This window comes from Rhipicephalus sanguineus, chromosome 2 (assembly GCF_013339695.2).
Source record: "Rhipicephalus sanguineus isolate Rsan-2018 chromosome 2, BIME_Rsan_1.4, whole genome shotgun sequence".
In the NCBI taxonomy this organism is placed as follows: domain Eukaryota; kingdom Metazoa; phylum Arthropoda; class Arachnida; order Ixodida; family Ixodidae; genus Rhipicephalus; species Rhipicephalus sanguineus.
Genome location: NC_051177.1, coordinates 211,754,264 through 211,895,276, shown reverse-complemented (window position 1 = coordinate 211,895,276; position 141,013 = coordinate 211,754,264). Strand labels below are relative to the sequence as shown.

The window sequence follows — 141,013 nt, the reverse complement described above, 5'->3', positions numbered from 1 at the left end:
TGCGTCTTCAACTCGCGATGTCTCAAAAGCGGCATAATCCAAGGATGAATGGGGCCGCTGGTGTGGCGCACAGAAACCACAATGTGGCACAACGCCGACAGGCGCTGTGGTGGTGTGCTTCTTCCTCGTCTATGTCGTGACTGTGCACTGGATTTTCACGATGTTGGCCTAACAATCCCAAGCATTCAATGCTAGAATGGTCGAGCAGCGCGCAAGCGCAATGCACTTTCAGGGGGAAGAGGGGGGTAGAAAATCGTCCCTTACATACCGGCGGCACATGTTTATGTTGGCGATGCCTCACGCAAAAGCAGAAGCCTGTACGGCGGCTCTGCGCGCCGAACTTCATGCACGCGCTGCGCTTTGTATCACGAAGATAACCAGCAGTACCAAAGCCATGCTCATTGCGTGAAGTGGTATTTTGCAAATGTGGTGCAGTGCGAAGCAAGGCAAGCGACACGTGTCTTGTCTAGCGCTACACCACTTTAACGTAAATGAAAAACCAAGTTGGCGGAAGCACTATTCCTGCCGTTAAATGCAGCATATACAAAACTGACCGTCAACCATAGAAACATGATCTACCTCGTGTTATTCTGACAAGTGCTGACCAACGTGTATCGGATAAGCCAGGTGTCTCAAACAAGCGGCCCGAGGCCCGCACATGACTGCCTTCGTCACTTTTTTTTCTTAATAAGTATGTTCATGAGCTACACAGGCATGACTTGTCTAAAGATTTTTTTTTTTTTTTCGTGAGGGAACTCCTGCGGACAAGTATTGATGCATAACCGTGAAACAAACTTTAAGAATGGTCGCCCGTATTTTAGTCATTTTGGAGGTAGATATGTCGTTTAAGTCCTGGCGCCAAATCCCCTTCAGAAATGACACATTTATGAAATATGGGAAAGGTCTTTCATATGGCAAAGCTAGCTGACATGTCGTACAAACTATTCCTATCCGCCCCCCCCCCCCCCCGCTCTTACCTTCGTCACTGTGTCCTGGCCCATGCGGGAGCAAATTTTCGTGGCTGCGGCCCTTAGCTGAGGTGAGTTTGAGACCCTTGGCATAAGCAGTGAAGGTGGAGGTAGCAAATAAGCGCGCCATACATTTGCTATTTGGTCAGACGACGAAAATGAAAGGTTATACGGTAAAAGTTAGTTTATTCGCCCCCCGTTAATTCGGAAAATCGGATGATTCCGACGTGTTCTCTGGTCTCGGAAAGCATATGCATTGTTTAATGGTATCAAACTCTCGTTATTTCGATCATATTTGGCCGCAACCCAGTTAATTCTGGCGATCCTCGGAGCACGCCAAGCACGACGCGCCACAAATGTTTCACTCAAAAAAGGACAAACGGCTTTCGCGAACTCAAACGGCCTCGGGCCTTCATGGTCGCCATCCACGATCTAGCCATGATCGCGTTGTTCGCGACCAAGACTTCGACGGCTGCGGCCCACTTGCTTCGTTTTTGATATCACTCGGCGCACGCGAACTGAGTGGGCGATATCATAGAGTTTCCTACAATACTTACTAGAGGGAACTCTGGCGCTAGTGTCTATGGGAGCTGCAATGCATCGCGCTTCAGCCAGCATGGGAATCATGGGAACACGGATTTGTCTAAACTTCGTTCTTTCGGCTCCGTTTGGCTACGCGTCGCCTGGATCCGCTTTGTCGCAAAACGAAGTTCAGCAAAAATCAGCAGTTTCACTTCACCACTTTTACTTCTTTAGGCTCACCGATTCAAATCTGGTCACGAACTTCACAACGATCCATTCTTTTATCCGAAAGAAAACCAAAACATAGCAATAAACAAAGCCACAAGTGCGTTCGAAGCCCACAAGCACGAAGACTAGGCAAATCCGTGTACTACCCATCATTCCCATGGTGGCTGAACGATCGCAGCGCCAGAGTTCCCTCTAGGTCATTTTAGGAAACTCTATGGGCGATATATCTCTGATCGCGTCGAATAGCGACTGCGGCCACTGTGGGTCAAAGCTGCGACGAGCAGTAGTTTCGTTTTCGCCTCGTCCCTTCAGAACTGCGCAGTCGTCATCCATTACTGTGCATTAACGAGCCAGGTTTATTCAGCAGATGCTGTGCTGAGCGGTTTCGTTTCGACTGCGGGCGCAGTCCCAGCGCGCCTTCGAAACTGCGTAGACGCTATGATCGTTTCTTAACTTTGGATGCGGCTTTTAATTCGGACATTTGTTCTGGTTCCGTCAAGCCCGAATTCAGGAGCTTTTACTGTATAGTCGATGTAACGCTCCACAGGATTCCGCTAGCCGAGGATGGTGTCTGTTCCGGGATATATCCTACGGCGAAAATCCGTCAGACATACCATATAAAACACATACATAGGGCATTTCTCTTGAACGAGTGTTAACATCCGCGGTTTGTCCCTATCCATTACAAATCTGCAAGTTCGGATATAACGAGAATGAGAGATCATCTTAGACGCGAATGTCATTCCATTCGAATCATACAAAATGTCCAGTGTGACAGACAGATGCGAATGAGACCCGGCGAAGTTGAGTGGGTGTGAGTGGTAATGATCGAAGATGGGATACGTATAAACGCGAGTATCTGTGAACGGAAGTGTACTTCAGTATGAACGTCAGGGGCCGCCTGTGAGTGTGAGTACAGGTGAGTAAGCTTGGCATGTGCATTCATGAGTACACTCATTTCAAAGGCGTGAGTGTGAGTATGAGTGAGTGACGAGGGGTGTGAGCAGACATGATTATGAACGTAACTTACGAGTGTAGTAGGTGTGAGTATGAACGTGAGCATCGATGGGTGTGAGTTGGCATGAGTGAGTACTTATCAGCGTGAGTGGGCGCGAGTATGAACTGAAGGCGAGTGAATACCGATGGGTGTGAGCAAGTATGAGTATGAATGTGAGCGATCGAGTGCCCATTGGTGTGAGCACACTTGAGTATGAACGTGAGTACTTATGAGCGTGAGTTGGCGTGAGTATGAACGCTAGTGAGTACCGATTGGCGTGAGTATGTATGAAACCACTGGCTACGCCCCTGTTATGAACGTGAGGTACCTATGAGTGTGAGATGGAGTGAGTGTGAACGTCATGATGAACGTCAGTGAGTAGACGATAGTAAGAGCGTAAGTGCTATGAGTGTGTGTAGGTGTGTGCGTGACCATAGAGTTTCCTAAAATTAACTAGAGGGGACCCTGGCGCTGCGATTGTTCAGCCACCATAGGAATGATGGGTAGTACACGGATTTGCCTAGTCTACGTGCTTGCGGGCTTCGAACGCACTTGTGGCTTTGTTTATTGCTGTGTTTTGATTTTCTTTCGGATAAAAGAATGGATCTTTGTGAACTTCGTGACCAGATTTGAATTGGTGAGCCTAAAAAAGTTAAAGTGGTGAAGTGGAACTGCTAACTTTTGCTGAACTTCGTTGTGCGACAAAACGGATGCAGGAGACGCGGAGCCAAACGGAGCCGAAAGAACAAAGTTTAGACAAATCCGTATACTACCCATCATTCCCATGCGGGCTGAAACGCTAGGGTGGCTAGAATGGGGAGGTGTGCTGAGCGCAGCGCGTTTCCCTTGCCAGACGGGGTCCCTCTGCGCGCCGATGCCGCCAGGGGCGCTGGTGCAAGGGGCGCTGCATGGGACAGCCGCCGCTGTCGCAGATTTTACCCGAATCTAGCCTAGCGCTCGGCAGCGCGGCGTCGTTTTTTTTTTTCTTCTTTTCAGCTTTCACGTGGGTTTTATTGTACATGGATCATAGCTTTTTAAGCTTGAGGATAATGCCCTATAAAGCGAAAAAGAAAGCTGAACTTTCTTGCTTCATTCCTGACTGCAACTTTGGGTACAAACAGCGGTCTGTGAAAGTTCGAAAAGCTCGAATAACAAATCGAATGGTGTTCTATTCAATCCGGTACTCGAATTGAATAAGACGTATTCGATATGCCGAATATTTTTCAAATAATTATCACTGGCGGAAAGACCCCAAAGGAGCAACACATTAGAACATTGAGGCAGCACTTTTCTAGTTTTAACTGTTGGATTACCAAGATACATGCACGCAGCCGAATTTTTCACTGGACTATCGATACCGTACTAATTACAGATGAAGGTGCTTCTATTTAAAACTTTAGTGTCGCCAAGCGATAGTGTCCTCAATCTGCTATGCTCATCATGAGATTCCTGAGGTTGATTCATCAAACAATGTTTGATTTTTATGCCTCAGTTTTTTTTTAAAAAGTTGGCGAAAAAGTACCGCCTTGAATGCTGAAGAAACCACTGCATATCAACGTACAGTTAAAAATATCTTGTAGGCTGTCGCTGCTTATACCAGCTTACCTCAGTTTACATAACTGGGGCATTTTTTGCCGGTTAAAGTTAATAGTAATGTTCCTTTGTTAATGTTTGTGACTGTTTGAAAACTGTTGCCTTTTTCGAACACTATTCGAATAGTATTCAATTATTATTCGATTTGGTTCAAAATTGACTATTCACACAGCCCCGTACAGGTCGTCCACAGAAAAAGCATCTTTGTTCCAAGCACCGGCGTGCAAAAGAAAAAAAAAAAAAAAGAAAAAAAAAGGAGCTGTTTGAGAAGTGGGCTCGTGCGATACCGAGAGCTAAATCTGAAGAACTGGTGTCCGCCTTGTCTACTACATCGCGGGCTATGTGACAAGGAAGCAGATTCTTTGCATCAACGAACCTTGCAAAGCAGCTTGCCTCATCACCAAAAAAAAAAAAAACGGACCCGAAATCTCCATCAGGCGCGCCGTACGACTTGATCCAGCCGGTTGAGGACAAGCTGACCACTTTTTAGCACAATTCGCCTCCACGCACAGTCCGTTGCAGACATGTGGCAAAAGATCGGGCAAACGTCACAAGTCGGCTGCAGTGAGCATAGCATTACGTTAACGCGATCTGTTGCACGCTTTTATTGCGTAAGTCGGGTGCACTTCTTTTTAAAAGGAGTCAACGAAAAGGAAGAAAAGAACGCTGGCTAAGCCCTGTGCTCTGTAGAAAACATTTTATTGCACAGTTAAAATAAGCTTGCTTCGTGTATGAATGTGTTTTTTTTTTTTCAACTAATTTTCCCCCCTCTGCCAGCAAAACGTACACATGACCATCATGTTCATGTGCATGTTTCCAAAACGTCACGACGACGTTTTGACCAGAAGCCAGTGAATAGTAATGGGTTCAAGTACGAGAGCAGGCAAGTTTTTAACAATATGAATAAGCATTGAAAATGACTTCAATATGTTGCAGGGATGCGTAATTGCAATTTGTAAAACGGCTCAACACAAGCGCAATAAAATAATAATAATGATAACACGGTGCTTAAAAGTGGCGCGCCCGAAGTGCCTCGAGCGAAATTACTGGCGCGCGCAGTGTTACTCGGTATGCAGCCTGCTACATGATAACGCATACGAACGCTATTTTGAAAGGAGGAGATAAAGTCAACCCTTTATTAGTGCACTCGCTGAGCAAGAGCGATTAGCGTTGGAAAGTATAGCACGCAAAAAATAGCGCGAGCCATGTTCGTCGGACGCTAGCAAGGCTGCGCTGTACGTCGTCTGCTCAACGCCACGCGCCCCTGCGTACAGCGCCCCTTGCGGCATCGGCGCACTTTGGGGACCGGTTTCCGAGGCCGCTTTTCACACCTCCCCCTTCTAGCCACCCTAGAAACGCCACGCGTTGCAGCTGTTGCAGCTCCCATAGACACTAGCGCCAGTGTTCCCTCTAGATACCTCTAGTGTATGAAACTATGAGGGTGACCGTGAGTGAGCAGGTATGAGAGTGAGTGCACGTGAGTATGAACGTGAGTGAGTATCAATGAGTGTGACAGAAGGAGATGACCCCGCCCCCCCTTCCCGAAAAAAATTTCTGCCTACGCCACTAGTGAGTGGGCTTGAGTAAGATCTGGAATGAGTAGAGGGGTGTGAGTAGGCATGAGTGAACCTGAGTGAGTGCTTATGAGCGTGAGTGTGCGTGAGTATGAACGCGAGTGAGTACCAATGGTCGTGAGGTGTGAGCATGGATGTGAATGAGTGCCTACGAGTGTGAGTAGGCGTGAGTATGAACTTGAGTGAGCATCAGTGGGTGTGAGTGGGCGTGAGTATGAACGCGAGTGAGTGCCTTGAGTAGGTGTGGGTATGAAAATGAGCGACTACCAATGGCTTTACCTTGGCGTGAGTATGAACGTGAGTGAGTGTGAGTAGGTGTGAGTATGGACGTGAATAAGTGCCTATGAGTGCGAGTACACGTGAGTATGAACGTGAGCGAGTGCCTATGGGGGTGAGTACTCGTGAGTATGAACGTGAGTGAGTGCCCATGAGTGTGAGTAGGCGTGAGTATGAAGCTTAGCCAGGGCTTAAAGTCAGGGGGGCGCCCCCCTCAGCAGTCCGACGGTGGCACTGCGGCGCCCATTTTGACAAGTGCTGGAGTTGAATTTTTTGGCAGTAGTGCTTTGTGCGAAGAAATTATATACTGTGCAATTTTCGGAATAATGATTTAATCGCGAATGTTTGGTTGACGGGGTGTCAGCAAAACAGAAGAAAACAGGTACCGTCGTACTGCAGAATGCAATTCACTGAGACACTGAACACAACGGGCAACGCCTCCGGAAACCACGGGTCATCAACCTGTTCGGCAGAGCGTCTTGGCACAGCATACTGTTTCACGAAGCACCTGAGTGTGAAGCTACCTGCTCGTGAATCGGTAATGGTTCACTTTGGTCTGTTTATTAGGGGCGTAGCTCCTCTTAGTCTAACCTTGTCCCATGTCAGGCGTAACCGCGGCAGTATCTCCCGAACAGTATAATAGATGGCGCTGTCCCATAGAGATGCATGCAAACTGCAGTTGGGTGACGATATACTAGATGGCGCTGTCCCATAGAGATAGAAAAAATAAAAATAGTAAAAAAATAAAAATAAAAAATAAAAATAAAGAAAAAATATTTAAAAATAAAAATAGAAAAATAAAAAAAAAGAAGGAACACGAAAAAGGGAAAAATAATCAAAGCGGCGTATCGCTTTGATTACTGCTGGGCGAAACCACTGAACATTTCACGGTGTACACATGATTGCTTCAGGAGCTTCGCCCAAGCTCTTCATCATTCACCCGTGGATTTGCTGTAATTTTTTTGCCACTCAATCTTCATTCTTTTAGCTGTGCATCACAAGTCTGCTGTAATTGCAAAGACGCATGTATTTTGCCTACTTATCATTAGGCAAGCGCGGTAGTGAAAATAAAATATAGCATTGTCGTGCCTGAGGTTTTGAATCCAGTAAGTCAACCAATGTTACTTACTTTGAGCTCACATATATTTTGTGGGAGTCACGCTCATCGAGCGTCTGGTGCGACACGTGCTGCGCACCAGCGATGCGCGTGGCCCAGACATGGGCCTCAAAAGGAGCAGCCAACGCGCCGGCCGGGGAGTCAGCGACGGACCGGCGTGCACGCGCATGGTAAGCCCCATGAGTTCAGGCGTTTTCTTTAAAGTTTCTAATAATGTTTCTGCTAGAATAAATATATGAGATTTTTTTTTTTTTTTGCATCGACTGCGATTCTCTGGGGCAGACAGGCCGAACCTCCTCACATTAAGACTTTACATCCCGAGTTATTTTTGAAAAATCGTTCCCAAAATAATTTCATTCAATGCTTGATTGGATTGACACGTTGAATAAATGCCCGAAATAGTCGGAATAACATATCTATTTGTATAGCATTCATAAGCATTTGTTCAGTTCTAGAGATAGTTGGCTTCACTGCACTGTGATCATCGCAAACATCCCTCTTAATGCTTAATCTATAGACTATATTTATACAGTGCAATCTCGTTGATACGATTCTGCATAATACGTTTTTCAGCCTAATACGTTTTTGTTTTATTCCCGACTAACATCCCTTGGAAATAATGCATTTTCATGTGTAAATTACGATCACATTTTTGCCCAAAATTGGATGATACGACCGCGAAAGTGGATCTTGACCGATATATCTAGAAATCCTGCGTTTATTCGTCGGCATGCGAGCTCGCACCGCGTTCCGACAACCCACCATCTGCGCGTTTCTGCGCGGCTAATTTTCATAAGGGTGAGGCCACTGCAGTATCGGTTTTCGGTGAAAAGATCTCTGCTAGGCGATCTTTTCTTCGAGATTATATATATATATATATATATATATATATATATGTATGCAGTGTAAGAACATTTTGCTTGCTGGTGATTTCAACGCCCTGTCAGTTGACTGGTCAACTGATTTCCCTAGTGCTCTTTGCGCAGCAGCAGAACCTTTAACCGATATCGTTCTTTTTCATGGGCTGACGCAACTAGTAAAACAGCCGACTCGCGCACTTAACACATTAGATCTTTTCCTGATTAACGACCACGTCCTCAAGCGCAATCCTAGAGTCGACATATTTGAGGGAATTTCAGATCACAGAATGGAATCTCTTACGTTAGAGTTAAACTTCCGATTAAAACCCTCCAAAAGCCAACACTTAATTCCTGTGTTCTCACATGCTAGCGACGTCGACATACTTGATTTTTTAGATAATGAGTTTTCCAAATTTGTATGTCTTTCGGAATCACATGACGGCTCTGTTAATAGCTTATGGTCCTTCATTAAAAAATTTGTTCACAACTGTATCGACAATTTCGTGCCCAAAAAGCGAAAAGTTGTGTGTGAAACGAATCCGTGGATGACAAGAAACCTTGTGCGTCTTGGGCGAAAATTAAAAAAAGTAAGAAAGCAACATATAGCACGACCATCAAAGGCAAACTCTGATAAGCTAACCAACCTGCGCCGACAGCTTAAAAACGGCATATTGAAAGCTAAAGATTACTATCAAAATGTTTCACTGAAAAACTTTCTTGAGTCATTCCCGGATAAGTTCTGGCGATATCTATCGCCAAAGAAGACCCCCGTGTCTGATATTTGTATTGATGGTACCATGTTGACCGACAAACTCAGAATTGCAAATGCACTAAACGAGTATTTCTGCTCAGTGTTCACGAGTGATGATGGCAAGATACCACGCATAGCTACTCTAGACGTTACTCCGCCCATAAGCTCCCTCGACATAAACGAAGCGGGAGTGCTGTCCTTGCTTCTTGCCACTGACGTGAAAAAATCGCCAGGCGTCTATGAAATACCTAATACCTTCCTCTGGAGATACGCTGAATGGTGCGCCAAATATCTAGGCATTATTTTCGACAAATCACTTTCACGTGCAGAAATACCACACGACTGGAAGCATGCAAAGATTATTTCCATCCCTAAATCAGAAGACCGCTCACTGCTGTCCTCTTACCGCCCTATTTCTCTTCTTTGTACCTCATCAAAACTGATTGAGCACATTATATTTAAGCACATTTCAGTCTTTATTAAAAATAATGGTCTCTGCGACACTCGACAACACGGCTTCCGTCGCGGAATGTCGACCGTAACGCAACTACTGGAAACCGTACATGAAACTGCGGCAGCACTGGACAGCCAAGGCCAAATTGACAAAATATTTTTGGATTTTGAAAAGGCCTTCGACCGTGTATCTCACCAAAAGTTGCTATTAAAACTAAAACCCATTCTCAAAAACGACCAACTACTTCAATGGATAGAGGCGTATCTGACAGACAGGCGACAAACAGTCGTTGTCGACGATGCAAGGTCGGACTCATCCGATATGTGCCGTCTGGAATACCACAAGGATCAGTCTTGGGTCCTCTGTTTTTTCTACTGTTCATCAACGACATAGTGCAACACATACCAATTAAAATTCGGTTGTTTGCAGACGACTGCATACTCTACAATGAAATCCGCAACGAGGCAGATCAGGCTATCCTAAATTCATCTTTATCTGTTATAGCTACTTGGTGCTTAGAATGGCAAATGAGCATTAACCTCAGAAAAACAGTATCGATGACCATAACACGCAAAAAGAAGTCGTTACCTTTTGTGTACAGCATTAATAGTCATAATTTATCCTCTGTTACGCAATATAAATACCTCGGTTTAGTGATCACGTCGGACCTTAGGTGGAATAACCATGTAGCTCACATAAGGCCATGAAGAAACTTGGATACCTGAGAACCTTGGCTAAATCTACGAGCAATATAAAATTGTTGGCTTACAAGACATTCATAAGACCATTACTAGAATACGCTACTCCTGTCTGGGGCCCTTACACCCAATCAAACGTAAGCGAAATCGAAAACACACAGCGGAAAGCAGTCAGATTTATCTTTAATTCTTGCCGTCGTCACACATCGGTAAGTGCTCTTTTACAGGACGCGAACCTCGAAACTCTAGAGATACGACGCTATCGAGAGAGGCTCAAGATGTTATACCTAATTTATCGTGAACATGTCAAAATAGATAAGAAATTGTATATTAAACCGCGTAGTCGGCACCCAACCCGTTCATCTCATTCGTTAAAGTTCACCGAATACTCGTGCCGAACCGACATGTTAAAACAATCGTTCTTCCCCCGTACAATCCATGAATGCCCGAAAATGTACTGCAGAGCCCAACTATGTCGTCGTTCATGCACGCTCTCGCTCATCTACGACCGGAGGTGTTTCCCATGGCGTCTGTTGAAGAAGAAGAAGAAGAAGAAGAAGAAGAAGAAGAAATGATTTTATTGATTCGAGAAAGATAATACATAGGAAAAATAATATACAGAAGGAGGTCCCAAAGCTCTAGGCTGCAAGGGGACCTCCTGTGCTAGTTAAACAAAAGAAAACAAATCATGTAAAGCAACTTGGCAAACGGAAAATAATAAGTTTCAAAGAATCAATAACACTTGAGAGCAAATGAAGTCAAACAATCAATCAGCAAAGAATCAATAACACTTGACAGCAAAAGAAATGAAACATGAAATGTATATACACTGAAGTACATGTTAGATGTTAAGAGAACGATACAGATATCACATGTGCTGAATAATAATGGGCAAAGAAAAAAGATAAGAGTGGTATGTCACAAAGCGGCAACAATGTCAGACACATGATAATCAGCGAATTTGGTACAATACAGAACAGACATAATGGGCAAAACAGTTCCGATTGAACAGCATAAACTACAAGGTTATTTAAACGTTAAGTAAATACGAAAATAAGTGCTTTTTAAAACTACCTATGCTTCATGAAATTTAGTTTCGTAATACCTTTTTTTTTTGGCGTTTCTCAATAATTTGTTTAGGATATTTTTGTAACAAGAATATCGCTGCCGCAATTTGAAGTTAAATGGGCAACGTTTCGTCTTTTTGTACATATTGTCTTTCTTACGCATACACTTCAGTAAACCATCAGTGAGCCATGGGTTACGGGGTGCAGGATAGAGCACTGCACGGGCCGGATTTTACGGCCCGAGCCCGGCCCGGGCCCGCTTTATGAAGCCCGAGTCCAGCCCGGACCCGTGGTTCCAAGCCCGGGCCCGAGCCCAGCGCGGGCCCGCCGAAAAACGCTTCGGACGGCCCGGCCCGGGCCCGTGCAGTGCTCTAGTGCAGGATACCTTTTGTGACATCTAACAAAAAAGGTTGCTTCGCGAACACATTGCCTTATTACTGATGAGAACGCCTCAAAAGCTAGCTCTGCATTTGATTCGGATTTAATTGTCGACCAGTCAAATGATGATATGGAATCTACGAATTGAACTTTGTTAAATAGGGCTTTTCGAAAAGAACGCTCCGTTCGTGACAAGGCCGACGACAAGCGACAAAAGATGGCATAGTGATCGGTGATATCGAGGGGTATTACGCCACATTCATTGCTTGATAAGTGGTTAGATATGATGTGGTCAATGAGCGTGTTTGAACCACCCGCAATACATCTTGTCGGCAACGTAAGAAGCTGCTCATAACCAAAGCCTGTAAAACAATTTGAATATTCAACCGAATTTTGATTGGCGTCTTCTAAAAGATTGATGTTTATATCTCCCATAATAACAACGTTTTTTTCTTTCTCGTGAAATCCGATCCAGGGTTTCATGCAGTGCCGAACGAAACTCGGACACGGATGATGACGGTGAGCGATAGACGCATGCTAAAATGGTTTTTTCGGAATGGGACTGTCCAAGATTGTCGTAGATTTCAATCCAGACAGATTCTGTGTTATCAGCTAGAATGGCGAGGTCGTTTCGACGCTTATATCTTACAGATGATGATATGAATATAGCAGATCCACCATGGCTGTTCGATTGGCGGTGACAATACTCTGGAGTGTAGTGTGGTAAGCCACACTACACTCCAGATGGCGTACGATACTGAAAGAAAAGCCATTACGCCCCGCTTTTCGTTGTCGAGCAGACTACTGTGTGAACATGCGCTCTTTTGCACATTCTTGTCATTTTTTTCCATTATAGTTATTTTTATTTGTCCTAAACTGTCAAAATTTCACTCTGTGATCCCTGTATTTTCTTACGAGTATTTTCACCTGTATTACGCTATGTGCTTTACTGGATTCTATTGTTTCCTATGTTTCACATACTGTAAAGATTGTTCAACACTGTTTTTAGTCTTATTTCACAGATTTGTTTCGTATTGTTTTCACAGATTGCTCAACATTTTCTTTTGTACAATCCACTCCTGCCTATGGCTTGTAAAACAAGTTGGCAGTAATAAATAAATAATAATAAATAATATATAAGTATGAGAGGTGGCACTTCAAGAAAACTTCATTTATTACGTCGACGTTTCGGTCAGAGCCTGACCTTTCTATATACTGCCACTTTATGAGCCCCCCCCCCCCCCCTCCAATGAAGGGAGACTAAGCCACGAGCTTAGCAACGCTTCAATTTGGGCTAGTTGGTACGGCATTGTAATGTGGATGCGCTGAGCAAATGCACAAAAGAGTAACGGAACAAGAGGACTGGGCTAGTGGTGAGCAAACTTTCAACTGTTTATTTTCGCAAAAGGACGTCAAAGATATACACAAAAGCATTGAAGATAACAAGGACTGTGTTACAACGTGTTGTTCATGGGAAGGAGGTCATTTTGGAGCTACCATGCTCCGCGTGTGTATTCTTAACTAATCTGGCGGTTATCGATAAAATTAAAGGCTGCCTCACTGAGGGCAATAGATGCAGAGCTCACGTGAGCTTCGCATCTGCCAATATCTAACAACATTAAAATTGTTCACCACCCTTCACCGTTCATTTTTTTTTCGTTTACTTATGTCTCTCTGTCCATGCACCCATACATCATGTTCTGCAACGACTGATTCATCGGTATTTGGTTACTTTATTCCTTGCTTGAATATAATTAATCTCGCTGTGCACGTGATTGTCATTTTTTTTTCATGTGCTGCAATCTGCGTGCCATCGTGAGAACCCACGTGCCTCGGCTCTTGGTCGCACAACTTTTTGGTACGCGTTGTTTAACGCACACCAGGCCCGTAGCCAGAGGGGGGGGGGGGGGGGCTAGCCCCCCCCCCCCCCCGAAATTTTGGTGAATTATGTGTTTTCATCAAAAATAAATAATAAATATGTGTTTTTCTTAAAAAGCCAAGGTTTCCAAAAACTGCCCCCCCACCGCCCCCCCCCCCCCCCCCGAAATCAATTCCTGGCTACGGGCCTGACGCACATGGTACGATAAACCCAATCAGTCGATGATCAGGATACCAAACGTACACAGTCTGCGGCTGCATTCCTGTGGGCGTACCAGTTTCTTAATTTCACATCATATTTTGCTGTTTGTTCGTTAATCAGATTTAACGTCTCACAGTGAGTCAGGCTATGATAGACGCAGACTGCGTCACCTAAATGGAGTCATCATTTCGTATCATGGCCCATGTACGGGACTGGCCAAGAACCAGGTAGTGAAATTAGTTACCAAAGCTCACCTGCTAGGTTCTAGCTCAGAGTGAAAAAGGAAAACAAGAAAGGCAATAAATACAACGGATCAAATTATCTTCAAGGGGCTGCGTTGTTACGACGCATCCGTCCATTGCAGACGCTCACAAACGTCCGCGTGAGTGCTCTGAGCTAGGGGAGTAGACATCGGGGGAGGGAGATTGAACACCCCCCCCCCCCCGAAAATTTTCGATTTTGCATGTGTATATATACACGCACACATACCAACGCATGCACGAACATACATACAGTACACTTCAACCCTCAATAGCTTTATGGTTGAACGTTCCCCGAAAAAAATTTCTGGCTATAATACTGCTTTGAGCCTGTCGGCACAGAGAATATTTATCTTTTATACGCATACCTCAGCTATCTTGAGGACACAACGAAGTGACGCACGTCTTGTAGCTGAGAAGACTCGCGGTCTGAACGAGATAAGCACGCAAACAAGACGCCGCACACAAGCGAGACAACGTTCGAATTTCGCGCCATAAACTCGACGCGTAGTAAGCGAGGAAACGCCAGCATGTGCGCTGCGGAACCATCTCAAGCGATGGTTTTTATGTCCAGTCGACTTTTCAGTGTTCCACTTTGTTCTTGTCACTTTGCAGGAGTCCGAAAGGGCGACGAAAGAAGCTACATTTCACGACGAAGGCGTAAAGCGCCTGTACACTGTACCTGTACCTTCGTAAACGACCAGGTACACATGTATGGATGACGTCACAGCACGTTCTTCTGCGTGACGCAAGATAGATCCACAGAGCTCGGAGGTTTGCCCGCCTGATTGGCGAGTCCAAAGTAAGATTTTTGTTTGTAGTGAAAAAATATTTTGACTGCAAGAAAAATAATAGACCTTTTTTTGAAGTCACCGATTATTAAAACTAACATTTTTCAATTTATTAAAAAACCGCAGTCCCGGAGCAAAAGAGGACGTCGAATAAAAGTGGCAAGCCCTCCTCCACCGGATCCTCTGCTCCGGCGCCACCGAAGAAGGCAGGCGGGTAGGACATAGCAGCAATCATGTCTTTCGATCCAGTTTCATTCGCGAAGGATTTCGTCGCCGGTGGCGTCGCCGCGGCTATTTCCAAGACGGCTGTCGCGCCCATCGAGCGAGTCAAGCTTCTGCTGCAGGTGCAACATGCCTCCCAGCAAATCACCGAAGCCCAGCGCTACAAAGGTGAGTCGGAACCGGTGCCCTTCCGAACGCCCGTAGCACTGACCTACAAAACGAACGGGGGGAGACCCGGCGCGGCCGCCATCTTGAAACGCACGCGCAAGCCACATTGGCCTCGCTCAGGCCTTTTTTCTGTAGGCCAACTATGCGGCTTTCTTATACGAACAGCGGCATTTACACAATGTTGACAATTTCTAAATTGAGGCGCCCACTGTAGGCTGTGCTGCTTGACCTGTTTCGTGGGCGTCGACATTGAAAGTGACAGCGGTGTCGGCGGTTGAACGAATGAATGACCTTTGCCGGTGACCGGTGCCTGGCGACGAAGCTCTTTCATTAAGCGATAGTGGTAACATTCGTAAGCCTACGTTGTTTGTGAACACACTTGTTGCCTCGATATACTTCTTGTGTGCTAGGCGGAGAATCACTCTCTCCCCATGTCGTTGCGCATAACTTATCCTCGTGACTACGTAGGCGTGATTGGCGCGCGTTGTTACGTTCAGTTATGTGCAACGTATCTCAATCTAATAAAAAAAACTTGCAGTCCTCTTACGTCTAGCCGTTGACCTTGGGCTGTTCAGACCGTGTCATGGGCTTAGCCGCAGAAAAAAAAAAAAAAAAAACCGTTAATCACTTTGTATTTCGAGGGTTGGCCTTCGCGTTCACTTAACGCTCATCTTAAGAAACCCAGGTGGTCTAATTTCAAGGGTTGACCTTCGCGTTCACTTAACGTTCAGCTTAAGAAACTCAGGTGGTCTAATTATTCCAATCCTCCATTGTGGTGCTCCTCCATTCATTTAAACCTCTCGTTAGCCGCGTCTACGTCGCAATTTCGCGAACGTGCTTGGTACACGACATCGCAATCGTTTTTTTTTTTTTTTGCATTAATACTGAAAATTTTGTAGTTTAGTGTAAGCAGCTCGATGCCCTCTCGTTCAGCCATGTATCACAATAGATGTAGCGCCTTATTAGCGTGCACGCATCTGTTCTGTCCACCAATAAGGTGCAGCATAGTGTACAGGTTTCAGGACGTCTTGGTCTGTGGCGTTTTGCGCTACTGCGAGAATGCCAGCTAACCTATCGGAGTGACCTTATGAACTTCACTATTCTCATTACATTTCTGTACAGGCTGGCTTTAGAGTTCAGTGCATAGCTTTGCACGCCTAAACCTACTGCTGCCACTGGGAGCATTTCTGGTAGCAGGGTGTGGTGAGCTTCTGTGTCGCAGTGTTTGAAACAAGCGCACACAGGTAATTGAACGGGTTACTAACTGGTTTTATCACTTCTCTTGTGTAACCCATTGCTTGCACTTTTATAAACCATACAGGGCCTTACTCAACAGACTGCTGAACTAAATTCTCTCAGCACTTGTCTGAATTCTAGAGTTGGTCCTTGTCTAATGCATTGCACTTGACCTAAAGTGCTTGCTTGCAATGAGGTAGTGCGCCACTTCTGCATTTCTGGCTTGTGCCCGAACAGGGTAATGGCACGCTGCAATTTCTTTTGCAGGCATGGTCGACTGCTTTGTCCGGATCCCCAGGGAACAGGGCTTCCTCAGTTTCTGGCGTGGCAACCTCGCCAACGTCATCAGATACTTCCCCACCCAGGCGTTGAACTTCGCCTTCAAGGACAAGTACAAGCAGATCTTCCTTGGTGGCGTTGACAAGAAGACCCAGTTCTGGCGCTACTTCGCCGGCAACCTGGCCTCTGGAGGCGCAGCCGGAGCCACATCCCTGTGTTTCGTCTACCCGCTGGACTTTGCCCGAACCAGGCTGGCTGCCGACATCGGCAAGGGTGCGGGACAGCGGGAGTTCACTGGGCTGGGCAACTGTCTTGCAAAGATCTTCAAGTCCGATGGCCTCATGGGGCTGTACCGTGGCTTCAACGTGTCTGTCCAGGGCATCATCATCTACCGGGCGGCCTACTTTGGCTTCTTCGACACGGCCAAGGGCATGCTTCCGGACCCCAAGAACACTCCCATTGTCATCTCTTGGCTCATTGCACAGACTGTGACCACTGTGGCGGGCATCATGTCTTACCCGTTCGACACTGTCCGGAGGCGGATGATGATGCAAAGTGGCCGGGCGAAGCAAGACCTCATGTACAAGAACACCATCCACTGCTGGGGCAAGATCTACAAGACTGAAGGCGGCGCCGCTTTCTTCAAGGGAGCCTTTTCCAACGTCCTCCGAGGCACCGGAGGTGCACTGGTGTTGGTCCTGTACGACGAAATCAAGGCCTTCATCTTCTAGGTACCATACACTGTGTGCATAAGACTCTCGAGAGCAAACAAAGTGGAAACACAAGCTTTGCCTAGGCTTCAATGCCTGCCTCCCCCACAGACTTCTTGTTGTTGGCGCAGTTTTTCCTTTATGAGTCGTTGAATTTTGATAGCCTTTGTTCTGCCCTGTCTGGGGAAGTAGACTCTGCTGGACTGGAGGATGTCATCCCCTCCCCAATTGGCACATAACTTAATCTGAGCACATATTCCACTAGCCGTTTGCTAATTTAATGGGGATGAATGCAGGGAACTCATTCCTGGGGGTTTCTGGGGGGTGCTGAGCAGTTTTTGAAGCTAGAGCAAGTAATAAAAGAGTAGAAAAAATTTGATCTGACTCCTCGTTTTCTTGACTGCTGTGCCTTGTGGTTGCTATGGCAGCGCTTCCAGCAGGCTGATGCATATAGTCGACATCCAACAGTGGCACTCAGTTTTCTTAAATAAGCTGTATGCAGATATTTGTTCTGACTGAATATAGACTTGATTGTAGTGCAGATTTGGTTGATGAGGTTCAGTTCAGTGAAATTGGCATCTGCATTTAGAAATGCACTACTGTAACATGGAGCCAAGCACACTGCTTGTGCCCCCTTGTGAACGAGTGCAGGTGCTGACCACACTACACTCGGGTTATTTGGGCCATTGCATGTTTAAAACTCTTGCATAAAAATTTTTCAATAGCGTAGGATTGGTGTTTGAATTGGCGTCCATGTAACCAGTCCAGTGAGATGGCTTTGTGGAATGGGCGGTACTGCATATGCTGTAGGGGTGGAGCAGTCAACTTTGTGGTTATCAGTTTGCACACCTGCTTCTCTTGTTTGGATGATACGGATCAAATCCATCAAGTTATACGAATCTCTGCAGAGTCGCTTGCTTTCATGCACTTGAATGGACTCTACGTTTGCAACGTCTGGTACCTGGGTCTTGTAGCAGTGGCCACAACTGCCAACTTGGGGACCTTAGAACATACCACAGGTTCGTAAAGCAAGGGGTGTGTTTGAACCATTGTTTCTCGGGCCACAGCAACGCCATAGAGCTCTTGAATACTTGCAAGTTTTTTGCATGACCCCGACATACTGTGGCAGAAGTAACTGAAGAAGCGTTCTGCACGAAATAAACATTGGCCAGGCTGTTTTTGGGAGAGTTGGCAGATGTGTAAAACAACTTGTAGCACAGCTGGAGAGTTCAGTACGGGTGTCGCACAGTGCAACTTTGATTGTGATCGAAAGTGCCTGTGCGAGCCAGATTCAGGGGTTCCATGTCGACACTGTTCCAGTAATACCTTAACTACCACAGAATTTTAATGAGTCGTGTGCGAGTATGCTGCCAACTGACAGTTCAACGTTCACAAGCACGTTGAATAGCTTGCATTAAATCGGTCAACGCAGCAAGATTCATGGACACTGCCCGTAATCTGCAAAGTTTGCTCTGCCTTCCCTGCTGTACTGTTATGGCCGTGGTAAAATTTTGGATAGCCGAACCCTGCCATGCAAGTCCAGCACCTATGCCAGTAAGCCTTGTCCTGCCACAAATTCATCAGTTTTTAAAGAAGGAATAAACAGTGCAGATACGGGACGAAGCGAAGAAAACACAAGGTCCTGATAAGTCACCATAGTTGAAATGACCATCTGTCAACAGCACAAAATCTACGAAGCAGCTGAATTTTATTCTGGTGTGCTTATCAAGCGAAAACTGAAGGCATGTTGGTCATTGTATTTGCCCACTGGCCATAGCAATTAAATACAAGGTAAACTGAATGAACCATGTATATGAGTGCAGGCATGATCATTATAAGGGCCATACCTTGGGCAATGAGGTATATAGCAAGAATTTTTTTCCAATGAACTGCACGAGCATGCAACAACTAGAAGCCAACCATGCCTTCACTGCCCAAGATAAGGCGTTGACAATGATGATGTCAACACTGATACGATTTGTCCAATTTGCCCTAGCTGCTTCAGCGCCTTTACTTCTGATGCAGAACTGACATTGCAGTACCACCAGCACAAACATTACCTCACTGATGGGTGCAGGAATACTGCAAGCCTGTCTTGAGCAAAGCCTGCAGTGTCGAAAGAATGGCAACATGCACATGTTGCCATGCAGAACTGGTGCTGGAGGCAAGTTACCTTTTCGTCCACTTTACTTTCTTCACATTTATATCCCAATTATTACAAATAACATCTCAAATACTTTCCTTGGCGTTATTGTCTGTTAGTCCTCATTAATGTGTGTAACAAAGAAAAACAAGCCCTTAAAAGCCATCTTCTTTCAATCATAGCAAGGGTCTCGTTCTGGCAGACTTGATGCCTTCTGGTAGTATGCGAGGGATTATTGGTCAGCTGCCAGCTTATAAAAATATCTCATGCTGCATGATGCCAAAAAAGGCAGAAAAAGGGCATTCCACACTTGCCGCCATGGCTGCGATCGGTGCTGAATAACACTCTTAGGTTTAAATGCACATATATACCCTATAAAGTGGACGGGGGGATGACTGCCGCTGTAGCTCAGTGGTAGAGCATCGACGTGTTATTCAAAGGTTGCAGATTCGGTCCCTGCCGACGGCAAGTTATCTTTTCGTCCACTTTACTTTCTTCACATTTATATCCCAATTATTACAAATATAACATCTCTAATACTTTCCTTGGCATTATTGCATGTTAGTTCTCATTAATATTGTGTCTAACAAAGAAAAGCGAGCCCTTAAAAGCTATCTCCTTTCCTACATCTTCCAATAAGGAGGTCCCACATAAGACTGGTATACTTACACTTGCTGCTTACACTGCTGAGAAAATGAAGAGTAGAAAAAAAAGACAATAGAATGTAGAAGTGTCACGAATTTATTTGGGCTTCTTGAATGCAAGTTACCAGACCATGGTGTGTGAAAAATCACAGCCCAGCATGCTCCTTCCAGAATAAATTCAATTCTAAAAGCTTAGTTCCTGTATCTCCTGCAACAACACTTACCTCCACAGAGGCTTCCTACTTACCAACCCTTCTTGTACGATGAATGTGATTAGAAATCTCTCGCTCTATTTAACAGCTAGACAAGCAGCTTGCTTTCTCTTCAAGCAACTAATTTTCTGGAAATGTGTAATCAGTTCATGCAGATTACTGTGAAGTGGTTGGCTAGCTTGTGCAGTGAGAAAATGTGAATGTGCAAACGGCTAGTCTGTAACAATCGGGCAGTGGGAAGCCATACGGCCAAAGAGAAAAATTATACAAAAACATGACTGCAATGACGGATGATAGCTGTTAATGATTTCTGTCATTACGAGAACCAGAGTTTATGGTGTAAAGAAATGCTAAGAAGGAGCATGTGGGCAGGCAACATGCACGCTCCCTCCCAGAAGCCAGTCTCCCATGGAGACTCCGAATGCATCCTAAGACAAAACTTGTCCATGCCACTGGTGTGCCGCAGCCTAGTTGTACTCCTCGGTCCTCTCCATCTTGAATGACGATTGGCTTTCACTGTTGTAGCCACTTCCCCCATCAACACCGCTGCCATAGCCCTCAGCGTTGGTTGACTCGTAGTTACCTCCCAGCCCACCAGCCGATCTGCTGTCTTCCACAAAGCCGTCTTGTGGCTGCTGTTGCTGCAACTGATCGCCACTAACCGGCTCCTGCTTGATGCCGTCGACACCCCGCTCGGAGCCGTTGCGCTCCCGGCGGCGTCTGTGCTCGCGGCTACGGCTGCGGCTCCGCTTGCGTTTTCGCTCCCGACTTCTGCTCCGACGGCGCTTCTCGCGCTCTGGAGGCACTTCGCCGCCATCATCGGCACGGTCGGGTCGGTCGCCACGATCTCGGCGGTCGCGGTCCCCACGGTCACGGTCCCCTCGGTCCCGTTCTGGCCGCTCTCTGTCAGGCCGTTCCCGATCGGGCCGTTCTCGATCGGGACGCTCTCGATCAGGCCGCTCCCTGTCCGGCCTATCACGGCGCCGCTCACGACGCTCACGGTCATCTTTGCTGCACAAAAAAGAGCAATGCAAGATGTCACTAACGATGCAAAAAGAGAATCGGTTGAGTTGACTGTGCATGGCGTAGCACGCCCCAAAACGTCTCCCGTCGCAGCTAATGGAATCTATGCTGCATCTGCTACCATACTTGACCTTTAATATTGCAGACCACACAGAACTTAGTCGAACAATTCAGTGGCACTCTGTAATATTTTAAGTACACCAGATAGATATTATGGCACTAGAAACTGTGCATCACAGTGACGGAAGCGACACTTTGCTTTTAGAAGCAGATTCTGGAGCAGAAAAAATGCTAGTTTGGAGCAGCTATTGGTCTTTTCGGAGCATAGGCAAAATATTCCAAATGACTCCTGGGGTGCAATCGCGGAACGATGCTATTTCCGATTCCAATGCCATATTCTATGCTATTCTTATCATCCACCACTAGCGACTGGCTGATTGCGTTGATAACGCGGATGGACCGTCGTTCTGACCACTGGCCAAGCGCGAAAAGCATTGGAATAAAAAATAGAATCATTCCGCGATAGCACCCCTGGATTTTAAAACATCATTTAAACATCTCGTAAATATTAATATTATTAAACATGTTGCACATACAATAATCACTGCATGTTGCTATATAGAAACAAATAATTAACCAGTTTATGGTCACTGAACACCAAGTAAGATGAGCTACATATATTTAATATACCAGTACTTGTGCCAGAAATAATATAAAAGTGATAAAGCTGTGCACAAAATTATAAAAGTAGCCAAAGAAGCAGTTTATAATCAGTACAAGATCAAAAAAATTATGTTAGCCAGCACTAAAATTTAAAAAGAAACAGCTGAATGAGCTATACAGTTAAAATGCCAGTTCTTGCGGCACAAACGATGTCAAAGCTGTTAAAGTGGTAAATGTAATCAGTCACACATCAAAGTCGTCACAGCAGAAGTTAGTAATCAGTATAATGTTGAACTAAATCTCACATACATTTCACCAAAGTAGTCTGCTTGTCAGATATATATAGTGCCAGTACTTGTGGCATTGTCAATATGCTATACTAGCATCGCAGCTAGTATGCAAGCTGCATACTAGCATATTAGGATGATGGTATACAGCTTGTTTTTGGTTTTGTTTAGTTTCGCCGGATGGTCACACGGCTAAAGTTCATTGTTTTCAGTTTCCCAAAGCCATTTCGGAGCAGGTTCGGACAAATATTACACTCTGGAGCAGCATTTCTCTTTTGGAGCAGTTTGGAGCAATTGCAGCCGCACTTCCATCACTGGCATCATGTCATCAGAGCACTTCATCCACCATTGAGGCAGTAAGCGCACTATAACCTCATTATAACACAAAGGATAAAAACCAGCGAAAAACACAGGACACAGTGAAAAGAAGTCGACGGGACAGGCTGGCCTGTGCATGGCTTTGTGACTATGTACCAACTAGACCAGTCCAACGCCTTGCATCTCATTATAACAGTCACATCTGACACAAGAATAACTTCATTATATCCGAACATTCGTTATAAACCTGCAATAACACTATGACAAGACTATTTTTCATTTACTTCGTTATAACTGATAATTTGTTATATCCGTGTTTGTTGTAGTATCAAGGTTTGGAGTGTTATATACATATGTTGTTTTTAAACCTTGCTTCCCCAAAATATGTGAATGCTAATTTGCTGTATGCCAACAATCAGTTTACTTAACGATAGAATGTCAAATGATAAGAGCACGACTCATACGAATTTCGGGGTGATGAGAATTTTTCTGTAGTCCTGGCCAAGGTCCATCAGCCTACAATGTGCTACAGCAATGGCTGTGGCAAACCGATTTTCACCCGTAACGTTTGAAACGAAAGTACGCTACCCCAATGATATGAGCAGGCGTTGCCGCGCTGCCATGGAAGTTATGGCAAACATGCGACGGATGCGAGGAACTCAAACGCGGTCATGCGTACCGCGCCACCAGTTTGGCTGGTTGTCAGCATCGTCCAACTGTGCATCGTAGTCTCCGAGATGGTGGGCGCGAACCTGGGAGGCCCATTAAGCTGGCTTGTAGCACAGCGTGGAAACAAATGAGGACAAGGATGAAGTAAGCGCTTGCTAGTGCTTGTGTCCGTCTTCGTTTTTGTCCTAGTTTATTTCCGTGATATGCTACAAGCCATTTTAAAATGAACCCACAGGCCCATATTGGTATCCTCGCCCCAATAAGCCCTCATTTGATTTTATTCTAAGATTACAGGTGGCACTGGCTTCCCGCTTTTATTTTTTCTTTTCTTTTTTCGCGAGGCGCTAACATGTGTTACTGCGCCATGTTGTAGTTTTTGGTTTATGCCTGCTTGAAGCACATTACGTCTCGCAACTGGCCATTCTAAGAAAGGTGGACGAGCACCTAAAGAGGAAGCGGACTACAGGGTAAGTGAGCTAGGCTGCCAACTCAAATGATTTACCTAGGGCCAATTTTGCAAGCACAGCCATAACCCCACCGTGAAAAGAAAATAATAACAAAGGAAAGTGGTTCTAAGATTTCCTGGCCTAGGTGTATCGTGTGCGAAACGCTTAGGTCACCGCAGTACACTGGTGTCATGCACAAAAGTACCAAAATTGGGAAGGGGCTGTCGCGGGACACTGCACTTTTTGTCCCTGAATTGGATACGCGTGCACACACCACATGTTCATGAGGACCAGGATGATCACTGAGAAACTAGTGGCAATCATTCAGAGCAGTCTGTTATGTTGCTGCGGCCTTGAGAAACGATAAATACGAACACATGCCAGTCTTTTGGTGACACGAATTTCGGCTGATACGAATATTTTTCTTGACCCCCACGAGATTCATACCACCAAGATTCTACTGTAGCAGAGCTCACTATTTCCACCACAGCATGGGTTTCAGAACATTAATAAGCAGTCATATAATACATACAGTGATGGCTACTAAGAAAATGCACAGAAACTATTGACAATGGTCAACAATGTAAGGAAATTGTTTTGACGAAGTAAGAATTTGTAGGAATATCAAACTAATAAGCAATAATTTCTGGGGTTCTGTGTGCCAAAATCAAGATATAATTATGAGGCACACCACAGTAAAGAACTCCAGAAATTTCAACTATCTGGGGTTCTCAACATGCACCTGAATCGAAGTACACAGGTCTGCAACATTTAGCCTCCATCAAAACGCAACTGTTGCGGCTGCAGATTAATACCTAATTGATCCTTGTCTTCGTTCACAATGAACGTAGTTGCTGACTAATATTTTGTACATTTTCTAGACCAGTGGTGTCTGCCATGGCACCATTGCACTGTATAATGATGATAAACAATAATTTGGATGTTTGAAAATGTTCTCATTAGATTTTCTGAGACATCTCTCACTTTGAAGTCAAAAGCTACAGAGGATGTAAATAACATTACGCCAACATGTTTTCCTGCAGCATCAAACTAATGTCGCATGCATCTCGACCATTTCCGGTATAGCCTCAATAGCAGGCACCACTTGCTGCACCCTCCCATGAACTGTTGATTCTGTCAGCCACACATGGTCACTTGTGCTGTTTGTGTCGCCTTTCATGCAACTGTGGTTTGCTTCAGCTGCATACCATGGCACTAGGCCTAGCTACTTTAATAGCTGATAGTGGTTTCATTGCCAGCTGGTACCAATTACGCCAACACTGCCTTTGTTATTCACCTCCAACTCAACGAAAGCATTGAAGCGAGGACATTATAGCAGATTGAAAATTGAAAAGAAGGCTGCCATTATCAAGCTTGTGCGATGCAGATGGTCGCAAAGAAACTTGAAATCTCAAAGCTCCCAAAATTCATCAGTTTTCAAGGACAGAAAAGAATTTCAAAACTTTCAGGGGCCTTCAAAACGTGCTGTTCAAATTCAAGGTTTCAAGGAGCTGTATGAACCCTGAAGCAGGTACCAGTGTCCGGTACCTTTTAAAAGGGACATTTAAGAGGAAAAAGCAGATACCCTAGCACTTAAGTACTGACACAATTTTAAGACACCGCAAAAGGGACATTTTTCGTTTCCTTGGTATGCAGTGTCAATGCTGTCCACACACCGGAGTCGGAGGACATGTATAAAATATTTTAATTTGACTTTGAAGTTTTCGTCGCTGAGCATCTGCAAGCCAGCCCCACTGCAATGGACATTATCCCGACGAGTCAAGGCAGTTCCCCCGAGTTTGCGAGTTCTGCGTCCTGCATGCAGCCTAAATCGTAGAAATCCCTGTCAGGGTCACTGGACGACAATTCACTCATCGTTGTCTATTGCACCACGAGCAGACGACGGATTTGCCGCTAGTACGTCATGAGTTTCTGTATCCCCGTGACGTCACACTGCTATGAAACGTCACTGAGAAGCCGCCCCCTTGATATCGAAACCGAAAGTGTCTTTTTAAGGTAGTGGTAATTAAAATATATACGATGCATTCCCAGGCACCACAATACTCGTTTTAGGTTTCTCGACACCAGTATTTTTATTTAGAGCAACAATCTGAAAATTTAAAAAATTCGTGTCAGTACTCCTTTAAGTGAAACCATCTACTCAGCAATAGAGGCACGGCATCGAAAACCGTCGCGCGCTACAAAAGTAGAAGTGCTTTGAGAAAGCAAGTTGACAACCTGAATTACATATTTATGGTGGCCACATCTGTTCTGCAACAGCGTGCACCGTATCGTACAAGCATGACTCCTGCCGGCGTGACAAATTTAAGTTGGCACCATGCATTGGTTCAGCAGTCTTGGAAGTCTGCTTCATTACAAAACATCCATATAATCTGATAGAGCTGGTAGCGGGGCAGCTGATAGCCTACTGGTCGGCTGCTTAAACTTGTTGCAGTGGCGAGTAGTAGTACCCTTACTTAAAAAAAAAAAGCCCTTGTTTGGGGTAAGTACACCCGTTCCGACTGCCTTCGCTAGGAATTTACAGTCAAACCTCGTTAATACGTACCCGCTTTAAGCGTACTAACGGTTAAAACGTAGTTGATTGATTGATTGATTGATTGCTTTATTTCGTCACAGTACAGTGTAACAGGAGGCGGAGGGAAAAGCCGTAATGACGGAGTTGCGATGAATCCCCGACTGAGTCTCATAGAGCCTGATGCATTTGCTGACCGCTTAAGCCGTAGTGCTTCGTCCTACGCCTACCGGTTAGTGCGTACCCTACGTACCGCGATAACTTTTTGTGCCATAAAATTTTACTGTGCCGCTGAACTTCCGGACCCCCAAAGTGCCGCCAAAGGTTTTCCATCTTCGAGAAGTGCGTAGATCGGTCGATCGCTGATTCCGACTTCCGCGCGATTGCGATGACGCTTTTGCGAGTAAGCACCGGGAAAGAACGAAGGTGAGGCGGCGGCCACCGAAGAACGTGCTAGCACGACTTATCGCCGACAACCTCATCACAATAAGTATCTTCAGATATCTGGTCGGGCTCGCGTGCGGCGCAGCACTACTTTAAGCCTACTGCACGCTTTTAATAGGCGACAACCTGAACGCGCTGGGCCGCCGATCGCTGCCGCCTCGTTGTGCGGGGCCGTGTTCAAGCGCGCGCCGCTTTGTAGAAACGAAAGCAGCTTGCTGTTGCGGATTTGAGCGTTGCTGGTCGCGGGCGACAAGAAAACTCTTTGTATTGACGCTATCACGATAAACGCACGCGTACCTACAGCAAGCGTAGTGCTGTTGTAACCATACTGCACGCTTTTATTGGGCAACCACCCAAACGCGCTTCCGTCCGCTGCCAGCACCGCTAGAGCGTCGCAGAGTGCGCATCGCTTGCAGGAAGTTCGTCATCGCCGCCGGCGCGTTAACTGAACCAGCTACTTGCCGCATCTGTGCACGGTCGGAGCTAAGTGGGTACGAAGCACACTCCCACGACAAATGCGCGCGTGCAGTGCAGCAAGCAGCCCGGCAGTGACGGCGTGAGCCGAGAAGGCCACGCGCTGCACGCAACTAGCCAGGAGACGATCGGCTCCACGCAGCCGTACCGCGTTTCACTGAAACTGTCAGTTTTCGTTTAGTAGCAGATCGCGGTACAGACGCACACACACATAGCCGACACTGTCCGTTCCGTCGCTATGTCGGTCACTGCGTATACCGGACCCTGTAATAGTTCCGAAATGCTCCTTCGCGTCGCCATCGCGCGCTATCGGCACTACCGGTCGGTCGTGCGAAAGTGCCAGAATCTTTTCTCCACTTTGGCAAAAACAAAGAAAAGGCTTTGCAATGGGTAGTTTAGGCAATATTTGCTGTGGCACTGTATATATTTCTTTGCTGGCGGCGATGGCATACGCGAGGAGAGGCAAAATTTTACTTGGTGGTTAACGCGTACTGCCGTTTATTGCGTAGTTATGCGGCGTTCCCGGCAGGTACGCATTAACGAGGTTCCACTGTATTCTATTCTTTAGAGTCCAGAATATAGCTTCGTTTGAGTTCGGGATCATGGACAGTGAGCTCTGCAATATTCCCGAACAAATGGTAGCCTCTTTTTTTCTCACCAATCAAGAATCGAGATGGCTTGCAAGACTTGCAGCCTTGCCAGCGACGAGGCTGGTGTCTTGTCGCTGACAAGGCGAGTCAAAGCAGCATCGCTCTGACTCGGTGAGCACTGGATGGGCATGTACTTTTTTCGTCGTTGTCACACTTGATTGAGGTGCCAGCGACCGCAGGTTCGTTCACAGCGGCTGTGCCAAACGATAAGCACAGTTTGGCTCTGTGTGCTGGCCACACATACTTCCAGAGCTTTAGGAGCATGCTGGTGTCGTCCGTGGCTCGACTGTTTTGGTACCCAAGTTCGTATCACCTGTCGTGATGTGGAAAAGTGTTCAACATACGAATTTTGGCCCATTTGACAGAATGAAACTTGGCTGTAGAATTTTGTGAATTCGTGTCAGGCCAAAATTCTAGGCTTGTGCGAATATTCGAGCAGTTCGAATATTTGAACGAATATTACAGCATTCTAATTCGCTTCGAAACGAATAGACATATAGGAGGGTAGCGAATTGGGGGAGTTGGAAAATGCTCATGATGGTTAGCGCAAACGGAACATGGACGAAAAGTCATTGTTTTTTCTTCTTTTCGTCTGTGTTCCATTTGCGCTAACCATCACAAGAACAGACATATATAAACCACATGTAACCCCCTGTAAAGGTGCTTTCACTGCAATGGAGGGGTGCTGTACCATTAACACACCTTACCAGGGAAAATCCGCACTGCCGCGAAGCCCACTCAAGGTTAAATGAACATATTACCCTCACATTGATTCATCATTTCTTAAATTTAAAAGCTTGTTATACCGGCTTATATGCTCTAAGTATAGTAAATTTTAAAACATAACGTATTTTACAGGTTATCACTTGCATTCTACTGAAAGTGAAATCCTGCTACTATTCAAAGTTGCTTGCCCTTCCCTTGTTTCAATTAAAAAAAAATATTGTGCAGGTTAGTTGGGTCATGACAAATATGCTCATTTTTATTTATAATATATGATATATACTATTCAAATTCGACTCGAAATGATTCGACCAAATCACTATACACTTTGAGCTCAAAATTTACTATTTGCACAAGCCTACAAAATTCATTTCAGCCTGATTCGGATCACCGAGATTCTACTGTACAGAGTGAAACCACGGTCCCTATCGTCGTGATCATCAATAGCGACCACACAGATCTGAATGTAAGCAGCTGATCCAGCGGAAGATGAAAGGCAACGAAGCTGCGAGAACGCACAAAGTGTTACGCCCTAGTTTCAGCTTTGCGATCATTCGCTTATGATTACACTCAAACCTCAATATAACAAACTCGCAACTGCCACGAAAATAACTTCGTTATATCCAAAAATCCGTTATAAACGTTTATTTTGAACACTGCAGCTATGACAAGACTATTCATCATTTACTTCGTTATAACCGATAATTCGTTACATCCGTGTTCGTTAAAACGATGTTTGAGTGTATAATGGTGCAGATTTCGGCTCCCACAGTATTTGGTCAGCCTCTAGCCACGCTTTGATACGCACGTTTGCGCCGCTTTGTTCTCGGCATGCTCCAATGGTCATCTGAATATAGTATTTTCTCGCTTATTATAATCCACCCTTGCATACAACCTGCACACTGTAGAGAAGAAAAACTAACAGATCCCCGCGTGTTGATGTGAAGCCACCTTCCTTGCACTGTGAAGCCTTGCCTTGAAGACAACTTGCACACCAAAATTTGCGCAAACCCGCAAGCCAGCTTTAGCTCCAAATTTTCTTTGTATTTCGTGTGGCTTATACGTAAGAAAATACGGTAACTCTGTTAGCAAGAGTTCAATGCAAAAAATAATGCCCATGTTTGCCGAGACCAGAGGATGAGTCATAATTATCAGATCTTCTTAACTTTTGTGGTCTCTACAGGAAATTTCACTGGAACGAAATTCCGTGACACCCAACTTTTTAGCACGTCCCGTCAATTTTATTGTAGCGGCATTGGACGCATGCCCTCGCAAATGCAGCCCTGCTCCCTGTAGTGCTGTAGCAATGCCTGTCACACTGCTGTGAGACGGTTTACCACAGGTGGGCGTGTCAGCTGGCCAACGGTCAACAACATGGCACCTAATCCGTTCCTGTTCTACATGGAGATTATACTCTTAGTTGGAGTGACCAAAGCCAGTGCATCTCTGGAAGCAAACAACTTCACCAATCAAACCACTGCTACATGCTGCGATAGCATATGGTTTCCGCTAAACTGCACTGACCATAGGATCAAGTCATGCGTGGTGTGGTCTAAGTCATCGGACCCGGTGTTAAATGCAGGGGTGCAACAGCCAAAATAGGATTTGGAGCAATTTTTGGAGCAATTTTTAGAGCAGCAAATTGTTGCTTCTGGAGCACAAAAATCTAAATTTGGAGCAGTATAACGAAGAAGGCTTGCCTTTACAAAAGAAAACAAAAATACGTACAAACCACTAAAAATCAGCTAACTCGTGCACAGTGCACATGAACACTGCTATTTCAATAAAAGCAGTGTGTTGAGTCACCCCACAGTGCGCACAATCACATTAGCATGTGATTCTGCGGGTCTCAGCGGAGCGGCGCAAGAGCAAGCGTCGGCAGATCGTCTCCGAAGAAAAACCGGTAAAGCGGTACTTGCGCGTCATCTGGTAAGTAGTAATTGATGTATAGCACTATGGTTTATAGCGCTGTCGCTTTATTACCGCCCTGGCGAGGGATGATACGACTTGCCACCAACACAGTCGGTAAGCCCCAATCTAACCACTGGCTCGCCCGATCCATGTGATACCGTCCCCCTTTCTCCTCTGTAGGAAACTAAAGAGGCTTGCACTTTAATAATGCCTTTGCCTCCCGTACACGTCACCTTTCGAAGAGCGGCGATTCACGTGCTTACGGCCGCGGAGTGATCAAGTAATGAGCACTCCGCTAGTAAACACAGCGGCCGCTGCCGTGGCAACAACCAATAGAAAAGCGCTGCGTACATTGCAAGGTTCGTGAGAACGCCCTCCAATATTTTTGTTGTTTGCGCTTTTTCTACGCGGTGATCATAAGCTAAAAGGGTGGGAACGGAAAAATGAAACTTTGACCTTTGAAACGATGCGAAGATGGCAGCGCACGGTGGCAGGAAAGACGTGATACGACGCCGTGAATTGCACCATTTTAGCGCGATTTTGGGCTATTTTTTCACCGACCTCATTTACAAAATTATTATTTTCGGGCACTTAGAGTGCGTTTTCAGCGTAAACCTTTAGATACTGCGTAAATAAGAAACCACAGATGTCAAAACAGGTGTTTTCCAAAAATCGATTTTTTTTTTGCTATTTTCGTGACTTGATCCCTGCGTCGCCCCTTAAGGCTCATTTGTTGACTGTACAAAATACGGACTTCTTCTTTTTTGATGATACATAAATACAGTATCTGTTGTCTTCTATGTGACAAAATGCATACATTCTTTTACGCCATGTGCAGTATGTATTATTAGTATATAGCAGATAATAGTTATAGTGCACTTATATGCTACTGCAATTGAAGTTGTGTTTCTATTATTGCAGTAGTGAAGTACTCAGTCAATCGTTATCACGTACATGTCGATCGTTATCACGTCTTTTTTGTTGCTGCGTAGTATGTACGTATTGCTTCACTTTTGAACCCCCGCTCCTGATTACAGCCTTCTTAGGCTAGCAGTACTTTGCAAATAAGATAAATAAAAGGTGCTACTCCTGTAACCTGCAAAGAAATAGGTGCGAGTGTCGAATTGTATGAACTCACCCGCTTCGATGCCTGCGCTCCCGGTCTCGGCTGCGGCTGCGTCTCCTTTCACGTTCTCGGTCCCGTTCACCGCCACCACCACCACCACGTGGCTCACCACCACGTATCATTCGGTCCTCGCGATCACGACCATCCCTGTCCCTGCAAGTTATCCATACATATAAATGTATGTCAAGATGCTGGCAGTAATAATAAACCACCATTTGTCTTAAGTCGTCACAAACTTCACAGAAAGATGAAGAGACGTTTAACAATTCTACACAAACAGAAGTGTGAAATGCAGTTGAGCCCACATACAACAATAACAGTTCTGACAATATATATCGGTGATAACAATGAAAAAATGCTGTGCCATCAACTTTTGCACGTTTTCTATGTTGAAATAACTTGCTTACTACAATGCCCCCATGCTGCATTATCGGTTATAACAATGAGGCCTGGCTGCTGGGTGTCTGTGTCAAAAGTTAATGTGCCACAACTTATTAATGGGATGCAATGGCTTGGGTACTGCAGAAGAATTGAAAACTGGGCCAGTTGCGTGTTCATTGCTGTGGTGTGTTCCTTCTAAACTTATCGTGTCCGTGTCGGTATTTTAATATGTTCCAAATCAGTATACGACTACAGAATCACTGACCAATGTTGACAAATCTGTACATGTTCCCAGTACCAATATCTCAGCATTTCTGAAAGCTCTAAGTGACTGACATTATTATAGCGTTTCATTTTTCAAACATGCCAAGTTTTTATGACAGACAGATTAACCTAATGTCTCTTCAAATTAACTGTATTATTGGCAGATGGACATGCACAATAAATCACAAAGTAGTTAATTAAAATGGATTAATTTTACTTGTAATATGTCAACACGTTTCAAATGCAATGTATAAGGCAAGCTGCAATGAAGTTAGAACCATGCGGCGAAACTTTTCTCAGAACCAATCTTTAGAACACACGGCAAAAACAGCAAATGCATTGCTGTCCTGCATAAGCATCACGCCTTTCACCTTGTGTTAAGACGGGAGTTTGCCCTTACCAAGTTTTACTATTCAATCTTCCTACAGCTCAGTTTACTATCGGTAGTAATGAAAGCTTACACCTTTTACTTTGCCAGATTCAAATTGCGGAACGAATGAGTAATCACCATCGTATCCCAAAAAAGCAGGAACACAGCCTGCACAGAAAGAGGTGACCATCAGCAGTGGAGCAGGCGAGTCCTCGCCATATATCACATCGCCGTGACTGCAGTGACGCCAGTGTTTGTTCTCGGCGCTAATAGTGCAGCGTAGCCTTGGGAAAGAGCGAGGCCCTTCTTGCACGTTCGTCTGGCGTCGGCCGTAGCCAGGTATATTTCTCCAGATCTTGCATGGAAGCTAGCTGTCTTGGTGGGCATCCTCTCCAGTGGGGAAGAGGGTGTGCACTCGGGAAAGGTGGCATCTTGTATTGTGTCCTCATTGAAGGTAACTGTAGGCGCCGTAATTTCATGCTGGCTTTTGAAGGTGGTTTAAGTGCTCGATTGTGACATAAAATCCTTGGAAAAAGATATATCTAGAAGCTGCACCTTCGCCCTACTTATTAGTGACCGCCAGAGGATCATAGAGCAGAACCTATTTCCCAGTAACATAGAAAGGTGGGTGAGTTGAATACCAGCACGAGAACGATGGAGGCACATAAAAAAAAGACAGGGTGAGCAGCACTTTCCAGCCTTGCACGCCTCTCTCCCATTGCTTTTCCCCCTGCTTGGACCTAAGGGTCTGCAGTATGTACTAAATAAAAAAAAACAGCGCTACTCCCTTGTTCTCCTCTGGAGACCGTCGCATCATGTTGGCTTAGCGGAAAAACTCCTCCCATTACTCTGGTCTGTACAAGATAGTGGTAAGCTGGGCTAGTTATGTATTCATAGTAATAAACAGCGCGAAAAACTATGGACAAAAGGAAAGAACAAGTTCATGTCTGAGCGCATGAGCGAGGGATGCATCCAGTTTCTCGAACTGTGTCTCACATTCTCTCCCACACGTGTGTGTTGGAAATATGCCCCAAGGTCTGCCAAACCACTGTTAAATTATACCTCGGGCCATACTAGGCTGGTAAAAAATACTATTGGCGCGAGATCGAGCAGAGTCGCCGCCTGGCGGCTACTGGCTGAAGCGCGCCTAGTATGGATTGCTCCCTGCGTCGTCTGTTAGCCACGTCGTGTTTGCATGTGCGCGTACGTCCTGCACATTCTCAAAGGGCGGTTTGTTCTGTTATGTTAGCGCGAGTTTAACTGCTCATACGCATACCTAACAGGGTGTACAGAAGCAAATGGGCTTGCTTGGCTGCTTGCGCATTGTAATAAGATCAGTGAGTGCGACTTTCGAGAGGGCTGTGTATTGGTGTCGTACCCTTCATTCGCGAGAATCATTTCAGTGTTGGTGCCGCTTTCTGGTTCAAACACGTCGTAAAGTGCGCATGGCATAGTCCCAAACATAAGGATAATGCTGCGTTTTAGCGACTCGGTGGTAAACAAAAGTGAGGCTCATGCACTTTCACGTTGTCGTTAGGTGTATAACTGCGCCACTGTAGTTCATGATGAGCTTTAGTTGTGCTTAAGACGTCCTTTTATTGTACGGTCGTGGTCCCACTATAGCGAAATATTTCTATCACGTGAAGTCCGACACTTCGGCACTCAAACTGTCCTCTAAAAAAAGACAATGGAATGACACGTACAGCAGTGATAAAACGGAGTTCCCGCGCGCAATTTTAACTTCGGGCGAAATTTATGCAGAAACACCCGTGTGCTTAGATTTAGGTACGCTTTGATGAACCAGATGTTTAAAATTAATCCCGATGGCATGCCTTACATTTTTGTCGTATAATGTCCCGCGAAACCTCATCCTTTTTTTTACGTTATCTTGAGCGTTTGTGTGGAGTTGTTATAAATTGATCGAAGGCAGCGGACATTAGTTCGAGAGAAAAAAGAAAAAACCCTCATTCCATAAAATAACCGAACCTTTGTTGCATCACAGTCGTGCACGTAATCAATGGATGAAAACTCTGAGCTAAACACTCTTACATGCATATGCGTATTCGCGCGAACAGTACAATTGAACTCATATTGCACAGGAATATGGGCTGGTATACAAATGAAGAACTAAACACTCAAGTAGTTCAGGCGTGCTACAGCAGTGCGTAGTACACAGAACACAAGGTAAACACGTACAGAGAAAACAACAAAAAACGTCGTATAGTGCGTAAGCGCAGACTGTCACCCAGGGCGAGCATACCTTTCATCGGCAGATTACGCTCTCTCTCTAGTAATAGTAACGTTGGATGATCTTCGTGCGTCGATTCAACAATGAAGAGCGTATATATTACCATTAAGCTGCAATGAACGCGTTTTATTCGCCGACAATCGGCTCGAACAGCTCACAACGGAGCGCCGCTGTGTGCATTTGTATACGCGCCGCCGACCGCCTCTCCACACTAACGCGGCAACGGTGCTGCCTCCTGTAGGTCAATCTCGCGGCGAATAGTGACGTCATGTTTTCGCTCGGCGCTCAGTAAATCCTGTCCTCGCATGATGTGCAACAGCCTCAACTCGCGGGCTCTGAAATTGAGGATGACTGGCTTTCCTTCGTTGCAGAACAGCTGGCACGGGACATCAAGAAGGGCGGAACAAAGGTGCGAACGAGAGCAGCGTAGGAACATGGCTGTCCTCCCCTACGTGCATGGCTTGACCCATTGCATAAAAAAGGTCACCTCTTGCTACAATGTTCAAGTTTTAATTTCTGCCTCCAATAAGCTGGGTAAGCTTTGTGCGAAGGTCCGCAGTATTGTGAGCAGGTCACCGACACAGGAACGTGGCTGTCAAATATGACACGCCAATAAGTACATCCCTTGCTGTATATCTGTGGTGTACTCGATCTCACCTTCATGTGGCTGTGTGTATGTTGGGCAGATGGGGCGCTGCATTAATGTGCGCCTGCGTGAGCACAGCAATTCTCTCAAAGGCCAAGCCAGCTCGCACTTGTCGCTACACTGTCGCGAATGTGAAGGTGTTCCTTTGTTTGGAAACACCACCATTTTGTACCGTCACGGGGGGCAGACGCAGCGGGAAATTGTCGAAGCTGTCCACATCAGTGCCCTGTCAGACACATGCGTCACTCATGCCTCGATTGTCTTACTTTACAAAGAGCTGGATTATCTGAGCATACAAAGGCAGTTATCGTCTTGCTGCTTTTTTTTTTATATAACTGGTTTTATCTTGTTTTTCTAACTGGACTCTCTGGTGCACGTGCTTTGCAGCTCTGTTACTTAAGCATGGTTATGTGTAATAAATGTTTTAGCTGGCAGCAAACAGCACCTGTCCCGTGTTGTTCTTCCCTTTTGCGCATAGTTTTTTGCGCTGTTTATTACTATGACTGTACAAGATCTTGCTGCAACTCTCTGATGCGACGTTCGAGATCGCACCAGCTGACATGTCGAAACTACCTCACAATGTCACCAGCGATGTTGTTCATGTTTGTTGTGTAGGGCAGGAGCGCGGCGTAACCCGCGGCGGGCTGACGGAGAGGCCGAACGACGGGAGGGCGCGCGGAGTGACGACGCAAAGACCAAGCTTCGGCGAGACTGACGGGAGACTGCTCTCCCGCGTTTATTGCAGGCGGTTTTAAGGAGGAAGAAGAAAGGCTATTGGTCAGCGGGGCACGGGTCACATGACCGGCATGACCACGCCGGATTGGTGGTAGCAACGAGGCATGGCAGAGACCCAGCTCCCCCCCAGTAGCATGAATAGAGAGCACAACAGCACTGATGTCTCAGCATGTCACCAGGGGTCGCACGACACAACATCGTCCCGCCCTGGGAAGAATTGCATACTTATACAATTCTAACTGAGGTACCTGCAATACGCAGAAGTTCAGTCTAGGAGAACACACACACAACCTAGGTTACAGAAAATTCATCTCACCGACACCTAACACAAGTGCCAGCTTGCACTGTTCATGAACATTCACACACGCGCGCTAGAGCAGTAGGCTGGGGCTTACGCGTCCGCTGTGGGCGACGTGACCCAGGCCCTCCAGGAAGACTTTGCGTGTGGCGGCTGTTGGAAGCCGACTTCGAAGACCTGTCCCAATCTCTCGAAGAACTTGGTGGATTGCGGCTGCCGTGAGCCGATTCTGAAGACCCAGTCGCATTAATTCCCTCCCCCGTGTTGGAATTTGGTGCATTTACTGCAGGTGAGGAGGAATATCCAGGACTTTCCTCCTGAAGTCCCAACGGGTGATACTGGGTCGCAGGCAATTGAAGCTGCGCTTCCGCAGATGTAGAGTCGCACTGGACAGCAGGGCCACCGCGAATGGCCTGCGCAGGGAACACCTGGTTGCTGATGCGCAATCTTGAATGCGGCCGCCGACCGCGGCCGTCGTCGTCCTGGAGCCGTCGCAGCTCGATGGCGTCCTGCTGCCTTAGCGCCAGAGGCAGCCGACACAGCTTGGCAGACAGTGGCACGATGTGCTGCCGCCTCTTGGCCCGGTGGACGTAGTCCCTGACACGTCCCAGGGCTCCGCTATGCAGGTGCTCGAACCCCGGAGGTACACCTGCAGGAAGCTGCGATGAAACTGGTGTAGCCGGACGACACGTCAACGTTGCGCCGTCGATCAGGAGTCCCAACTGCTGGACGGCGTCGAGCCCCAGCAGTGAAGTGCCGTGTGCTGTCACATAGAAGGTGACAAAGACCCGCTTGCCATGATGCTGCAAGTCTGTGCGGAAATAGCCCAGGACCGGTATGCGATGCTTCGAAAAATTTTTCAGGCGAACTGACGCTGGCAGCAGGCGATGCTTCGAAGCGAAAAGCGCGTTGAGGTCCCTCTTCGTCATCAATGATGCCGTCGCTCCGGTGTCCACTAGCAATGACATGTGGCTATGTCCTCCGACGACAACAGGGATGCGCAAGTCCCTTGGGCTCGACGGCGAAGCTTGCACGGAGAGGACTGTGGCAGTGCCGGAGTCAGCGTCTCGGACGGGGGCAACTTCCTGCACCGACGCTTGCCGTTTACGGCAGACTGCCGCGAAATGCCCTTTGATACGGCAAAATTGGCAATTTTTCTTTTTGGCTGGACAATTTCTTGAAGTCGCCAAATGCCCTAACTTGCCGCAGCGAAAACAGGGGCCGACTTGAGGCTTGGGCGCAAGCTGTTGTACTTGCTGGCAGCGAACGCAGCATTGTGCCAGCGCCGTCGAGCCCGCGGAGCCATCTTGGACCCGGCCACCCGCGCTGGGGGGGGAGCCGCCGCCATGTTGAGTGACATGCGGGACCAGCGAAGCAGCCGACCCGCCATTTTGAGCCGCTGTGACGCACTGAATGCTGCCGCCGTAACCGGAGTGCGAACCGAGTAGCCGTTCATTCTCTCCGAATGCCGCGTTGGCTTTGTTGAGCGCCTCCAAGTCGCGTCCAACTTCTTCGGCTTTCTGCAGCGTAAGGGCTTCCCCGTACGACAGTAGTTTGGCCCGTACATGTGCGTTGGCGACCCCGTGAATTACTTGGTCCCGTACTCTGTCGTCGTAAGTGGCGCCGAACTTGCATGACAGGGCCTTTTCTTTAAGCGCGGTGACGAAGTCGAGAAACGTTTCGCCGGGCAGTTGTTTGCGGCTCGTGAACAGGTGCCGCTCGGCTAGCACGTTCGTTGTCTCGGCGAAAAGCCCGTCTAAAAACTGGAGCACCGTGTCGTACGTCGTTGCCGTCGCCGCTTCTGTCTTCGGCACCGTGCCCGAACCAGACGCCGTAACTGCGGCTTCCGCTTCAAGCTGCTCTTGCGCGGCGAAGTATTTGCGTTGGCCCTCGATGCCGAGCGCACAGAGGAGCGCTGACGCACGTCTTTCGTCCTCCCAGCCGCTTCCGCCGGCCGCCTTCAGGTGAACCTGGAAAATCTTGTGCCATATATGCCAAGGAATGGGAGGCTTGCCGGGAACGTTGAGGAACGGAGGAAGGTTTGCAAAAGGAGCCGCCATGTGTGCAGGAGGTAGGCTCAAGCAGGAAGGTGGCGTCGTAGAGGGAGCCGGAGCGGGAACAAAGAAAAGTCAGGTCGACGCGCTTGTAGCGTGCAGGAAGCAGCACCGACGCGCAGCAGAAAAATGTGACCCATAGCGTAGTGTCACGTACGTCGTGCTCTTCCTGGCGTCGCCTGTCGTAGTAGCGTAGCGGTTCAACTACCTCGTCGCCATGTGTTGTGTAGGGCAGGAGCGCGGCGTAACCCGCGGCGGGCCGACGGAGAGGCCGAACGACGGGAGGGCGCGCGGAGTGACGACGCAAAGACCAAGCTTCGGCGAGACTGACGGGAGACTGCTCTCCCGCGTTTATTGCAGGCGGTTTTAAGGAGGAAGAAGAAAGGCTATTGGTCAGCGGGGCACGGGTCACATGACCGGCATGACCACGCCGGATTGGTGGTAGCAACGAGGCATGGCAGAGACCCAGCTCCCCCCAGTAGCATGAATAGAGAGCACAACAGCACTGATGTCTCAGCATGTCACCAGGGGTCGCACGACACAACAATGTTGTCAGACTCGAGCCTCATGTCCCCACATTAAGTGATGCTCCAAAACCTGCACCAGGGCGAAGCTGACCCCGCCGGGAGGGTGATGTTGCGGCGAATAAACTATGAAGCTGGCTCAGACTAGAGGATGACGACGTCTCTTACCACTGCCTGAGCGCCCGCCATATTTATTGTAAATACACCAACTCTGTACTCGAGTGCCTGCTTTCTTCATGCAACAATGTGATCACTAAGAAGTAACACACAGGTAGCATTAACAGAGAATTTTAATTTGTCTACGGACTCCCTTGTGTTGGCATAATACCGGAGTACTGCAGCCGTAAACATGAGAGGCCGGATAGGTGGGGCCATCTGGTGGCGCAAAGAGGAACCTGGCACGCACAGAATTGCTACTGCAAAAACCTAACGTATTCTGCTTCTCTGGTAGTGTGTATTTGCTATTCCGAGATTTCATAAACCCATTTTTGCACGCTAAAATTCTCTAAGATAGGTAATTGAGACATACCAGTGAGCATGGCCAAAGTGCGCATATCCGTCGCTGCTTGGAACATCGTCCTGAATCGCTATTTTGCAGTCAAAGCGAAAATAATTTGCGACAATGCGAATCGTGGCGATTCCCGATTCCAGAATGTTTTCATCACTTGTCGACACTGTTTACGGCAACAACGGCGATGATGGTAACAACAACATGACTGCGTGTGAGCACCTAGCAGATGAAATGCCAGCTATATCTCACGTCACTTCTTTCTGTGGTCAAGTGATCAGCTGGGATGCGGTGTGGAGCAGACCGTGAGGAAGCACTGCCAGTGCTACAACTTGGCGGGCTTGCCAACCGTTTTGAATCGTGCTAGATGCTGGTCATATTAATCAATAAAATAGATACAGTGGAATCTTGTTGCTACGAATCTGTATATACAGTGGAACCTCGTTAATGTGTACCTGCAGGGAACGCCGCATAACTATGCACTAAACGGTAGTATGCATTAACCACCAAGTAAAAATTTGCATCTCCTCGCATACGCCATCGCCGCCAGCAAAGAAATAAATACAGTAAAAGCTTGTTCATTCGAATTCCACGGGAACGCTGAGCAATTTCGAATTAAACAAAATTCGAAATAATGAAAGTGAGCAAAAATGGGTGGATTTCGGGGGTGGGGGCACGAAAAATATTTATTGGCCAAAGAAGTCGGTGATGACCATCTGCTTCTTTTCTCTGAATGCCACAGCTGCGGCTCTCTGTTCCAGCGCGCGGACGCGGCGCAGGGAATCCTCTTCACCCTCTTCAAAGCTGAAGAAGAGACGCGCCACATTAAGTGCCTCCATCACCGCAGAAGCTGACGGGTGCACAGGCGCTTCGTCATCTTCGTCTTCCTCACCTTCTGGCTCTTCAGCAACAGGCTGCGCACCGGCTACTTGAGCGATAATGTCCTCATCAGTCAGGGCACCACACACCGATGCACCGGCGTCAACTTCGACATAATCGGCAAAACGTACGCCCCGAAGAGTGTCGCGCAATGCCACTGGCATGAGCTCCTCAGCCCCGTCCACGTCGACGTCACAACTATCCTGCGCACTTCCAGCTGCAAATCCACTGTGGCGGAAACAGTTTGCGATTGTGGTCGTGGTCACCTGTTCCCATGCGCGCACCAACATGTGCATGGCAGTGAGCAGCGTAATGCCGAAGTCCTTCCTGTCGCCCGCGCACAAAATCATTCTCTCCAGCATGTGACGCCTATAAAAGCACTTGATGTTCCTTATCACACCCTGGTCCATTGGCTGTAGGGCCGCAGTCGTATTTGCTGGAAGGAACACTAACTTTGTTGCTCTCAGCTCAACGTCAACTTTGTGCGCCGAACAGTTGTCGACGACAAGAAGAACGCGTCTGCCGCCCAGTTCCATTCGCCTGTCGAATTTCAGTAGCCACTTCCTGAATAGGTCACCTGTCATCCAGGCTTTCTTGTTTGCGGCGTACTCCGTCGGCAGTGACCGAATGTTTTTGAAGCACCGTGGCTTGAGTGCTTTGCCAATCACAAGAAGGGGGACCTTTTCCGTACCGGTCATATTTGCGGCGACCAGAACAGTGACACGCTCTTTGCTGCGCTTGCCGTCGGCACAGCTGTCTCCCTTGTAGGTGATCGTCTTGTCTGGCTGCAACTTGAAAAATAACGCTGTCTCGTCAGCGTTAAACACATCCTGTGGTGAGTAGCTCTCCAAGTACTGCTGCAGGGTGTCGCTTCTCCAAGTAGCGCATGTTTCGGCGTCCACTTCCTTTGCCTCGCCGGATAACGTGCGGAATACGAGATTGTGCCGCTCCCTGAAACGATGAAACCATCCCTCGGAGGCGACAAAGTCTTCAATGTCCAAGCGCAGGGCGAAATCGGCTGCCTTGGCCATGATGATAGGGCCGCTCAATGCGATACTCTGGGCTCTCATTTCTTTAACCCAGATAATCAAAGCCGACTCCAGTTCCGGAACTTCGCTGTCCTTAGCCTTTTTCGACTGGCGCCAAAATCCTCAGCTTCATAGGCGTTTTCAATGGCCGTCCTGTTGCGTATGTAGGTTGACAACGTGCTCGGAGGTATGCCGTGCTTCCTCGCAATTTCGTATTTGCTCGAGTTCCCTTGGTCAACCTCTCGCAAAATCTCCACCTTCTCCTTGACAGTCTTCGCGCAGTAGTTTCCCCGCGGCATCTTGCAACTTCGATGCGGAATAAGACGGCTTGACGGCGTGAATGAACAACGTGCTCGAGGAACAAAGTGACGCTGCCGGGTGCGGCCTAGGACTGCTAGGACTACTCCGCCGGCTCCTCAGCGTCCCGCGTATACAAGTGGCGCCAGGCGCTGAGATAGCGGGAGGGCTACGGAAAAAAAAAAAAAAAATAAAAAATTGCTCCCTGGATTTCGGAGGCCATACTTTGCTCGCCCTTTGCTCGGAGGCCACTTGAAGCTCGAAAAAACCGGTCGTGCCACCTATCGTTCGGCCGTAAAAGCTTCCACTAGTGTTTGACGATGATGACGCTCGGCGGCGCGCGCTTCGAATTATCCGTAGAGGCGGCAATTTCTGTTCGAATCAACGAATCGTTTTACACATGGTCTCCTATGCACTGCGGACCGGACTGCGGCGACCATTTCGAATTATCCAAAATTTCGAATTAATGAGGTGTGAATTAACGAGCTTTCACTGTACAGTGCACAGAAAATATTGCCTAAAGTACCCACTGCAAAGCCTTTTCTTTCTCTTTGCCAAAGTGGAGAAAAGATTCTGGTACTCTCGCACGACCGCCCGATAGCGCGCGGTGGCGACGCCAAGGAGCATTTCGGAACTATTACAGGGTCCGGTATACGCAGTGACCAACGTAGCGACAGAACGGACAATGTCGGCTTTCCGCGATATATGTGTGTGCGTGTGTACCGCACTCTGCTACTACATGAAATCTGACACAGTTCCAGTGAAACGCGGTACGGCTGCGTGGAGCCGATCATCTCCTGGCTAGTTGCGTGCAGCGCGTCGCCTTCTCGGCTCATGCCGTCACTGCCGGGCCGCAGGGCCGCTTGCTGTACCGCACGCGCGTTTGTCGTGGGAGTGTTCTTCGTACCCACTTCGCTCCAGACCATGCACAGATGCGGCGATGAGCACAGATGAGCTCGTTCGGTTAACGCGGCGATGACGAACTTCCTGCAAGCGATGCGCACTCCGTGATGCTCTAGTGGTCCTGGCAGCGGACGGAAGCGCGTTTGGGTGGTCGCCCAATAAAAGCGTGCAGTATGGTTACAACAGCGCTACGCTTGCTGTACCGTATGCGTGCGCTTAGTGTGATAGCGTCTATGCAAAGTGGTTTCTCGTCGCCCACGACCAGCAACGCTCAACTCCGCAACAGCGAGCTGCTTTCGTTTCTACAAAGCGGCGCGCGCTTCGCACAACGAGGCGGCAGCTATCGGCGGCCCAGCACGTTCAGGTTGTCGCCTATTAAAAGCGTGCAGTAGGCTTAAAGTAGTGCTGCGCCGCACGCGTGCCCGAGCAGATATCTGAAGATACTTATTGTGATAAGGTTGTCGGCGATAAGTCATGCTGGCGTGTTCGTCGGTGGCCGCCGCCTCACCTTCGTTCTTCCCCGATGCTTACCCGCAAAGGCATCGCCGCAATCGCGCGGAAGTCGGAATCGGTGATCGACCGATCTATGCACTTCTCGAAAAGACTGAAAACCTTTGGCGGCACATTGTGGCGTTGGGAAGTTCAGCGGCGCAGTAAAATTTCATGGCACAAAACGTTATCGCGGTACGCAGGGTACGCACTAACCGGTAGGCGTAGGGTGAAGCACTACGGCTTAAGCGGTCAGCGAATGCATTAGGCTCTATGAGACTTGGTCGGGGATTCGTCGCAACTACGTTTTAACCGTTAGTACGCTTAAAGCGGGTACGTATTAACGAGGTTTGACTGTAATACGTTTTTCGGCCTAACACATTTTCATGCATTTAATACGATCACATTTTAGCCCATAATTGAATAACACGACTGCGAAAGTGGATCTTGACCGATATATACAGTAGACTCTCAGTAAACGGAAATCTGTTAAACGGAACTGCTGCTTAAATGGAACAACTGAATCTGATATGATTGGTTTCGTACATGAATTCTGCACCCTGTTCATCTCTCAGTAAACGGAACTCCTGTTAAATGGAACACATTTTCCCGGTCCCTTTAGGTTCCGTTTAACGAGAGTCTACTGTATCTAGAAATCCTACGTTTATTCTTCGGTATACTAGGTCCAACCGCGTTCCAACAAGCCACAATCTGCATGTTGCAGAGCCGCTGAGGCCGCAGCAGCGTCTGTTTTGCGGTGAAAAGATCACTGCCAACAGCAAGCGATGCATTCACTTAGGCGAGCTTTGTAGTGAATGCAGAGCTGAGTGGGCAAACTGCAGCTTCTTTTTCTACTTTTCAGAAGAATACACTCCTACAGACGTTGAAAAGAAGAAAGCACTGCACAAATTGACCACCTACTTCAATGTTGCTCAATAAAAGTGAGTGTTTATGGTGTATGCATGTTTTCCTCTTTTTTAAAAACTTCTTTGGTACTAATGCGATTTTTGCATAACACGTTTTATTTTCAGGTTCCCGTGAAAAACGTATCGAGATTCCACTGTAGTTATTCGTCCCTCAGTTGCTTTCTGAGTCGTGAATCGCTACCAGGTGGTTCATAACTACTTGTGGATGCAAAAATTTTGACATGCACAAATTTGACGTCAGTGCTCCTTTAAATGCACTTTACAGGGAGTAACGCTCTGGGACCTCGAGTGACACTTTAGAGCAAGCAGCGCTAAATGGAAAAACAGAGTGCACTTGCAACAAAGAAGAAACGGTGACAAAGTGCGAGTGAGTTTTTCAAAGATGTAGATGAACAAGAAATTCAGGAATGTGACTGTTTTATGTTGCATTACAAATAAAAAAGTTATTCTCTTCTCACCAAAAAAAGCAGCTGTCTTTTATACAAGTGCTGGAAGTCAACACCAGCCGAGATGCAGCAATGCGCATTCGTGGAACACACTCCGACCAGAGCATACTCTTCTGCAAGTGACACTCCGCCTGTGTCGTTTATATTTGGTAAAGTGCACTTTAACCGAAGAGTACTCCTCGTGAGTACAGTTATGCCTGCTTGATAGAGATGTAAATTTATTCAAAATCAGAATGGTGACCAGGGCATCATGTTTGTTCTTATCTGGACACACCCTGCTATGTCTGCACGGCTAGCATCACGTGCAAAGCGAGGCATCTCGCAAACGTAGACAAGCAAGAGAAGCCTTCCATATGGACATCCAAACCCTACAAGCCGGAGGCAAAATAGCAGCCAGTGTCTCTGTCATGTTTTGTAGTTGTGCTGATCTTTTTCGTCTATTTGGTGTCGAATGAAAACAGCACAGAAAAGAAAAACAAAGCCCAATAGTAATCTCATCTTTGATACCACACCAAAATCACTTCTAACGTTACATTTGCAGTGATGTTACCGAGAACTTCTTATTTGGAGCAATTTTTGGAGCCGGAAAATTTTCATTTTGGAGCACCTTGGACCAGCAAAAATTTCCAGATTGGAGCATGTTGGAGCAGCTAATTTCACATCTTTAAGTAAACACTGGAGAAGCAAGTTGGGTTTACATTCAAGCACCTGAATAATGATTATGGGGCTCTTATGAAGAGCTAGAAATAGTTAGATTCATTGGAAATTTCACGAAGAAAATCATCTGAGGAGCACTCCATATTTCACTCTATAAGGCAAAAAAAAAAAGGGGCATCATTCAGTTGAGTGTTTTGGAATAATATTTTCAGTGATTATTTTCGACACTAGCAAATAAGCAGAACACTGGATAAAAAGATATTGTACTTTATGAAATAACACTCTAAATACATCTATGTGGTTATCAGCAGACGTGGTAGACAAATGCAGCGATGTACAAAAACGCCTCAATGCTAAAGAGTCAAACTGTCCCTAATGCATTCCCAAGACGACTCCAAGGCGAAACCCCGGTTCTTCTCGATCGCTTGTACTGTTGGGCGCAACATGATGTCACTTAGCTACCCGCAAGTAAAAGATCATGAGCTCTGGCGACCAACGCGGCTGAAGTGGAGATTAAATGAGCGGGCCGTCCCCACTGCACGCAGGGCACACGCGATAACATCAGTCCATGTGCGAGGCCTGCCGTCGATTGCTCATCAAACAGAGAGGAAATGCCCCGCCCGTCTTTCGCAAGGAGCATGAAGGGACGCCAGGGGAGGAAAGGGGGAGGCTGCCTCGCTTGAAAATCGCTGGCACGCGCGCACTCTCGAGGCATCAGGAGAAGGCTGGTAAACTTGCTCTGCTCTCAATATTTACTTAGCGATTATAGAACTGACAGCACAAAAACCACTTCAGTCCCTGGAGCAGCCATATTCTCTTAAACCAGCTTAAACCAACACAAGATCGGATGTAAAAGAGTTAGCTGCTAGCATTACTTCCTATAGAAATACAATTTGTTGATATCGCATTCATTTCTTCGCCCTTAAGCGAAACTGAATTTTTTTAACCATCAGCTTTTGACCCTGGAAACCGAGGATCAGACTTGTAACATGGCGTAGCCGCTTCACAGTAGGCCTTCCAATGCCAGGGTCGTCAGCGACGGGCCCGCTACTGACAGCTGCACATATTAAAACCGAATTGCGGCTACTCCGAACAGGAGGCATGCTTTTATTAATCAGATGACATTTTAAAGAAAAGCTAGAAAAAAAAAATTTGAATTTAGATAAAGTATATTTGAGGAAAAGTGTCAACGCATTCCCACCGTTCACGTGCTCTTCCATGGATGCAAAGCGCAGAAAATTCGGTATTGTTCCATACATCTATTGCTATCTTTTCCAGATTTCAATCCGCGCAGTCCAGAAAGAGAAGTGACAGACATTTTAGCGGCACGCGTGTAGTTATTAGTGAACATTGCTTTAATTATATACTGTGCAACGCTTGAAATGAGCTATCAGCAGCATTTCTGAACACACAACGTCTGCCGATGAATCGACGCCACACTTTCACGCTACCGATTGGCCTCAGCCTCGGCAGTGGTCACTGTTGCCTGCACACTGGGAAACCACCAACTGAGGCGAAGTTTCCTTCAACACAGAAATCGCGTAATTATATAATGCAACTTGTCCTACAGTTCCACCAAATATTATCCTCCATGTCTCATGACCATGTGCTGTAGGGTCTCAGTGGTGCAAGCGCTTATGCGACGCTTTCGTGCCTCGTGCTCCAGCATTGAAGAGCAGGCCAACCAACCATCCGCTTCCTTCACCAGAGCAAGGTGAGATCAAGTGATCCAACCCTGCACGTCACAGCGATTTCAGCGCCCACGTCTCCAGTGGTGGGCCTCGCGCCCAATAGACTAAGGAGAGACCATCCTGTTTTTTTCTTCTTCTTCTTTCTTCCTCATTCAACACGTCACAGTTGATGTGGGCGGTTTGCATGGTTTGGCTGCTTTGTAGGCAGGCAATCGGCACTATTTGCTATTGTGATATGAGAACACAAAATGTTCAGCTAGAAGCAACAAAGGCAGCAGATGTTTTCCAGCACAGACATGCAAAAAGTATGAATACATCAATTTATGCAAGGAAGCAGTTTGAATTAAGAGGTGTTAAAATACATTGGAAACGTCGCGGGCTAATGAAAAGTGTGAAGTTTGTTTGAATTAAATAAAAGTTTCAATTGTGACGCGTCTACTGCATAAATGAATGTACAGTACTCACGGATTGAAACAGGACAATTTAGGGCTAAGTAAAGCGCATACTTTCGTTTCCAGCGTCTTCAGTGCAGGTCATATCGGCATAATTTCAACTCGAACTCATACATCAGAGTTGACACTATCTGTAGAGGCCAGAGTCGTCACGACATGACGTGGCTATCTCGAGCAATTGCGCATACCAGTCGTTATACTAAAAAAATTGATGTCGCGTTTGAATCCGTGAGTACTGTACTATCGCGCTCTGCAAGGTTGTACAGTGGCGCCGATCATGGCATATTTTCGAGTTATAGGGAGAGAGTTTAGCTGCTCATGCGAGCGCGCATCACCCCCACTTGCTTGCTTTCACCCTCAAAGTTATCATTTTCGAAGCTGATATCACCGCAGGGCAAAAACGAGGGCGAGGGTGAAAGCAAGTGGAGGCATGCACGCTCGCAGGGAAGGCCAAACTCTCTCCCGGTAACTCGAAAATATGCCATGATCGGCGCAACTGTACAACCTTGCAGAGCGCTCGGCCACGCACTCGCGTGATGTAGCTCATACTGAGCGCAATAGTACATGTATTGTAAAGCGCTATACTTTTTCATGGGAGTTGCTAAGGAATGTTACAATGGTTTGACATATCTGGGATCGACTGAATTTGGAGGAAAAGAGTTAAATTATGCATTTTGCAAAGTCCAGTATTATGTATCATAGCAGCGACAATTCACTTCCTTAAATAGTCTGTGGATATCACCTTGCTGCCACAAGCATTAGGCGAAGCAGTCGCAAAAAAAAAAAAAAAAAGAGGCACTTACATGTACCGTTCATCCATGCGAGAGTCCTCACGGCCAGAGTGTTTGGTGTTTACGTCAGGGCCGCCACGACGGGTGCCACCCAAGCCACCACCTGCAAGGCACGGTATTTTGCTAAATTGTAAAGATACAAGCAGCATTGTCAAACAACGTAAAAAATTTCACTCCCAAGTACATGAAGGTGTCAAGATTTTCAGCAAGGCTGAAAGCTTTCCTTGCAAGCGTAGCACATGGGAAAAACTGCAGGAATTCTTGAAAAATGACTCTGATAGCCAAAAGACATTTTTTGTGGTGATACATAAGACTATTTCGTACACTCATCGCGTAGCGTGCCTATGCCTTCACAGGCTTTCGTGATTACATAACAGTGCCAGTGCAGTGCGACAGGCACCTTTGCTTCACACTGCAAACAAAGCATATAGTGTTACCCATCCTTCCCATGGTAGCTGAATGAATGCAGAACCAGAGTTCCTTGTTGTAAGTGTAGCAGGAAACTGGGCTCTCAACGCGATTGACAACTTTGGGTGGTGTGTCTCCAAGAGTGTGGTGGTGATGCAAGGCAACCCCAGCAGTTTATATTAAGTGCTGCACACACCTCAAATGCAACTGCATTTGATGAGACGAAATGCTGAAGGCCATGATGCATAGAGATGTAACCTTTGAACCGGGCCTTGTTTAGAGCTGAGCCTTCGGCCAACGTTTTTGATCTTGCACTATGCTCCTGACATGTTGCCACAAGTCACCATCAAGCTAATCTTGTTGGGAGGCATTGGCTTGAGTATCATGGAAGCAGGTCCTAAAGTAAGCAGCCGCTACTTGTTCACATTGCTGCCTCAAGAACAGCACAAGGAGACCTGAAGTGTTAAAGGTACTGTTTACTGTCCATCACCAGTATGTGTTGTGTGGCAACAGAAAGCGTACAGTATGAACTGTCCAACCTTGCAGCGGTTTCTCTGGAGAGTAGAAGGCTTTAAACTGAATTTTTCTTTCTATCTAAGTTTAGTTTTCTTCAAACTGTGTAGGGACATCCACAACATTGTTTACAGCACGCGACTCAAATTGTGCTGACGAAAATCACAAACTAGAACCAGAAGTAGTTTTTGCAGGATTAATTTGTTCTTTTCTAAAATAACACGATTACTGTAATAGTCATTTAAAGCATGCTATTTGACAAAGCATTATTACCACAACCTTTCCAGTTTTGTATAGCCTACTTTTCTGATGTGTTTCAGTGCCGCCATACTGGGCTGCTAACCTTTTGTGTTTTGAATCTTTAGCAACTAAATGAACAGTGTTACAGTAGATGCATACGGATGAAAACGGTTGGGTTGGTGCATACGATGTTTCATGGCCTTAATTCACGCCGCAATGTACAAAAACAAGAAAACATCGGGTTAACAGCCCAAGATGGCAGCACCCATATGTCTTACATAACATAGTCTATACTCAATGTGAAAAACCACCGCAGTGAAGTGCAAAACTTGGTGTCCCAGAAACACTGGTACACCGGCGTCATGAAACAGTGCCTCTGCTCACATCAAATGTGCCACTGAAACGAATATGCCGAGCAAGACATGCTAAAAAATGAGAGAAGTTTTTTTTAGGTGTTCTGTGTTGCAAATCTGACACCTAGGTGATGCGAACGAAAGCTGGAGGCCGAATCTTCGCTGCACAGGGTTGACCATGTTACGAAGCGACTTCAGCGAATACCCCAGCACACTTCCACGAACAGGCATGGTTCGATGATTCCTATTAGTCGGGCGCAATGCCGTTCGGCCAAGACGTAATTTTTTTAAACCTCGTTCCTCCATGTGGGCCAGCAGAGAGCTGCAAAGTGTCGTACGCACCTGAGGGGCCCTTGGCTGTCACCAAAGGCCCCTCAGCAAGGAGGCTTTTCAAAGTGACATAAGGCAGCCTCAGCGCAATGAATGCCTCCTTACTGCGATAAGGAATCGCATTGTTGGACAGCGTCATGACACAAGTACAAGGCCCCAAGCAAATTGAAGCAGACAAACTCGAAGGCAGCACCACCTTTCAACACGTAAAGCAAAAAGTACTCTCTAATGCAAAGAAATGCTGCTAGAAGTGCATAAAATACAATTTGATGTAATACATTTTGTTTTCAAGCAATACAAGTCTATGAATAAGGGTTGTTGCCTCCACCAATCGGTTGACCCACATTGCTGTTGGGTAACACTGGGGGTCATTTTTTCACCGCTTTCATAGCCAAATTAAAGATATAATTCCTTGTTTAAGGGACAAAAAGCATGCTCATAGCCCCCTACATGACAAACAATCTTCTCAATTTCACCACAATTAAAAAACTTTTCCCGAGGGGTAGCTCGTCCCTTTGATCTGCTAGCTGCACAAGTGCCAGCGGTCAACCTGCATGATACAATCTAGAAGCTATGATCACATTAAGCAGCTATGCTATGACAATGGGTAAGGAGAAAAGCAGTCAGTGCTTTGCTAAACCAGCAATAGCAGAACGCTTCTGCCTTGATGTGCGACATCACTACTAACACAATTCACCATTCTTTGGATGATTTTGCCTTGTACCTGTAGTGCTACAAAAGCATTTTAGCCACCACAACAGCACTGCCACCCATTTTTGTAAGAATCAGTGCAAACAGGATGGAGACGAGAAGGACACAGTACAAGTGCTGTCTAACAACTTAAGTTTATTGAAACAAAAAAAAGAACGCAACGAAGACCAACACCATGTGTGCAGAGAAAATTTTAAGTAACGTCAAAGAAAGGGTTAAGCGTGTGTACCTCGCAATCTAGCAAACAAACAGATGGTTCAGATCATCACCCTTCATTTTGATGAAGAACGCTTCTGCAAGTTCGAGAGTCCTTTTGTCTTTGTGCTTCAGCATAATGGCTGTGTTACTGAAAAAAGGTTTACACCCGCATGATCTGCAATGGCCTGAAAGATGTGATGTCCCTTTAAGGTGCTGGTGAAGTCTTTCGTTAATGTTCGGAGGAGCCGCTATGCATTCCTGTAACTTCCTCACTTGAATGCTGCATTTGCTGCACAGCTTAGCCAGGTAACCCACCAGAAATCCTACACTGATGTTGAAAAGGGCAGCCCACCTTATCCACACATGAACAGGCAACACACGCTGTGCATCTTGCCTTTGCAAGAAGAGTGACTGAATGGCAGGGTTCATAGCAACTTTGAAGAAAAAAGATTCAATGGTTTTTAAGGACTTTAAAGCACCTAACAAAGATTTTTCAAGGACTTGAAACAACGCTTGTTGAGATCGTAGAAAAAAGAAACACCAGCTTTCGCAGCATGAAGCACATTCTTCATTGCACACAAGCCAAAGCAGGCACTTTTTCACAAATAATAGCTAACTAAAGGAATTCTCACAGTTCCTTTTCCGCTCATATTTTGTTTACACTGTTTTCGGCGGGTTTCAGTATTATTCTGCTAGTTTGCTTAAACTGATTCACCTCACAATGTGGACGCGTGTGCACGCGACACACACACAAAATGTGAATTGCCAGCCTTAGAATTTTTTAACCTTAAATGCATATATAGATGACATAATTGCCGCTAATATAACACAAGAACGCAGGAAAAAGCACAAAAATGACCACACGGGCAGCACTTCCAACTTATACCACTGTCACACGGCAAATCTAGTGTCATTTACAATAAATGACATTAGGTGAACTTAATTTCATTTTACCTGCCTGCTGTCACACGACGAAAACAAATACCATTTTAAAACGATGACCGTGACGTTAGCCCTCCTGAGCTGTGACTTCGGGAGAAATAAAAATCTCTTAAAACTTACATCTAACGTGTGTGTCCTTTAAAATAATTTTGGGAGTACGACTGACACTCCTGCTGCAGGAATGAGAAGGCGGCAGCTAATTTGTGTAGTCGCCACCTTGACCACCAAAACGTGCAATCGGACGATCAACACCCTCGATACAGGCAACAACAAGAGAGCACAAATGAAACGTGGCCGGCGTCCAGCTACTGTAGTTGAGAGTAGCTTTAGTTTAGAAACTTTCACGCGTGCTGTTATGTCATCAAACCAGTAATAAGTTAATCTAGTAAAGAATAAGATACTTACAAATTACAAAAGTTACGTATCCATAAGTCAACAGCCATCTCCCTAAAAGGTCCCTGGTGTCGAGACTTTGCATTTGGTCCAAAATCGAATGCGAATGTGTTTCAGGAACTCATTCGACATGAAATGTCATTTTTATTGAATGGCATTAGTTTTCCAACGTGACAGTAAACAAATGGCATTACGAACGAATGACATTAGTTGTAAATGACATCAGATTTGCCGTGTGACAGGGGTATTACTTGGTGTAATTTTAGGGGCAATTATCTCACACAGCAAATACCAACTAGGCGATGAACACGTTCACCTGATGAGCATATATGCACACACACTCACACAATTGCAAAGGGGTCGGGCACCCTTCCCTCTCCACTGCCACAAAATAAAATCGTCGTTAGCCCTCTGATCAAAAGTAGGCTCGCGTGAACATAACTTTCTAGGCTCAAAGTGAATGGCAATTATATGTGGAAAAATAATTTAACTTTTAAAACTTCTCATACTTGGGCAATATAAGACGCTAATAAAAAGAACGAAGTGCAGAAGTGTGGCTTCGTGCTGGGACGGATTTCTCCTGACAAGGTGATTTCTCGGCACCGCAGTCCCGTGTTGCAGTGCAACTGTCTTTATGGAGGGTTACACGTGGTAGAATATGCCTATTCGTTCTTTTTAAATACTTTCACATATTAAATTAATGTCACAGTGAATTGGAACCGTGTAATATGAGCTTGATTATTCACACAGAACTATCCAAAATGCAACTGCTAAAAATTGGCTCAACAAAAGTCTATTGACAAAATTCAAGGACATTTAAGGACTTACAAAAATTTTAAGGTTTTCAAGGCCGTGAAAATGCTATTTGAAAATTCCAGGGTTTTCGAGGTTTTCAAGGACCGCTACGAACCGTGGGCTATGCTCAAGGACATGCAACGTGGCAGCATGGAATGATGTATAAAACAGCCACTGCACGGGCCTTGTTTGTAATCAGTGGCTCCCTGGCATCAGTGCAGTCATCATACTTCGCTTATTTTACAGTATAGCTGGACTAGCCTAATGCAAGCGTGCCAACTATATATACAGTTGCAGCAATCGTGACAAATACTTTGGGGTTGAATGCAGGAAACCATTCCTATGTCCTAGTGGAAAAAGATCAAACAAAATATCTGCTGGCAGGATTAAGAAAACTTGAAGGTAAGCATTATTCTAAGCATGTACTAGTGGCACTGCAATGCAGTTGTAATGGCCAATGTACAAATGTATCAAAGTATTTTAATTATGTGCAAATTCAGGACGATCTTAATGTAACATTCTGCTGCAGCGTCTACCTTATAACAGATTCATTACCAAAGAGCCCAAAGTGAAGCCACACTCACCGAGACGTCGTGGCAGCCAGCCCTTGACAGTTCGGCCCCTCTCGACGTCGACCAACACCCGGCGCCCATCAATCTTCTTCCCGTCAGCATGCTTGTAGGCCGCTGATAAAACGTCATCATCACAACCACTCAACACATGCAAAACCACAGCGTCCGGAAAGAGACACCCACGCCCGAGCAAGAAGCAACTGAGGCAACCACTGCACATACGCCAAAAGCGGCATCGAGTCACTGGCACTGATCAGCTTGCCAGGGTGCTAGAAGCATCGAGTTCAGTATGCCCAATTCTGCCAAGAGACAAGGACTGCCAAGGCATCGATGCAACAGTTACAATTTCTGCATGCACATGACAAGTCGTCAAATTAACAGCTATCGCTTCTGTACGAGACTGGTGGCCACCGTTGCCTTGCTCGAGCGTGTTCCCAGTGAAGCTCACTTACCGGAGTACTTACCGGAAGCTCACTTGGAACTTACCGCCACTCCGGTTAGTGACAATTGTATGTACTACACGACAGACCATTCAATTGCCTCACCTTCCTTTTGGCTCAGACAAGCAAGCTGTTCAACTGATCATCATCAGTACCTTGCAACACTCGGCGTGTCCTTCTACACACACTACCTGTTTCATACCGCATATACTAAGACCTTCACGTTCCATCTTTACAATGCTGTGGAAACACTTTGCTTGGGAATTCCGATTGACAAGAGCTCTAAAGCTTATATGAACGTCCGAGATGCCTCAAGTCTCGCATAGGTCATTTCTGCCAAGAGCAACCTTGGTGGCGGGCTGTCCCCGACAAAGAAAAGCACAAAAATGGCTATCCCACGATACTGAAATTCCTAACACTGCTGCCTACCACTACCACACAACTTTTGTTAAAAAGCAGAACTAGTCAATTCCTTTTGACAGCACTTTTGGAACAAGTGTGCCATGGAAAAAATGAAAATGACACATAAACAAGCACAACAGAAGCCATGCACGAGAACAAAACAGTAATAGATACGCTTCACACAGGTTTCCAAAGCAAAAATTCAAGGACTTTTCAGCACCTGTTGCAGGTTTTTCAAGGACTCAAAGCGGCATGCAAAAGTGGAATTTTTTTACTCTAAAATTTTCATAAATGACTAATTTTATTGCACTTACAATAAATAAACAGATATCACAATTATAACAAAAACATCTAGTCTTGATAACTTTCCAAGATCACAACACACAACGAACACTTACAAAAGCGGTCAAGATTTCTCCAGCATAGGCTTGAAGTTCACCAGATATATTGAAAACGTTCATTGTAGAGTTATTTTACTTATATAAAGATAAATAAATGTATATCACAATGATGTTAATAAGGACTAGCCTGGATCACTTTGCAAGTCCTAAACAGTACAAAAAAATAAAAAAGAAGAAGAAGAAAGCTTACAACACACAATGACCTCTTACAAGAGTGCTTGAGATTTCTCCTGTATAAGCTTGGTGAAGTTTACCAAACATATTATAAACATTCAGGGTAATGTTATTTCACTTATACAAAGATAAATAAATATATAGGAGATATGCACTTGACGTCATCTGCGAGGAGCGCTAGCAGCGGGGGTCGCCAGTGTTTGTTTATTCACAAGAAATGTATGCTCCTCGCCAGATGGTGTTCTGTTGAACCCTTGACTATAATGCCATAGCTGTAGGCGCTGTCGGTGTGTTTGAAAAATGCCCCACTTTTTCAACTCTGTTTTGCCCAGCAAGTGCTGCCACCCTGCATAGATACAGAGAACTTTTTTTCTCACGCAGTTAACCTTTGGTTTCCATTCGAAGGTTTGTGTGGGCAGGCGTGTTGTCCATCGCTTGCATGTCTCCGTGTTTGAAGCAGACAGTTTGGCTTTCTCCCATGCGCAGTTTCAGTCCGTTGTGCTCACGAAAACTGCTGTGCATCCAGTTTCTAGTCTCACAAAATGTAACCTCTTGATACTAGCTTGTTTACTGCCAACAATGTTGCCATTTCAGCTGTTGTGCAGACAGGCACTAGTATATACAAACAATACCACTGTACACAAAGGATGCTATGGTGCCTGCGCATTTGCTTTCTTAGCATGTGCACTTTTCTAACAGACATTTACTGCAATGAACACGTTTATTAATTAATAACATATGTTTCTTTCTCATTTTTATTATTCATGAATAAGCAATGCATTTGTACCTATGGAAAATATTTTGTCACTCTAAAGAGTTCAAGTATGCAATAAAAAATGAACTCTCACACACAATCTACAACAAAAATTCGACCCTCAAGGGGTTAATTAGTGCTGTGCACTTGCTGCTTCCCAATCAGGAGTGCTCTCAGATGAAAATGTACACTGCTCTCCTGATAAAAAAAAAAGTATCACACCATAAAGCAAATTCTTGCAATAAAGATGGCTGCTGGAAGACAAAATTGCACCCAAGGATTTACTCATTTTCACGAGTGAATAGGAAATCAGTGAACACCCATCACCAGGTTCGGGCATTGCCAACAAAAGTGTGATACCAAAATCACCTGGTAGCTACTGTGTCTGCAAGTTATGAAATGCAGTGATGCAACCGAGGACTTCCAATTTGGAGCAAGTTTTGGAGCAGCAAAATTTTCCATTATGGAGCACTTTGGAGCAGAAAATTTTGCATCTGGGAGCACCCTGGAGCAGGTAATTTCACATTCTGGAATACATTGGAGAAGCAAGTTGCATTTACATTCAGACATCGGAATGATAACTGTAGGGCTGTTATGAAGGGCTAGACACATATCTCGATTGGTTGCAAATTTCACGGAGGAAAAAATGGAGCAGATACGCCCTAATGGTGCAAAGACTGAGGAAACAATGGATCTGGTGGTGTTCCCCTCCTCCTCACCCCCACTTGCATTTCCAATCCCTTGCTTATACTATACCATACAAGGCTATGCTATGCTTCACACTCTTCCCTCACCCTCAGTTCCCTTTCCCACGCCCTTGTTTACACTATAGTATACAAGGCTATGCTAGGCTTCTCCCTTTCCTCCGACCCTCACAGGTTTATCTCTCTTCCTGTTTGTTTCTATCTCTTTCTCTGTTTTTCTTTTTTTTTCTCTTTCCATCTTTTTCTCGCCCATAGCAACACAATCATATGGTTCCCACGAATGCTTGTTCTGTTATGTGCCTGGATAGCCGAGTGGTCACGACGCTGGCCTTCGGATCGTGTGTACCCGGGTTCAAATCCCACCTTGCCAAGAAATTTTATTTCGTTTTATTTACTTGTTCTCCACTTTTCATATTTTCCTTCCTCCAACGCATTGCTAGGCGACGCATGGTGGCGTCATTGCTAGGCGATGAAAGGCGCAGTTTCTGTGAACGCCGCCGGACCTAGCTCAAGCTGGGCCTTCTGATGCCAGGGCCATCAGCAATGGGCCTGTTATTGACCAGGAGACAAGTCTTTATTAATGAGATCACATTTTAAAAAAGCAAGCAAAAGATTCATATATGGACCCTCCCACTCACGGTGTCAAATGAAACAGGACATTTCTTTTTTTTTTGTTACGACAAGCACGATAGATACATACTTGGAAGTGCTGGTGAAAGTACCTTTGAAAAACCTCTTCTGGATGGAGATTCATGGAGAAAGTATTTGAGAAGGGTCGGCATGTTCTCACCTTTTGCGTTGCTCTTCTATGGATGCGAAATTCCACTTTGTTCTATATAGTATGTATTGCTAGGTTATTCCGATTTCGTTCCGAAATGACCAGAAACAGAAGTGACAGACATTTTAGCGGCACGCGTGTACTTACTACTAAACATTACCTTAATTACATGCCGTGCGTCACTTGAAACGAGCTACGAGCAGCGTTTCTGGAACAGACGACGTTGGCCGATTAATCGCCGCCACACTTGATCGTCACCGATTGGCCAAGAAATCACGAGGCTCTGCAGACTGCGCATTTTGCTGTCCAGCTGACTTGCTTAAGAAAAGCTGCATCGGCAACGTGCATGGCTTAATTAATCAGGACACACATGCAAGCACTGTTTCGTTTGCGGAATAACCTTCGGTCTGTGGTTGTAACTTTGGTGGCCTCAAGTTCATTCTTCAAATATTTTGACGTGGCGGCAGAGCGATTGTGGGTGATAGACACAGTCAAACCCGAGGTTCTGGCACAGTAAATCCAATTTGGCGCCCTTTGGCGCAGGAGTGTAATCACTGTGAAATGCCTGCATGGCATGAAAATGGCTGAAACTTTATAAACATATGACTGTGTGCTTTTCTTTTTACAGGAGCTGTATTCTGAGAGCTCACGAGCATGCATCGACATTAGGGACACGTGTTGGAACATTCATCTGTCGAGCAGCGCAGACACCAGACTGGTCGTGAAATGTCACTGACCATGGCACATGAGTGTCTCTTCACTCAATGTGGAGGGCCACTGCAGGTGAACCAAGCAAAATAAAGAATGAAAATGAGGGGGCGGGCCCTATCACATCAACGTAACAGCACTCCCTCGCCACCGGTAATGGGAAGTATGCAGCACCTGCAAACCCTGCGCAAGCCAAAAGGAGAGAGTGCTTGCTTTTGGTGGTGAAGATCACCTCCTGGAGGCACGGTGATAAGACTTCCATATCTTCTAACATGTCCAATATTGAACGAAAAAAAACTTTACTAAGACAATTTCAAAAATTCTTTTGGTAAAATGCTCCCCAGATGGCACCTTACAACTTGGTGAGAGGCCCTTTAAAAGCAAAAACAGCAAAAGCCACACGAGGCACCCATGGGCACTATTCCGTACTTTTCTTTGCCTTTTGGCACTAGGTCTTAATGAAACAGTGGTTTGCTAAAGCTGTGATCAGCCACTGGCTGGGCACTGATGACATGAACCAAATTGCTGGGGTCCTTACAAAATACAGACCCACAATGCGTCTACAAAACAGACATGTGGTAGAACTAAAAGGGAGTACACAAAATTTTACCAACAGCATAAAGCAGTGTGGGGAGATTCAGAAGTGGGATGATTCACACCTTAAAACCACTCTACTCTCTCCGCTGTATCTTCAGTGTCTGCTGATCCAGTTTTCGACTGGGCAGGTGAACCAATGGACCTGGCAAAATCACCATGCTCTTCCTTGTGCCTTACATCAACATTGGCCAGTCAACTAGACTACACAGTCATGTCTGCACCATACACCATGCAATCACTTGTTGCAGCAATACTACACACATTACACTTGCAGCTCACTGGATGGAGCAGGGTTACAGATGCTATAAACTACAAGAGCAGCAGTCACCAGTTTCACTGAAATACCAAATAACAGACACAACTACTGTACTCAAAGCAATCAATGATGGTTCGGCACATACATAGTAGAACTCTCAGGATATGCATTACACAATTTAGTTCATGATGCAAGTTCGTGTAACAAGTGCCGTTCCCAACCACCTTGTGTAAGGAATTCATAACAATAAAGGTACACAACTTCTGGCATTAAAAGATACTGCCTAGCAAACATGTGCCCCCAAACTTAAAGCTGTCACAAGATGCCTGTATTGAGGTAACATGAAAGCATGCATGCTTTTCATCACTATGACATCGAATGGCAATGACGCCTCTGAACTTTAAACTTTTCCCATCGCTGTTCTCACAAGTGCTGGCAGTGACTTCAAAGGAACAGCACATTATCTCATTAGGTGAGCAGCAGTGAAATAAAAAGGAGAGGCTTGAGACAGTACGAAAGTGGCTTTCCAGAGTCTTACAAACACATTTTTTTTTTGCGTTGCAGCATCTTGCACCTTCGTGGGAGATCCTTGCGGAGTTGTGCTCCATCATAGAATAAGCATCCATTTACTTACAATATCTGCTGCACTTGCGCCCATCCATAGAAATTTCCATAGATGCATGTTACACAACGATGCAACTCTACACAGAGTTCCCCATAGTCGATGGAAGGCAGGCACGTAGGTAAGGGGGGGGCCCGGGGGGCCCGGGCCCCCCCCGAAATTTGTCCGGCCTCTTATATTCCCGGGCAACTTTTTTTTGTTTTTACCATGAAAAGACTTTCTTTCGAATAATTAGGCCTTGGGCCCCCCTCGAAAAAAATTCCTGGCTACGTGCCTGATGGAAGGTGCTCAATCAAGCTCAGAAGTTTGTTCAACACAGGCACATGTGGTAGTGAATGCAACTTTGTAGAAACCTACACTAGCCAGTGTGCAATGCAATGTCACTGATGTTGGCTGCATTTGACAAAGATCGAAGTTATACATGGTAAAATTTCATTTACATACCTTTACAGCTACAGCACTAGTATTATCCGATACGAATCCATATTCCATTTCTATGTGTCCCGGTCATGTGATTTCCGGCAAAGGCAAAGGCAAGGTAGTTCATGGTATATGTTGCAAGAGGCGCATAAACTTGGAATTAAGGGCTAATGAAAGCCTTGTGCTTTTAACGAATGAGACTTACGAGTATGCTCACACAATTATGGAAGTGTGCACAGAATCCACCACGATTCTGACAGTGCAAGAGAAAAAAACCGGCAGGAAAGAGTGGAGCTGACCTACCAACAGCCCAGCAACAGAAACCTGATCTAAGCCAAAACGGTTCGACTTGTCAAGATCCACGGAGGCAAGTGCTTCAAGTGGCCAAGACACTTGGGGAACGGTGGCATAAGCAAGTTCACTAGAAGTTATCTTATGGGTCCATAGCCAAGATGGTCAAGAACATGGCTACGTGTCAGTCCATTGAAACAAAGCATGGATCACTGCTGTGTACCTGAACTTGATAATGGAAAATGCCGAATCACCTAATCACTGCGCTCTATGGCCTAGAATGAAACAGGTCCAGAAACCTCTGCACGCTCAAGAGAGCACAACAGTGCCCAGATATTTACACGCGGCAAAGTGAAATGCAATATAAAATGCAATGCCTTTTATATTACAGGAATTTCTAGGTAGACACTCGTTAAAAGATTACCACCTAGCACCTAAGAGGGATATCTAGTTCACACCACATTTAATAGTGGTAGTGTTAAGTGGGTGCAAGAGATATGGGCGATACGTCCAGAATGTAGCAAAGACAGGGACAGATCAAGGCTAAGTGTAGTGGTACAATTACACTAAGGGCCGCGTCGTTCTCTCCAAGGGTGAGGGAGACAGCAAAGGGCCTTACCCATACACGCCTTACCACAGATACAAACCAAAGCGAGCTCCACTTAGCGAGACACTATAGCAGACCCCGACCACGACATAGTAGTGAGAGTAGGCGCCCATCAGGCATCGCCAAGTCTGTGGTGAGACAAGACACAAGACGCCAAGTCACCACACTGGCACAGCCTCAACCTCAAACCCACAAACAGCAGCAAGGCATGGCACAACTTGCCACAACGCCTACGCAATAGCTGTGCCCGAGCGCCTAAACACACACAGTTTCCTACAGAAGTCGTGAACCAACTAGCCCAACAAAACGTTTTGCTAAGACACGCTACTAGCACGCTAATTTTGTACAACTGTCATTGCCACTCACGTTTCTCTGCAATGGCATATTTCTTTATGATATGTAAAAAGGAAAATATATGTAGAGTACCTTCCAAGCCCTTCCACACCATGACATGCTCTTCCGGTACAAGTTAAGAGTAAACCATAAATGCTCCTGCAATGTGCCGATAGTAGCTAAGCTGGCCGACAGGGACACTAGGCTTCGAGCATACAATCTCCTGGTGCGTTCTTCCTTGGAATATGCATCATTTTGTATCCCATCAATATCACCCCTTACCAGTCATCTAGAGTAAAGCCGTGCAATTTATCTTGTCATCCTACTTGTGATTTCAAAGCATTTTGTCTCTGCAGAAACACTTAAAAGTGCCCTGCAACTATTCTCCAAGTAATTACCAAATGATCTATCGAAGCTTACTGCTTCGTGAATCAATTGCCGCAAAAGTTCTTAGAATCCGTCAAGTACGAGCGGAGTGATTTGACGCAGGCTCCAAGTGCTTTCTCCCTCCTTTTGTCCCAGCTGAAAGCTACACACAGGGGCAAGAGATATGTGTATGTCAGCGTGTGTCATGACCTTGAGAACTTTTTCTTGTTTTCTTTGAATGTGTGCATCGTCTACGTATAAACATTGTGCACAGCTCACTTGCTTGCGCTGCGACGCACCACGTTCCGGCACACCGCAGAAGCCGCGGCGACTATGCAGCTCCCAACATTAAAATCGGCCAATGGTCGTGAGAAGAGCGAACAATTTGTAGCCGACTTTGAAAACTTGTAAATTCACTGCCGTGTGCTGCGTGCGCTATGATGTTTGGCTTACATGTTCGCAGGAGCCTCAACTACTGATTGGCAACCATGTTCAAAAATTGTTTCAGGGCCCCTTTAACATGCCGCTGCTCACAATGCGCAGGAAATTTTCTAGGTTATTTTTTTTCCACATGCTGTATCACAGCAATAAGTCACTTGCTACAATCATGTCGATCATGCCTACAATGTCAACCCTATATTTGCCCAGAAGTAAAAATACAAGAATTTGCCTTAATCTTTGTCAACGAATGACTTACCCTCCAGAATTGGCACAATAACGCAGTCTTCTTTGCTTCATTCACCATTACTAACCTATCTGGAATCCTGCCACTTTCGGTAGAAAATTTGCTCTCCCAGAGCACTTATTTGCATCTGTTAATTTGTGTCGTTGGTTGTACACTATTGTAATAATGTTTGCCTTGCTATGTTCCGTGACTTGCTGAATGATAGTGCTTTATTAACCATATCTGCAAAAACTATGTTCTGCTTTATCAGGGGTGAGACGGCTGAAACCGAATGGGGAGCAGTTTTTGGAGCAGAAGAACCTTGATTCGGAGCAGTTAGCGGCATTTAATATGTCATTCTAGGAGCTTGAAAAAACAAATTTTTAGCAACTTGGGGGGATATTTTAATTGGCTTAGAATATACCTGACACTGAAACAGCCTTCGGAGAAAGTTTTTCTTTAAACAAATTATCACCAAGTATGAACTACACTACCTTTTTTCATACGCCTCAACCTATCTAGCCCGTGTAACAAACATATGAAATAACCGAAAAACAGTTCTGAAACTAGGTTCACCTCACCTCAAACAGCTGGAAAAAAAAAACGAAAAAAAAAAGAAAGCATTACACTTATCAAAAATTTTAAAAATTTTGACTACACAAAAATTGTAGTTACATAGCAGTAGGCTCGTGCTTAAGATCAGTGATATGATTTAGCATGATTACTGCTTTGGCTTTTTGTCTATTTATCTCGTCTATTTAGCTTTTCGAGCTTTTTAAGAGCTTCCTGTAGGTCAGTGTTACTCTTTGCCAGGAGAACATCACAATAAGTGCCTTTACCTATCTGCTTGGCTGCGTGGTTGGCATAGCATCTGGTGTACTGCATGCTTTTAACAGACAACTAAAGCGTGCTGCACCACCGTTCGCTGCCACCTCGTGCGGGACCACCTTCACGAATGCTGTGGCACAGGAGCCAAGAAACCTCGCTGCACTGACTATCTTGTCAAAAGCGTGCGTATGGTACTGCAAGAGCAGCGCCGTTGTAAGCGTAATGTACGCTTTTATCGGGGGACGACACAAACGTGCTTCACATTAGTCTGCTGCTGCCTTCTCGTGCAATACCGCCAGAGCAGGGGTTCTCAAACGTTCTGGCCTTGGGTAACCCCAACGACTTTTCCAGAGTGCTGCGGAACCCCCAACTTTTTTTTGAGCATGAAGACAATCAAAAACAAGAAAAGGGGTGAGAAGTGGAGGTGTGTGATAATGCCTCTCAACGCATGCAACCGTATAGTACTAGAACTGCCCGCGTTGGCCTGTTCTCATTTCTTGAACGTCGAAGGCCATTCCTGCACCACTCCGCGAATCGTGTAAAGCGCATGCCGACCATACACTGCATGCTTCCGGCACCACGCAGCGTAAGCAACGTGTTCACGTAAACGAAGTGCCAGACATACAGAGGCCTGTTTTACTTTTACAAAAAAAAAAAAAAAAAAAGAGGCATGCCAGTCACAGCGGAACGGCTGGTGGCCAATACACCGGTCAAAAAGCTAAGCCTAAATGCTCTTGTAGCCCACAGCCGGCACGAAGCAATGCCTCTTACGTGTATCAAAGCGCTTATTGCGCGTTTTGATAAAAAAACCGAGCAGTGGCAAATCACCGTGTATGAAAACTGTGCCACGTGATTGCCGACGCGCCACGAGCCACGAATAAATTGCCGAGGTGCCCCTTAAATCGTGCAAGTTTCATGGCGCGCACTAGACGAAGAGTCTTTAGTGCTGCTACCACGTGGGTCTCCCATTACCCGCACCCGATGTGCGGATGTGGCGTCAATGGCTTCGTTAAATGCAAAATGCAATGCAAATTTGCGTGTCTAAATAAATAAATTAGTTGCTAATGGGTGTAAAACGGGAGCGGGTTGTATTCGTTTCGGCCAATCGTGGAACCCTAAGATGTCCTTCAGAGAACCCCTGGGTTCCACGAAACCCAGTTTGAGAACCCACATGCTAGAGCATCGCAGAGACGCATCACATGCAAGAAGATAGTTGACGCCGCGTTGACGCAACAAGGTAGTCGCCCACGGCAAACACGCATGTAAGTGACCACACACAGCAGCGTCGACACGGAAACCGCAGCGAATGTAGGAACACACTACATGCAACAAAGAACCAGAGAGTCAACCCCGCTACGCATGCCACTCGGTAGTTTTCGCGAAGCAACAGTAGCGCCAGAACATACAGTCTACAGAGTAGAAGCAGCACGCTCGGGGCACAGCAGCACATTTTTGCAGGGTCACGCATATTCACAACAGTCCAGAGGAGATTATGGCAGCACCATGGGAGCCTTCATTAGAAAGGTGCATATAAGAACCGCGTCAGCGCATCTAAGTGTTCTGCAAGCGTCTTATTTTCTAGGTATTTTTTTTTTTTTGGCCCACTGAAGCTCACGTGGGCATAAAAATTCTGGCTTTTGAGGCTGTTTTGAAGCAGTCTGGCGCAATTATTGTGATTTTTAGATTTCTATGCTTTTGGAGCAGCTTGGCGCAGGAAAATGAAATCGTATCAAAAATGCACAATATGCGCAGCTGTCTCATTATGTCCCTTTCCCCCCCATGTAATTAAAAGTGATGGCTGTTAAAAGCTGGCTTCTATTACTAGCAATAAACTAGTTGCAGTGCCCTACTTCCTCAATGACACTTCACCATAAGCAGACGTAAAGAGCCTTGCTTGCTTGTCATTTATAACAAGACTGCCGGTGCTGAGTGCATGAGAAATGCTGGCCTAGACTAGCTAAACCGTCCAACCAATGTGGTGCTTTTCTGTTTCTTCCATACCAATACAAAGAAGCAAGAAAAGTTATATTCCAACCGTCGGCAGCAGAGGCAATTATCTTTGCTTTAACTTGCCTTTATATGTCAAGTGTGAGTGACAGCATGGATAAAAAAAACGACAACTACTGACGATAACTATACTTTCGAATGTGAAATCTGAGTGCAGTTCTAAAAGTGTTACCATTTCGTGATATACTGAAGCGAAGAATTTGAGAGAGACGTGTATGTACATACACTAACAGACAAGGTTGTGGTGCTCACTGTTCAGAAAGAACTGGCAAAATCTATAGGTCAAGTGTGTTCGCTTTTTACATGACTAGTCAAAAGGTTCCAGAGTGATTGTGCGTCTTGCAGAAAGTGCTACATAGTTCGCACCACACGTGTGATCCAATTGCAAGTACTGATGTACCATCTCACAGCAAAGATGAGCAGGCACCCCACCGTCTATATGCTCATAGTCTTGTGCTTTCCTTCTTCACCTTCCTCTCAGTGCTCTGTGTCCGCTTTATCTTTTGCTACATTTGTTCTCTCCGTTACGCTCAAGGCAGGAACGGGCACCTAGAAGCTCCACTCACACGAGCTCGACGAGACTCAAGGCACAAATACTTGGCACAGCTATTGCTGGCACTGTGGCAAGGTGAACCAAACAACAGCAGACCTACTGGCAACAATGGAGCACGCAATGAGGAGACAAGGTGTAACTGGGGAAGCAAAGGTCAGCTCAGTGAGGCTCAGGGTTTTCGTGCTTTGAAAAACACAACCACCATATGCACCCTTGAAATAATGCTATGCAAAAGCATTATAATGGCAATTGACAACACTATTAGCTGAATACTACAAACACTACTGTGAATGTCTACGAGCGTTTCTATGTTCAGTGCCTAAAATAAGACCTTTGTAGCAACAGTACTGACAATTGGGCGAGTTGATATTGATACTGCCTGTGCAGTGGTTTATGAATTTCCTTTTTCTTGTGGGCAGGTGTACGTGGGACAAACAGGGAGGTGTATAAATATTCGGCTGAAAGAGCATCTTAGGAATGGTTCTACAGATGGCTACTCGAACGTGTCCAAACACTGTAGGGAGTGTAAAGTAGGCAGCAACGAGTTGTGCCAACCGCTTGTGAATAAACCCAAGATTTTGTTTCATCACAAGGACCGGTGCACACGCGAGTTGTTTGAGGCATTCAGGATTACCAATACACGGGGGTGTATACGGGGGTGAACCTTCGGTATCTCTTGCTCATTGTGAGCTAAAATATTTAGGTGCCACTTTGTGACGTAGACATATCTGCGTGCAATGATCCTATTTTATCAAATGTTCACTGTGTATATATGTCATCCTTCAAACATTCAGTTGCAAGTCTGCGCGAGTCCTGTTTTTTCCTCGTCTTTGTCTGTGTTTTTAGCGCAATTTTAGTCCTCATTATGAGTATGTAACAACAAAAATTTTTTTGCCACTTCACAGCCACGTAAAAAAAAGTTTAGACAACTTTTTCTGAAATAGAATCGCCTGAAGAATTTATTTCAGCAATAAAAAAATGACACATTTTTGGACTGCATTTCGCGAAAAAATTCGGCCCTCAAAGGCAAGTCTGAAAGCAATCGATTCAGTGGTTTTGATTAAAAAAATTAGAACATGGCGAAGAAAAAAGTGGGACATATGAGTCACACTGCCCCACAAAGGGTTAAGTCAAAGAGAACACAGCAAAATTAATCAGGGTAGCTAAACTACAGCGGCCCCAAATGCTTGTTTTAGGGTGGACGAGCCCAGCTAGTTTTCGAGCTGCTCATGCTTGTCACTTGACGTGGGGTGTTAAAAAACATCAGCTTGGGCACTGATGCAGGGCATGCGCGGTGCAGTATAAGGAATTACGCTGTATCGATGGAGTAGGGAGGGAGAGCAGTGTGTGACACAATGCGCCAGTGCACCTGCATGCCAAATGTCAGCTGTATGGCCTCCCTCTCCGCTGCTCCAAAGGCATTAAGACACTGTCTGTCGTGTGACGGGCGAATGGAAAAGTGCATCCGCAAAAAACTGCATGACCTCAATCGTGCGACCACTGGCACCAGCAGAAGTTTCAATGTATTGCCTCAGCCTTCCTCTGTGGTAGCAGTGGAACTTGATTATTTTGAAACGGCGCATAAAGACGCTTCATTGTATCAAGGGGAAAAGAACACGGTGTTCTACGGACACCAAGTTTTAAAACTGAAATAGAGAATTTTGCTATACTGAAGTTTAATTGTATTTCATTTCTTTTTTTTTTGTTACAATGTCTTGCTGCTAAATTCCTAGTGTCTGGTCACAGCGAGTGAGCACTGACTTTCCTGTGCTACACTGGCCATTGGTAGCATTGAGCAAGCAAATACAAACAATTATTTTCAAAGACATGCAGCGTCATTCCTCCGACGTGTGTTCTTAGCAAACAGCAATACTTGTGTTGCATCCCCTTGGCCTCTCCTGCTGGCTGTCTTCCTAAAAATACTACACAGATAAATTGCACCGCACCAAAATTAGCATGCTTTATCAAAACTTTAGACAACACTGAAGCAATCTAGTATTGCAACTTAAGGTGCGTGCAAAAACTAAAAGTCACTGCACGTAAAGTATTTGGCTTAAGGGGAGATGCTACTCGAAAAATGGCCTTTTTTATGAAAATTGTCACTTTTGACATTTCACTTGTAAAATTATGTTTGGTCATTAAACTTTTATTTCCCCGAGTATCAAGGCTGAATTCAGATTAGAAATCAGTGAAAAATCTATTTTAATCGGGCAATGTCACTCTGGCCTCAGCCACAGCCGGTGCTGAGGCAACAGTGTATGGTAAGTTGATGTGGTAAAGGGGAAAGCATGAACCACGTGGCCAAGCACCAAGTCACGGCACTCCGTAAACTGCCATTACCACCTCATGTGGAGATAAGTTGAAAGATGATGCAACACAAGAGCTGCAAAATTGCTACGAAATTGCAATAAGCACCCACATTAAATGTCCAGGAAATGTATCTTGCCATGCAAGCATCCTACTCTAATTCCAGCAACATGGCAGGAAGTCACCGATTCTGTTCAGAAGGAGTGACTTCCTGGTGTAAGCACAGGCGAGCCAGAGCTCTTTGGGAGTCCCTACCAGATTACACTCTAATCCTGACCAACGAACAGGTGTTGCTGTACATCCATTATATAAGCACCTCACAGATGAAAAGCTCTTGGTTCACTGTCTACAAGGAACGATGCAAGGTGCTGTGGACTTGCTCAACATCAAGGTCTGGCTTCTGTGAACAAAGACAGCGCTCCCATCCTTTTCAGCTGTGGAAGCTGCAACAATGGCTACCTCGTTCTTCAATAAGGGATATTCAAACTTTGAGCACATCCTTCAAGAGCTTGATATACTGCCACCTGAAGAACTTGTCACCCTGGGCCACTCACATGACCAGAGGCGAATCAAAATAGTGTCTCTCTGCATGCAAAACAGCTGAGGCATGGGCTCATCACTGCCACATGGTGAAGAGAGTGCACCTTTATGGCTAATTTAGGGGCTGGGAAGGATTAATATATGGAGCCGGATGTTTTTAGGTGCGCCCGCTGTTTAGAGTATGGACTGTTCTATGCTCTCACAAAGTTTCATGCTAATCACGCTGTATATTGAAAAATACCCACGTTTATAACTTTCAAATGCATTTTTCTCAATTTCGATTCTGAGGCAATTCTGACATGTTGTGCACAAACTTTCATGCACTTAAAATAGTTCTATCGTAACGAAATTTTGCACAGAGCTTCTTCAGCCCATCTAAAATACAGATATCTATATAAAGTTGCACTATACATTACATAATTTTGGTTTCATAACTTGATATGCTGATAGGGGAGATGTAAAATATACATTTGGTACCCTCGATTTTTTTTAAAAAAGGTAGCAAGTTAAGCAGACATTTAAGGTACTTTTCAGTACTGTACTGCTCATGTGCAGCAAAATGAGCCATCTTGGGATTCTGTGTGAAAATTTTTAATAAGCTAAAAAGTGTGCACAAAAAACCCAATATTTTGTTGTCAAAGTTGTAGTAACTTTGGAACTATTGCAGTTACTAGAAAACTAATTACAGTTTTGAAATCAGCATCACAAACTCTACTATTACCTAAAATTTCAAAGTTCTAAGTCGAGAAATAAAAAAAAATCTTTTTCGAGTAGCATCTCCCCTTAATGTGTACTGCAGCAGGTTACACGATCAATAAGAAAGGGTGCAAGACAATGCACAGCTGCTTGAAAAGAATGTTTAGCATGTCGCACCACAGCTCTGAAATTTGCTCAACCGCAAGCAAGGTGGTTCGAGGCACTGTTGAAATGCAGAGCAGGTAAGAATAAAGTGATCAAATACTTGTGCTGCAATCGTAGGCTCATTTCTTCCCTGATGCCCAAATTGCACTCTGCCGTGACCTTTGCTTCCCCTCACAATGAAGGCTTTGTTGTAAAGTAAAAATCAAAGCGGAGAAACAAAGAAAAGAGCACACTGGTCGTGTTTGGACCGTGCACGAGACCTCAGAGTGATGGCTCCAGCCTGACCGACCGCCGTAGCAGGAGGCGTCCTCCGATGACCGCCGGCGACACATCCTCCGAGCTGGGTCTTGACAGCTCTCCCTCTCGCCCCCTTCTTACCACAAAGACGGAGGGGGGAGTTGTACCACAAGCAAGCACACACACAATGGACACAGATTCAGAGGCCACTTGTCCAGAGTAACCCCCGTAGAAGCACCAAACAATATTCCCAGAGCCCGATCACATAAACAGTAGAGCCAATTGTGCTTTTATGCACGTTTTCATGCAACGGCTCACCCACTTTGTGTAGCGCATTGAAAACTAAAAATCATGCCAACCAATCAGAATCAAAGAACAAAAAGGCTCCTATATTGCTGGCAGCTGATCTTCTGAACCGAATGATCGGCGGTGCACAATGGAAGAGCCCTCTTTCCTGCTCGGAAAGCCTAGCTGGTCCTTGCCTATTGGCCGGCACAATCCCTAGCCTTCCCTGCTCAACACTGTCGAGGAAACAGAATGCAGACCAGCAACTCGTCTTAATAACCGAGAAAAAATAGACCACAAACATTAAAAGTATCGTATCGTGTCGGTAAGCCTCACCATTCTACATTCACTTTAATTAACAGCAGTGCACATCAAACGAGTGAGAACGGTGTAATGGCCCAGAGGTACTCACAGTGCATGTCCCGCTCATGTTCGTACTCGACGAAGGCGTACCCCCGGGGCTTGCCGGTGATCTTGTTGTGCACGATGACAATCTGCAAGGACATCACCGTGTGCAATTGCGTGTAATACTGGAGTGCAAGCCTGCTTGCATGTGTCTCAGTTGTAAACATGGGGCACATCCAGCATTAATTCTCACCAGAGATCGCAAAGCGACAACACTGGACAGTAATATGCTACAGTGGGTCTTTCTCGGTTACTGCGAGTTACAGATGCTTATTGTATTTTTTCACCAACCCTAATTGACGAAACACAGGAGAGGCCATTGCCCTGCAGTGGGTGCAGTCAGGCTGATGATGATGATGCTTTACATCAATCAGTGGAAAGGGACAAGTCTTTACGGATAAGTACCGCAAATGTGCCCAGGCATGAGCTGGATGTGATCGCAGGCAGCGCACTTGGGGCGGTCCATTCAAGTTTTGAAGCGTGGCGCAGAGCAGCCCTATTTATTCGGAGGGGCGGATGGGCGACGGAAAAAGCACGCAAGGCTGTCAATTCTGAGGAGGCTGCAGGACGGCTCCTACTGTACGAGTGCGTGGCGGCCGTTGGCAGGGGTGTAACGGCTCGAATTTTTTGCTTTCTTTCATTTCAAGGATTTCGTGTCCCATTACCTTTCGGCATGGGCACCTAGCAGCCAGACTTCATTGTAATAACCAATAATGTGGCATAGGGGCACTTTAGTAAGTGGATTATATTACCACAGAAAACCTACATATCTATTGTTAAAACCGGTATCGTTATAAGTGGGTTCGACTGTACCACAGAGCCGTGCCAGTGCTTGAAACTGTTGAGGAAAAAAAAAAACCCTATACAGGGGTCATTTAGTGCCACGCGTCCCATCCATTTACACGAGGAATATTTCATGGGAGAAGCATAGCATCGCACCAGGTGTCGCACTGTGTGTATTATGCAACGAGTGGGTTTTTTTACCAAGTGCTCAGGCATACTTTATCACCGTCATCACCCACAGTATCAACAAAGTGTGCAGCTGCATAGGTGCGCATATTGCCTTACAGATGTAGAGTGGGTACTTTGCAACTGTCCTTGCAAAGGGCATTATAATATCTAAGAGGGCCAATGTTGTTCCTTTCCTGGCAGCACAGTTGAGGTGTCAACCGAAAAGCAAAGAATGCCAAGCGAAATTAGAATACGTGAACAGTAGCATCTTGACAATACGATCATGGCTCATACGAAATGCGGGGCAACACAAATTTTTCCGCGGTACCGACTAAGGCCCATTACCCTACCACGTGCTAGAGTACGGTTCTTACGAACCAATTTTCACCCGCAGCCTTTGACAGAAATGTACAATGCCATGCAGATACTGTCATGATGTGTGCGGTAGTTTCATCTGGTGCGCGGTGTTTGTGGTTTTGTGCAGTGCGGTGCGGTGCGTTGACAAGACAGGCAAAAAGGCAGAATCGTGACGTTGAAGCTAAGCCGTCAGCACAGAAGTAGAAGAGAAAGAAGTTGAGGCATGTGTTCGAGAACGGAACTGTAGAAGGCATTCGCAGGCCGAAGCGCTCGTCGGCTCCTGGTCCCGCAGTCCACCACTGCCTGTTGACTGCACGGGCCTCACACCCTTCCACCGGGTGCTCCAGTAGCCGGCGCCGGTCCGATGTGCTTGGACCCGGGCCCGTTCGAGAACCGGGCCTATATTGGTAGTCCAGGACATGTTTGTTCCACATCTACCCTGCCGCCTGATCCACTTCGTTCATGCCTGACTCGTCTCCGCTGTCGGCGTGAGGCGCAACCCAGAGACTTATCGACCAGCCAACAGCGTTCGACCATCACACGGTGATGCTTTACAAACCTTGCAGAGTGCAGTGCTTCGCTGGGGACTACATAATGTGTTTGAACTTAAGTGATTCGAGAGCGTGTGTTGTTATTATAGTCATGGCAGTTCTTCGCTGTTCCCACTTAACACGCTAACTTCCCCATCATTCTTTGTGGCATAAAAGCATTACCACTCCAGTGGTAAATGTCTTCGTTAGTCTCGACAACGAATATTTAAGTTGTCGTGATCTCCCAAACCTTTCCCTCACAGATACAAACACGTGCCACCTGCACAGCTGCGGAAGTCACGGAGAACACGCGGGGGCACCAGGAACTCAAATATGGACATGCGGCTACGCTGCCTATTTCGCTGGTTATCAGCATCGTCCATCAACTGTGCACCGTAACCTCTGAGATGGTGCGCACAACTCTTAAAGGCCCTAATTCACCCTCGTGTGCAATTGCTTTGAGATTACACATGGTGCTGGGTTCGTTTTTTTTTTTCTTTTGCAAGATGTTGACTCGAGGCTGCCTTGTTCTTTGTTTACGCCTGCACTGCCATGTTAGCATCTTGCGAAAGGTAAATGAGGTCTCAAGGATGAAGCGGACGGACTTGGTGAAGGAGCTAGGCCTCGCAACATCCACGTGCATGGTAAGTAAGTCAGCAGCTTAAGTCATTTGCTACTGAAAGTGTGTCAGAGGGACAGCATTTTTCTGGTTAAGAAAGATTTTTGCGCTTACAGCAGCTCTGTTCGTGCTCAAATACTGCATAAAGTTCCCTTATTATAGTCATGCCCTTTCGATGAAGCACTTGGCGCTTTTAGTTACCTAGTTTCTAAAGAAAAAAAACTTGAAATCGCTCTTTGCCTGCGCTTCACACACACACTCAGCCATTTTCCAGACACTAATCTCAAAGGCTATGCCTTGCATCCATGCAATTCACAAACACGCAAAAGAATGTCAAACTTTGCATTAAATTTGCATATTATGATTCAAATAAAGCACTTACTATAGTTCCTTGATTCATTCTAATAAGAAAGGTTGCTCAGCCACCTTTGCCTGCGATGCTCACACCGAGTTATCAAGGAACAAGGGCTATGCCTATTAACGCGACAGCGTTAAAGAGTTCGTTCCACGGAAATTCCGGCGTCGGATTCACTGGTTGTGAGCGAAAAATCACCATCTTGTCCGTGACCGAAAAAATAAATAATAAAAAATCTTAGGCTCAAATGAGAATCGAACCCAGGCCGTCTGCATGGCAAGCAGGTGTTCTACCACAGAGCCACTCCATTGCTTGGCACTGCACTGAAATTAACTTTAATGCTCCACAAACAAACGCTTCCTGTGTACAGGTGTCGCAGTACGAGATGTAATATCGCAGTAAAACGGGGCACAAGCGTATATTGCCATCGGGCGTCTCACCATGTGAACTGCATAAAGAGTTGGTGGTTTAAAGCCGGCCACCCATTACAAAAGGTACACACGTTAGTGTGCGTATTCCCTTACAAACATGTAGTGGGTGCATCACAACTTCTAAAAAGTATCACGCGCGTAATTGCTGCTGGTTTAAAGCATACCACCCATTACAAAGGGCATACACATTAGTGCGCACATTCTCTTACACACACGTAGTGGGTACACTGTTGTCATATGAAGAGGGCAGAAGCCTTTACCTTTGCTATGGGTATGTCGAGTGTGTGTGTGCATGTGCGAGACCGGGCGACTGAACATGAGAAGCGAAATAGAGCACGATGAGGACAGGGCCGAATACTGCTATTGCGTTCAACTCTTAAAGGCGAAGCTTAAGTGTCCCCCAATTTTTCTGGCGTTTGCATGGCAGTAATGTATCATACCCTTCGAGACAGCATGTTTGATGGCAACCTTTCTTTTTTTCCTGCTGCTTGCTGAAGGCTGTCAAAACCTCGTGAAATGCTTGCCAAAGGATCTACACAAGAGTACTACCGGTCCCAACCGATCACCACAGAAGATGGGCGAAAAGTTTGGAAAAAATGCAACTCCACACGCCACCTTCACATTCCTATGGATGTTTGCTGGCCAGCACGTCCCCTCGCCAAACTTTGCCACCAGAGAAATGTGCAGAAATGCATGTTTGGAAAATGTAGAGTTACTGTATGTGTTCCCCTTGAGAAACATTGACCGAATGTGCTGCCCCCGTTAACAAAGCATGCTCACATGCGCGAGGGAAAGCCAACGTCATGGCTGAGTGTGCCCTGGCGTGCCACCACTGCTAATCCACCACCGTGCCAACACTGTCCCAAGCAGTCCGGCAGTGCTCTGATGGAGTGTTATCCACTTATGCTGGACATCCTTTTTGTTGGCGACGACGACGCGTCCGATGCGGTTGCCGAACTGACTGACGTGGAAATCGCTGCGGAGGTGACACGCCAGCAACCGGGAATTGAAGCCGCAGAAGTTGAAGCTGACGTCTCCGCAAACATTCCGCCGCCAACTTCTAGCGAGGCTGTGGCTGGTTTGGCTCTGGCGCGGCGTTATTGCAGCACGATGGAGGGCACCGGGCTCAAGTTTGTGGAATGCCTCGACATGGTAGAACAAGGCATTATACGGCACGCCATCAACCAAAAGAAACAAGCTATGCTGCACAGGTTCTTTTCGCCCCAATAAATGTATTTTTGTTCAAGTAAGTGTCTTGTCAATTCCTGTCTTGCTGCCGACCCATTCACGCCAGGGTTGGGCGATTTTTCGGTGCTGTTTTGTATAGCGAATTCCGGCTATAGCGAACTGTTTTGCAAATTTTGCGGAGTTCGTTATAACGAGGTTCGACTGTAGCGGCGAACAGAGCGTCGGCCACTGAAAAACTGACAAGCGGTAAAGCGTGTCGGCTTTTATATGTGTGCTATCGAAGATCGTTATCGCTGGTGGCCACGTAATCTCCTGAAGAAACTAGACTATTCGCGTCCTGCGCACAATCTTAAAGCAATGATCTAAAACAATCGTGAAGCTTCTGAAACATCGTGGCACGGTCTGCGCAGAGCATTGCAAACAGTCTTAGCAGGTGAAATGGAAAGGGCATTGTTCTGCGATTGCACCCCAGGCAGCAGCATGGCGCGTAGACCACTGAGCTTCAACTTTGGATTGTCTGCAACTAAGCTACGTAATCTAAGATAGCGTCAGGGTGTGGTGATGGTCGTTAACCTTTCAAAAGGTCCAAGTTCGCGAGGAGAATTGGGTTTGCAGACATGATTTAGAAGCGCTGTGATTTGATTTCAAGTGAAAGAAACCGTTATATTTATTTTCCGGAAGTTCAAATACTTAGAATAGTATAATTCTAGTGCAAATCGAATCAAATAGCAAACACTTCTCGAAAAATATTCAAAAGTTCGAATATTCGCACACCCCTAGTAAAATCTACAGCTTACCTTTTTGATTGGGCCAAACACCTCAAACTCTCGACGCAGCTTTGACTCAGAGGTGTCATAATTCTGAAAATACAGACACGAAAATCACGCAGATGCTCAAACTACTGAGCAGCAACACACATGGATGCCTGACTGAGCACACTTCAAATGTGCCATCAATTAGCACCAATTTTCAGTGCAGAAGACTCCATAACAATCCCGTTTACAGCAACCTTCTAGCTGCTGCCAACAATTCCTACAACATGCAAAACGTTCTTTTTCTTCAGTCAGTGAAAAATGAGCTTTATTTAATCAATTCAATAATTGGCTACAGAATAGTTGGACTAAGAACTTATGTGACTAGCACCTGGTCCAATAAAGAACATGCACGTAAGGCCAATCACAAGATCAACAATGTCTACTTTGATACTTCAGTTACATAATTTACATTTCCAAAACAAAATTGTTCAGTCTGGTAGATTTTTACTCGCCCACTCTTTAACACTTGTGGCACTTGAACTGGTATAGCACATTACGGGGAAGAAGAAATGGCCGAGCACTTGTGGCACAGTGCCAGACCACTGCAGCTTGTGGATACATCAGGCGCATGACTCGTGAAAACATTTTGAAAGTGAACTGTCGAAAATACAGTCGCAGCTGACTAGCACTGACACACAATGGCACTACTGTGACAACAAACTCAGAGTGATTGTGATCAACTTGGCTACAGGTCACAAATGTTGCCAGCCGCGTATTTAACTTTGGCATGGTTAAAGTGCGTCCAAGTGAGCAGACATCAGCATGGTCAAGTTGGTTGTGAGCCCCCATTGGGAGGACAAAAGTATGTTTTAGACGCCTAAGCTGGTCACTTGCCTCGTGCTGAGCCCACTAAGACGTTAGTACATACATCAGGCATCAAGTACCCCATAGTCACCCACAACTGCCCATGCTGTGCTTTAGCTTTGCTTGTATTTTTGCAAACAGGACGTTTTAGTCACTCACCAATTTTTTAATGAGAACTAACAGACAATAATGCCAAGGAAAATATAGGGGATGGTATTTGTAGTAATTAGAATATAAATGTGAAGTGGACGAAAAGAAAGAAACTTGCCGCCGGCAAGGACCGGACCTGCGACCTTTGAATAATGGGTCCGATGCTCTACCACTGAGCTACGGCGGCAGGCATCCTCCCGTCCACTTTATGGGGTATGTATGCATTTACACCTAGGAGTCTTAGTCAGCGCCAATCACAGCCATGGCGGCGAGTGTGGAACACTTTTTCTGCCTGTTGGCGCCACGTAGCATGTGATTTTTTTACGAGCTCGCAGCTGACCAATAATCCCTCGCATACTACCTGGAAGCATCAAGTCTGCCAGAAGGAGACCCTCGCTATGAATGAAGGAAAGAAGACGAGAAGCATGCGAACTTGAGCTTGTTGGTACACATTCATAATGAATAACAATCTTGAAAACTACTAGGACGAGACAGATGAAACAGTCTTGTTTCAGCTGCCTCGTCCTTGTAGTTTTCAGGCTGTTTTTTACATGAAATAAGATGACATTTAAGGGCTCGTATTTTTAAGGATCATATTTTTAGGGGTCCAAGTTTTTTTTGTTTTGTTTTACTTGACAAAGGTGGCAACCCTACTCATGCTGCAGCGCGATGCACAATGTTATTTGCTTTAGAAAATGTAATAGCATTTGAAAAACAGTCAGAGATGCCGACGAATATGAATTTTCATTCAACTTGGTTCAACACTGTCGAATACCCCTGTCACATGCTACGTCATATCATTCGCAATAAATGAAATTCATCTTGAATGTCATAACTACCTTACGTTCCTTGTCAACACACGTATACAAAATTGATGTTGACGTTTGTCGTCAGTGCAGTGCGCTTTTTGCTTCTGCTGAAGAAACTGCAGGGTTTGCTTCCTTGCCTGACCTTGCTACTGCGGCACTACTTCAGCAAAACAACATGGAGGAATTGCAAAAATGTGCAGCTTACACTAGCGGTGCAAGGCTGGAACCATCAGTGGAACTAGTGTTCAACCTAGCGAAGTTTTGCTAGTAGTACTAAGTACTATGCCAAGACTTGGCTAGACATGTCACGTGACTAGCTGTTACATGGTTTTAGGTGGGGACATGCCATGTAGATAGTGGTTATGTGGTTTATGGCAGAGACATGTCACATGACTAGCTATTACGTGAAGTTACCTGATTTTAGTCGCGTGACAAAATGTTACGTGATTTTTAGTCATGTGAATAGATGTTGCGTGCTGTTATGTGATCTTTAGTCACGTGAGTACAGTAAAAGCTCGTTAATTCGACTCTCGTTAATTTGGAAAATCGGTTAATTCAGACACGTCATCTGGTCCCTGTAAATATACGCATCACTCTATGAGACTGGGCACTCGTTAGTTCGGACAGATTTGACCGCAAATCGGATAATTCGGCGACTTACGGGCCGCTAGCGAGGCTCGAAAACGAAAAAAGAACAATTCGGAACAGAAGTGAAGCTCAAACGCAGCATCGCCATGGACATCAATTGTGGACTTGGCTTGACTTGAGACTGGTTGAACACCTTTTCTTCGCGTGTGTTGTTGGCGGTGCCATTTTATTGCTTTGTTCCCGTTGGTGTGCTGCATCGTTGAACGTCGTTTTATCGAGGAACGATTCAGTATGGCTCCTTTAGCTTGATTGTTGCTGGTGCTTTTGTGCTGACTTTTCGTGTGAACGCACGCTCCGCCGATGGCAACGCCGGTGAAGCGGCCCAAGTACGAGGCGAAGGACTTCACCACCTAAGTAGAAATTTTGTGTGCCCTGAAAAATGGGCTCTGCCGACAAGAAGTTGCTCCTGTGCCATGACGTCGGCAAACAATACGACGTGCGTCTCCCGAGCGCAGTTAGCATTCTTGCGTATGTGTGGTAGAACACGCCTGCGCACGCCATTGCCAACTGTTTCAGGCACAGTGGCTTTGTTGTACCCGACTCCAGTGATGCCGAAGTGTCGCCGGACGATGGTGCCGACAATGGGCAGGATTTCGGAAGTGTTATGCCTGATGCAGTGACACTAGAGGATTATACAGTAGAATCTCGATGATACGAATCCCGCGGGGTCACGAAAAATATTCGTATTAGCCGAAATTCGTATCACCGAAACACATGTAAAACTAGCTATATTAACAGTCAGAGGCAAACTCATTTTTAGGAACACATAAAAAAAACATTTATTTCTTGCAGAAAAAATCTCTAATGTCTTTCTGCTTCTTTTTTTTCGCGAAGTCACTCAGCAGACTTCTTTGAAATCCGTAAAAACGCGTGCACGTGTCGTCGCTGATTTCATCAGCGGCCATAGCACGCCTCAGGACGTCGAGCGCGTGCAGCGTTTCAGCCGCCGGTGGTGGTCCTTCACCATCGCCCTCGTCTATGTTGTCGCCATCATCGCTGGAATCGGCAACCTCGCATGTGGCCTCCTCAACAATATCCTCCACCGTGCGCGCACCACAAGTGGCGAGGTTGTCATCCGCCGTGCAGAAGTCTTCAGCTGTACACCCAGCATCAAGCAGTTCCCAACCCTCAATTGGCTCTTCCTGCTCTGAGGGCACCTCTTCGGAACTCCTGAAGAAGCCGCATTTCGCAAAGCAGTTTGCTATGGTAGTCGGCGTTACTCGATCCCAAGCCATAGCGATAAAATGGATGGCGTCCAGGAGGCTTATTCGCAGGTCGCCTTCGTGTTTTCTGTCAATATTGGCAAGTAGGCGGCGCACAAGAAGGCCCTTGAAATGATGCTTGAGGTTTTTTATTATTCCAGCGTCAAGCGGTTGCAGGTGCGTCGTCGTGTTCGCGGGCAAAAAGATCAGTTTGACGTTTTGGAGCGTTACTTGCCTCGGGTGGGCGGCGCACTGGTCAAGAATCAAAACAATCTTCCGATTCTTGCAGGCCATCCTTCTGTCAAGGAGCGACAGAAATTCTTCGAACAGGGCCGCCGTCATCCACGCCTTTTTGTTTGCGCGATAGACGCACGGCAAATGGCTCTCGCGCTTGAAACACCGAGGCTTTTGGGATTTGCCAATTACCGTCAGCTTAAGTTTCTCCGACCCGTCGGCGTTACAGCACAAAAGCACCGTTATTCGCTCTTTGCTTTTCTTGCCTCCTTGGCACGCTTCGCCTTTTAAGCAAAGGCTCTTCTCAGGCTGAAGGTTAAAAAACAGGCCAGCCTCGTCTGCGTTAAAAACATCACGAGGCTCATACCCAGAGATGAGTGACTGCAGCTTCGCGAGCCAGTCGCTAACAACGGTCTCGTCAGCCTTCTTCGCTTCCCCACAGACGCTTTTGTAAACGAGACCGTGTCTCGTCTTGAAACGGTGCAGCCACCCACCTGAGGCCTGAAATCCGTCGATGCGCAGAGCAAGTGCGATCTCGTCGGCTTTCTCACGCAACACTTTGCCATCGATGTTCACACCAGCTGCAGTAACCTCCTTAAACCAGGTCAGAAGAGCTTCTTCAAGCTTCACGTGTTGGGCTGTCTTCGCTTGCCTCGCGTTGACGTTGAATGAAAGCACATTCTTCATTATTGAGTCCCGCTGTCCAACAATTGTGCTTAATGTCGACGTTGCGAGGCCTAGCTCCTTAGCCAACTCCGTGCGTTTTCTTTTGGGATCCTCATCGACCTTTCGAAGAATGTCCAGTTTCTCCTTAAAGGAGAGGGCTTTCCGCTTGCGAGACATAGCTTGCTGCCACTCGGCAAAAAAGGCACTATCACAACAAAGCAAGAACGCGGGCTTGAGCACAGCAACCACAACCACTCTGTCCGACGGCACGCATAGAAGAAAGAAGCTCCCGCGGGCCGTGCCTCTCCCTCTCCGGCGTCTCCGCCTGCTGGCCTGCCTCCGCACCAAGAAAAAAAAAAAACGTGGCCAGCGCCATCTGTAATCTTCAAGAGAAAGCAAAAGGCACACTCCGGCCTCCGATACACGCAGATCTTGGAGGCTGTCGCGCGCTGCTCGCCGGCGGCGCTGGCAACGTGCCAAACCGGCGGCGCCGCACGCATTCCAGCGCCGTAAGTGCACGCTGCTATCTTCCGCGGCCGTCGGTGGGGCCAACGTTGCGTTGGGTGGGGCGGCGTTTATTCGTATCAAACGACGCGGGTCAAAAATCAGTTCGTAACAACCGTACTCAAGCACGTTGTAAATTAATGGGCCTTGGCCGGGACCACAGAAAAATTCGTATCATCCCGAAATTCGTATTAGCCGTGATCGTATCATCGAGATTCTACTGTATAGGCATTGATGATGGTGTTGCCACTGCTGGCTGTCTGACTGATGAGCAAATCGTCAAGGAAGTGATGCATGGCAACGAATCCGAGAACGAAGAGCCTGAAGAGAAGCAGCCACACCATGAGCCACACGGGCCCCCTCGCACTGTGAAGGAAGTCGCGGACGCCCTTGTCGTCCTTGAAGAATTTTGTTTTGGCACTTCAGACAGCATGCGAGCTGCTGAGCACCTTGAAGGGCTCAGAAAAATTGTGTCCGCGCGAATTTCTGCTCGAAAACAGACACGCATCCACGATTACTTTGTAAAGTACAGGTACGTTGAAAAAACTCTTGCATTTATTGTGTTTATTTCGACCATTCGATAATTCGGATATTCGGTTAATTCAGACATTTTTTCAGGTCCCTAGAAATCCGAATTAACGAGCTTTTACTGTAGTTACGTGATGTTACATGATTCTAGTCACATGGCTAGTTACATCAGCGTTACATGGTTTCATGTCACGTGACTGATGTTACGTGATATTAGTTGCATGACTAGATGTTGCGCGATTTTAGTTGCGTAACTAGATATTAGGTTATTTTTGTCCCATGACTAATTACGTGATGCTTCGCACTAGTGGTGCCAAGTCTGAAAGGAGTGCAGAGCTGGGCGGCCTTCTTCGCTTTTTTTTATTTTTCTATTTTTTCTTCCCCTCTTTTTTTTTCTTCTTTCATCTCTCTGCTTATTCTTTTTCTTGTGTGTCTGTTTATTTCTATTTTTTTTCTTTCTCTCTATTTCTTTGTCTTTCTTGCTCTTTCTATCTTTCTCCTCCTTTCTCTCTCTTTATATCGGTCTCTTCCTTTTTCGGTCTTTTTCCCTTTCTCTCTCTCTCTATGCCATGCTTTACTCTCTCGCCCTCAATTCCCTTTCCTTCCACCTTGCTATACTACACTAGACAAGTCTATGCTATGCTCTGCTAGCAGCCCTGGATAGCCGAGTGGTTAGGACGTTCGCCTTCGGATCGTGGGTACGCGGGTTCGAATCCCGACGCCTCATCAGAAATTTTCTTTCGCCCCGATTTTCTGTATCTTTCTCTCTCTCTCTCTCCTCTCACCCATCAGGGTTATTACAGGCCACGCCGGAGAAATCAATGCACGTGTTGTGGGAGCGAAGCAGAAGTTGAAAAAGACAAAGCAAGCGCGAACTGGTTCATAGTGATGACAATTACTGTTCACACTACACGGTGCAACGAAAAGCTTAAAGAGCTCCGCTCTTAAAAGAAGAAAGAACAGACAAAGATTTCCACAAATTGCTTCAACTACTGCACTGTAGATCAAAAGTTAACAACAGTCATTAATAAGAATCTTAACTTCGGTTACATTTATATCTGTAACTTACCAATTTTGTAATTCTTTGTGGAGTTCCTGTCATCGAGATTACACATCGCGCTTGCATGAGCTCGGAAAACAAATTCAATGGGCGAATGCCATTAGCTGTGAATGTCACTTGCTGTGCCCGTGTAGAAGCAACAAACATTGCATTGACACCAAATCACATTCGCTGCGAATGACATGTGCCGTGTGACAGGGGTATAAGAGAGCACTTGAATGGGTACACTAGAGAATGTCATTTGGATCATGGGTTTGATGTTTTTTACATTCTCACTTTTGTTTGAAGCGGAGAACCATCATGTATGCTACTGAAATCCTACTTTTATGCCTGCCTTATGATACACCTGAAATAGGGTCAATATGGTAACAGCAAAGGTGACTACCAACCATGTATGCAGTTTTATTCCTGTTCAGATTTCCTGACCACTCGGACCTAGTTTTGTGTTGCATAGAAATAATTAACTTATAGAAATAAACAACTCAGCTCGCACAAGGTATGGTAGAATGGCAGTCACTGGGAAAGGCCTTCGTCTTTCAGGGGGCATAAAACAGGCCGATTATGACGGCTGCCATAAACACATGCCAAAACAACAATACTCACAATCCGTGCAACAAAGAGGGTCTTGAAGGGGTCTAGGGTGCCTGAACTGTTGTTGTACGGGTCCCCTGTAAAACATTAACACAGGAGCTACAACCAAGAATGGCTAAACACTGCTCTTCAATTACAAATGACACTTGATTGAATGGATTGAATGTTATGAGGCCAAACAGACAGACGCATTTCATAGGTGCCGAAACCTGCCTACAGGACGACTGTGAAGTAATTGTACCTGCTTGTCATTCCTTAACACCTATGAAGAAGTGTCTAAATGCGTCAAATCGATACAATGTTACTTCAAGACACTCGATATTATTGCAACAAAAATAATGTTCTAATACGCTGATTTATGTGCTGTAAATCATTCTTAATTACTTTTTAATTAAATATCTATTTATTCTGAAGCCATTCATGCTCTGTTTTTGCATAAATAGAATGAAGTGTCAGGCTGGAAATGTAGTGCAAATTCGTTTTCGGTTATGTCCATGTTGAACAAAGAAAAATTATACATTTGACGTGAGTCGTGGGAAGCGCCACGTATGAACAACTTGTCAAAATATGGTAGTGCCTTCAGCAAAGTGATCATATGCAACAGTATACTGCAAAATGAAGTTAAATGAAGACATATTTATTATGCAGGAGGTTCAATTCATCCAAAGCTCAATGTACCGTGCTCTTTCTTAGCCCCTAGTCGATTCAAATAGCAAAAACAAGTGGTGTACACAATTGTGTACATAGGATCTCAAAGGGTTAAAGGGCCCCAAACAACCCATAGGTCGAAATTTAGTCGTGGTGTTGCAGTTGCGCACGAGTCTACAATGAACACGTAGCCGTAAGAATTTCTCGAAACAGTGCTGTAGTAGTGGAGTTACATGCATTTGATGACACGAAAGAGGCCCTCGCTCATTTTGCTTTTTCCTGGCTAAGTGCTCCTCCTCACCATGCGAGGGGGAAGAGCAGCGAGCATACGTACCTGCGAGCAATAAAAAATTATTGGAGGTGGTTTAGGGGCCCTTTTAGGGGGGACATGGCACTTGAAAAAAAGTTTTTTTATTTCTTGATCGATTTTGATGAAGCTTCCTGAGTTTATGTATATTTGTGCACTAATTTCAAATGTGAAATTATTTTTCCAGTGTCCTGTGTAGTTTTTAAAATACAAAATATTTCATGTGGCTTTTGGGGAGCAAGATTTTTTCTAAAGTGAGTTAGTTAATAAGTAAATCAGCATATCACAATAATCTGCAATCAGAACTGTGTGCAGTGCAACAAAAATGGCTGTTCTAAACCCATTAGAACAGAAGTTATGGTATGTTGAACATTCACGAGTGAAATTCTAGCTTGAAATTGACTCACTCGCGAATGTTCAACATACTATAACTTTGGTACAAATGGGTTTAGAACATCCTTTTTTGTTGCACTGCACACAGTTCCGATTACAGATTATTGTGATATGCTCATTTACTTTGTAACGCAGTCAGTTTAGAAATAGTCTTGCTCCCCAAAAGGCACATGAAATATTTTGTATCTTAAAAACTACACAATATACTAGAAAAGTAATTGCATATTTGAAATCAGTACACAAATATACATAAAGTCGCCAAGTTTCAACAAAATCGATCAAGAAATAAAGAAAACTTTTTAAGAGCAGTGTTCCCCCAACCCAGATATGTTGAACCAACTAGCCCAACAATTAATTATTTTGGACCCTAAACCACCTCTGATAATTTTTTAACATTTCAAGTAAACGCATGCACGATCAACAATGCCAAGCGCTGCAATGCTATGAGCCTCAGGCGGCCCACAAATTCTAAGAAACCATCCCGTAACCTCTCCGGGCCTTTCAGTATCCCTAGCGTTGGCTGCGATGTCACCATTCCCGTCTAGTTGTGTTATCCACAAAAGGGCCCATTTGTCTGCTTGCAGGTACACGCACTGGCTGCTCTTCCTCCTCGCACAGTGAGGAGGAGCACTGGGCCAAGAGGAGAGACAAGCCGACGAACAGAGCGTGGCGAAGGAAAGAGCGAACAGAGTGGGGGCCGCCTTTGGACCATCACTCCGCTATTATGGCACTGCTTTGAAAAATTCTTGTGGCTAATGTTGAAGACTCATGCACAATTGCAACACCACCACCAAATTTCGACCTAGGGGCCCTTTAAAAGGGCACTAAGTGCGAACCTTAAGTCAATGTGCATTTATTAAAGCCCATTCTGGATACTTAGTAGTGCTTCTTTAGTGCTAATGAAGTATTTGTTTAAGAAAACAATTGCATTTCCAGTGTTCACATTTTTTTAGTGCAATCTAAATCACCCTGAATGATGTCGCATACTACACAGTCACCGCCCTCAACTGCCCAACAAGCAGCGCCATGATTTCCTAACTACGATGTAAATGTGGTGCCCGAAGGTGAGCTAAAATAATCACGTGGATACGAAAGCTTTTTAAAACAACAAATGCTTTTCGCTCCAGTTGTCGCTGGCCTTGAGCGAAAAGCCAGTGCCGCTATCCAAGCACTCAAACAAGAACAAAACAACCAGCTTTGGTGCACAGGTTCTGCCACCTCTTCGAGAGATGCTGCCATGTTGTGTGCAGCGCTAGAGTTACTGTAGATGGCTCCTCTATGTGGTGCACCAGCGTCTGACCTGTAGACACTCAGGCGTGTCTTGTGCATACACTGGCCACATACACTAGGCAAGGTTGATCTCGCACAGTGTAGTGTTGTGTGGTGTGCCCTTGCACAGGACTCGTACAGGTTTCATAGGAGAAAATTCAAGGATATTCAAGGAATTTCAAAGGCCTGTCGCACGTTTTTCAAAGACTAAAAACCGTCATCCAAATGAGCTTTTTTCTTTACTATAACAATGTTTCAAATTCTGAATAAATTTATCGCACTTATACATATACTGTTGAAACTCGATTCAATGAAGTCATCACCATGCTCACGTTACTTTGTTAAATCGAGAAGTTTGTAAAATCTTGTACATAACAGCGCAATTGTTGAGCCCACTGTTCCGTGCATGTGGGCGGTGTGTAGCCTTGTCAAAATAAAACCAGGCTTGCGACTATGGGTGACAGATGTTTTAACGCAATAGCATTAGTGCCTCCGCTTGAAGAAAAAAAGCCATTTGTGTAAAAAATAGAAAAAAATTAGCGCTTCTTTTTAATAATTTCTTTCAGAAAAAGCTTCGTTAAATCAGTTTTGGTTCCAGGTTGGTTTCGTTTGTTCGGATTGACAACAACATTGAACCTTATGAGTACCTGCCGAGAATGAAAATTTGTTTCTCACATTGGGAACTACATAAAAACGACTTTTGTTAGGTCAAGTTTTTTGTATTATTATACTACAGAAAAGTCTAGCCTTGATGACATCTAAAGCAGTTCCCAACACACAACAAATGTTGAGGACAAGTGCCAAGACTTCTCTAGCATTAGCAAGGCTTGACATCGTTACAATGTACTAACCACATGCACCACTCGCTTGACATGTAAAAAAGCAGCATAAAGGCAGGAGTGCAGTCATAAGGAGAGAGAGACAAGATGGGTGAAAAGTGAAACAAATGACAGGACAAGGCGTGCACGAACAGAATACACGCAATCTCGTGTGGTGTATTGTTTCTAAAATGGACGCATGGACGCTAATCTACAACAGAAAGCAGGTCACACTGTGGACTTTAGCAAGCAGTAAATGCGGTGATGTGCATTAGGGTGCAGACACTTTTTGTTCAAGCTGCGTAAGCAATCATCATCATCCTCAGCCCCTCCCAACGACCTCCACTCGGTGCAAGCCGATTCCATTTATCCCGGCGAACTTGTTTATTTCGTCACTCCATCTAATTCTGCCTTCCTCGACTGCGTTTCCTATCCCTTGGTAACCATTCTGTTACTCTGTTCTACGTATTACGTGGCCATTTCTTTCTCTTGACGTCAACTAGGATATCTGCAACCCCTGTTTGTTCCTTGACCCATTCTGCAGTCATCCAAACTCTTTAATGTTATTCCTAACATTTTACGTTCCATCGCACGCTGCATGGTCCTCAGCTTTTTCTTTCGTTGCTTTGTTATCCTCCATGTTTCAGCCCCATATGTTAGAACTGGCAGTGTGCACTGATTGTATAGTCGTCGCTTTAATGACAGTGGCAGATTTCCTGACATTATTTGGGAGCGCCTGCCGAATGCGCTCCGACCCATTCTTATTGTTCAGTGAATGTTTTTTTCGTGATTAGGCTCTCCTGTTAGTAGTTGTCCTAGGTATACATACAGTAGAACCCCGCTGTTACGTTCCTCACTGCTGCATTTTCCCGGCTGTTACGTCGTTTTCCGCCGGTCCCGGCATAGCTCCCATAGGATACAATGTATTGGGAACCCCGCTGTTACGTCGTAACTGTCGGACCGTTCCCGTATGATACGTCGCGAAGTGCGCCCGGAGCCGACCGAGTGACTACCAAAGAGAGCGGCCATGGCGCATTTTCACGCAGCTTGGCCTCGTTTGACCGTAATATTAGCCGCATGAGAGGCGCAAGCAACAGAATCTTTCAATTGATGCAAACAAAAGCATGGCCTTCGAGATTCAAATTGCAAAGATGGCGTCTATGACGTAACTGCTCGCGAAAGCAAGGCCTTCGAGATTGGCATTTACTATTGACAAAAGCATAGCCTCTGAGATTTGCATTGCACAAACATGGCGTGTATGACGTAATTGCTTGCGAAAGCAAGGCCTTCGAGATTGGCATTCACTTCTGCCATCGCGTTGGCGTAGACTCATCATTATCGTTATTTGTCGGAGAACGGGAGGAGTTCGAGCTGGTTGGAGCTCGCATGGTCGTGCGTGCGGTTCGCGGTCGGACTCGCCGCGCCGGTCGTGATTGCGTGTGCTTAGTTTTTTCATGCCTACAGCTGTTGGTGTTAAAAAAATCACATACGTTGATTACATTTCTGTGGATAAGGCCGTCCTAAGCTCCGCGTTTCTATCCATCGACTAGATCGCGGCTGAGCGCGCCAATTTTCGTGCTGCTCGTAAGAATTGAAATAAAATTCTATACCACTAAATATTTTGCCGTTTTTCCTGTTTTTCGGCTCTTACGTTTATTTCCTACGGTCCCTTCAAAAACGTATCAGCGGGGTTCTACTGTATTATTGTATACATTCCAATGTATGGTTTTCAGTCATGAACTCTTTCGCCAGCATCGTTTTTGTCTTCATCGTATTCCTTTTTAAGCCTACTTCAACTCGGTTTAATTGCTCACGGAGGACACACTGCGCCAGCAGAACTATAGTTTTACTTTTATGTAGTTTGCTTTCTTCCTTCACGGCATTGATTTCTGAAAGTGTTCCAAAGTGGCGTGATCGTCTAAGTGGAAAGTGAAAATGTTGAGAGATCGGAGATATAGGTGTTCCGCCGTGTTTGTGGCTGATTTTATCGATTTAACGAGCGGCAGCGAGTCTGATGGTGCTGCTTTATGATCGGACTTTCACATCCTTTCACATCCGAGCCATTCCAAGTTAGTTAAGCGAACCATCGCTCATTCCTGCCTCAAGGCAGCTTTAAACTGCTCATGCCATTACCAGGTGGAAAGCAGTTTGACGCACCAAGCACACTGTCTTCAACATGCAGGCTTCTCCAAGCAATTGCCAACTTCCATGGCTGAGACTCTCTTAACGTCATTAAGGGTTTGCAATAAAAGACAAAATAACAGCCGACTTATCACGCCTCACTCTAGCACGGCTGTTGTCTCCTACGTACATGAGGTGTCGCACAGGCTAAAGAGGTGGCTGGAAAAATAGGTGTTAAAGTTGTGTTCTGCGCACACAGCAAGCCTGGTGCACTGTGTCTCAGGGTCAACAACGAAGGACCTAAAAAACAGGCATGTGTTAAGAAACACACTAAGCGCTACGTTGAATGTGTATGTGTGATAATGTACAAGATACCATGTACCTGTGGGTGCTTTTACATTGGCCAAACAGGCTGATGCATAAATGATTGGCTGAGGGAGCATGCTTACTCTCTAAAAGGCTCTGTTCCCAACCATTTGGCTTACCATAGCAAAAATTGCGGATGTCAGCCAATCCTTGATAAGTGTGTGGTCGCTGGGCGCTATAACAAGCAGTGCGCACGCAGTGAAGAACATTCAACAGCATGGTGTCTGTTGTGCCTTCCATTTCCCTTCACTGCAGTGAAACTAGATATCTAGGGAGCTTCCTGATAATGTGCTCGAGCTGATTATCATTGCTGTATGGCTTACCTGATCACATGCATGTGCATTTTTGTTTGTGTATTCTTGTTCAGCGCACATATCTGCTTCCTATATATTGCAGTTTTGCAATAAACCTTGGTTGTTAGTCAGCGCCGTGTCTGCGTCTTCATCTCGTCCAATCTTAATCGCTGTTTTATTCTTCATTTGCTGTTGAAGCGAGCGAATGAGCAGAGTGACTGGTAGAACAGGACGCACTGAACATGCTCAGGAAGTTAGCTGTGAAACGGTCAGAAGCCACAGCGATGCAGTTTGGCACGCACTCCCATGGTCTCGAGAATTTTGCCATGGTTGCTAAATAAAAAATTACACCACCTCCCGCTAAAGGGGACCATGAGGCAATGCGAAGCCGGAGCACTTGCACGATCGCGTTCCGTTGGCGTTCGTTGGGCATGCTACTGACCTCGCATCGTGGAACGCGAAAAGGAACACTACGCGCGTCCTATCTTCCATCTAGCCTGGCCGTTAATTCTCACAGGGCGAGCGGGGAACGCGGTCGACAGGCGGGCGAGAGGGGGGCAGCGTAGGAGAGGAGAGAGACGGGGAGGGGACGCGCATGCGCTCGAGCTTATCGCGGCGTTGCGCAGGAGAGAATTTTGGCATGTCTAGCCCGCGTTTCAGAGGAAGAGTGGAGAGGGGGAGGGGTATGGGAGAGGGGGGAGGGGAAAGGGATAGTGGAGAGGGGAAGGTGGAGAGGGGAAGGGGATAGGGTGAGTGGAGAGGAGGTGTGTGGAGAGGGTATGCGCATGCGCAGTAAGGGTGGTCACGCCGCACACCACCGGATTGAGCTCGGCCTTAAGATACTTCGCATCTAAAAGAGGTGCGGCCTGCCGAATGGGTGCGTTTTCAATGGGGGAACGCGTGACATGCAGAGTTTTGAGACGCTACCGCAGGGGCACTGCACATCGGTAAACAGCGGCCACTAGTAAGCGAATGCTCGGGCCGTTGGCTCGGGCGAGCGCAAGCAAACGCTCTTGCTGGAAATGAGCAGCCGTACGTTTGCTTACGAAGTAGAAAAGGTGCGGGTTGTTTTTTGCATTGGCTCTATCAGTGAGTGCTTAATGTGACTGGACATTTCACCATAACTGCGATGCCCAAGACCTGTCGCCGTGGTGGAGATCGGTAACTGCGAAGATGTCGCACATTCACTTAGTTCACTTCAAGCAGTACGACTTCAAGGTAGAGCGCAAGGTGCTGCGACCTACAGCCATGCCGACCATATTTTCATCTTTTCCAGCTTACAAGCTAGCCGCGTCCTCATTGAAAGGTAAACCACTTGTTGGTGTTTTGCCTACTCCTTCCATATCGAACAGCAAACAATATTAACTAGACGAGTGGCAAAGCTCAAGAAAAGAAGTTGTCAATCCCTTGTGTGCAGAAGTTGCTGAAACAGAAAGCGTCGTGAGTGGAATGACGCTGAACGCGAAAGGATTCTCTGGACTGGATGGCCGCCTACACAGCCCTGCCATGGAAGACCGCGTTAAAACGCGAGAGTTAAAACCCAATGAACTTCCAGTTCGGTGTGCAGCGCTGTGTGTCTTTCCGCCATTTCTTGTTTTTGTTTTTCATCTGCGCTGTTTCTTCAGGACTAAAGTATGCGCCAACTCCCACAACTTGCCATTTTGGTACAATATGTAGGCAAGACCTTTACATTTACTGTGTTTCAGTAATGTAGTTCAATGGTAACAACTCATGTTTGAATCGGGTGTCATTTAAATAAAAATGGCACTTATTAGTGCAATGCTAAGCAAATATACACCAGATTTAGCAAGTATATACGTGGGAGATATTCCATGTCACGCTGTTTTTTTATTTTGAAGAGCAGAAAGTAATCACGCATATCTAAAAAAGTCCCTGCAATGAGGAAGTCGTCCACGCAGATAACAAAAGCTAGAACATTCAAACGACTGAGGACATCAATGAACAGCAGTGGACCACTTTTGTCCCCAGTAGGAGAAAAAAAAGAACGACTGTCCAATAAAGTTTTACATTCATCCATTTATCTCTTGGCCGCGGCACTGTACAGCACGCTTATATGTGTGTCTTCATGGGAGCATGCCCTTCTCGCGTATAGTAGCAATAACCGCAAAGGAAACCATACTGATACGTCATATGGCGCGTCTTGCACATAAATAGCCGAAATGCAATCACAGGTCAACGTGAGGCGACTGTAATGACCACTAAAACGAATGCACGCAGCCGGCTGGCCGCCTGTGTGAGCGGGTTTTCTTTACCACTGTGCAGCACTGCGGCGGCGGGAGCAAGAACTAGCGCTGTCACCGGCGCAAAAGAGCATTCGGCAGGCCGCACCTCTTTTTTATTTAGCGGCCGTGATTTTGCTCACAACTGTACATGTTTACTACTCCACTATTCTTCCTACCGTACACCGCAGAAGCCACCTGCAGTTCGGGATCTCTAAAATTAATGTGTACAGCAAACACTGGTGCTGCATTGCTACTGCACCTCGGCATTTCTTTTTGACTGTCATGTATCGCCTGCACCGCTGAATTCAAGCTGCGCAATATTATATATGAACTTCTTGAGCACCACCATGAGCTAGCTCCCAGTGGTGCAAGTGAATAGAACGTATTTAATAGGTGTGTTTTTATTTGTGCTTTTGTTTTCAATGTAGAAATAACGATCACACACGCACTTATGCTCTGAACACGCGAGTGGCCGCTGACACATGATCGTTTCACTACTGTTCGCTATTAGACATCGCTCGTGTAAACGGCACACATCTGCAGCAAGTGAAATACTCACATAGCGCGATGTCCTGCTCTAGTTTGTAGGCGACCTGCTCGGCCTTCTCTCTCCTCTGAAAGGCAACAACACTCGTCACACTTTCGCACCGGCAAACATGTCAGCAAACATCTCAGATGCTCGTCGGAAAGACCGGTCACGTACTGCGTGCAAGACAGTGCTTACCTTACGCTCGATGCGTTCTTCCCTGGTCTCCACGCGCGTCGGAGGTGGCGTGTCCTTCGGGTCCTGTAACACAAATAAAGTATCGGCACGATTAATGGAGCCTCGACCACGCCAATCAGATGCGGAACTTGGACCACCGAGATGCGCTCAGCGAAGCCCTAGCACCTTTACCGAGCCTAATATTGCCACTGCTCCGCGACCGGCAGAGAAGCCGGTGAGATGTTTATGTTTCGAGGCACGCAACCCAAATCGGAATGCAAATTGTAACGGTAGGCTTAGCAGCCGCGCATCTACGGCGCAATATGCGGTAGGCAGATCGCACACCGGACATTTCGAGAGCGAGACGGTGAACACATCGAAACACAAAAGGACAGCGGTCTCTGCCCGGGAACAAGACCGGCTCTCACCTCGAATAAATTCAAGTACTGCGACACGCCGGTGTATGTCCCTTGGGTTTTTTCATGGGGCAGTTTGTCTGTCGGCGGCAAGTACGGGATGGGGTCTCGGGGAGCGAAGAGCGCCAAGAGATTCGGCGGCAGGTACTGGGTCATACTGGCAGCAGCAGCGTTGTTAGACGCGGTGTCAATTCACGATGCTTTTTCGTTTCGTCACGGCCGATGAACACAACGCATCGCGCAAACGGAGCAAACCAAGAATCGTGCGCTGAAAGTAGTCCGGCAAGCACACACGCCGCGTGTCACTGCGTGGGGCGCACTAAGGTCAAGGTCTCCCCATCAGTAAATAGTACAGAACATCAACCTACCGTGCGGCGTGCACCACGATAAAACAGGTGTTTATTTAATTGAAAACAGACATAACCCGACGTCTGATAATTTCCACAAGAATATTTGCAAAGAGAAATAAAGTTTGTCGTTAAGCAAACCACTATGAAGATGGTGATGAATGGAGTTCCTCAATCATACCAGAGTCTTTCAATGACCAAACAGGTGATTTATGCCCGCCCCATCATTATTGTGGAACGGTATGCAGTTCCTTGGCCGCATAGAGTTTCAAATAACTTCATATCACTACTTTGTTCACACTCGGCAAACAAGCGTCGCGAATCTCAAGAACCTAATCCATCCGAAGCAGATCCGAACCCTGTACTTCCAATCATTCCCATGGTTAGAGTGTACCAGAACTGTCGAGTGGCGTGAACGCGCCTCGCCGCCTGATTCCTTCCGCGTCGACCGTAGCGGCGGCGCTGCAGTCGCTCGGTACTGAAGGCACGCGGCGCCGCGCGCAAGAACTGCTGGGCGCGTCGGCGGCACCCGGCTAATCGGCAGTCGGCACTATTACTGATGCGGCTTTGGTTGCGTGCCTATCATTATTAAGCGTAGGACTTGTCGTCGTAAGCCTTGATGGACGAAACTTCAAAGCTTCTAATGGATGCTTGCTTCATATATGCCTTTGAGAGATACTGCAAGTTAGTTGCTTCACTGCTTCACTGGAATTTAACTGCGCTCAGAAAGCTGTGTGCTGATATTCTGCCGAAAGCACGCCGAACATTTACCGCGCGTTGGCGAAGCTGTGTGTACGGTGCGTATCTTTACAAATGTGCTGTGTAAATGTGACTTTTTCGACATTACGAGGGCTCAAAGGTATTGGAAGTCAAAGGTAACTCGACCGGTACAAATTAAAGTCCCTAGTTTTTTCCCTGTTCTAATCTAGGGACTTTAGTACAAATAACGGTCGTCCTCAGGGGCGTTACATGGATATATTGTTATTGGCGCCGGGTGGGGAGGTGAGACTTTACTGTCTGTATTTGTGCGTGTAAATATATATGCACATATATATAAAAACATAATATCGCGAAGCGTAGAGCACCACCGCCCCTCCTGGCTTCACTTTTGACGCTTTACAGATGAAGCAATGAAATTGTAATACAAAACATTGTCGAAAAGAAATTTTTGTAATGGCATCGATAGGTCAGGAAAAGTGCAATATATATAAGCTGTCCATTGAAAGGAGAACTGGTTGTAGTGAACTTAGGCAGAATAACCGACGGGCTATATATACATCTCCGAATTTTAAGGTGCTTGAGATAAGCCCTGATGCATGAAGCTTGTGCCTCGTATGTGAACGCGCGCTTTTGGTTCGGCTTCCTGGTATTTTAAGCCCTCAGAGATCGCGTAACCGATGCATAGTAACCGCGGAAGCACGCTGTTGGAACAGTTAGCCTTTCCGCATAGAAACAGAGCAAAACTGGCAGAACTCATCCGTCACCAATATAAATGTTGTGATAGAGTTATTTGTACTTAGCTTACTCATGAAACAGTCGAGCGCATTGAAGCTCATATATAGGATCAATGCTCTGGATATCGTAAGACTGCCTGCAGAAGAATTGCAGGCTTTCGTCGCTGGTTTGATATTTCTTCGTAGTCAGTGTTCGTAGTCACTTATATTGTAACGCGGCTCGAAGTGTTGCTTGCAAACCGCGCAGCAATCAGTGAGCAGCTAGGTGCATGTGCGCAAAATCCGATTGTCGCCTTCTTTGGGGGCCGGTAGGCTCCAAAAACAGAGAATATCTCGGCGCAATTTCGGCACGCCTGCATATTCACTCGTGCACCATGGCGCGTAGCAGGCGTTGAGACACCGATTAAAGCTCAGTAACGCATTAAACGCGCTCAAAACGAGCAATTACACGCTTTCATACGCTGCGACGCGCGCGCGCCAAATGCAGACGCTCTCCATAGCTTCAGTACAAAGTGACTACAGCGCCGCCGCTACGATCGCCCGTCGGAGATGCGGCGCGGCCGCTTCGTTCGTTCCACTGCCCCCTTCTAGTACACTGTACCATGGTGATTGAAGCGTCGCTCGCTCAAGGACATGCTCAAGGAGCCCGCATAGACACTAGCGCCAGATTCCCCTTTAGGTATTATAGTATGAAACTCTATGCTTGGCCGCAACGTTTCATATACTTGATGCTGTGTCACCTTTTGCTGCAGCCTTTTGCTACAGCATCATTTCTGGTATGCGAAGATGCAGGGCCTCCGGGATGAACGCTTGCAGTTTTGTGTGTCCACGCGAACTCGCCGATTGGCTCCTGCGGATTTCATGCTGCGTACGCGAATTTTTGGATGTGCATGACACACGTACTGTCGACCGCAAAAGTTTGCGGGATGTGCAGCGCGTGGCCACTGACTCTCCTCCTAGTGCGCGAGCGTGGCGGAGCGACGGATGCAGGGACGGATTATCCAGGGTTCAAAGGGTTCAAATGAACCGGGCCCTCCGGTTTTAGGGGGCCCCCCCAAGGGCCAGAAAAAATGGCCGACTTCGTTGTTTTGTTCGAAAAAGTTTAACCCTCCTGCTGGATTCCCCTGATAGAAACAGATTGTCTATTTCAATAATCAATATACATGCTTCTAAGAGGTTATTCGTTGCATAACGTGCATAATCTTGAAGTCAGCTCACAGTTCTGCAGTCTGTGGTAAAAACCTTTTACTCGCCCAAGACCATGCATCGTGTATAGGGAAGGAGCTGATCCAGCGGATGGACACATAGAGCAGCCTGACGAGGATTTTAGCAGCTACGGTCCAACACGCAATGCGAAGGCGCATAGAGAGTGGTTCCTGTTTGAAATATCGTTTAATGCGCTGAATGAAAATAACCGGTATGAAGCCGACGCATAGGTATGCTATAGTATGCCTTCATTATAGTATAAACAACATACCATGAAATATTTGTATGGTACGGAACTTCCTGATTATGCCAGGACTCCGAAGGAGTAATGGTTCGATTCTTCGCTTCTGGCATTTCCGTTCTGTCTTAATTCCTGCTTGGTGGTTATAGAGGGAAACTTAAGAGACCATCACTTGGTAAAGGTTGTGCGCAGGAAATATCTACAACATATATCCACTATCTGGCCGCCAGCAGACCCTCACCGCAATTGCTTGAGCGTTGTGGTGGGGGTCTTCAACTGACCATCACTTTTGAACTTCTTTTAACACCTTTGAACTCCTAATTCGTGAAAAGCTTAAAGGTTCTTTCCCTGATGTCCATGTGGCTCTTAGATTTTTTTTTTTGCTTAATGGTCACAAATTGTACTGGTGAACGAGCATTCAGCAAACTGAAATTGATCAAAAACAGGCTTCGATCAACGATGACCGACAGCCGCCTCAGTGATTTGTCACTGCTGAGCGTAGAGACGGAGGTTCTTAGGAGGGTAAATGTTGAAGAGCTGATCAACAAACTGTCTCAGCAAAAGACACGAAAACGCTTGTAGAAACGTACATACCTTCTTTCTCTACTTAAAAGAATAATGAAAACAGAGAACATGTGAATAGGTATACACGCCCCATTTCAAGGTTGCATTTCTGCGAAAGAGTTCACCAATTTTGTACACTGTGTTTAAGAAGAAATATTTCGTAAAAATATCAAGATATTCCGCAGTTTAAACGCAGAAAAGATGTGTGCAATGAATGTGTTTCCTTCTCCTATAGCCCTATGAAAGTGAATATTGCCAGCAAAAATGTAACCCTATTACATGTTTAAAAGCGACCGATTTGTGCATAAATGAAAATATGTGTGGTCGTTTTCCGAGTCTTATTAAAAACGTTTTTGTGAAAGTTCTACACGGATCTCATTTTTTATAAGCGCCACCTTTTCCGAAAGATTTGGCCCACCCCCTTCCCATATTGAAGATATTTTAATTTTAAACTATCTGTATTACTTGTTGTGACCAGTAGGCATATACAATATGCATAAAAGCACTATATCGAAATGCTGCCTTAGAAGAGCTTAAATGTGTGTTGTTGTATGAAATCAAAAGTAGCTAGACGATTGGTAGCGTATTTACTGTAAGTACGTGCGAACAGTTTCTGAAAAAGGCCCACCTGTGAACTTCGGCAGTGCTCGCACGCAGGCAACCAAAGCGTGCGCTACCGAATCAGTGAAGCTGAAGCAGGTAGAGGAAGCTATTTTTCACAAAGGCGCTCCCTGATTTTTGAGGGAAGATGTACTCTCTTTAAATAAGGGTAAACAGCGCTATAGGTTAAGACGAATGGAAGAAACACACACGGCGCTTGGACTGCACTTCAAAGTGTCGTATGCATTCCTTCTTTTCGTCTTAACTTCTCGCAGAGTTTAGTCTTCTTTCAGTATGATCCAAGGAACCAGACAAATCTTAATGCTGTCGATGTGTCTTCGTCTCCTGATATAGTTAATTATTGCGATGACAATCTCTCCACGTGCTCCGCAAGAAAGAAAACGCCCAGGTGATATTACACACTCCGGAGAGGCTTAGAATAAATATGGCTTGTGTTCTTTGCAGCTAAATCTAAAAAGCGTCAAGTCTCAAGCATGACCAGATGACAAAGTGGGAAAGAAAGGGGGCGGGGCGAGGGGGGAGGGGCCCCCCTTATTTTTTTGAACCGGGCCCTCCGCACATTTAATCCGGCCCTGGACGGATGGATGGATGTATACGGCTGTGCCCTTTAGATGGTGATGATGATGATGATATGTGGCTTTGCCCTTTGTAGCGGGCGGACACATATGGTGTGTTCTAGCCTGGGTATGAAGAAAAAAACGAAAGAAAAAGCCGGCAGATCCCACGCATTGTGGGAATCGATGTAATGCGAAGCAGCCAGCAAAGAGCTGCATACATCATCTTGTATGTCATTGAGGAAAATGCGTGTCATGGTTTTCATGTTAACTCCTATTATTTATATGTTCGTCACACAGTAACGTCGCGCAATACCAACTTCGGGGTCGATCAAGCTAGAGAAACGGCCGCCAGCGCCCCATGAGCGTGGCACGCAATTCATGCTGTACATGACATACGTGTCATGACTTTCATGTTAAAGGGCCCCTGACAGCCGATTTTTCGTTTGTGAAATTTATGTTGTAATAAGTAGGTCTATGTCTTGTAATCACGGAATGACACCGTAAATCCTCCAACATGATGTCTAAATAATCCTAGCAGCGTTAATTGTGGTCATTTTTAGTGTAGGTTCAAAACGCGCGCCGAAAGAGGATAAGAAACTAGCGCCGCGCCGCGGCGGTCGCGCTTCGGGGCACGCGTGATGACGTGCCCTCAGTATTGGGTGACGTCAGCCACGCGCTTGTTGAACTGCCAGTTGGAGAACACACACACGGAGAGCTCACGCTGCCTGCCGACACGTACCGAAGAAGGAGAAGGTGGGAAAGCAAACATGCTTCGCAATATACCACAGTGCATGCACCGCGCATATTTCTGTCTGTGACGTCGACAACACTTGCTTTACCTCTGCAACGTCACAAGGGGCCTACGTCTACGTCATACTAGTGGTTATGTTGATAGGAGTTCAAAATTCAGATGAGCACTCAGGCTTACTTTAAAACCAAATTAAAATATCTTAAAGGCAACGCTCGTCACTCATAATCGGTCAGAAGTGCCCCCACATGCAGGACTATCAAACAACACAAGCATCTCGAGTTTCCAAATTTGGTGTCAGGGGTCCTTTAACTCGTGTTATTTATGTTCCTCACACGGTCACGTCGCAAGATACCAATTTTGGTGTATATCAAGCTAGCGAAACGGCCGCCAGCACCCCATGAGCGTGGCACGTAAGTCATGCTGTACATGACATGCGTGTCATGATTTTCATGTTAACTCGTGTTTTTATGTTCGTCACACAGTCACGTCGCGCAAAACCAATTCCCGGGTAGATCAAGCTAGCGAACGGCCCCCAGCGCGCCATGATCGTGGCACGTAAGTCATGCTGTACATGACATGCGTGTCATTATTTTCATGTTAACTCGTGTTAATATGTTCGTCACATAGTCATGTCGCGCAATACCAATTTCGGGGTAGATCAAGCTAGCGAAACGGCCGCCAGCGCCCCATGAGCGTGGCACGTAAGTCATGCTGTACGTGACATGCGTGTCATGATTTTCATGTTAACTCGTGTTTTTATGTTCGCCACACAGTCACGTCGCGCAATACCAATTTCGGGGTAGATCAAGCTAGCGAAACGGCCGCCAGCGCTCCATGAGCGTGGCACGGAAGTCATGCTGCACATGACATGCGTGTCATGATTTTCATGTTAACTCGAGTTTTTATGTTCGTCACACAGTCACGTAGCGCAATACCAATTTCAGGGTTGATCAAGCTAGCGAAACTGCCGCCAGCGCTCCATGAGCGTGGCACGTAAGTCATGCTGTACATGACATGCGCGTGTCATGATTTTCATGTTAACTCGTGTTATTTATGTTCACTACACAGTCACGTCACAAGATACCAATTTTGGTGTATATCAAGCCAGCGAAACGGCCGCCAGCGCACCATGAGCGTGGCACGTAAGTCATGCTGTGCATGACATTCGTGTCATGATTTTCATGTTAACTCGTTATAGACGTCAGACTCTGGAGTTTCCAAGACGTGTGGCGCCACCTGTCGGAGAAGTATTGTTCATAACAAAAGACCAGACCACACAAGAGGGAAAGGATGCCTGCCAAGAACACATGTGGATTACTGCGAAACTCGATAAATGTCACCTCAACATATGTGTTGCCTATATGGCTACCGGCTCAGAACAACAAACTTGGAATGAAGAAATCTATAACTGCATAAAAAAAGACATAGAACAAACATATAAGAACAAGCCAATCCTCCTTATAGGTGACTTCAACTGCCACATAACTGAATTGGAAGGCTATGAGAAACATGCAGCCGACTTTCGCAAGCTGGTCAAGCAATGTAACCTACACATAGCCAACCTGGACCCTACATGCAAGGGAACATACACATGGTCACGCAGATTGAGCAAGTCTGCTATTGACTACGTCCTATACAACGACAAGGTCTCGCAGAACCTACATATAACATCCATACACATAGACGAAGACAAATCCAACAACTGTGGAAGTGACCACAACCGAATTACAGTAACCCTAAAACAAAAACAAGACCAAACGAACTCTGCAACTGTGCATACCAAACCACACTGGAGAGTAAGAGATGAAGACCGCCTCAAAACCTTCGCAGAAGAATTGGACCAATCGATGGAGGACTCTCTCACATATAAAGAATTCATTGAGAAATGTCTATCCGTGGCAAATAAAACCATTGGGAAAACAACTGGAAAAAACAGAACACGGACGACACCATGGTTCGACAAAGAACTAAAAGAGGAGATACAAGAACGAAAGAAACTCTCCAGACAACACCGACACACACCAGCTGAAAACACTAGCCTAAAAGATGCCATCTGGGAAAAATACCTAGCTCAAAAGGGAAAAGTGAAGGTGATGGTTGCACAAAAGATAGACAAAGCATTCAAGCAACAAGAAGAACAAATAAGAAAGGAACGTCAACATTACAGCCAGAAGTTCTGGAGATATATTCAGACCATGGAACCACGAAATGCCCGGCCCAAGATGGTTTCTCTCCAGACAGGAGATGGCGGCAGTATTCACGAAAAAGGAGAAATAGAACAATACATGACACACCATTTTAGATCTGTACAAGCAAACTACGACATACCAATACACCAACTCACAAATGTCACAACAGAAGGCCGATCTAAAGAACAGAAAGAAGCTGAAACTCTGACCTGGGAGATCTCGAAAGGAGAATTAAAACGACGCATCGGTGCCATAAAAAACCAGAAAGCATCTGGCCTTGACGATATTCCAAATGAATTTCTGAAAGCTCTACGTACAAATGCCCGAAGAACGCCACTCAACTGCTTCAATGACATCCTAAAAACAGTTGACATTCCAGAAACATGGAAAGAAACTCGTATACAACTTATCCACAAAGGCAAAGGGAAAGCAGAAAATGACATCAATGCCTACCGTCCAATAGCAGTGCTTAGCAACGCCCTGAAACTCTTCAGTACAATTTTAAATCACAGGCTACAAACCTATTGCGAAAAAAACGATATACTCTGTGAATCACAAAATGGCTTCCGACCCTGGAGACGCACAAGTGACCATATATTCACTCTCACTCAAGCGATAGAGATGAAGCACAAAGAAAAAGCACAACTCTATCTCGCCTTCCTAGACCTGGAAAAAGCCTACGACTCGGTCTCTCATGCCAAACTATGGCAAAAGCTTGAGGATGTACCCCTAGATAAAGAATTTATTGAACTACTGAAGGCACTCTATGCAGATTGCACAGCAGTATATGATCTCCATGGACATAAATCCCAAAAAGTGAACCTAAAAGTGGGCCTGAAACAGGGGTGCCCATTATCACCAACCCTATTTAATCTATTCATAAATAATCTTTTAAGAACACTTAACGACAAGGGACCTGGGCTGAGACTCTCGACGATAACAACAGACAACCGAGAAGTATACACAAAAATATCATGTTTGGCATTTGCTGATGACATCGTACTTCTAGCTGAATCGGCAACAGACCTCCAAGGCCTTTTGGATATCTGCTCCTAAGGTGCGACCGAAGACCACCTCAAATTCAACACCGAAAAGACTCAATGGATGAGCCTAAACACAGACTCTGACGAAGCTACTTTCACACTGCAAGGAAAACATATAAAAAAGACGGCAACCTATAGATACCTCGGAATCGAAATAACCGACAAAAAAGACTACCTGGAAAAACAAGCAGAGTTAGTTACAAAGAAATCAAACCGCCTAAAAGGCAGAGTGTGGCATCTCTCCCGCCACTCGTACAACCCATACTCGGTGGGTCGTATTTTGTGGAAAACGCTCGCTGTCCCAGCGGCAACGTATGCGCTTGATGCACTTACGTACCCAACTGGAACAATGAAGTGTCTAAACAGACACCAAAATGAACTGGGACGGTGGTTGTTGGGCGGAAACTTCTGTACATCGAATGCTGCCATAACAGGTGAAATGGGGTGGTCACCTTTCGAAATTAGGGAGGCAAGATCTAAATTCCAATACATGGGCAGACTGAAATTCCTGCCAGAAACTAACTTCAGCAGGCGAATATATATCTGCATCTACGGTACAAAGGTATTAAAACCCTCTGGATGCAACGACTTGCAACATTAGAGTCAAAATTCGGCCCGAACCCGAAACTCCAACAAACCAAAAAAGAAAGTGAATGGCGTCAGGAAGTGAACGAATGGATCACCCAGATCAGCACGGACATCTGGCGTAAAGCGGTCACCAAGAAACACAGCCTATCGTGTTATGCAACACATAAATTGGCGCCGGGCTGTGAACCATATTACAGAGGAGACAAATCAAGCGCACTACTATTCCAGGCTCGCACGGGGTCTCTGGCGACTCAACAACGACGTCATGAACTCTTTGACTCCGAACCGTCGTGCCGCCTATGTGGAGCAGCCGAAGAAACTGTCACCCACGTTCTACAGGACTGCCCGCGCCTGCACGATAAACCCCGCACCTCACCAAGCCTGCCGGAACTCCTGGGCCTGTCGGGCCAAACACAAGAAAACCATTTCGATAGGGTCAATTACACCAAGGATCTCCTGCTACGCTGGGATCGTCTTAACAGAGAGGTCGCGACCACATCGGCCAGGGAAACGCCCCACACACCCTCTTCTGCGGCCCCGCGCACCGACACTCCGCCGCCTTGTGGCAATGGGTCAAAGCAGACTGACGAGAAGCTGGCAGGGCCAGTCATGCTTCAAGACCCAAGTCGAGAACAGTGGTTGAGACAAAGTACTAGCACCACGGAACTCCCAAACACGGCCGCTGGATAGGTGACCCCCTACAACGGTAAACATCCGCCATGTTTAAACGGCCACGGAGGTGCAGAACACGGCATGGCTTGGCTCAACTCTTGACTCGACTTCCACCAAGCCAATCGTGTGTGTGCGCAGCGCCTCCTCTGTGTGTGTGCGTGTGTGCATTAAGCGACACCGTGACCCGTGACACTAGTGACACTCTGCTTATGCACGAACAAAAGAACGATAACACTTGACATTTGTTTACATTTTTTTTCTTCCTGTGGCACTTAAAGTGCCTGCCCTGTGTTAAAAGGGAATAGGAACACCTTACTTACTTACTTACTTAGTAGTGCATAGACCGACTCCCTCGCACAGTTTGCTATGGGTGCAACTAGCGAGTGCGAAACAACGATTGAGCTTAATATCGCGTGTGTTTGCGCATTTAACACACAGAACGAAAGCTGTGAATTGCTCTCCGCTAGTCGGACGCGCCACCGTACCGTCGTGAAGTGCTTGCTGGATCACTCGCCAGAACGACGGCGAAAACAGCAGCAGACGAGACCCCTCCGCACGCTACGAAGAAACGCCGCAAAAGACGCACTGTTGCGTTGTGAATTGCCATGGACGTAAAAGACTTATTAACAACGTTCAGTTTTACCATTTCCATAGTTGTCGTACGAAGAAGAAAGGCGAGAGCGCTGGATATGGGATGTTGCGAGCGTGTTCGGTAAGCGAAGTACCCGCGTTCTCCACAGCCGGTCGCATATGAGAAAGTGTGATAATGTTGCTCTGCTGCTGTTTTGCGTAGCCCTGATGGAGAACCGTGGTAACCTTGACTATGAAGCTCAGCAGAGGACCGCGGTGCTTGTCGTGTAACACGAAGTGAGCAGCTAGAGGCAGTCTGAAGAAGCGTGATACGCACACCGCGACGAGTAGGTCGACCGTCACAACACATCATCGCGGACGTACGTTTTGAAGGCTCAGAGTTCTGGTTCTAACTAGCTAACACGTGCGCCATACAAGTAAATCTCAGAATGTTGGTCGTGACCACCTTCAGGTTTGTTTCGCCCGTGTCCTCCGCGGTTGCCGTAGCTATCTCGGAGGCCACGGTTTTGCCTTTGGTTGTACCCCGCGAAAGTGGACGCACGTATCCCCATTTGCAGTACACACAAACGGAAGACGACCATCAAGAGACCATATGAGGATGCGTAATAAAACAGTCCAATGCACAGGAAGCGAGAGATGAATTAACGGAGAATGCAACTGCAAAGGTGAAAATCGCCGGGCCCATTCGTCCCTGATGAACGGAGTTTTGTACCACTGATCGTAAGATGCATAGCTAAGTAAATTGATCGTGTATGTACTTTATCGCTGTGGCATTACGTATATATACCCGATTTTAACGCATTTAGGCGCTAGAGAACGAATGTCGGAGGGCTTGCCTCGAATTCGATGTCATGTGATGCTCGCGTGTACTTGCGAATTGCAGCGCGCGGATTTTGCACTGTACTCGCAGTTCGCTTTGATCAGTTTCCTTTGTTTCTGAAGCGTGGATTGGCGGAAGAAGCTTTCCAGGTCCTTGATTTTCAGGAAGCGGCGCCTCGACACCAACGAAGGAGGAGGGCTGTATTGTGGCCTATGCACATTCGCTTGCGGATGGCTCTCTTTGCACTACCCAGTTAGTGCCAGGGCTGCGATGAGGGCGCTGGTGGCGGTGTTTTTCGCAGCGCCGCCTGGGCAGAGTCTGACGTCTATGTTCGTCACACAGTCACGTCGCAGGATACCAATTTTGGTGTATATCAAACTAGCGAAACGGCCGCCAGCGCACCATGAGCGTAGCATGTAAATCATGCTGTACATGACATGCGTGTCATGTTTTTCATGTTATGACTTGTCATTTGTGTTCGTCATACAGTCATGTTATGCCATACCAATTTTGGTGCACATTCGATGAACCAAGCGACCAGGAGAGCACAAAGTCTTAGGCGGCTAGATAGATAGATAGATAGATAGATAGATAGATAGATAGATAGATAGATAGATAGATAGATAGATAGATAGATAGATAGATAGATAGATAGATAGATAGATAGATAGATAGATAGATAGATACGCTCAAAGTCGCAGAAGTTCGCTAAGAAATGCTTCGCATTTAAAAGAACGACAAAAAGAAAGAAAAAAAAGAACGAAGGCACGAAAGAGTTCACTTCTGGTACGACTTCCGCCACTGCTGGAGCCTTGTCTTTGTGGTGGCAACGGCTTTTGCATTCCTGTCCGTCAGGGCCAGTGCCTGATAGAGTTACTGTATATGCTACCTTTAGGTAGCAGAGTTGCGCTACGGTCCAGGGACCGTAGTTGCGCTAGAGTGTACTAGAACTCTAGTTGCGCCAAGGCCCAAGGTACGCCATCTTGGGCTCCGAAGTCTTGCCGGAAAGAGGCTCACCACCCGCGAGGAGCCGCGCTCGCGCGACAGAGGAACAGCGTTGATTTAAACAGCAGATCTTCATGGGGCTTTTATTGCACGCGTCACATTCTAAAACAGTAAACGCAAGCAAATATACAAAAAAGTAGTAATATTGCGTCGTGCGGGTATATAGGCGAGAATTCTCAGTCTTTTCTGCTCACTTTTTTTAACGCATTCACCATCCTCTAGGTGGCGCCACCGTCCCAGCTTGGGCACGTAAGCGCTATTCCGCTAAGCTAAAACACGCTGTCCACAACGAACGTTTGCGGCACGGTAACGACATTCCCTTAACCCCCGCTATCGCGTTAGCGCTAATCTAATAACTGTCTAATAACAACAGCGCCGATGTCAACCGCCCTTGAGCCGCCGGAATCTACGGAGTGTCGGCGTCGCCTGGGAAGTGTTGGCTTCTCCGCAGCGCAAATGAGCCACCTATGACCACGTGACGGCGCTCGGCGAATAGCGTTGCTGGAATCATCGAAGGCAGAGCGAGCGGCGCCCGGAAAACAGTGGCGCAACTCTGCTACTTAAAGGTAGCATATACAGTAATTCTAGTACCTGAGGGAGAGTAGTGGCCTCCGGCGGGCGGGGTGAGAGTTTTTGACATTGCAGTACCAAGTGCTCCACTGTCTCTGTCCTGCTCCACATGCTCTACATAAAGTTGAATCGATGTTCGGGTCGAAGCGGCTGCGATATGCCAGCGTGCGAAGCGCTCCCGCGCGCGCCTCGAACAGTAGCCCCCTACCACCACTGTTATCGTACAAAGATTCCGGGGCAATGGCCTCTTTGTATGTTCGGTACAGCTGGAGTGTACTCTTTTGCTGCAGCGACATTTGCCATTTTGCGCTCTCCTCTTCGCATATCCGTTTCCGAACTGCCGCGGTAAACTTGCGCTCCGTGTTCTCGAGTGTTGAGCAGTCCAATATTCCGTACTTGCGTCGGAGAAAGTAGACTCTATTTAACCACTGCGTTCTGAGCCCCACGAAGTGCAGGTAGCGGAACATGCGACGGGCCCACCGGTGATCATTCATGAAGCGCAGGCGTCCTTCATAAGCGATCTTGCTTGTGGCTTCCCTTGCCTCGAACGTTGACCAACCTACGTCCCCCTGAATGGCCTCCACTGCGACCCTTCCATGGCAGCCTAGTGCCAAACGACCCACCTCCCTTTGGCCTCGCTCCAGCCACTCACGGGTCCTGCTTGACAGGAATGACATTCGCAAAGGTCAGGCATGGGACATGGACCGACTTCCACAGCTCTCGCACCAATACATATCTGTTGCAACCCCAGAGGCTTCTCCGGCGCAGAATGCAGCTCGCGCGCTGGGAGGTCTGTCGCAACCGATCCTCGTGCCTCAAGAATTGGCCTTCCCCCATGCCGATGGTCACACCCAGATACCGGTATTCTGTTGAGAATGGCAGTTTGTCTCCATTCGGAAGTTCCAACGGGAGGTTTGTATCCACTTCTCCGGCAAATTGGACAACAGCCGACTTCTAAGGGTTGAACCGAAGGCCTAAGCCTGCCAAATGGTGAGCTGATATTGTCACCAACTGCTGGAGCTGATGTCGGTCTTCCGCAAGGAGAACAATGTCATCTGCAAACACCAGCCCCGGTAGTGTCCATACTTCGGGCTGTCCTTCTGACAGGAATTTCATCTTGAACCCAATGTTTGGTTGGATGAGGGCACTTTCTAAGCCTGATGCATACAGCATGTATAGCAGGGGCGAGAGTGGGCACCCCTGCCTGAGTCCTCTGCTGACCTTTACTGGCTCAGAGGACGTATCTGCCAAGCGTGCTACCACCGAGCTATCGGCATAGAGGCGACGTAGGAGGTCTGTCCATTCTTGTGGCATGCCCAGCTCGGTCATGCGCCGCAGCATTAGGTCGTGTGGAACGCTGTCGTATGCCTTCGCAACATCTAGGAAGCATGTGAGCAGACCGCGGGATTGTTTACGTGCCACCTCAATGCATTGGGTAACCACGAAAAGATTGTCCTCCAGGCGTCGGTTTGGGCGGAAGCCATTTTGGAGTTCTGTGAGGTGCCCACTGCTTTCGGCCCAGCCACTCATCCACGTTTTAACCACTTGTGCAAATAACCTGTATAGCACACTGGTCACAGTTATGGGCCTGTAGATGCTGAGGTAACCGCTGTCAGCGTCTTTCTTGGGAACTAGGCATATGCGGCTTCGTAGCCAGTCTGCGGGGATGGGGTTTCCCTCTATAATACCCGTGAAGATAGCAGCGAGATGTTCTCTCGCTATCTTTCCCAGGCGCTTCACCAGACCCGCGGGTATACCATCCAGTCCCTGTGCTGTCTGGCATGCTATTCGCGCTAGGGCACGTTCTAGCGCTACTCGTGAGGCCTTCCATCCACAGTCCTTCGCTTGCGAATGTCCTGGGGCTGGTGTTATATGTGTCACGTTCTCCGCGGCTGCTACAGAAGCCGGGGTCCCAAAAACGTTTTGGATGTAATCGGTTATCTGCTTTTTGACATCGGAGACCGGTTCTCCTGTCGCCTCTTCTCGGAGGGTTGGTCGTGACGGGCTCTTTCTGTCTAATGCCGATATATACCTCCAAAAGTTCTGGATTCCACTGCGACCTGGCGTTGTGAGCTCCTTGAGCTTCTTGTGGTCACTTTCCGCAATCTTGCGTTGCACTAGTTGTTGCATGTGCCGCTTTAGCTCCAGGTATTTGCGCCACGCCTGCTCGCAGTCTTCAGCTGAGAGGTGCCGAATGGCGCTCCGGTGCTCTCGGTTTGGTGCACGTCTGGCTTTCAAAGCTGCTTTCACCTCGGTATCCCACCATGGCTTACACTGAACACCTTTGCGGGAGTTTACACGAACTTCATGTCTGCCCATTATGACTTTCAGTTCTTTGATGAACGCTTCGTACGTGACAGGGCCGTCTGGGTTGCAGTGTATATCGCTCGCTTCGAATTCCTCAGCGATTTCGTCGTATGTAGCTACTGGTAGGTACCGCCTTGCTGGGCTGCGGTGTCCGCGCCGAGTTCTCTGGTAGGCCGAGGCTGCGAAAGTCAGCTTTATTCTATTGTGGTCGCTCCCAACACTGTACTGGCCTGACTCATCGACATGTACTCGGGCGATGTGCATCGCCAACTTGCGCGACACAAGGGCATAGTCGATACATGACTGACTGTTTCGGGCACACCATGTGACCATACCCTCGCAGTCGGGTCGGAGGTTTGTCATCTTCTGCCAATTGAACCAGAAGTGATCCGTTGATATCCTGGTGTCCATCGAGAGGTTGAATATGTCCATTGAAATCTCCCATCAGGAGTACCTGTTTGCCCTCCGCCCATCGGATCACATCTTTTTTTATACATTCAACAATCTGGCGGTTCCCAACATCTTCAACGCGTGCGACACTGAGGTCGGGCGGCGGCTCACGCCGACTAGCCATAAAGTTAAGTACTATCATTACATTTCACTCGTGCCTTGATTGTAGCCACCAATCGGTTAGCCTCCTCCTGGTTATTTCTACTCGTTTAAAGTCTATTTTGCTTTCTTTCACTGTCCCTAAACCCCAATGCTTTGAAAAATTCCGCGCCATTATCTTGGACTGTAGGGTAAAGCCCTTTACAGAACATCAAATGTTCAGCTGTTTCCTCGTCCTCTCCACACGCACTACATAACGTGTCTGTGCTGGGTGATTCGAGAGATCGAACATGCCTGTCCGGTCGCAATTTTTGTTTTGCCTGGGTTTTTTATATGTTATGTGGGCACATTCAAAGTGCACGGAACCGAAAGTTTTATTTCCAAGAAACGCTCCCAGCGCGCCAAAAAAATATTTGAAGGTGGCGGCGCGGGCCTCCTGTTTTTGCTCGCTGCAATGTTTTCGGATTTCACGGCCGAATTTAACGCGAACTATAAATGATGTGTCGAAAATTTTTGTTTGCTGGTTTTAATACGCATTACTGTGAATTACATCCATGCTTTTTTTATGCCGTCCTCAAAAAGAAGAAAATATGAAAAAATGGCAAACACGGCCGAAATAAAAAAAGGGTCCTAAATTTGAGGCGGCTTGGCGTCTTTGCTATTTCAAACAGAAACTTGAAAACAATCTCAACTATAGAAAAGAGCCTTTGCAACATTTATACGGAAGATCGTTTTCCTACGAGCAGCGCAAAAAAAAAAAACAACAAAGAAGAATAGTTAAAGAAGCGAGTTTTTTTCAAAACAGTACATTTTCAAAAAATAAAATAAAAAACTCCGGTCTCAATTTTAACCACAATTTTTTATCGAAGAGCGCTCATGTCTGTGAACACACGGTTGTAATATCATATGTCCTCATTTGCTTTGTTTACGAGATATAACTGGCCAAAATGACCCTTGATGTGTGTTCATATCACTTCAGTGCGACTGATGGTTGTCATCAGCTTGCATTGTGCGTAAATCTCAGTTTTAATTATTCTGCTGCTGCAAAACCTTGCTCTGGTGGCTTTTCGTCAAGAAAAATGTGTTCTCAGATTTTATTTGTGTCTAGCGTGTGCAAAAGTGGGCTGCTGCCGCCCTCTAAATGGCTAACGTGTAAACAGTTTGCAGCCTACCTCGCCTACAATCATCAGAGGAAAGATGGGCGCGCCTGTTCAAGATATCAATCGCTTCTTCTTTCTGAAGAAATGCCTGGTCTACGTCATCGCGGTTAGATGTAGACAGGTTTTCCTTGAGGAGCGTATAAAGCAATACGCAAGCAGACTTCGCAGGTGTCGCGAAGATCCTCAGCCCATGACAGTAGCTTCTGGAGGTAGGCAAAAACAAAAAGTGCAAAGAAAAAAAATTGCGCAACGAAAATGTTTTCCTCAGCAATCTTCTTTTTGTGAACGCGTAAATAGGCACAGAATAATCGGACGTAGCCATGGGCCGCGCGCATCGCGTCTAGTGAACAGCTAGACCTAGAGCAAGTCGAAACGTTTATACTGAACGGCGCCGCACAAATTATCTCACATCTGCGCAGCTATCATGAATGCGTTTCCAGAACTGCTCACGGTTTAACATTTTATGACTAAGGGTGTCTAAGCGCTTTGGGCTGTAATAATTAATTTGTAGGCCACACTCATTGTCAAAACTAAGGGTAATGTCCGTCTGGCGCCACCAATGACCTCTGCTGTCCTCGACGTGGGAAAGCACTTTAGTAAAGTGGCAACAAAACATCATCAATTGGGCAGCTTCGGCCACTCATGGCTTAATCATGCTGCACCACACGTTTTCTGGCTGTTGAAACGCTGAGGTAAAGGTCGAGATGATACAGGAAGACGTTATCTGCGACGCCGAAAACATGCGATAGCGGGAAGTGAAATAAACGGTTCGGAAATGATTGAGCTAACTATTTACAAATGTTGTTTAGGCACAGTGTGCGTCGAATGGGGAAGATGGTTAGAGCGTACAATGCACGTAGGTAATGGAAGGGAAGCAAGCAGGCAGTGAGAAAACAACTGCATAACAGCGCGCCTGCTGATTGTGGCATTCAGTTACAGATTAAGTTGGCCTTCGCTGCATACAGATGCTTTATTCTGTGTGTAAGGAGAGTTTTGACAAAGTCACCTAAACCATGTGCTCGCGATGTCTCGCGTGCTTCTGATTAGCGAATACTGGCTGGGTAAGTTGAGGTTGTAAGCTGCAAACTGCGTACGCGTTAGGCCTTTAGAGAGCGGCAGAAGCCCACCCCCGCACACGCTAGACACAATTAAAGTTTGAGAATACATTTTTCTTGACGACAAGACACCATGGGCGTCCGGAGGGGGGTGCAAGGGGGGGCAGCTGCCCCCCCTTGGAATTTTGGATAATAATTTTCTATGCAGTAGCAGTAAGCTACACAGCTTGATTAGCACACTCCAGTCCCGCATATCCGCGTGAAACATCATTCAGGATTACCAGCCAACTTTGCACGTTCCATACTGCTATGGACTAATCTTGCCCGTCATGCCACGGCAATGAAACAAAAGCTACCTATGCTGTATGCCCCCCTCCCCCTCCCCCACCCTCTGCTGATGCACCCCCCTGGAAAAAGTTCTGCGGGCGCCCTTGCAAGACACCAGAGCAAAGTTTTACTGCAGGAAAATAATTAAAACTAGATTTACGTGCAATGCAAGCTGATGACAACTATCAGTCGCACTGAAGTTGTCTCACGTTCCCGAGAAACCGCGACACAGCAACCAAGCAGACTCGTATTTTCACGGCAGCTGCAGACAGCCGGGGGATGCATGGGTCCGCGCCGGCCCGATGCCCCACGATCCTTTCTTCTAGTCTTTAGTTCTTTGTTGTCAGCCCGCACTCGCTGCGCCCGCATTCGAAGAGCAAACAGCATCGAAGTACCGCCACTGGGAGAAGGGTGCACGCAGCTTTGCCGTGTTGAATACGATTCAAGCGCGAGCAGTGCGACGAGGCGGTGTATCGGAGCGTGGGTCGAAACCCATCTCAGCTGTCATTCGTTCCAAACGCGCACGCAGGTTTGCGTCCATGGTTCAGAGCGATGAAAACACTACGGCAGTTCGAGGTGCACACCCAACATTACCAAACCGACTCGCACTTTTAAAGCACGCGCGATACACGGTGCGATGGGCTCCGCTCGACGACGACCACGCATGCCGACCGGAAGTGGCGCCACAGATCACGTGGTTGCGCCGAGACGCCAGAGGGAAAAAATGAAAAAAAAAATGCCGCCATCGCTGACGTAACTCTTCGGCGCCTCCTGGCACCTCAGCCCTCCCTCCCTTCACGCCCCGCGCAGCTTTCCTCGCGCTCGCGGCGTTGGGTGGAGGGAGAAAGCTGCAGAACGTGATCTCTATAATTTGGTAACACCACTTAGACTTGACGGATTCGAAAAATTTTTGCGGCATATGACTCGTGAAGAGTCATACGTCAATAATGAGACTATTCCGATATAACTAAGAAAGGTGTTGCAGGGCCCCTTTAACCGATGTTTCCTTTTGGCTTGGTATTCTGCTGTTGTCTAAATACTTGCTTGACAATTTTCGAGTTCGCTTCCTCCATTTAGTATCAACATTCTTCCTGTACAAGTAGCTGAAAACTTTCCTAGCCCAACGCTCCTCTCCCATTTGAAGCGTCGCTCGCTCAAGGACATGCTCAAGGAGCCCGCATAGACACTAGCGCCAGATTCCCCTTTATGTATTATGGTATGAAACTCTATGCTTGGCCGCAACGTTTCATATACTTGATGCTGTGTCACCTTTTACTGCAGCCTTTTGCTACAGCATCGCCGTCGCTCCTCTCTTCGGCGATTAGCGACGGCGCGTTTAGACAACGTGCCGTTGCCGGATCTAATCGCGGAGCTGCGGCCGATAGCCTCAACACCCGCCGCACCATGCACGGTAGGTGACGCAGCAATGCAGTTTTCCGTCGCTCCGCCACGCACTGCACATCCCGCAAACTTTTGCGGCCGACAGTACGTAGTGCACGTAGCGCTTGAAACAGCCTCCTTTATTTTTCATTGCAAGGGCGTAGCCAGAATTTTGAGGCGAAAGCCGCTGAAGTGGCACAAAAATCCACGTGACTGTTATATCGTCGTGCATCGCACTTGCCGATGAATGCAGTGCACACTTACTTATCACTTGCTACCCTTTCCGTCTTTCCTTCTGTGCGCTATATATTGCATTGCAATAAACGGCTTTTGCTTGGCTGCTCTGGGTACGAGAACGTCACTACTTCAGTGGCGACGAAGATCCTGTCCGCAACATCCTGTCGAGTGATGTGCCGTAGTTTCAGGTATCCGCCAATGGCCGAATGGCTACCAAACAATCTCTGACTGGCTCACCGGGCATCTGGTTGCGCGAGAAAAATTTGTAGGACTGGGCTATTTCATTCTGGCTGGGCGAAAAGTGCCGTTGCAGTATGTCGAGTGCTTCTTGGTACGATAGCTCGTTCAGCTTTGATGGCGCGCAGCGTCCACTCACGACGGCCACAGTGTGGGTGCTCAGTCTGTTTGTTTGCTTGCCCTAAGGAGACTGGCTCATACCCACGAGGGGGATTGGCCACACTGACAATTATATAGGGAAATGTAAACCCTATGACACATCAAAAAGAAAAAAAAATAAGCACGAAACGCGATGTAAATAAAAAAGGAAAGACTTAAGAAGTTAACAAAGCCATATGATAACGATTGAAAAAAATATATATATAATAAAGAAGGAAAAAAAAAGTTGGTTGCCTTGGTCGGTATCACTAGCAGCGTACTCTTCCTGTTGCTTGAATGAACTTGTGTAACGCAGTTATAATAGCACTGCGGCTTGCCCCAAACTGATTCGCTCCAAGCGACAACAGGCTAGAAGTAGTAAATTGTGAGCCCAGCCTACCAGTCGGCAGGAGGAGGAGGAATAAACTTTATTATCAACCAGCAATTTAAGTGCCTTGGCCTAGGCCTCCCACGTGGGGACGTCGGTATTTCCAGAAACATTCTACGGAGTGAGGCGAAACGGCGGCATGATAGAAAAAAGTGACCTATTGTTTCTGGTTCATTGGAAACTGCACAGAGATTTGTTAAGGAAAAGCCAGATTTATGCAGGTAATAATTTAACCGGTGAACTCTACAGCGAAAGCTTGTGAGAGTCACCTCGCATTGACGTGAAAGACATTTGGTGGTGTTCCATGGGAACTGTAAGTGCCGGTAATCCTCTGATTGTATGAGAGCTGTTTCGGTGTTTTTAAAGTATAACAGTCGTTTGAATCTCTCTCCGGTAATGAAAGAAAAAAGGGGTACGGCATTTAACACTGGACCATCTAAAGACGCCGTGGCGAGTGCGTCAGCTGCTTCATTTAGAGAGATTCCAACATGCCCGGGGACCCATACTAACCGAACCTCTGATATGGTACATGATACAAGGCTCGAAAATATTCTAAGGAGCTGCGATTGTTATGCGGACGTTAAATGCATACAAACCGATAAGGCATCTGTAATAATAATAACTTTCGATTTTTGAGAATTTAGTTTTCTAACAGCCAATGTGATTGCCATAAATTCGGCAAGAAATATTGGGGTGAAGTCCGGTAGTCTGAGAGCAAAAGACCAATTGAGCTGCTGGGAGAAAATGCCCACTCCGGCCTTCTGAAAATTTTGCGTTGCGTCCGTAGAAATTACAAGGTGAGCCGGAAATTGACCGAGGTGAACTTGAAGCAGACCTTCTAGAATACGCTTTGGAAGCAATTTAGCATTTTTTGGGAAAATGTCGTCGAAAACTAAATTAAGCTACAGCGAACACGGTTTTGGGCAAGCTAAGCACGGCAGAGAAACATGTAGGTCTGATAACAGCGACTCGACGAAAAATACTTGAGACCTTCGATAACGTTGCCACGGATGCTTAAAGAATGAATCGGGAGACGTGATAAAAACTGTCTGGGAACGGGAGAGAGGTGCATCGTAGAGCTTTAAAAACGTCTGAACGGTAAGCTGATTAAATCTTGCATCAAGTGGAATGATTCGAGCTTCCAAATACAACACGCTAATAGCAACACATCTCGGTAGTCCAAGACACAGACGTAGCGCTTGCCTTTCTAACAATAATAGAGGTCTTAATTTATAAGCAGCAGATCCGGAAAAAAGGACGCAACCGAATTCCAAATGGGGCGCACATAAAGTTTATATATCATGAGCAAAGTTTCTCTGCGCATTCCTGATTTTTTATTACTCGTACAAAAGCGGCGCAACAGCCCCATGGCGCGTTCTGCTTTACGCGTGTTTAATTCAATTTGCTGTTGCCAATTTAATCGTGAACATAGACAATCCCCAGATATTTTAATTATGTTACTTGCGGGATCTGTTGGTTCCGATAATGAAGTGAAATAAAAACGGGATCTGCCAAAGGGAATACGAGTACTGCGCATTTATTAACGTTGAGCCAGAAAGAAAGTCCGTCAAGCCATACCTCAATTTCAGTCAAATAAGAGTGCAAAATTTGATATAAAGTATAGATATCATAGGATGACGAGAAAAAAAGCGATATCATCGATCGGCATAGACGTAAAGGTGACCATCTCGACTAACTGGGATAGATGACAATAAAATATTAAATAAAAGTGGGGAAAGAACCGATCCTTGCGGGACACCTCTCGTTTGCTTATATGACCCAGACGTCGCCCCTCGTGGTAACAAAAGAACTGTCTCTCGGAGATAAACTCCTTTACCCAGGATACGATGTACTTTGGCAAGTCACAACTCACTAATCTAGAAATCAATATACCGTGTTCAACACTATCATAGGCTTTTGCGATATCTAATGTAAGTAATGCAGAAATCTGACCAGATACTCCTGCAAGTCGAATGCGGCTTTCTAAATCAACATGAGCAGACCATATCGAACATCCCTGTCGAAAACCTATTTGTCTTGAAGAAAGCATACTCTGACGAGAAATGAATTCGCTAAGCCGAATATGAATATTATTTTCAATTATTTGAACTAAATTTGAAGTAAGCGAGATAGGCCGAATGTTATCCAGGACATATCCGAGGCTCTGATTTTTTCGTAGCAGCACAATTTTAGCAATTTTACATGAACTCGAAATCCATGTGTACTGTAAAGAGTAGTTAACCATGTACGAGTACATAAGTTCATCGGGATAGGAATTAAACATTAATTTAATCATAGAGTTTGTAATGCGGTCCGGTCCAGGAGCCGCTTGATTTACAGTTAATATGACATCCGCCAATTCTGCCATAGTGACTTTCTGAAAGTCTGATGTTGAACTTGCGAATATCATAGGTCTGAAACACGTAGACGGAAACCGCACTTCGAGTCCTTTCGCGATGTCTTCTAACATGCTAGATGCTTCTTTAGGGGATAGCACAACGGAATGAGAATATGACGATATCTGTGACGATTTCTTGTTGCGTAAAAACCTGTACAGTGCAGATCTTTTATCCGGTTTTGGTAAATAAGAATTCAAATCCGCTTTGTGGTTATCTTCAGATACTGCTACTGTTCGTTTAAATATTGCAGCGTAGAATTTATAATCAATCCAATTTTTCGGGTTATGGTTATGAGACGCTTCCATGCAGCTTTCCGGCGCCTATAATCAATCGTACATGCATCATTCCACCAAGAAGAGTTTGACGGTGTACTCCCAGACCTAACGGAAAACTCTGCCGGTTGAACAGCAGCGCTTATAGATGCTGCTACTGAGTCAGCTCTTTGTTGCTCATTACATGCTGTCAATGACAAGATCGCAGAATTTAAAGCAGCTTTATAGATTTTATAGTTTATGAACCGTCGCTGCCGCATAACAGGAGCCTGACGCGATAGCATGATTTCGAAGGTTATCGGTATATGGTCGCTACTCGTCCCATTGTCAAATGTTTCCCAAGAAGAGATGACAAGTTGGCCAGACGAAAAAGTCAGGTCTAATGTCGAATGTGGGCCACGTAAAAATGTAGTTTGACCTGAATTAAGGGCAACGAAAATTATTATCCTGCAGCCAATTCCACAATCTTTTCCCACAACCGTCCGTTTTTAACCCCCAAGAAATGTGGGGTGAGTTGAAATCTCCTGCCAATAGAATCGCATTTGAAGCGGAATTCCTGATGACTCAATCTAGGTGATCTGTACTTCTTACTCCATTCGGAAAGTACGCATTGCAGGCACGTAGGCAAGGGGGGGCCGGGGGGCCCGGCCCCCCCCCCCCCCCCGAAATTCGTCCGGCCTTCTATATTCCCGGCAACTTTTGTTTTATTTTTGCCATGGAAATACTTTCTTTCGAACAATTAGGCCTTCGGCGCCCCCCCCCCCCCCGAAAAAAATTCTGGCTACGTGCCTGACGCATTGACCAGTGTAAATCTAGATCCAGGTAACAAACAATGTACTCCTAATAGTTCGCAGTCAGAACAAATATGTTCGAAAGATACGGTGACATTATGATACATCTTTGCTGAGACTAGGGCCAATAATCCACCTCCTCTACCTGGTCGATCTAACCTAAGTGTACGAAAATTATTAATGGTAAATTTTTTGTTTACTGAAAGCCAAGATTCTTGAAGTAAGATAATATCAGGAATTGTTTTGTGTATGAGGTAAACAAGATCAGTGTAACCAGAAGATACAGAACGGCAGTTCCACTGAAGAACTTTTACAGACGCTATGATGGACTTAAATAGTTGACTCCACGGCAGAACGCAATGCGTCCTGCTCGTTGTTGTCAGTGGTAGTACCTTTTTTTTTGTTTTGACCGGGAATAATGGGTCGGAGACAATGGGGAATTCCGTCGCTTATTAGAGATATTTCCGCGCCTCATCTCACCAAAAGATCCACTGGGTCCCGCAGTGACAGGCAACTGAGAGCTGACAAGCTGCTCCGGAGTAGCATCTGTTTGAGGGTTTAATTCATTCCCGTGGTGTTCAGACTCACTATTAGAAGTGACAGTGGGAACAGGGTAGGAGTGAACAAGGCTGTTTAACCTGGCGGCTAGCATCTCAGTCAGCCCTTCAGCAAATGTGTTAAAGAGCCGTTCCATAACAATTGGGATGGCTTTTTCAATTGCTGCAGCAACTGCAGATGAGACTGTCGCTTCGAGGGACCCGCACTGACGAGATGTGACCGCGGCATACCCTACATCACGCTCTTTAACCCAGGATGTAGCCTCTGCCCGGGAACAACGTCGTTTCTCTACAATCTCAAGGATCTGTGTCTCACGATAACGGGCGGGACAGGTAGGGTCCGTGGCTGTGTGCGAGCCATCACATAAACAACACTTGAGATCTTCAACCTCACAGTCCACTGCGGAATGTGACCCACCGCATTTAATTAAGACATCTTACTGAGGACCTGCAAGCATTAGCGCTATGGCCAATCGCCAGCAGTTACGGCACTGCAGTGGCCGAGGTGTCAACGGATCTACACGGAATAAGGGCCAGGCCTTCAGTTCAGAGGGGCGTGTTAGACTGGCAAAAGAGACGATTACGCTTTCAGTTGGTACTCGCGTATCACCTACAGGCCTGTTGCATCTGTACGCTGAGACCACTCCAGCAGGAGAGACCATCTTTAAGAAGTCTTCAGGAGTAATATTGACGGGAGCACCACTAACAATGCCCTTCACGCAAGCGAGGTGTGGTGGTACAAAAGCGCGAACTGCAATGTACACGAATCTCGTGCAGGCAAGCAAGTCAGTCAGGCATTGAACATGTGATGACTTAGATAATATGCCAGTCTTGCCGAAGCGTCTCAACTCCGAGATGTCAAGAAAATGTCCGGTAATACTGCGCAGCTATTCTTGGAAAACCTCCAATTCGCTCAACCGAATGGCTCCTGCATCGGTAGGCACAAGCGCGACAGGCAAACTGCTTACTCCGTTCCGGAGAAAACACTCCAGTGGTACCGACTCAGTCGGGCGGCTTGCCTACCAGGGCGAACCCTGGCCGGGTCCGGAGACCGGCATTGACGGCTCCTGAAACAACGGCAGAAAGAAAAGCTGAAGCAGTAAAAAGAACTAGGAACGCTAAAATGTGGCCAAGCCCCTCTCACAAGACAGCACCAGTCCCTTGCAGCAAGAGCAAGCCCGTTCAGCTCCAGGGAGGCATCGAATCGCTAACGGTCGAATCACGCGACAGGATGCCGAGGTAGTAATGGCTGGATTCGCAATTAAGCCCACCACAGTTCGAGGAAGCTACGGACCACTGGCCGACATACCTGGTGCGGCTGGAAGCCTTCTTCGAAGGCAACGGCATCACGGAAGAAAAGAAGAAGCGAGCATTGCTGGTAGCAGGACTGAGCACCCACACTGTGGCCGTCGTGAGTGGACGCTGCGCACCATCAAAGCTGAACGAGCTATCTTACCAAGAAGCACTCGACATACTGCAACAGCACTTTTCGCCCAGCCAGAATGAATTAGCGCAGTCCTACCAATTTTTCTCGCGCAACCATGGAGGTGCCCGGTGAGCCAGTCAGAGATTTTTTGGTAGCCATTCGGCCATTGGCGGATACCTGCAACTTCGGCACTTCACTCGACAGGATGCTGCGGGAAGGGATAGTTTGTGGCTCGCAGAATAACTCGGTACGTCGTCAACTGCTGGCAAAAGCATCTCTCAAGAAGCGAAGCAGAAGAAATCGCTTTAGCGGCGGAAGTGGCGGAAGAAAACGTGAATACGATGAGGCCTTCGCCGGAATTACAGGAAGGCGTGCACATATTAAGAAACGTGAATGCACGGCAGGACGCCAGACATCTTTCAGGCGTGGAAAAACAGGGCACGACTTCAGAGCATGCCGGTTCCGTTCGGCGAAGTGCTACCAGCAGGGGCGGCGCCAGGAACTCACGACAAGTGGGTTCCTTCAGGGGGGCAGGGAGGCTGCAGGAACATATGCTTTGTATTTTGAGTATGCTTGCTCTTGGGGGGGGCAAAGGGGGGGCAGGCAGAAATTTTGGGGGGGCTGGAGCCCCCCCAAACCCCCCATTGGCGCCGCCCCTGGCTACCAGTGCCAGCAGCGCGATCATGTTCGCAAGATGTGTCCCGGACAAACAGAGAGCAGAACGAGGGAACACCTAACCACGACGTCCTCTATAAACTTGATACAAACGTATACAAACGCACACAACAGCGCTTCGTTGTGAGCGATTTGACACGATTTCCGGCAAACAAAGTGCCTTGACTGCAGCTTTCTGGTAATTGTGTGCTCTTCATTTCCGAATTAATGCACGAAGCGCGCTGAACGTTACTATTACTGAGAGAAGCGCATTCTGCCAACGAACGGGTTGCTCGCCTTCGGCAACAGTCGGTGTTTTCGCAATGGATGACATTTTCTTGTTGTCTTATTTGTACATGTTTAGCTTGTGTTCCACTTACTACGCACTGCTGTAGTGCGGCTGAATTAAGTATTTACTTCTTGTTCATCTGGATAACCCCAAACAAAAATAAAGCCCGTATTCCTGCACGATGAGTTCAAATAGCACTATGTGCACTGCGTGCTCAAATATTCATCCGAATTTCTTATTCAGTTCTCCATGAAATAACATAACACGCACACGCTTGTTTTACAGCGAAAGCTGTTATGAGATCATTTCACCGGGCGTTTTTGGCGCCGTAGTTGTCCGCCGCCGCCGCCGCTGGTGTCCGTAACCAGTATCGCTCGAAATAAGAAAAAAAAACGAAATAAGAAAAAAATTCCACGATGGAACGAGGTTCGAACCTGGGCCCTCTGCGTGGGAGCCCAGTATTCAACCTCTGAGCCATGCCGGTGCTTGAAACTGCTTCGCAAAAAGGTTCTATACAGGCTTCATGTCGGGAAGGAACCACATTAGCATATGCAATATAGCATGGTAGAAGAGTAAAATAAGCACCAAGCGTCGCACAACGCGAATTCTGTAACAAGGCGTCACACAATGCGAATTGCGCAACGAGTAGGTTGTTGAATGCTTCCAACCCATTACAAAGGGATCTGCCATAATTCTTCGTCGTCATCAGGCACAGCATCAACAAAGTGCGCATAATGCCTTACATGCGTTTAGCAGGTACCACAGCTCTCTGTAGAATGACGAAAAATGGCACAATGCCTGCTGCCCTGCTTCTCAAAAATTACAATAATTTATAGTGTTGTGGGTTCCTCGCAAGTGCACTTGTATTGGTTGCCAAGGAAGAGCTTACAACGGGCTCTAGAAACGCCGCTCTTCCAGCTTTCGCTGTGACTGTGCTGCGGTTTCAGCGCAGGCCTGGCGTTTTTTTATTCCAGTAACAGTACACAAAGGTAACTGTATCAGAACGGAAATTTCTTCGATTGATTACTTGCACGACAGTAATGTAACAAAGGTCCGGTTATTTTACGGGATCAAAGTACGTTTTTTCATACCGGACACAACTAAAGCTCGTCGCGTAACCTATAAACGACAGTCCCGAAGTTACACGCATAACCACAACGCGCAAGTGCATGAGAGCCTTTTTTTTTACCGCCGAGCCTGTAAAAGGCTCGCATGAGATTTAATACTTCTCATCTTTGGGACAGCGCCAAGTGCACTTTGCAATGCGCTGGGGCCACAGAGCGGCACCTACACTGATATGACTCGTGAACGGAGGGTACGACGACCACACATAGCACTCTCGATAAGTGCACTCACTGATCTTATACCAGATTTTTCTTAGCCTCGTAGCGCGAGTGTCAGCCGCGCCGCTACTCTCGACACCAGGCGCCGCCTGGTGGTGCAGACGACGGCGGGGGCTGCTGATGGCGGGAGGTGATAGCCGCGCTTGCGTCGCGTGTTCGCTTGTGTCAGTGCTTTCAGAGCTGTTAGAAAGTTGCAGTCTTAGTTGCTTGCTTGCGGCGTACTAGGAACGGCAGTGCAATGTATAAAAATTCGTCCGGGTGACACTGCGCCGTCGTTGGGTGCCGAACAACGAGAGAAAAAGGAAGCGGCTGATGCAACAGACCTGCGACGTTCACGGGAACACGAGCGGCTTGTGTTTGTGGAGCGTGTATTCTAGACGTTTTCAAGGCCCTTGATTTCGATAAGTAATAAGTGAGCTGGTGCGTTTGCTCAGGAGGCCATATTTTCTACCTATTCAAACGGCTGCACTGCAAGTGTATGGGTTAAAACAGGACCACCTGCTGGATGAAAAAAAAAAAATAATAAACTGAATTACTAGAACGACAACGACGAATCTTGAAATGAGAAAGACAGTATTCATCAGATATTTTTTCACACTGCGAGCCAATTACCAAATGTCTCTTAATTTTGCCTGAAGACTTACAGGCGCCACCGCAGCTGCCGAGAGGAAACAAGCTTCAGTTATTAACATGCACAGAAATTTTAACAAGCGGTTGTTTAATCTTGCTTCTGAAATCAAAATGCGGCCACCTTGGTTGTAAATTTGTTCAAAAAGGCGCAGGTAAACCTCGATGTAACGAACTGTTTCACTTTTTACAACTTCATGTCTATAGAACATATGTATTGTGAACCTCACAGCCGCGAGGCATGTCGACCTGTGGTTTCATAACAACAAATTTTTACTGTGACAGCAAAGGAAGGTCGAGGCGCTAAATCCTGATCCGGCTCAATTGTGATCGAAAGGGCCCGTGTGACAGGGATCTTGTCATTGCAGGGGCGATCCTTCAATTGCAGTTAAGTATATCCTGAACGAGGCACGTCGCGACAGAAAGCGCACGCGTGTGCGCCGCTTGGTCAGGATCGAACTCAATCAATATCGGACTCAAACGTAATCTTCGTCTGTTTTGATAGTGATTCAAAGCGCCTGTGCGACGGGGTGTTCTTGCAGACTGCTCTTTAAGAACACAGAGGTTGGGGGCCGGCATGCGCGCTGCGTCTAGCTTTGCTACAAGAGGCTTCGGACACTACGCCAGGCCATCCTTTCGCAGTAATTAAAGAAGCCGCACGTAATCTCCGCTACAGCGTTCTGCGTTAAAAACTGAAATAATCGCCTAATTAAATTCATCCCGTTGCACTTTGCGAGAGAGCACAAAACAGCCATCGTGCAGCACAAAGTCGGACGGTAGCGCGGCATGAAAATATCTGTCGCTGCTGCCTTTCAGGAAAAGAAACAAGATACAGCTTACTAGGCTTCATCTGGCCGTTATCATACGCAAATGCGTAAGTTTAAAACGTTTCTTGATATGATACAGTTCTAAAAAAAGAGAGAGAGTGGACAACTGCACGGCGTTGCAACTATTCAAACTTTCGTGACGATGTTGCTGAACGTTCTCGCGATGTTTGCAAATGTTGTCGCATGAAAGAAGATGCACGTTCCGACATTCAGAGAAGACTGAGCGGCTGCAGCGCTCGTGAATCTGCCATCGCCCGCTACTGAGAGCCACAAACGTGGTGCACCGCGCTGTACGCCAGCGCGTTTCAGCAGCCCCCAAGCAAATGCTCGCACCGCGGCGCCTCGGTCGGCCAAACATGGCGGCCCCCTTCGAGCGCTGGAACCAGGTAAGTTGCAAAACTCCCCGCGTCAGCCAACCCGTCGCGCGGCGCCGGGACAGCTTCCGGTTTGGTGGCGCTGGCGGCGCAACAAGCTTCCGCTAGCAGACGAAAACGCGTAGTCTGCGTGGCAAACGCCGGGGCAGCCGTTCAGAAAGGGCTCGGTTGTTTACTCGCCGACTGTATATTATCGTGATTTTTCGTTGCGCTGCCGCTGCAATGTAAAACTGAGTAATATTTAGCAGCGGTAAGGCAAAGTCAGTAAAGCTATGGCTTTCAAGACTGTCCAAGATAACTGACGCTTGATAGCATAGCATACGAGTCTGTCCATTGTCCTATAAGAAATTAACTATATGGCGCATTCTCGTAGCGTAATTATTTAGCTAAAGCGGATGCTTGGGCGTGTTGGTACTTATATCTTTTCATTTTGGACTGTGCAAGTATTGCGTGGTGTTAACGAATAAATCTTTGTTGTAAGTCAGCGCTGTTGTTTGTGTAATCCTTTTTCTGGTGCTCCGTAGTTTTTCGCACTATTTTTTTTCCGATAATTCTTCACTTTTTTGAAGTGAGGAGTTTTCACTCTGTACCGCGGCTGTCGTTACTTGTAATTATTGAGTGGTAAAAATCGCCGTGTGTGTACTGCACGCCACAATTTCAGTCCTGCTACAGAAAGAAAAATTGTATTTATTTTTCGCACGCAATGCAGAGAAACAATTTTTCAGATATTGCATGTATGGTGTGATGCACACAAACGGCACAACTTATTTACAGTCTCAGGCATTAAACCTTATCAAGACAGCTCTAATTAACTGTAAAAAATTATTTACAGCACAATTTTTAGAATCACTCAAATCAAGGCAAGTTCGGGAATATCTTTCGGACGCAATCTTCGACGAGGCTCCTTTCCGCTGGCGATTTCAACCTTAATTCTTATCGTTGACCGTGTGAGTGAAAGTCTTCAGGATGTCTTCCTCGTGAATGTGCATATCACATAAAAGTGATATGTCGGACAGTTTCTTGTCCATACGAGGAATGGCGCGATCCCACGTCGCTCGCTGGTCAAGGCCACGCGGGGCACAAATAGGTTACCAACCGTCTCGTATTTCGCGGGACTGTCCCGACTTTTTATACAGCGTTGCGAGCCGTCCCATTCGGGACAGCTATATGTCCCGGATTTATTCCGTACCGTCCAGTTAGAACTTTTTATGTGATCCAACGCACGCCCGACAACGCGCGTCACGCTCCAGAACACAAAGTTCTCACGAATAGCACGCACGAAGCAATGTTGCGGTGGCTATAGCGGTGGCTGCGAAGGGCTTCAGTTACTTTGTCTGAACTTCTGTGCGAAACGCGACAACTTTTACGGATACATTCTCCAGCAAGAGGAAGTGTTGCGAGCAGCACGTAGCCAGCTGAAGAGGCCGAAACAATGGACCCCCCCCCCCCCCCCGTCCTGACTCGCTTCGTTGAAGAGTTGGTAACCCTAGGCACAAAAGAAATGTCGGGGTATCTCGGAACAGAACATGTCGGCATGGTGAAGACACGCAGCATATCCGAAGCACAACAGAAAACGCCAAGCTGTTCGCGCAGAAAGCAGCCTCCACGGATACTGAAGCCACGCGCCGCAACGCCGGCTGAAGAGAGCGGAGTGAGTGAATCTGGTGAATCCTGTTGCGACAGCAGCGCCACAGCTGTCGCTGATGGCGGCGGCGCCGCGCAACATCGCTCAGTTTTGCAACTGACCTGGTTCTATAAACGTTGGTGTATACAGCCGATCAAGGCCAAATGCTCTTTACATCGTGTTAGGCATACGTACGAGCGGTTAAAGTTGCACTAACGTAAAGGAACAAACCGCCTTTTGAGGACCTGCATGACGTACGCGCACATGCAAACACAACGTGGCTAGCAAACGACGCATGGAGCAATCCACGCTAGGCGCGGTTCAGCCAGAAGCCGCCAGACGGCGACTCCGCTACGCCAGCCAGCCGGTTTGACAACTGGCTAACCTTGCAGTCCCAGCGGTGCACACTGTACACGGATAGCGGCGTCAGCCGTCGAAAAAAAAAAACGCCAGGCCTGCGCTGAAACCGCAGCACAGTCACAGCGAAAGCTGGAAGAGCGGCGTTTCTAGATTCCGTTGTAAGCTCTCTTGAGGCTACAATACAAGTACACGAGAAAGGTACCCACTACGCCATAAATCACAATTTTTGTGAAGTTGGGAAGCATCTACTAAGCCATTATTCGTCATTCTACGGAGAAGCGAGGCACCAGCTACACGTCTGTAAGGCATTATGTGCACTTTGTTGACGCGACGACTGATGACGATGAAGAATTATGGCTCAGCCCTTTGTAATGGGTTGGAAGCTTTAAACGGCCCACCAGTTATGTTTTTGCATTGGGTGACGCCCGGTCGCTATTTCCCTCTCCCGTCATGCTGTATAACATACGTTGACGTGGGAGAGAGACGGGGGGGGGGGGGAGGCGTAGAACTTTACTGAGACCCCGAGGTAATGGATCACGCGCTTATGGACTTCCTTGGCAACCAATACAAGTGCACTTGCGAGGAACCACTACGCTATAAATCATTGTAATTTTACTGAGACCCCGAGGAATTGAATCATGCGATTATGGGCTTCCTTGGCAACCAATACAAGTGCACTTGCGAGGAACTCATTACGCTATAAATTATTGTAATTTTTGAGAAGCAGGACAGCAGGCGCTGTGCCATTTTTCGTCATTCTACAGAGAGCTGTGGTACCTGCTAAACGCATGTAAGGCATTATGCGCACTTTGTTGATGCTGTGCCTGATGACGACGAAGAATTATGGCAGATCCCTTTGTAATGGGTTGGAAGCATTCAACAACCTACTCGTTGCGCAATTCGCATTGTGTGACGCCTTGTTACAGAATTCGCGTTGTGCGACGCTTGGTGCTTATTTTACTCTTCTACCATGCTATATTGCATATGCTAATGTGGTTCCTTCCCGACATGAAGCCTGTATAGAACCTTTTTGCGAAGCAGTTTCAAGCACCGGCATGGCTCAGAGTTTGAATACTGGGCTCCCACGCAGAGGGCCAAGGTTCGAACCTCGTTCCATCGTGGAATTTTTTCTTATTTCGTTTTTTTTTTCTTATTTCGAGCGATACTTGTTACGGACACCGGCGGCGGCGGCGGCGGCGGACAACTACGGCGCCAAAAACGGCCGGTGAAATGATCTCATAACAGCTTTCGCTGTAAAACTGAACATCGCTGGGATGCACCGTCTCTTATAAATCACGCATCGAACTTTCCAGCCTTATCACTGGTGGTCGCGCAAGGTCTGGAATAATCTTGACTATTTGCGTCATGCGCGCAACCTTAACAAAATTATCTACTACAATCTGGAATCTTCCCAGACATTCTGGCGCGCTTTGCGCAAGGCAGCAGCTACACGAGCAATGGGCCGGTAACAGAAAACATAGAAAGAAAGGAGCGTGTGTGGCAATATATTGAAGCTGATGGTCGAAATTCGCTTCTAGTGGATATGACGTTCGACTTCACCGCCTACAATTTGTGAACTGCGGTATGTGCTATGTCTATCAGTTCAGAGGCAAATTGGTGATACCTCGGTGTTATTGACATAATAATTTATATTTCAGCTGTAAATAATCTCCGTCTAAAGTGTAACCACGAAGTCGAATATTGCTACTTGCCGCGGGCTATCTTCAACAATCCTGTTAAAACTTAAAAAAAGGAGCAACTCTGCAATGATGGCGATCGAGTGTTGATGTCTACGTAACTAAAAGAGATGTGTCGTATATGACCACTGCACGGCCGCTTTGACGAGAAACAATGCCCTGCAGAATTACAACTCGGCAGAATATACGTGATGCGTTTTTCTATAACCTTTTCTTAATTAAATGATGCATACGCAGCAATTTTGTTTTTATATTTAAAACAAGCACAGGTGCAGTAACAGACAGTAACAGTAAGAGGTGCAGTCAAGTACGTCAGTGGTATTTAAATAAGAGTGGCTGACGATGTCCGCCTCGAATCTATTTCACGGCCGTACTAGTGGTGTAGCCAGAGGGGGGGGGGAGGCACCGGGTCCGTGCCCCCTCACCCCCCCCCCCCCCGATAAAAATTTCCGCCTACGCCAGTGGGCCGTACTTAATATCTGGTAGTGACATGTTTCATATGTAGGTGGAAAGATGATCTCTAATGGAAGGATTGAAGCGGTCTCCGCGCAGATTGTTCGGTAGACGCCCGTACATAAGCTAAACAGCAACGGCTGCGTACCATCAGCCGTACTTATTGTCCTTCTAGTGCAAGTACAGTCGCGAGCAAAAGTTTGGGAACTGTGGCATCAAAAAAAAAAATCTTCTAGCCCAGCTTTAAAGTGTAGAATTGTTTCAATATATTGCATTTGCCGGAGACGCGCACTCGAACTGTGCCACTCCTTTCCAACCAACATCTGTGGGGATGGTTGACTAGCGAAGCTGAAAGGAATGGAAGCTACAGAAAGCCCCGTAATCTTCGTGAAAGGGACAAAAAGTCCCTTTTAACGCGAGAGCGTTAAATAGCTCCTTTTACAGAAATTCCAGTGCATGCAGGTACATGTCAAGGTCGGCGTCGGCGCCCTTGGTTGTGAGCGAAAAAAATCACAGCTTATCCACGGGGTGAATGATGATGAGTGGGCGAAGCTCCGGAGGTTCATGGCTCTTCCGTGAATATTCGCCCATTACATCATCATGAAAGACGTGAGAACCAGTGTGTGAGGTTATATAAGAACTTTTATTCATTTTTTAGATGAGGTTTGGCTTCCGTTGTCCCTTCCAAATGACGGCTTTGTGGTCCGTGAAATGCAAGGAGAGCGGTTCTTGTATGGGTTGCAGTTGGACGTTCGTAAATGCAATGTCTATGCACGTCCTGTACGCGCGTTTCCTCGCCGCTTCTCGGGCTCTCACAGTTTCTGGATCCGCTTCTCGGCGTCGCCGTGCGCCTCCTGCTTCGCGGGCTCGAACGTCGGGATCCGTTTCTCGGCGCCTCCGTGCAGCTTCGGCTTCGCGGGCTCTCACCTCCGGGTTCTGTCTGCGAGCGCGCGCTGCAGCCGCTTTCTGTGCCCTCCGCTCCGCCGCCTTGTCTTCCATATGGCGCAGCGACTCCGAGCGAAAGAGGAAGCGCGCCAAGAGCGAGCGCATTTTATAGCTCTTACCACTAGCGGTCTCCCATCGCACTGCATCGAAACATCTCGAACGATCGCCTCCATCCAATCATCTAGTGATCGCTCATCACACTATGCGCTCCCATACATCTGAATGGAGCGAGCGCCGCAGCGCCATCGCGTATTTTAATTCATCAACTATGCTGCACTAGCGCCATCTAGTGATATCCCGTCACTGTAGCCTTTACCATGTATCTCTGTATGGAGCGATATGGAGCGAGCGCCACCAACGCCATCTAGTGATCACTTCACGAACTAGACGAGGTGGCTACGACGGAAGAGGGACTGACCCACGGCGTAAGGAGCTTCGTCCCTAAAATCTGCGTTGTCCGGGATTCGAACCTGCGACCCCTCCGCTCCGTGGCGCGATGCGTTTAGCCCCTCGGCCACCACGCCTTCATCCTCCATCGCACTGCCACGTGCATTTCTTATTATCACTTTTGCTGTATTCGGTTTTCGCTCACAAAGACTGTCAGCAACGCTCAGCGCAAATCGCGCCTCACTGTTCGAGAAGCTTCGCGATTATTGTAGATCTTTTTGTTAAGATTGCGCGCAAGACGCGAACACTCGAGCTTATTTTAGAGCTTGCGCGACAGCCAGCGATAACGCTGGAATATTCGACGGCACATCTATAAATGCCGACGCGCTTCACCGCTTGTCAGTTGATCAACGGCCGATGCTCTGTTCGCCGCTATCAGTGCATACCGCGTGTATTGCTGTAAATTAACTTTCCGTTTCTGGGCCACAAGTTCGGCCAAATAAAGAGTTTCATCTTGGACACGTCGCCTGCGGTCTTCGTCGACGTCACGACCTCGTGACAATACTAACGGCGAGCTAATTATATTCACCACTTAGCGTTGGTGGTATGGACATCTCCGACGTTCTTCAGCGGCTTGACGATCACCCGCGAGAAGGCGCAAAGGGCCCACGGGCGCGCTTTCAAACGGCATCGCCCCGCTATGTGGCCGTGTTTCGTCACGCCACATGCATAGATATTGGAGCCGAAGGGCGTCCGCACATTGCCTTTCCTTGCGGCACGGTGTAGGTCTCCACCGAAAAGCGAAGCCAGGCTAGCAATTGGAAAGGCGATGTGAACTCGGTCCAATTACGCGATCGCGTTCTACTCTTGAAAGCGAAGCTCAAGCGTCCTCCAAGTCTTTACTCAATGTAGCGTATGCTCGTTTAAAATTTAACTTTTGAGCAGCATGCGTGTTTTTGCCGAGACATGCGTCGTCTTGTCTGGCATGCCGCATGCGCTTGGCGTTTTGTGCACGATGTTGAAGAGCCAATTGAGCAGCATGCATATCTTTGCCGCATTCTCTAATTCGCAAAACAGAGAATGCGGCAGTGGACCAGTCCACAGTGGTGAGCAGTGAGTTTGCCCAATTTGTGTGGCACATACGCTTTTGCCCGCGGACACTTGTTCATTTTTAGTGGAGCAACGGTGGGGGCTTGTACACATTCAGTGACACATCCTGCCTAGGGACATCCGTTTTGCCTTGGCATATATAACTTCGCTGTGAGGATATTTGTTGAAAGGTGTCAGGGTTAGGTGGGTGCGTGTTATGTCGAGGCCGTCTTCTGTGTATCAGCCTACGTAGCCCTGAGGCAGCTCCTTTCTGTGGGCACCCGGAGTAGGAAGGTGTATGGCTTCCGCCACAGTTTGGCTGAAGGACAGACTTGCACGCTGAGTGGTCGTGGTCCTCTGGACATACCTTGCAGCGACGTCGACTGCGGCAGATTCATCGCTAAATGGCCAAACCTCTGGCAGTTGTAGCATGTCAGGGCAGGACCAAGGTATTAGTCTATAGGATGACTCGTGAATCCCAAATGTACCCTTTTCGGCAATGACCTGTCTTCTTTAAAGTTGATTTTAAAAGTTCTCAGAAGGTGAGATTCTATCGCCCGGTCTTTTTGGCGGTTGAAACGTGCCTGACGGCGCGCAGATGTCAGACCGAAATCCTTCAATTAATGTAAATTAGCTCGAGTAATCCCAGTACTAAACCCAGAAGACCTGTCTTGATTCATTCTGTCCTGTCAATCCCGTAAGCCGTCTATGTATGTTGATGGAAAACATAGACAGTCTGTTTCACTGGTAGTGTGAACACATAAATGTGCTGTCGAACTCCATGACAGACTTTCGGCAAAGGCTATGTACTATAGATGCAGTGTTAGGCATTTTTACATTTTTTTGTTGGGGTTCCAAAAATACGATATCATTATCAGGGGCGAGTTAGTGGAGGGCTCCGGAAATTTCGACAACCTGGTGTTCTTTAACGTGCACCTGAATCTAAGTACACGGGCCTCGAACATTTTCGCCTCCTAGAAAATGCGGCGGCATTTTCGATCCTGCGACCTTCGGGTCAGCAATCGAGGGCCATAACCACTACACCACAATGGCGGGTTACATTCTCACATGCGTCGTGCACGACATGCATGTTTGGAAATGTTACAATCGCAGTATCGCTAGATATTGAGAGAGCATTCCACACTGTAAGTCATATACATGCTTACATGAATGTTAGAGCTTGGTCAATGGCAGGGGGGTGCCGCTTCCCCTTGTAACCGTAGAAAAAAAAGGGGGGGGGGCGCAAAATCTTCCCATATATTGACTTAGTGAGGCGGCCCCCCCCCCCCCCCCACCTGATAGGGAACGCTGCGCATGCCTATGCGCGCAGCAACTTGCCCTGTTCCAGATTTGCACTGTATGTCCCACGTAGATCCACGTGTACACAGATGGTTCGTGTCACATAAATTCCTCTACTTTTGTCATACCGCAGTTGGCGATCGAGCAAACATTTAAAATATCTCGTGTGACATATTCTACTGTTGCAGAACTGTTTGCCATTCTATGTGCATTGCGATTCCTAACATCAGTAGAAAATGCGCAAAAATTGGTCACTTTTAGTGATTCGCAAGCCGCTCTCGTGTCGCTGCAAAGCAATGAATAAAATTATCTAATTTTTATGTTATTGTAGGTGACTCTCAAAGAACCCGCAGAAGCAAGCGCAATGCACCACATAATTGCAATTCAATGGATACCAGGTCACTGCATCATTCCTGGCAGTGGACGCAGCTGCAAAACGGTCGCACAGTACCGTCGAGGCAATGAATCTTTCTTTTCCACGCAATGAAATCAGTCTCCTCCTGCTACAGATATCCTTTCGTCTGAGCAACAATAAATGGTTCGATGAACAACATAAAAGTTCGGATTTATATTTAATAGACTCTTGCATAAATCTTTCACTTCCAAGACGTAGGGGGCTGGATAAAACAGACACGCTCAAAACTGCCTTCTATTCGCCAACAAATGCTGCGCATTTCGTACTAAGTTGCCGCTGAGAGCAATAGAATAACATCAACTCGCGTTCAAGGCCTGCCGTCAATTGCTCTTTAACCAGAAAGGAAGCCCCGCCCGTCTTTCGCAGGGCGAAGGAGCATGAAGGGACGCCGGGGTAATGGGGGGAGGCGTGGCACGAGCAGCAACTGTAAATATTCACTGTAAGTGTGCGGTCCCTCTGTTGGCAGACATCAGCGAACGGCTCGTATACCCTTCTGCGCTGTGATTTCACCGCGTCGTGCTGTGTCCACTGATACGAGAAACTGCACAAAAACCACTTCTCTCCCGGGAGTGGTCGTATTCCCATGCATCCGCGTTTGGTAGAGTTACGCGAGGTCGGACCAAAAAGAGTTAGCTGCTAACCTTATTTCGTATAACATTACGACATGTTGCTATCGCATTCACTGCTTTGCCCTTTCGGGGAAACAAATTTTTTCCAAAATTCAAGGGACAAATTTTTCTCCCCACCATCTCCTGAATCTACGCCTCCCCCCTCCCCCTTCGCCCCGCCGCCGCCGATCCGATGAACCCCGCGCCGGTCATACGCCGCCGCCGGAGGAGGAAACACCGGCGCGCCGCCGCCGGCGATTTTGGGACCGGCGCACATGTCTACCTAACAATCCGCCTATCTTCGCCCTACAGGTGAGAAAGCGATATGGAAAGCGTGTCCGTTCAAACGACCCTTTCTTCATATTGTAAGAAGAAAGGGTCCCCAAATATCTGCCCTTGCCCTTTCTTATTTGTGTTGCCATGCGCACGGCCGGCTATGTGCTGTTGTGATTGGCCCTGCTGCACCAATACTTAAGCTCTTATTACTTGGCGGAGGCATTGAGACGAATCTAGGCCCTGAAATCAGCCAACAAATAAAATAAATAGCTGCGGATATCAAAGAGACAAAGGAAAGCCGCCTACTTAAATCGACAAGCCACTAGACTTGCTCATAAGGCTAGAAGGAAACCTGGATTCTTGTCAGGAACAAATAGCAAATATGAATATTGTAATCAAATCCATGCAAGAAAAAATTGACGATATAGAGAATCGTAGCAGGCGAGCTAACTTGATACTATATGGTTTTCCGGACGTGGAAGGAGAGACAGCCTTGACACTTGAACGTGCAGTGGACCCATTACGGCGGTCGACTCGTTATAGTGCTAGACTGCTGACCCGAAGGTCACGGGATGGAGTCCCAGCTGCGGCGGCCGCATTATCGATGGAAGCGAAAGTGCCTGAGGACCGTGTACTCAGATTTAAGTGAGGGTTAAGGAACACCAGGTGGTCAAAATTTCCGGAGCCCTCACTAAGGTGTTCCATAATCATATGGTGGTTTTGGGACGTTAAAACCCAACAGTTAAAAAAAAAAGATATGGAACGTGCAGTGAACAAAAATATAATTGAAGACACCTGAGAATTAAAACCAGTAGCCGTCGAACGCACACATCTGATTGATAGTGCTGGACCAAACAAGATTAGGCCTGTAATTCTCAAGCAGCTAGACTCAAGGGACGAATCTTCAATACTAAAACGACGATATAAACCTAAGGACACAGGCCGATCTATCGGAGAATAACTTTGCAACAGTGCGAAGGCAAACCGAAAAAATGACGAAAAGGTTTCCCTCGTTTTTCACAAGCTGTAAGTAAACAATCCCGACTACGTTTGCAGTAACGAGAAGGATGACAAGGTGTCGCCTGACGCTTTCAGACGCCACCTATGAAGAACTGTCCGTAAATGCGTCAAATTGACATAACAATATTTCAAGGCACTCCATATTCTATTTTAACAAAAATAATGTCATAATGCTTGATTTATGTTTGTTATAGTAATTAATCCTAATTAAATTGTAATTATATATCTATTTTTCCTGAAGTCATTCATGCTCTGTTTTTGCATAAATAAAATGAAATCTCAGGCTCGAAATACAGAGCAAGGACGTTTTCGGTTATGTTAAGTTTGAGCAAAGAAAATTTGTAATTTTGTCAGCTCGCAGTAAGCGACACGTCGAACTACTCGTCGAGCATGGTAGTTCCTTCAGCAAAGTGACTATATTCAAAAGTAGTCTGCAAAATGAAGGTAAATGAAGACACATTTATTACGCAGGAGGTTCAATGCATCAAACATCAATGTATCTCGCGCATTCTTAGCCACTAGTCGACCCAACTAGGAAAAACAAGTGGTGCGCACAATTGTGTACAAAGCGTCTGAAACGGCTTATGAAAAAAAAAAATTAGCAGTGGCTTAGCTCTGCTAAGTTCGGTGGTCATTGTAGTAACACGCTGTCGTCTCTATGGCCCCAAAGCCCGGTGCAGCGTCAGACTTGGCTACTGCGCGACGGAGGCGCACAGCTGGGCTCGCGCCGGCGCCAGTGTGTCTGCCGCTGCATGACGTCACACCTTTGGAATTCGCAGACCCGCGAGGTGCGCGGCGGCTCCGGCGCGCCACCTGTGCACCCAGTGACGTCACTGCTCCTCGCGCTTGCGCAACACGGCTCTCCAGAAGCCACGCGAAACTGCTCAACCTCGGCCAGTGTAGCTAACGCCACAAAAACACGTAGAATCTGGATTAGAAACTGCTCGTGCAGCGAAGGTGACGAACGTACCTGGCGACCAAACAAAAAGACAACGGCGTCAGCAAAGATTACGGCCCGTTCCCACGGCTAAGCGAGTGGTTATAAGCTTCTGGCGGCGAAACCCTTGAGCCCCGATGTATATTTATTTATTTATTTATTTATTTATTTATTTATTTATTTATTTATTTATTTATTTCAGTATACTGTCAACCCCAAATGGGGTTTTTATAGAAGTGGGTGCACTTAGAGAAAAACAGCAAACACACAGAAATGTTACAGTGAAAATGTAGATGAAGACGGAATCGCACAAGTCTGTACAATTCATACATAGATGTCTTGACAGATAAGTAGCTGATGGAATACATGCTAAACACAGAAATATACATAGGTTACAATATATTCACTGAGGTTAAAACATCGTAGGATTCATCTGATGTTGCAGGCATAGGTTAAGCAAAAAACAAGCAGGAAACTATTTAGGAATCAATCTGACAAAGTCAAGCATGTAGGTCGGTGTTGCAATGGACAGCTCGGCGAGTTCTAGAAATTTTTGTACTGTCGTTTGCAACACCGTTGAGGCGTGTAGCGCATTCCACTCACGCTCGGATAACGGAAAAAAAGGAATAAAAGAAAGCGTTGTTGTTGCAAAGGCATTCCTCAAGAGTGAGTGGGTGTTTGTTTCGAGTGATGCTAGACTGACTTATATTGAGGTGGTCTGATGCTTTAATCCTAAATGAGTTGTGCAAAAGTAAGTAGATAAACTTTAGGCGATGGAGTTTCGATCATCTGGATAAAGTAGCGAGCCCTGCGCGTCGCAATAATTCAGTAGGTGAATCTGTGTGCCGGTGCCGGTTGTAGATAAATCGTGCTGCTTTGCGCTGCATCCTTTCCAGTGTTGATATTCAGGTAGACGTGTACGGGGACCAGACAATGTTTGCATATTTCAATATCGGTCGTATAGGGGAAAGATAAGACAGAAGTTTTATCTCGGGGGGTTTGGCTTTCAAGGCACGTTTAAGAAAGAAGAGCTTGTTCATGGCTTTTTTTGCTACATGCTGGACTTGCGTGGTCTAATTCAAATCGGATGTGATGCAAATACCCAGATAACGGTATTCATTAACAGAACGCAGTGCAGTGCTGTCGGAACCATAAGTGAATTTGAGCGGAATTTTTTTCTTAGTAAGTGACATGGAAACGGTTTTTTCCTTTGTTAATGGTCATGTTCCAATCATGAAACTACTGGAATACACTGTTTAAGGCACTGTTAAGTTTAATTTGATCAGAAATCTGTTTGACTTCGTGGTAGAGCACGTAGTGATCTGCAAATAATCTCATTTTGACATCACGCTGGTTGGCTATATCATTAATAAAGAGTAAAAATAGAAGTTGTGCCAGCACGAACCCTGGGGAACCCCGGATAATACGGATAGTACTTTTCTTGACCGTGGGGATGTCCGCGCGTGTGGCCCAACGCGCTGCGCTCTTCACGTGTCAATCCCTTTGGTGCCACAAGGGGACAGTGCGGTGGTTACGCCCCCGTAGTTGAGCTGGGCAGGTACGCGCGACAGCCTTGCAACTGGTGTGATGTGATTAGACTGAGCAACTTGTAGTAAGTTCCCCACCTAGGGATCTGTGGAGAAGAGATCCTTTGTAATGAGCCATCGAGCTCGCTTGGCTCCCTGCCGTCATGCAAACCATGTTAACCTTCTCTTTGTCCAGACTTGCATCCAGCCTCTGCATCTTCATCCCGAGGTGCCTGCGACAGCCGGTCACGACACAGGGCAATTGCATGCAGGTTCTCACGAGTAATGTGCTCTAGTTCGTCTCTCCATAGTGTTGACGTCAGCTGTGTCCTATAATAATGAGAATGAACTCGCCGTAGAACAAGCTGAACAACGAGGCTCGTTTTTTCTACACAGGACGGACAAACAGTGCTAAAGGCATCGAAACAACACGCCACATGCAGCAGCCGCAGTGTCACTACGTAATACGCCGTACAGCTGCGATCAACCGCCGACCCCATGACGCCCCGTATATGCGCGCGATCGTAAAATGTGCGCAGATGTCACAACGATGTGACGTGCATCGCCAAGCAGTCCGGGTATATAAGGACAGCAGGGACGAGGCATCATCTCTCGCGTCCACTAAGGGACATGTCAACGATGGCCTATATCTGCCTTCTGGTCGGTCTTCTTTGCGCCGCAACAGTGACGTTTGGAGCCCAAGTTCCGACGAGTGAGTTCAGTTCTTTACCACTGGCATCATGGATCAGAACGCAGCCACTAGGGTGACGCGTGGCTGAAGCTATGAACGTTGTTTTAAATATTACACATCTGAACTGTTCTGTCTGCAAATCTCCTAATTTACTTACGTTGTACGCATCGGTGTTTAACATTTATGCAAGACGTTTCATTGAACCCTATTAAGCATTGTTTTTTTTTTCTTTTCGAGAAATGGCTGTCGTGAAGCACGATTCTTGTTCTTGTTTACTTGAAGAGGCGGACATAATTTCCACAAGAGGTCGCAATACATTGTCAATAAATTTAGGATATAACACTAATTAGCAGTTTAATGATTTGTTTTGAAAAAATAATGAATTTGAGCCGGTGAGTTCGCAATGCCTATTGACTTAGTCGAACGAGTTCTCAGGATGACAACAGTTTCAAGTTAAGCCGTTAAGTAGCGCCTCTATGTGGCACATTTTATTGGCGGTCCAGTTACTTTCGTGCTTCGATGAATGAAACGGCTTTATTAAAAAAAAATGCGAGGCACTAAAATTTCCCATCGCGTGAGGCCTATAGTTATTCGACAACCAGAGGCGCGCAGACGTATACTAAATTACTTGTACTCTCAGGGTTTATGCATTATAGAGGAGAGAGGCAAATAATATTTAGCAGTAATTAACAGTTAAATTAATAAGGCAGTGCACAGTGTAGCAGCACAAAGCAAAATACAAAGCGAGGCCAAGACAAAGCTGGGAACCTCTTAAGGCTATTTTTATTTAGCATCAAGGGAAAAAATACGGAAGGAATATCATAAAGCCCTGTGATCCACATTTTGTAAAAAATATTTTGAAAAGGGTTAAGCATCCTTGATGAAAGTGGGTTGATGTGAGAGATGATCCCATGCTGTGCTGGTTTCAGGGTACGAAGCGTGGCAGTATTTCACCGTATTGCAGCGAAGGACGCGAACACGAATGGCGATGGATGGATGGAAAATATTGTTTACAAAAAGAAAAAGAGTTGCGAACAAACCCGCAAAAATGGAGGCATATTTAGATTTAAAGAAATGCCGTACGGCTTAACTTATTACGTAGCTAGAAAAAGCACCTAAAGTCATTCCGCAGCACTGATTTCTCATATCCGGTTTGTGGTAACTGGCGGGAGTTACTGCATCCCAGTGACTTGGGACCGGGACCCTGTCACCGGATATACGTCGTTCAGATGCGCGACTGCATCACTAAGTGCTTCAGTGAAGAGCAATAGTTCAATGTACCACTCGCTGTAATTCTCAAGGCTGTCATCTTCGATTTCGGCGTAATCGTGTTTTACGCAGCTCGAACAGAAAACGGCAATCGAAAATGCTACAAAAAGCGAGCTAGGCTGTCACAAGCGTGTTAATTTGCCTTGCGTGGTACCGACTAAAAAGACAACAAAAAACTAGTCTATCTATAGATAGACTAGATAGGCTAGATATATGATAGCGGTGCAGGTCCTTGAAGTTCAATTTACTCTGCGCCAGAGGTTAATATTGCACCTATGGGAAACGAATTCCTCTTGATTAATTTATAGCAGTTTACACACATTTGTAACGTTCACTCGTCGGCTGAACAAGGTTCGCTAACGGAAACTAAACATGTTGCTGAAGCAGTGAAGATTAATGCAATGAAAAAAAAAAAAAAAAACGCCGCGAGAACACATGTCCACGCGTGCATATGTACGCGAGCATTACTTTGACCATGATGATATCGCGACGAATATTTAGCTTTAAGTTGAAGCTCGTGTCGTCGCACCCATCTGTTTGTACATTGTATTCCACTGTTTCACGGTTTACTATCCTACACAAACCTCACTGACCAGTACAATTTACTAGAAGGCTACACTGCTGTCTACTACATAGCTGTCGCCGACTTGCGCCGAAACAATTTAATAGGTTATGCAGCTAAAATACCACGATGGTTGGGATCTTTTGAAGTTGCTGGACGGAAGTTTCTTAAACTTGATGTTAATACAAATCTACTGCACTTAAGGGTTCTTTCCAAAAACGCGTATAGAAAATTCCAAGAAAATGTGTAAGAGGAAATTTTCCGCAATGCGACAGGCACTTTACTCCGCGTAGTGATGATATCGCGATTGCCAGTGCCTTTTTTTTTTTTCACATGTGAAGTAGTTTCCTCAGTGGCAGAAGCAAAAGTGCGGTATTTAAGCTCAGCAAGAAGCTGTGACAAATCCAGGCGAAACTTAATGGCATAATGGGCGGAAGAGCAAGATATCATGTAGAATATAACGAAGTAGCACTGGTAAACAGCATCTCGTATAAATCCTGCGGCCCGTTTTAGGAGACCATTGCGATTTCAAGCTTCTCAAAGGCGAATAAAGGCAAAACTTAATTAATGCTACTTTTTTTTTTCATGAGCCGACCGAGCGTCGTGCACTCAAGCAATGCCTGTCTCGTAAAATAGTCGACCTGAGGAGGGGGGACATTCGTTATGTGCGACAGCTGGTTTTTTAAAAAGCGCCTTTCAAAAGCAAAATAACACGGGCATATGCGACCGCCAAAATCAGGCCTGCGAGAAGAATAATTTTTACTCAGTTCAGGGATCCCCAGGGCTGCACGACATGTGCGCGAAGTGTTTTCATTGGAACGTATTGAATCAACAAGCGCAGTAAGATGTAGCAATAACCCCATTTATGACAACAATATGGCTAACGAAAATGTTTGTTATCAATGACAGCTACGACATGTTACGCCCAGTGGGGGGTATTAACCCGTACCTCATTACTGCGATTGCTGTGGTTGCATACAGGTAGCCCTGAGAAGCGCAACTGCTGTTTTTTTTTCTAACTTTTTTTCCCCAGCTGGCTGCATTAACGTTACGGTCAGCGATGTACTGGGTATTGGCGAGGTAAGTCGGTTGTTGCCTTGTTTCTTTTACAGCAGAGCTCTTATGGTCGAGGTTTGCTGTGTGTCGTGGATAGAAAATTGTTTGTTTGTTTTTTTGCCCTAAGGGGACTGGCTCATACCCACGAGGGTGATTGGCCACAATTACAATTACATAGGAAAATGTAAACCCTATGAAACTTAAAAAAAATAATAAAGCACGAAACGCGATGTAAATAAAAATGAAAGAGTTAAGAAGTTAACAAAGCCATAGGATAACGATTGAAAAAAAAATAATAAAAAGGAAAAAAAAATTGGTTTCCGTGGTTGGTATCACTAGCAGCGTATTCTTCCTGCTGCTTGAATGAACTTGTGTAGCGCAGTTATAATTGCACTGCGGCTTGCCCCAAACTGATTCGCTCCAAACGACAACAGGCTAGAAGTAGTAAATTGTAAGCCCAGCCTATCGGTCGGCATTTCCAGAAACATTTTACGGAGTGAGGCGAAACGGCAGCATGATAGAAAAAAGTGATGTATTGTTTCTGGTTCATTGCAGACTGCACAGAGATTTGTTAAGGAAAAGCCAGATTTATGCAGGTAATAATTTAACCGGGGAACTCTACAGCTGATCCCCATGAATGGGCACGCGCTGTCTTCGTCCTCTTCTGCTTCGCTCCCAGAACACGTGCGCTGATTTGCCCGGCGTTGGATGCAATAACTCTGGCGGGCGAGAGAACGAATACAGAGAGAGAGAGAAAGGAAAAGAGAGAGAGACAGAACGAAAGGGAAATTCTTGCCGAAGAAAATTTTCGTGGCGAGGTTTGAACCCGCGTCCTCACAATTCGAAGGCGGGCGTCGTAACTGCTCGGCTATCCAGGCACGCTAGTACATCGTACCATAGCCTTGTACAGTATAGTGTAGCAAGGGGGTGGGGAAGCGAAATGAGGTGATGAGGTGAGGGAAAGGAGGAGGGGAGAACGAGCACAGGGAGATAGAAAGAGGCAGAAGGCGAGACTATACACACAGAGAGAGACATATAAAGAAAACGAGAGAGAAAAGAGAGGGAAGAAACAACAGAGAAACAAATAGACATAAAAAGAAAGACACAGACCAAAGAAAATGATTGAGAAAAAGTGAGCAAGCATAGCCGTGTAGTATAGCACGGGGTAGGAGCCTATAGCCAAGCCAGGACCAGCTAGGTGCTCTGCTGTTACCCGGCCTTGCCCGACCTAGTGGACGCTGCACTAATGTTTTGTTTCAAGTGGCAAAGTTGAGTGTGCAAGAGAGATGTCACGTAGCTCTATAAGTGCAGTGAATAGGAGCGTTAGTGTGCAGGCACTCAGGCGGAAATAAGACAACGACATAGAACACTGTAGGAAGGGCGCCAGTTACTATCATCATCATCATCATCATCATCCTGTCTACGCCCACTGCAGGGCAAAGGCCTCTCCCATGTTCCGCCAATCAACCCGGTCCTGTGCTTTCTGTTGCCACGTTATACCTACAAACTTCTTAATCTCATCTACCCACCTAATTTTCTGTCTTCCCCTCACGCGTTTGCCCTCTCTTGGAATCCACTCAGTTACCCTTAATGACCACCGGTTATCCTGCCGACGTGCTACGTGCCCGGCCCATATCCATTTCTTCTTCTTAATTTCAACTATGATATCCTTAACCCCCGTTTGTTCCCTGACCCACTCTGCTCTCTTCCTGTCTCTTAAGGTTACACCTATCATTTTCCTTTCCATCGCTCGCTGCGTCGTCCTCAATTTAAGTTGAACCCTCTTTGTAAGTCTCCAGGTTTCTGCTCCGTAGGTAAGTACCGGTAAGATGCAGCTGTTATATACCTTCCTCTTGAGAGATAGTGGTAGACTACCATTCATGATTTGATGATGCTTGCCGAATGAGCCCCATCCCATCCTTATTCTTCTAGATATTTCACTCTCATGATTCGGCTCCGCGGTTACTACCTGTCCTAAGTAGACGTACTCCTTTACAACTTCCAGTGTCTCGCCACCTATCGCAAAGCGCTGTTCTCTGCCAAGATTGTTCCACATTACTTTAGTTTTATGCATATTAATTTTCAGACCTACTCTTCTACTTTCCGTATCCAGTTCAGTAATCATGAGCTGTAATTCGTCTCCCGCG

General features: G+C 46.4%; 2 protein-coding genes across 3 annotated transcripts; one reads left to right on the top strand and one right to left on the bottom strand.

Moving 5' to 3' along the window:
• The first annotated feature begins 14,740 nt into the window (after positions 1-14,740).
• Positions 14,741-17,606, top strand: LOC119384052 (ADP,ATP carrier protein). Its single transcript, XM_037652340.1, has 2 exons — positions 14,741-15,004; positions 16,508-17,606. The coding sequence occupies exons 1-2, from the start codon at positions 14,848-14,850 to the stop codon at positions 17,248-17,250; spliced, it is 900 nt and encodes a 299-aa protein (XP_037508268.1). The 5' UTR covers positions 14,741-14,847; the 3' UTR covers positions 17,251-17,606.
• Positions 17,607-20,093: 2,487 nt separating this feature from the next.
• LOC119384051 (U1 small nuclear ribonucleoprotein 70 kDa) lies at positions 20,094-92,389 on the bottom strand. 2 transcript variants are annotated; one of them, XM_037652339.2, is made up of 10 exons: positions 92,109-92,387; positions 91,702-91,764; positions 91,537-91,591; positions 82,532-82,596; positions 75,306-75,368; positions 70,085-70,166; positions 53,550-53,651; positions 48,095-48,185; positions 31,508-31,648; positions 20,094-21,239 (listed from the first exon to the last, which is right to left on the bottom strand). In XM_037652339.2, exons 1-10 carry the CDS (start codon positions 92,250-92,252, stop codon positions 20,696-20,698), a joined length of 1,350 nt encoding a protein of 449 aa, XP_037508267.1. In that variant the 5' UTR covers positions 92,253-92,387; the 3' UTR covers positions 20,094-20,695. The 2 variants fall into 2 exon arrangements, with proteins under 2 accessions (XP_037508267.1, XP_049268703.1); XM_049412746.1 differs by lacking the exon at positions 53,550-53,651 and having other exon boundaries at positions 92,109-92,389.
• Positions 92,390-141,013: the final 48,624 nt, after the last annotated feature.

What these genes read in the sequence shown, in the direction of transcription:
- LOC119384052 (XM_037652340.1), top strand. Translation starts at nt 14,848, where the DNA reads ATGTCTTTCGATCCAGTTTCATTCGCGAAGGATTTCGTCGCCGGTGGC. An exon ending in CGAAGCCCAGCGCTACAAAG is followed by an intron (nt 15,005 to 16,507) that starts GTGAGTCGGAAC and finishes TTTCTTTTGCAG; the next exon opens with GCATGGTCGACTGCTTTGTC.
- LOC119384051 (XM_037652339.2), bottom strand. Translation starts at nt 92,252, where the DNA reads ATGACCCAGTACCTGCCGCCGAATCTCTTGGCGCTCTTCGCTCCCCGA. An exon ending in AAGAACGCATCGAGCGTAAG is followed by an intron (nt 91,592 to 91,701) that starts GTAAGCACTGTC and finishes GTTGCCTTTCAG; the next exon opens with AGGAGAGAGAAGGCCGAGCA. An exon ending in AGAGCAGGACATCGCGCTAT is followed by an intron (nt 82,597 to 91,536) that starts GTGAGTATTTCA and finishes AATGTTTTACAG; the next exon opens with GGGACCCGTACAACAACAGT.